This window comes from Schistocerca piceifrons, chromosome 1, assembly GCF_021461385.2.
Source record: "Schistocerca piceifrons isolate TAMUIC-IGC-003096 chromosome 1, iqSchPice1.1, whole genome shotgun sequence".
Taxonomy (NCBI): domain Eukaryota; kingdom Metazoa; phylum Arthropoda; class Insecta; order Orthoptera; family Acrididae; genus Schistocerca; species Schistocerca piceifrons.
In genome coordinates this window covers 971,894,389-972,002,340 of record NC_060138.1, presented here as the reverse complement: position 1 = coordinate 972,002,340, position 107,952 = coordinate 971,894,389, and the positions used below count along the sequence as shown (strand labels likewise).

General features: G+C 40.5%; 1 protein-coding gene across 1 annotated transcript; it reads right to left on the bottom strand.

The window, feature by feature from the left end:
• Positions 1–27,397: 27,397 nt before the first annotated feature.
• On the bottom strand, positions 27,398–99,206 carry LOC124760523 (protein PBDC1). The gene is made up of 5 exons (XM_047249110.1): positions 99,065–99,206; positions 98,905–98,970; positions 85,472–85,531; positions 60,836–60,976; positions 27,398–27,665 (listed from the first exon to the last, which is right to left on the bottom strand). The coding sequence occupies exons 1-5, from the start codon at positions 99,086–99,088 to the stop codon at positions 27,456–27,458; spliced, it is 501 nt and encodes a 166-aa protein (XP_047105066.1). The 5' UTR covers positions 99,089–99,206; the 3' UTR covers positions 27,398–27,455.
• Positions 99,207–107,952: the final 8,746 nt, after the last annotated feature.

The window sequence follows — 107,952 nt, the reverse complement described above, 5'->3', positions numbered from 1 at the left end:
CAAGCCACACAAGTCGGCCGATCTGCAATATTTCTCAAACAATTTTACAGAAACCATTCAGTAATAAACTCTCATTCTCGCACATCTTATAGTTTAATTCGTCAGCTTCATGACGAACAACCCATCATTTTGTAATGACCTATCATTTCATTAATGGCCATAGCTATTATAATATTTCGATAATAGGTAAACTACTGCCAGAAGTGCTTCGTTTGCAGTTAAAAACAGTTGTTGCTGTGAATTTGTGTTTGGTTCCTGTTAGGTTACATGCTGCTGCTTATTAAATGTGGATAATATACTGAATTATTCTCTAAACTTGAAGCGATATTGCTGTCTGTTTCCTACCTCGAGAAAATGGAATGTATGTAAATTGCTCCGTCTGGTAGTGTGGTGTTGTAGAGAAAGCCGGTTCACCATTGGTGTTTCCTGGGCAAACGGCACCACGTCCCTCTGCAGTCAGCCAAATGTCAAAAATCTCAACTAATTTTAAACATTCTATAACTTCAAGCTTTTTCTCCCTCCTTCATTTAACCAAAAAATTTACAGCCTTTTCCTTGTCACTGAAGGCTATTAAGGAGGACTTACACTTGTCAGAACATGACCATCACTTTTTTGAGCATCGACAGTCAGAAGAATTCCTGAGCATTCACACTACACGGCACGTCAACGTCGAAAGAATGTCGTGACAGTACATCTGGTTCATAAAATATTCACCATAGGCACTAATTCATAGTTCATGGCAGATCATCGTATAATGCCGAAATTTAGGTTAAAGCAGTTCGCAATGATTGCAATTGCACTTGGTAATGAGGAACAGAGAGAATATGGGCTAGAAAAATGTTAAAAAGTCAAGACTGTGAAGGAGAGTTCCATACTCTTTACAAGGAGCTGGAAGGAGAGGGGTCATCATTCTACAAATATTGATTTGCCTATGGTATGTCTAGATGGGGCATTCTGGTATACTTTAACTACAATTACATATATTTTTGTTACCTGCTGTTTATCGTTAATTTATTATGAATCTTATTTTAAACTTCTGCATGCCACATCAGCTTTACTCCCAGTTTTTCTTTTCGCTATTCCACTGGAAAAATCGTGAACAAAGCACATTGAACAAGATTCGTATTGTTTAGTCTGAGATGTATTCCTTCAGTGTATCAAATAAAATACTTTAACTTAGTATTGTCTTCCACTACATATTAAGGCCTTATTGCAATAGTAGTCAGTGGAGAATACTTTCGTAATAGTTCACATTGTGTATTTAATGTAGCAGTTGCTCTCCAAGTAGGTCACATTATGGCCTGTCGAAACAAGATAGATTCACACTTGATAGAATGTCACCGTCACATCCGTCGTGTGAAAAGATTCTTCTATGCATCTCAGATGGTAGCATTCACACACCCCTTCCATGGAACATCATTGACACATCATGTCATGTCAGTGTCACATCAAGGTTTCTCAGGAAGAATATTTCAACGGACCATAGTGTAGCCTACTTGGCGAGCAATTGTTAAATTAAGTACACAGTGTGAACTACCACGAAAGTATTCCCCACTGACTCCTACAGTGATAATATCTTAAATATGTACTTGAAGACAATACTCAGTTAAAGCATTTTATTCTATACACCGAAGGAATAAATCACAAAGTAAACGATACATAGCTTGTTCAATGTGCTGTACCCACGATTTTTCCAGTGGAATAGCGAAAAGAAAAACTGGGAGTAAAGCTGATGTAGCATGCAGAAGTTTAAAATAAGATTCGCAATAAATTAATGATGGATAGCAGGTAGCAAGAAACATACATAAAAGTGTTTCAAGTACACTATAACGGCCCACCTAGACATACTGTAGACAAACTATCAGCTTCTGTCAAGGTGATATTGGATGCATAAATCTTGAATTTCTCTTTGTAATTTTTATTTCCATCTTGCTTATTGCGTAAAAAAAACTGTTGCTTGGACATTCTGAAATATTTGTAGAATGATGACGCCTCCTCTTCGTGGAACTCTCCTTCACAGTATTTATTTTTTAATGTTTTTCTAGCCCAGATTCTTCTTGCTCTCTGTTCCTCATCATCAAGTGCAACAACAATCATTGTGAACTGATTTAAATTAAATTTCAGCATTTTATGACAATATGCCATGAACTACGAATTAGCGCCTCTGGTGAGTATTTTAAGAACCTGCTGTAATTGACGTGCCATGTTGTGTGAATGCTCAGGAATTCCTCTCACTGTCGACGTTCAAAAACGTGATCGTTACTTGACAGTGACGTTCTGGTAAGTATGAATCTGTCTACATTCTTCCCGAGAAACCTTGACATGACGCTGACTTGATGTGCCGATGACGTTCCATTGATGGTGTGAGTAAATGCCACCATTTTAGCTACACAGAAGAATCTTTTGACGCGATGGATGTGACGGTGACATTCTGTAAAGTGTGAATAGCCCAGAGAGGCTATTTCATAGTACATGGTAGATTGTCATAAAATGCCCAAATTTAGTTTAAAGCAGCTTACAATAGTTACTGTTGCACTTGATGATGAGGAACACGAACAGCAAACAAAAATAGTCTGTGTTATAACATAATAAAAAAAAAAAAAAAACGAGTCTGTGAAGGAGAGTTCCACACTCTCTATAAGGAGCTGAAAGAGGAGGAGTCATCATTCTATAAATATTCCAGAATGTCTAAACAAGAGGTTTTTTACCTGTTAAGCAAGATACCAAAAAAAAAAATTACGAAGAGAAATTCAAGATTTAGGTGTCCAATATCACCATGGCGGAAGCTGATAGCCTGCTTAAGGTTTGTCTACACATGCCGCTTTGCTGAACTAAACAAAACAAATACGAAGGTGCTGCTTGTTGGCAGCAATAGGGAAATATCACATGACTCCATCAATGGCCCACTGAAACATTCAAAAACCATCCTTCCCGAGAAACCTTGATGTGACGTGATGTGTCAATGACATTCTGTTGACAGTGTGTGAGAATGCCACCATTTGAACTACAGGCAGAGGAGAATCTTTTGATGTGACTATGAAGTTCCGTCAAGTGTGAATCTACTTTCACTCTCCATGTTTTCATCGGGCTAGGAAGGTACTGGCTGATGGCTCTGAGCACTATGGGACTTAACTTCTAAGGTCATCAGTCCCCTAGAACTTATAAATACTTAAACCTAACTAACCTAAGGACATCACGCACATCCATGCCCGAGGCAGGATTCGAACCTGCGGCCATAGCGGTTGCGCGATTCCAGACTGTAGCGCCTAGAACCGCTCGGCCACTCCGGCCGGCCTAGGAAGGTATTGTATTTTTGCTCTAGACTGTAATTAGTGCAATAATCATCGTTCAAACCACAATTCACAGAAGCATCACAGTTAATATTTATGCAAACAAAACTGACACTTGGCCCGATAGCTAAGGGAAATGCCTTTATGTTCGCTCCCCTCAGCCACTGCGCTGAGTGTCAACTTTGTCTGCACATGTAGTACTTCCTCTTTCTTCTAATGTTTCCACATTTTCTAATGAAATGTTTACACCATTTGAACGAATGTCCAAGCAAGTAGCTAATAAGTAACACATATATAGGTCTTCAGGAGAAGTAGGTGATTTCAATTGCATACCAACTTCTTCAGATTTTATCTTTGCAAGGTTGAAAACATTGACTGGATACACACACATACTATGTATGTCTGTGTGTATACCACATTACTGTGAAACTGTGGAACCTGCATCAAGACATGCTATTAGCAAGTATATACAAAGAAAATTAATTCAGTTTTTTCTACATTGTCAACATTTAGCGACACCACAAAGGCAACTGCTAATTAGTATGGATATTAAATGGGTTGCAAATTCGAGCGAATAATAACTGAACAACTGGGCCAGGGAAGCTAAAATCTTCTTTACAAATTATGATCACATTGTGCCGTGTTATCTGTTTACCAATGTGCCATCAATCAAGGATAAGTGTGTTTCATGTTGCACATGTGCTGTCTGCTGCAGGTATGGTAGGGATGTACATTTCTTCAGCCACCTGGTAAACTAAGAACTTGGCAATTCACAGCATTTTTTAAAAATGCTTTTAGTGTGGCTTAGCAGCTAAAAAACAGATTGTGTTTCTTTCAGTGCATTCTTCTTGTATAAAAATTTCAGGACAGGTTTCAGCATTTTGGATTGAAGCATTCCCCTGAGATGCAGGACTTGAGTATCAGACCAGTATTCACCTTTCCGATTTGGGACATTTTTTGCAGAGTTAAGCAAGGAAAGATTTTATGACCTTGCCAAACCCTCTGTACTGATCACAAAATTCTACTCGACAACCCAAAGTCTTATGTCAGTAATTTCATCCCTCTGGCATGGAAGGAGTGTACCTTCATAACAAGATGTATTGGGGCTCAACAACAGAATGTGTCACAGGCCTGAAACAAACTGTAGACTGGGGGTTCATGATGTGGGTTTCTACAGGAATCAGTACTGGTCTTATTCTTGTACTTAACGTACATAAATGATCTTCCAACCAAGCATATCAATCAATGATTCAAACTCAGCCTTACCAGACACAGTTCGGATGACATATTAAGCGTCAAGAGGTTTATAGTTAACTGCCTAAGTTTTAATCTCACCAACCCTCACTAAGCAATTCCAGACAAGCAAAAGTTACTGGGATAGATAGAAAATCTGCTCACCAAATGGTGACAGGATGCAAAAACACCAAGCTTTCATAGCCAGTGGCTCCTCCTTCTGGCAGAACGGTTGAAAGAAAAGTACTGGTGAGATTTACGAAATTGGATGAGTTACATAGGCTTATTGACTGGGATCCTATCAGGTAAGTCTCCCCTGATCTGAGATTTTCTGTAAATCGGCCAATTTACTGAACCTTGCTACCGTATTTACTCGAATCTTAGCCGCACTTTTTTCCGGTTTTCGTAATCCAAAAAACCGCCTGCGGCTTAGAATCGAGTGCAAAGCAAGCGGAAGTTATGAAAAATGTTCGTACGTGCCGCCACAACTAACTTCTGCCGTCGAATATATGTAGCGCTACGCAGGCATGCTTTGTAGGCACACCTCTGCGTCAGTAAATAAATTTTTTTAAAAAAAGTGGAAGACGAGCTTTTTTTCTCCGCCGCGAGTTTCGACCACTGCATTTTCATACATTATCCAACGAAGTAAATACAAATTCCGTATTGTTCATCTTCGAATGTAGCACAATTTCAGTGTACTACGAAAATCTGACTGGCAAGACTGTTTGGGATGTTTGTCAATATGGCCAACTCTACGTTCTGAATTTTTTCCTATCTGTGAGAAGAGATGGTTGCTAATAGGAACCTGATGAAATTTGAATCACATACAGTATTTTCTTCACCATAAGAATAATACGAATATAAACATTTTGCCATGTATTCTTTCGTGTTTGCTGCTATCTCATTTAAATCCTGTCTGCCTAATAAACTACGAAACTAGAGTGAGACAACAGCAAACGCTGAAGAATATACGTATCGTGTCATGTTTATATTCGTATTATTCTTATGCCTAATAGTGATACTGTCAGAAATGAAGCACGGCAAGTGAGTAGATTTTTAAATCTAAGATGATTGTAATTTCTGTGCAGAATTTGATGTAATAAAGAAGCGGCCGCAAAGATTTTCAAACGGAGAAAAATTTTCGCCTAACTCTCGTTCAGAACATGTTTTATCATACGCAGCCTATTATTTGATTCTTGTTGATCATTATCAAAGAAAGCAGCAGTGTAAGTAACGACAAATAGCAGTCTCTTGCCATTGTTTCGCTAATGAGACGATTCCTCTCTCTCTTCTTTAATTGTACGCGGCGGTAGCGCGCACAAAAGCAAACCATGCCGCGACCCGCGACAGGCCGTAAACACGCACTATCAGAATGCGACAAACAATGCATGACACAGTGCAGTAATGCGTTTTCAGCTTAAGAGTGACGCAAACACCTATAACAAAGAAATTTATCAGATCAAAGCAAAATAAGCAATCGATTCAAACCAGACGAAGCACGTGAAAAAGAAAGGGTATCCGTATAAATACAGACGGAGCGCCGGACGCATAGCAATGGCTACGTGGTAAAGCTTAACTGCTAAGCTTACGACTCGAACCAAACTACTGTAGCTGTATCGTCATTCATTCGACCTAAATTGTGTCTCATATTACAATGGACCAACTTTGTTTCGATTTGGAGGTGCGGCCTAAAACTTTTCTCTCCCCTTGAATTTCGAGTCTCAAATTTTAGGTGCGGCTTAGATTCGGGAATTTTTTTTTTCCTTTATTTCGAGTCTCATTTTTCAGGTGCGGTTTAGATTCGAGTGCGGCTTAGATTCGAGTAAATACGGTAGTCATCTTTCTTACATCCCTCTTCCTTTCCCTTCAGTGCTTCTGCCAGAAGGAGGAGTCACTGGCTCCCAAAGCTTGCATGTTTATTCATCTTTTATGTGTTGTGTCCTGCCACTGCTCTCTGAGTGTATTTTTTATCCACCCAATTATACTTTCAAACATTGATGATTTTCATTGATACAAAAGTAGATATTAAAGTGCATACACTACATTAAACACTCTGTGTGAAGGTCCAGTTGGAAGACAAGATAAAATGGAGTTAACACACAGATAAACTAATCACGAAGTGCAAGTTCAGTATGTTTTGCCCTTAGAAGTAACTCTCACTGAGTTGACTTAAAGACAAGAGTGTTGGCATATTTTTATTCCTTGTTGCCCTGTGAAATTATCTTCTGGAGCTGTGTGCCTAAAGTAAATACAGTAAACTGTTTATTCAGTACAAGTGAGCAATAACAATATTGTGCAAAGCATATAACATTACATCTTGTAGGACCCATTTTAATAATCTTAGAATTATTGTACTCACTTACCAGTATGTTTACTCATTGAAAGCTTTTGTTGCTGATAAAAAAAAAGTAAAAAAAATAAAAAATTAGCTTCACCTGAACTGTAATCTATGTAATTGCAATACAAGCTGCAAAAATAATTTTCAATTGGACGTAGCTCCTCTTTTAAAGTTCATAGTGGAGCCATGTATTCTGGCACAAATGTATTGAAAAGCTCCCATCCAACATAAAGAAATAAATTGAGAATCCCTATGAGATTGAAAAGAAATTGTAAACTTAACAAATCATCTTCATATGTAGGTTCAAGGATTGAAAAGTTGTGATAACAACATGGTAAGTAGCAGTGTTTGCAAAAGCTGTATGACAAGTTAAAAGTAATGTAAAGAAATTTGGTAGGTAACTGTTTTCTCTGAAAAAAGTCAATAAAATCAAGTTAATATCAAGGGGGTAAACCGGAGCATTTAGTATTAACTATGGAGAAAGGTGGCAGGGGTAAAATATAGGGAGCGAAAGGCTACTTACAATTTGTACAGAAACCAGAAGGCAGTTACAAGAGTCGAGGGACACGAAAGGGAAGCAGTGGTTGGGAAGGGAGTGAGACAGGGCATATTGAACAAGCAGTAAAGGAAACAAAAGAAAAATTTGGAGTAGCTATTAAAATCCATGGAGACGAAATAAAAACTTTGAGGTTCACCAATGACATTGTAATTCTGTCAGAGACAACAAAGGACTTGGAAGAGCAGTTGAACGGAATGGACAGTGTCTTTAAAGGAGGATATAAGATGAACATCAACAAAAGCAAAACGAGGGTAATAGAATGTAGTCCAGTTAACTTGGGTGATGCTGAGGGAATTAGATTAGGAAATGAGACACTAGTAAAGGAGTTTTGCTATTTGGGGAGCAAAAAATAACTGATGATGGTCAAAACAGAGGGGATATAAAATGTAGACTGGCAATGGCAAGGAAAGCGTTTCTGAAGAAGAGAAATTTGTTAACATTGAGTATAGATTTAAGCATCAGGAAGTCGTTTCTGAAAGTATTTGTATGGAGTGTAGCCATGTATGGAAGTGAAACGTGGACAATAAATACTTTGGACAAGAAGAGAATAGAAGCTTTCGAAATGTGGTGCTACAGAAGAATGCTGAAGATTAGATGGGTAGATCACATAACTAATGAGGAGGTATTGAATAGAATTGGGGAGAAGAGGAGTTTGTGGCACAACTTGACTAGAAGAAGGGATCGGTTGGTAGGACATGTTCTGATGCATCAAGGGATCACCAATTTAGTATTGTAGGGCAGCGTGGAGGGTAAAAATCGTAGATGGAGACCAAGAGATGAATACATTAAGCAGATTCAGAAGGATGTAGGCTGCAGTATGTACTGGGAGATGAAGCAGCTTGCACAGGATAGAGTAGCACGGAGAGCTGCATCAAACCAATCCCAGGACTGAAGACTACTACTACTACTACTACTACTACTACTACAACAACAACGGAGAAAGGATTTTTATTTTTCTTAAATGTATCAGGAAAATTATGCTGTGTCCATGTTATTTTCATTAACATTCACAATACCAATTTTTTTTTTTTTTTTTTTTTTTTTTTTTTTTTTTTTTTGGAGGGGTGCGGGGCGGGGAGGAGGGGGGGGGGGTTACTTTATGCCCACCTCTTGAAAATATTGGAATCTACTAAGGCACTTTATTTTTTTTTTAATTTTGTAAAAAATATTTATTCTGTTTAATGAAGTCTCCTTCCAGATTCTATGACTGTTTTACATTTTTTGTTTTAGCTCAATTGTAAAATCTGAGTTTAAGGGAAGTTGGTTATGAAGTCTCCCCTCCTTGGTAGTAGATGCAACTTCCCACAATGGTCGTCTTACTCCATTACCTGACCTTAGAACACATGGACATTATATTTCTCTGGGTTGACAGCAACAATGGTCTCAATGATGATTCATTTCCCTTTGGCTCTTTATTGTTTCCTGTTCAGTGGCACTTAGTCAAGTGTTAGATACAACTGTAATTGAAAATGTATCGACAGTCCTCAGTGACAGAGAAATATCACAGATTTTGGAAGTATCTACACATTCTCAAATTGAATTTGATGAAACTGATGTAGTGAGTGAACCCGAAGAGGAATGTGTTGTGCGCGAGGATGTGGATAGTGATGGAGTACCTACAGATGCTGAAGATGAAGTCTGGACACCTGAAACAAATGACGATGCAGCTTGCGAGGTTAGTGACAAGTATATTACAAGCACTGGAAAAATTTACACCTCCAAACCTCCTCACATTAGAAGATGAGTAGCACAAAACATAGTGCCAGAAAGAGAAGACATAAGAGACGAAGGTAAAGTAGGAAGAATAAGAGAATAATTTGAAAAGTTTTTGTCTCCAGAAATTGTCATCATCATGAAGCATACCAATAAAGAGGCATTGAGGCAGAAAAGACCCAAGACAGTCTGGTATGATTTCTTTTTTTTTTTCTTAGTAATTTAATTGAAAGCTTTGTTGCTTTGGTAAAAATAAAATTGGTTCTTTTTGTCGTGACAGAATAAATTACTATTAATCACACCAGATTTGTCGGAGAACAGCAGCAACATGTGTAATTGATCCAGCTTTAAGAAACTCTATTACCTTTTAGCGGAAAATTCGTGTGGTACTCTCCGACGTTAGAAAAGTCGTAGTGTTCCGTTCGGAGCAGGAGGCGGCTGTCTTTTCTCCTTCGCGATATCGAAAATTACTAAAGAAAATGAACAGAAATTTTTTTTCGGAGGAAGATCGCGCGGAGAAAACAGACGGAAGTTACATGAAAGAAACCTAAGGGACCAACTGATTGGATTTGTACGAACATATAAACGGAACTGAAAGAACTTGGAATAAATACTATAGCGATGTCGTCACGACAGCCTCCTGTTCCGACAGAACACACGCTGGATCATAAGCTGCATAAATCTTTTAAACAGGAAGGATTATCATAAGTATAATTAATGAAAATAAGGTTGAGAGATTTTCTTTGAAATTAAATAAACTTCAAGGCTTCAAGTATTATAATATGAAACGGAAACTTACATTAACATGGCCACCCATTGTGGCGGTGGAGCGAATTTTTCACGATATACATTCTCGCTTGTTTGTGGCTACCTATATTTTTAATCACTTAAACTCTTAACTTTACAATAAAAATGATTATATCAGATGGAGCACAATACTTTTGCGTCCGACTCGCAACACATTCACAGAAGAGCTAGACAGCGACGCGGCTCCCTGCAGAAGTAAAAACTGGCAATTGTTATTTTGAAACATAGGTGCATCGGTTTTTTTTTTTTTTTTTTTTACTGATCGATAGCAGCGTATAACAGTTTATAGCTATCGTGATATTCTGCGCTTTTCAGGAGCGCGGCAAAGATATCTGGTTACAACATTCATTGGTATATGTTAGAAGTTCGCACATACTGACGCAAATACAGAAAAAAAAAACTTTTACATGTTAAATATCGCAGTGATAAAGGCTGTAATGTCACAATGCCTCCCATGTGAGGCATGATGATTCCGGAAGGATCATCAGGACTCACATGTAGTTTCAAGACATTACTGTGTTTTATCATCTGTTTACTTTCGTTCTAACATAAAATTGGAATGAGTTTGTCATCTAGTTATTTTATGCTTCCAGTACAGTTATGAAAACAAATAGTCTTTCAGTGTCTTTTGTGCACTTTGGCACTTCTCTCAGTTCATTGTAAGGTGTCCTTGCACTGTCATCTTAATTGCTGTTACGGTGAAACAAAATATGAAAAAAAAACAATCTTAAGTCTAACACACACAAAGATAAATGAATAATACTCTATATAGAAAACAAAACATGTCAGTAGACAAACATACACAGATACATTGAAATAATTACTTAAACAGTCCTCTAAAATTGTCTGTGACCTGTTTGGTCTCGTAATGTTTTTTTTATCCGTTTCATTAGATTCTTTTAGAATGTCGTTGTTAATCAGGACGTTTCACTTGACACTACACTGTACACTTTTATTTGTCACGCGCTCACTTAACCGGAGTCTGCAACGTCTATTCTCGTTCGGTGAGCGGCGTCGTCCGAGAGGTCACGACCCTGGGTAGCGTCCTTTTTTTTTTTGTGTTCGCTCGTGTTGCCTCTCTAGTGTCTCGCATCAAGCGTCATGTCGTTTACATGCAAATAAACAGAAAGAAACCTGTGTTAGGTTCGTGCTATAATGTAGACTTACAGGTAAAGGTTTTATAGGATTCTGGACAGGATTGATAACCTTCCCCTCCAGTTAACGTTTCAGTGCTCAGTAATGCCTTGTCTTTATTTAACTATCTATCGCAAAATATCCGACGTGACTGATTAAATGGAAATTAATTTGAAGCTAAGACTTCTCGTTTTACAGAATAAATAAAGTTCATAATTAAGTTTCACTGTGATAGCTTTAGCAATGTCTCTTGCGTAGTTGTGAGACGGAAAACATTCTAAGGTCAATGACACGCCTCCACAGCGCGCGCGTCGGTTGTGTTTCAAATGTTAATTGTTGAGTCCAATTGCAAGCAGCTCCGCGCTGTTGCCGGTTACTAGTCCAGTGCAACACGCGCTCGTGTATGCTCGTATGAAGTTTAACGTGTGTCACTCGCGCTCTGCTAAAATGAGAACACGCGGAAACACACGTCTAGTGTCCTTTCTCCATCGTCGATCGGCGTATCGAAAACTTGGGTAGAAAATACCACCGTCTGTTTCGAGGATTTCACACGACAGTCCCTGCGACCCGCCATGCTGCTTACACACAGGTAAGTGAAGTCAACGTTTTACATATAGTTTGCAAAATGCTTTGCTGTGATCGCTGTCACTACCTGCACTTGCGTGTACACATGTCACTGCACACGTATTTTGTACACTTTATCACTCGCATTTTGTTTAGAACGTCTTAAGAGTGTCTGCAAATTCACATCTCCCATCTCACATTGCGATTTCAAAGTTCACAGTTCAAGTTACTCACAGGTAAATACATTACAAGATTAAACAATGTCCATAAATTACATACATAGATACATACATTTCTTAAGTTTGCTTACAGTCACAAATTCTGTTAACCTTTTCAGTCACGCCACGCCGGATTAGCGTATTGAATACCACTACTTGTGCATCAAGGCACGATTATTTCGGTTATTCTCTCTCCCTTTTACAAAGGTAAAATTGTTCTTAAAACAAATCTTTTAAGCAGCTTGTTATTTCGTTTCTCTTCAAAATTTAGTGTCACTGTTTATGTAGAGCACAGATTGAACAAATTCTATCTCTACTGGTCGAGCATACTCATGCATTTCTCTCCGGAAGATTCATGCTTCATAAAGTTACTGGCTGCAAGTGCTACTCGCGGGATGTATTATAATCTCTCAACATTGCTACTCGCGATACGCGATTAGAACAAAATTTTCGCTAACGGATCTCTCCCACAAATTTCGTTTCCACTTCAACCGTCTAAAGAGCACTCAGATGAGCCTGTCAAATTCTAATCCTCAATTTTTTTTTAATGGGATAGGATGGGGAAGTGGAAGAGGAGAGGATCAAATATGAACATAAATATACTATATACATATACAAATTCTAGCACAACTACACTAGGATATTTTTTTTTTTACCTTAGATGCATGACATGCGTCACGTGTGCCTTCAAGTGGCTATTCTTTAATCTAATATCAGATCTTAGTTTTATTATTATAATGTGAGTCATATCTGGTGACAGCTTTCTAGTTTATCACGCTTCCTTCTGGGCGCTTGTCGGGCTTGGCTGTGAAATAACTAATTACTTTAGTGCATCTTACATGTTTAAAGAAGAAACGTTTACCATCAGGAATACTTCGGACTTGTCAGTACGACGTGTGTGTTTCCATGTAGTGGCACTCTCGACTACATGACCTAACAGCTGTTGTAAAACAGAATAAAGGAAATGCTTTGTTGCTTAGCTGTTAAATCTTTATGAGGCTTACTGTTCGTAGATGATACTTTGAATCTGAGATTGAATCTCCTGAAAACTATCAAATACTACGTGATACTTTCTCTGTTATTTACTGCTTTTGACAGTTCAAACACTTGGCCACACAAATCTGTTTAATTCTAAAGATCGCGCTAACAAAAGGTATAGTTCATGGCGGTGTTACAATAACGCACAGTTTACACGCAATAGGCTGTACTCTGTACACTTAAAGACTAACATTCCATCTTGAGGGCTGAAAAAGAAATTGCTTAACCTAATATTTCACATACGTATATATTCATTGGAGTTGGAAGGTGGCAATCTGCTACTTCCTTCCGTATCTCCTTTCACCAATAACGGCATTCCTCAATGCCAACAGCCAACTTGGACTGCTTACACCTATGACTAACTTAAAACTAACTGAGAATCTGCCCTCTGAAATGGAATGTGCTTTCTTTTTCGTACGCCATAATAAATCAAATCTGCAATTACCTCCATAGTTTTTCGCCAAAGTGTGAGTACTCGTATTGGTGTGTTTGAATACCGAAGTGTTTCGCAGGTTAAACCTTAGGCTAATGTTCCTTTGCTTGTTACTTTGCCTCGTTATACTTCTTGAGATCCTGGTGGTGATACAATCCTCTAATTCTGCCAGATGCTGGATCCGCTATTAGATAACATCCTGTATGTGGTTTTCTAATTACTACAAATGGTCCGTCGTACAATAGCCTCCATTTCCGATTTCTTTTCAACAACTTCGATGGCTTAAAATGTGACCGTAAAAGCACCTTTTCATTAATATCATATGTAAGAGCCTTAGATACTTTCTTGTCATAAGACTTCTTGCGTAGATTCGCCTGTACAGCTAAGGATACCAATGCTTGCCTAAGTTTTGCATCTAAATCTAATTCTGGTTCTACAATTTTAGGTATGGGATCTAACCATTCATTTCTTTCCCGATGACTCGTCATTAGTTCCGCAGGTGTAAATCCAGTTGAGAAGTGTGGAAGATTGTTGACAATCTGCTCGAATGAAGATACAAAGTCAATCCAACGGGTTTGTCTATTAGGTATGTAGGTTCGAATGAATCTATTGAACTCTTTGAAGATACGTTCGGTGGGATTAGATTGCGGTCTGAAACGAGATATAAGTATTTGTTTGATGCCATGTCTGGCAAGAAAATTGCGCCATTGTCTGCCAGTGAAATTCGATGCATTATCTGATAGAATGGCCTCCGGCTTGCCAAATCGAGGAAAATAGTCTTGTTCGATTCGACGGATGATCGGAAGTGCACTGGATGATTTCACTGCATAAAGTCTCACATGTTTTGTGAAAAGATCCAACAATGCGACTAGGTATTTCACCCCTCCCCTCCCTTGCGGCATGGGGCCGGCGAGATCAAGGGCCAGAACTTGATTTGGTCTCTCAGTAATAATTGGATTCAGTGGAATTAGGTTCGAATGGTTGAAGGGTTTTGCCTTCTGGCAGATAAGACATGTACTTAACAACTTATGGATTCGATGGTGCAAGTTTGGTACATAGCAATAGGCAGAAATCTTTCGTTTGCCTTTTTGAGGTCCATAATGACCCCAGGAAAGATGTGTGTACCAGATAAGGTGTTCAACGTATGCGTGTGGTATACACACACACCATCTACCAGAGAGGAGAGAAGTTCGATGGAATAAAACATCGTTGTGTAGTTTATAAAATTTGGACAAGTGGTGATCGGGTTTTGTTAGAAGAAGTTGTTTGATCTTACGCCATTTGGGATCTGTTTCTTGGAGTATGCGCATCTGCTTGCAGAGCTGAAGGAAATACTTTCTATGTAGTGGGTCTTTCATTAGAAGAATTCGGTAGTTAGACATCTGCTCGATAAGTTCACTGGACTCGGGAAGTCCTTGCGGCATGCGTGACAAAGCATCCGCGATAATGTTGTTTTTACCCTTGATGTATACTATTTCGAAATCATACTCTTGCAAGAAGAGACTCCATCGTGTAAGACGAGGATGAAGAAGTTTACACGAGAGCAAGGATCAGAAAAGACCTTAATTTTCCGACCATGGATGTAGTAATTGAACCTTTTAAAGGACCATACAACGGCCAGAGCCTCCAACTCTGTCACCGAGTATGACCTCTCACATTCTGTGAGAACCCTACTTGCAAAGCTTATAACTCTTATCTCTTCTTTTCCATCAATTACTTCTATTTGAAACAAACAAGAACCAAGCCCCTGAAATGAAGCATCTGACGAAATACAGAATTCTTTATCCATGTCTGGATGGAACAAAATATTGCTGTTAAGAAGTGCTTGTTTAATGCGATCAAAATCTGTCTGACACTCTGGCGTCCAATGCCAGTGAGTGTTTTTCTTTAGAAGATCATGCAATGCTTGACTGTTCATCGACTGGTCCGAAATAAACTTTCTGAAAAAGGAAGTCATTCCGAGGAAGCCTTTCAACTGGCGTTTAGAAGAGGGCACAGGAAAGTTTTTAATAGCTGCTAGTTTGTCTGGATCTGGGGTAATTCCCTGTGATGATACAAGATGTCCTAAAAATTTAATCTCGCTTTTACCAAATTTAGACTTATGTAGATTAGCTGTGACTCCATAGTCAACAAACCTCTGGAAAACTTTGCTTATTATGTCTAAATGTTCTTCCCAAGATTTCGTAGCAATCAGTAAGTCATCAACATACACTGTTACTCGATCCAACAGTTCAGGTCCTAATACATGATCAAGTGCAGCTTCGCAAATACAGAAAAAAAAAAACTTTTACATGTTAAATATCGCAGTGATAAAGGCTGTAATGTCACAACAGACAGACTTGAACTCATGGCATATATAGGGCTACTTATTATTACGGGGAAGGAAAACAACGGTAAGCCAACTGTTACAGATTTATGGTCCTACACTTCAGGAAGATTTGTTTATACTGCAACCATGAGCTGAACACGATTCCAGCAGCTTACTGAAACATTAAGATTTGATGACAGAGAGTCGTGAAACGATTGCAGGAAATGTGGTAAGTTTGTTGCAATATGACAAGGTTTTGATAAAATGAATGAATTACTGCCAAAATATTATTCTGTTGGGATACACACAGTTATTGATGAAATGTTGTCCTTGTTCTGTGGCAGATGTCAATTCAAGATCTTCATGAGGGATAAACCTGGTAAATACGGTATACTTATATGCATGCTCGTTGTTGTTGTTGTTGTTGTTGTGGTTGTGGTCTTCAGTCCAGAGACTGGTTTGATGTTCCACCTCCACGAGGATCTCCTCAGCACCAGCACGAATCTATGGAACAAAAAACTAATCTAATCTAATCTAATCTAAAGCTCCCCAAGCCACTCTATCCCGTGCAAGCCTCTTCATCTCCCGGTACCTATTGCAACCTACATCCTTCTGAATCTGCTTTGTGTATTCATCTCTAGGTCTCCCTCTACAATTTTTACCCTCCACGCTGCCCTTCAATACTAACAGGCTGTATACGTGGACGAAGAAAAAATACTCCCAGAATGTCCTGAGTGAAAATACACTTTTTCCATGCTAAGTGACAGTATACTTCCCTCGGAACTGTAAAATTTGTCAATCATTTGAAACGTTATGGTTTTATACAGCGGCACATTAGAAGATGAAACACAGGGTGAAAAAAAAACATGTTTTGGACTGTTCTTTGCTGTGCAGCAACATGCACGCTGCATATTTTCATATTACGAAAGTATAAATTTGGATTCCACCAAACACCACATGTTACTTTCCGAAGCATTGAAACCGAGATTGTGGTGTGCTTTTGTAAGCCAGTCATAGTTCATGTCACGTGATCTCGCCAGCCGATAACAGCGGATATTCACAGCATATGACACTTGAGTAGTCAACCAATCGCAACATCACTGTTAAGTAGCGCAAAAACACACAAATAGGAAAAGTTAATGGTTTAAATTAATATACATAGTGTTGCTACAAGAAAACCAAAGGTTTCATGTATAACATTGCCTCTAAGATTAATAAGCTACAAGAGACAATAAGCTTTCACATATAATGTTGATCTGTTTTGTGCGATTTACACTTTAAGATACGTGTGCCAGTAAAATGTTTAATACTGATATAAATCACTGATCTTCTGGGATCGAAATTCTTTTGAATGCCTTGTCATCAAAGAGTTGATTTTTAAATGAGAGTCAAACGCTCTGTGATTTAAGAAATTCATCATACATTCTCGCACATAGTTAATCTTGCGTATAAGGAAATTTACTTTGAAAATAACGCTTTTCAAATCATAATTCACAATATTTTCCTACAATCTGTTAGAAATAGGTTTGTTCCAGCAGTTGCCAGAGAGCGCCAGATAAGAGGCATCCCCGCGCTTGCACAGCTACGATGACGGAGGAAGCCCGTACGTGTAAAACACTAAAAGATCTTACATTATGTCATACAACAAACAAGAAATCAAAGTACCAGTGCTGTATTATCTCATGTTTAGTTCTTTATTATGCCATAATGCCCTATGTGCTAGAAGATGAAATCATGCACTTGAAATGCAGCGAACAGTTGAAACTAACCAATAGTGTGGAATTAAACACTTCGTTTCAAATAAATTGGCTGCCTTAGCAAAAGAGGTAAATAAAAGCCGAATTTCTTTAGCAAGGCAACAAAAATAACTTCATCGTTCTACAAGGTGATTAATATTTGACTGTCAGAAAGGTGTAAATAAAATAAAATCAGAAACTAATAACGTATTTTAGCCCTCTGTGATTATGTGAATGTATTTTAATACACTTGATATCTCCCAGCCACAGAAATCACTTTTTTTTCATTTGATGTGAGAGCAGTAAATGAAGAAGAAACAGCAAAATCACAAAATGTAAACACGGATCACATGGAAACTAGCCCCACCACCACCACCACCACCACCGTAATTCTGTGCTCTGTGCAACAGCCCCCGATCTATGATATTTCGAGCCGGGGCAATACTAGATGTTGGCATCTCCATAGAACTATTAGCAGCCATAGAACAGACTCATTGACAATAGTTCCTCGTGCTGAGCTGCCTTGTTCTGAATCCTCCTCCCCTCCCCTTCCATTGCTTACTGTGAGTTGGCCATTTGTTCACTGCTAAGATGTCAGTGACAGCCATCTCGCAAGAGCAGATCAGTGAACAAGCCTGCTTCAACACACACTATACAGTAGTTTGAGTACAGAGGTAGTTGAGACCATTTAACCCAGTTGTAAGTAAACAAAATGACCAGTTTCGATAAAGGAGATTGCTTATAGAACTATAGTACACAGGATCAAAAGAGTACTAACTACTGATAACAAATAACTAATAACAAATTTTAAATGAGTGCTCCACTGTGTTATTCAAAAATCTTAAACAACTGCATGGTTTTCCGTGTATAAAACTATGAATGATTCCCACAGAAATTGTTAAGATAAAATTAGACTAATAACTCATATAGGTCAATTATTACTCACATTATTAACTTACTTCAGCTGCGAGTGTAATGTGAGGAGGGACCCGTATAAAATGCAGCAGAAATTATCCTCCATGACTTCACAGTAATTCACAGAATATAGACAGAATTGTGTAACATTGGATTTATGAGTTAAATTTTTTGCTGTTAACAAGATAACTCTTGTTTCTTCCGCATGGTATCGCTGACTCAGGATCTCACGATTAGAATGCCCTTGCCATGATCAACAAAACCCGCTAAATGGTTTGGTAAGCCATTTGCTTTCATAAAAAACAAAAACCATCCAGTACAGCATGGCAAGAGGGTGCCATTATTTGTGTGTCCAGCAATGAATGTAATTCCTAAAACCATTTATTCCTCTGGTTCATTTACAATAAGGATAATGACACAATTTTAATATGAAGCTAAGAGTAAAGTACAGATGACGATTTCTGCTAACTTGACAATAGCTCCAAGTGACCTAAGCACTGATACCTAAAAACCATAGTTATGAATGCTTATATGGTCACACTTCCCACAGTGTGGTTAAGGGTTCATGCACAAACACATAGCTCATTGACACACAACTTTTACAAACTTGGTGCAAGGATAAAAGTAGAAAATGAACCCTAATCAATAAATGTACACATGTACAATACAGAGGTATAAAACTGACAACTACAAAACTGTACTTCTTGCAGAAAGACATCTAGTTTACAGAGAAATATTTTGTATCTCAAATACATGCAGAGGCTGACTTATTACTGACTACTTACATTACACCATAAACAATTTATTCAATACGAGTGAACCCAGAAATGCTTCACAATTGCTAAATATATATGGGAATTGGAAATATGTCCTGATCTCCTCCTCCTCCCCTCTCTGTCCTAGAATTGTTACCCCTCTCTCCCTCCTCCTCCTCCTCTCCCTCTCTCCTTCGAACCCCCCCCCCCCCCTCCCTACCTCCTCTCTCTCTCTCTCTCTCTCTCTCTCTCTCTCTCTCTCTCTCTCTCTCGCTCCATGACCCTTATTTATTGTTGTTGCAAATGAAACCTTTGATTGAGAGTTGAAGCTGCTTAGAATGAATGGGAAAATAAGTTGTGATTATTGATTACAGGATAGTGGCTTCAATGATGACAGTACTTCGCTTTGTTATCACCTACAAATGTATACAATTACAAATTTTCGGACAATTCACATTCTATAGAAGTATTCTAATCAAATAAGATATGCCATGAATACAACTTTCTTGTATTCTGTTAAAACTGACTTTGAGAAAGAAAACAAAGCAGCACACTTTGTGTGTAGAATCTTGTTTAATGGCTTAAATGCCCTGCTACCATAGTTGAAACTGACATTGGGAAAGAGAATTACACATTCAGCACAGAATTTTCTTTCGCACAGTTGGTTTTAACAGTAAACCTGTATAGTGTTGCTTAAAAAACATATAGCCTATATCTTTCTGCTTGAGTATTTTATAAAAATCTGAAGTAAATCGGCCAAGAGCTTTTAAGGAGGTTTGCTAACAGTGGTTCCATGTTATATTACATTACATTTACTTTCAACAGATGGTGCTCTAGTAGCTACAGAAAGACATGCACTTATTCGAATGCAACATTGTGTCAAAATTTCACGGGAATCAGTGAAGAACTTTCGAAGATATAAGAGTATGAAAAATAAAGATTTACATTTTTATTTACATAGACATCAGCCATACAGTACTTCAAGCAACACAGCCATTTGCCTAGGTATGTTGCAGCACCAGTGGTGCTGATACGACTACTTTCTCAGGTCCACTTTTATAGAACTTCTCTCCAATTACGCGTAAAATAAGACCTTAAACTGAATCACGTAAGGGTCTCTCCCCTTGAAAGACATCAGACTGGTCCTCCAGTGAAGTAATGTTTGGAACTTAAGACTCCACAAATACTTATCACTCATTTACTGTGCAGAAACTACTAGGTGGGTGACAACAACTTTTTATAATTATGATATTTCAGTGCCTCTGTTGTTCAAATGTACAATGGAAAGTTCCTTCATACATACATACATACATACATGCATGCATGCATGCATGGCTGAAGGAACAGGCACTGTGACGACTATGGCTGTTGTAAAATCCGTGAAATGTATATGCATTTGTGAATATAGAGAACCATCAGTTGTTCAACGGAATGACGACAGTGAAAAATCCATGCCCGACCAGGACTCGAACTCAGATTTTCCATTTATTGTGAGTGGTCGCCTTAACATTAGGCTATCAGAGCATGACTCATGGCCACACCCAAACTTCCAAGTCATCAACCACGTGTCTGCAACCTGCAATAGTACATTCATGATGTATGTTTCTGTACAAGGGAGACTTTGCATCATACATCTGAACAACACAGGTACTGCATTATTGTATCTATCCACGGACATGGGCAAGCAATTTTCAATTAAAATGTCTCCCCTGCACAGTAATAAACATAATGAATGTACGAATGAAAGTTGTAGGCACATGGTTGATGACATATGGAAGTTTGGGTCAGGCCGTGAGTCATGCCCAGATAGCCTAATGGAAGGACAACTGCTGGAAATAAGTGGGAAATCCAGAGTCAGTTCCTAGTCCAGCACGGATTTCCATTGTTGTCATTCCATTACACAGTTGCTGGTTGTCTATATTCGCAAACAAGAACGCATTTCATGTATTTATAATCAGGCTAGTGCCGTACAGCTTAGTTTCATAAGTAAACTGTGGTGCGATTCTCTCAAGCAAAACATCAGTCTTATTTCACAGAGACAATATACTTACTCACTCGTTGTGCAACTTCAGTAACATTCTCCTTTATGAGATCTTCACTTGCATGTGTATTAGCATCTCTCTTACTTTTTTGGTATATCATCCTCTGGTTTCTGAATGACAATCGACACTGTACAAGGTTCAATTTTTCTTTTTCTGCATTATAATTGTTTGCCTGCAAATGATTTATTACTAGCAAAATCAATCTCTCTTTCTGTATCATGTAGCTCTTTACATATGTGAACCTTTATACTTTAGTTGGCACCCTAATGATCATTATCACTCAATTTAACCTTTCCAATCCACTTTTTTCCTAATAAATGCATTCTTACCAACTGTTATTTATTTTATCTTGTTAAGGATGTAAGACATTGCAGGTTATTACTGTAGTGTTTCAAATGAAACTAAAATGCAATACGATGTCACTTGACACCTTTATTATCTTTTACAGTAATTTTTGAAACTATGTTAGTGTTTGTCTGTAAATATGTTCTGTATGGTACTTTTTGAAACATTAGCCCAGGTGAAGACTACACCTCCTGTTGCATTTTGCAGAGTAGAAAATTCTCTCTCTTCTTCCTACTTTCTTCTTGTGTTTCCTGCAAACCATGCAATCCTTTCACAATTTCTTCCCTTCGTTTTGTATCACTAACAACTGCATCTTTCCATGTAGTATCTCCTCCTTGTCAGATACTGATGGTCCTCCTCCTTTTGCTTGAATTTGTATTTCTAACATGGCCAACTAGAATTGTTTAGCACATTCATTTCTATCTATTAATAATAGAATATAACTGTTCACTACAGCAACTTCAATCAGCCAGAATAATTCTTTTTCCACCACATTTATGACCACCTTCTAAAACCATAGCAACCACAGTAAAGGTCGGCTCTGTTCACTCCTCCCATAAACCCTAATTCTGTGTACTCCAAAATAACAGGTGGTTTCGGAACTGTGCACACTCTCTCTTCCTATAATAGTGATCAATTGGGTTTGATAACTAAGAAGTGTACTCAGCATAGTCATTAGCCTGCTGCCATGGAATGAAATACGCAATTTTCATCTCTCCGATAGGCACATAACCCGTATTAAGCAGGTTTCCTCTTCTTCAAATCGGTGGAAAGCTCCTTCCTAGAAGGCGTAACTGTACCTGTTAGATGAAATTTCATTTTTTGCGGTTAGTTCCAGAGCAAGTTGAGGGCTTGTGTAGCACCTGTCATTAAAAATGTGACTGCCTAATAGGCTAACAATAGCTGTGCCAAATGAATCACTATTTGGGTTGGAAAACAAATCGAGATGAATTACACTTTCCATAGCTTTCTTTCGATAATTAGAATGTGAGGAGGAAGAACCATTTTCTAAATCACACAGACAGAAATCTTGTAAAACTCACTTCAAAAATGGTTCAAATGGCTCTGAGCACTATGGGACTTAACTTCTGAGGTCATCAGTCCCCTAGAACTTAGAACTACTTAAACCTAACTAACCTAAGGACATCACACACATCCATGCCCGAAGCAGGATTCAAACCTGCAACCGTAGCGGTGGCGTGGTTCCAGACTGTAGCGCCTTGAACCGCTCGGCCACTCTGGCAAACCCCACTTCATAGGCTTATTTGGATAGTAGCATTTTAACTGAATTCTTCCTTATTCTTCCATTGAATCCTACTGTGCTCTGATTTCCAGCCACATTTCTTTTTGACACAAAGTTCCTTGCATTTATTGTCAATATACTCACTCAAGTTCTTCACCTTGCTCCCTCTCATACGTGACACCCCTGAGCTGTGAAAGGTGGAATTAAATGTGACACACAAAATATTTGCCAAAAAAAGCAAGATTCGAAGAAACATTTTTGACAAACACGGTTCATTCTAGCTAGCCTTCTGTAAAATTGTCAACTAATTTAAATTCAAGGACATGTTCAGTATTGCTCCAAGAAAACCTTTCAATTCTTCTAATGAAATGTCCCTCCACAGGTGCCAAGTTTAGTATTTTGTAAGTTGAGTGATTTCCTGTATCTTTTTTTAGCGTGACAGTATTGTGAAAAGGAAAGTCCCACCGTCCGCCCACAGAGGAGCATTCCCCTCATAAATCAGAATCATTCAGGGCTGGAGCAACTGAATTACATTCTCCACCATGGTCTCGGCTACCTCTTGCCGTACCCTGAAATGAGAAATGTCCTACCCACTATCCTTCCCACCCCTCCCATAGTGGTATTCTGCTATCCACTGAACCTACACAATATACTCATCCAAACCCTGCTCCTAACCCCTTACCTCATAGCTCGTACCACTGTCATAGACCTAGATGCAAGACCTGTCCTATACATCCTCCCACCACCACCTACTCCAGTCCAGTAACAAATATCTCCTATCCCATGAAAGGGAGGGCTACCTGTGAAACCAGTCATGTGATCTACAAGCTAAGCTGCAACCTTGTGCTGCATCTATGTGGGCATGACAACCAACTAGCTGTCTGCCCGCATGAATGGCCAATGATAAACTGTGGCCAAGAAAGAAGTAGACCACCCAGTTGCTGAGCACGCTGCCAAACATGACACCCTTCATTTCAACGACTGCTTCACAGCCTGTCTCATGGATCATTCCCACCAACACCAGTTTTTCTGAATTGCACAGGTGAGAACTTTCCCTGCAATATATCGTATGTTCCCATAACCCTCTTGGTCTCAACCTTCATTAGTCATTGTCCTCTCCCATCCAGCCCCTTCTATGTTCCCATTCCAGCACTACACAGCCCTCATTCCTCTATCGCACCCAGACTTTTCACTTCTCTCCTTTTCCACTATCTCCCCTCCTCCCCCCCCCCCCCCCCCCCCCTCCTGACCTCACCGCTGCCCTCCATCTCACCTGACGACTGCACATAGCTGCCCTACCCTCTTTCCACTCGTACCTGCGCACTCCCCAACGTACTTCACTGACTGCCAGCCCTACCCTACTATCCCTCCCCCTCAGCCCCACCCAGTCGCCACTTCCATCACGCACTGGAGCTGCTGCTCACAATGTGGCCCCAGTTGCCTGAGATTGCAGTCGTGTGTGTGTGTGTGTGTGTGTGTGTGTGTGTGTGTGTGTGTGTCTCATCTAATTTTGATGAAGGCCTTACTGGCCAAAAGCTATATTTGTGACAATCTTTTTATTGTGCCTATCTACGACTCAGCATCTCCACTATATGGTGAGTGGCAACTTTCCTTTTCACCACATTGTTACATTCCATCCTGGATTTTCCATGATTTCATTTTTTTTTTTTTTTTTTTAGTGTACTTATTTGTGGCATTCACAGTTTTACTAATAAGATTGTCAGTAAAGACAAGTTGGAAATATTCAACTTCGGAAATGGTGAAATCTTGTTGTGAGGCAGAAAAAGGAAACTTCATAAGAGTGCCATTGCCATCACAATAAACTTTCCAGGTATTTGCTATGGGTACAGGCTGTCTCTTCAACGCTGTCCACTACATCGGCAGATTCTGATTCACTAGAACTTATATCACTGCACGCAGTGGAAGTTTCTTCCCAGTCACTTTCATCATTAAATTCTCCTTCATCCTAAGGTCTTTGAGAAGCCAACTAGCAATATCACCACACTGTCTACTGGCCATTATTATACTATAAACAGGCAAATACAACAAGCTTTGAGTTGTCAGATCTTCATACTATGTGCTGCCATGAGCCTAGCGAATTCCAGCAACAGAGTGGACAGAAAGCACAATAATGGAAATGTGTCTGACATCGAACGACAGCAGAGCCGTAGCAGAAAATCGTGATGTTGGACGCAGTCCAATAGTGGTTCGTAAAGGGTTTAATAGGAGTAACAAATAGTTGTACATTGCTCATCATTGGTACAGGTTCAAATAGCTCACAATTTCATTTTCCAGTTCTGTATTTTGTGAGTTGCATATCAGTCCACAGTTACAAAATGGCTCTGAGCACTATGGGACTTAAAATCTGAGGTCATCAGTCCCCTAGAACTTAGTACTACCTAAACCTAACCAACCTAAGGACATCACGAACATCTATGGCCGAAGCAGGATTCAAACCTGCGGCCGTACCAGTCGCGTGGTTCCATACTGAAGCACCTAGAACCGCTCTGCCACCGTTGCCAGCGGTCCACAGTTACATTAAAGTGCTACCTTTCGAAATGCATCCCCTTCTCTGCCTACTTTAAAATTTTGTATAATGGGAATTTTACTTCCTTTATAGCTTTTGTTTAACTCATCATAATGTATAATGCTAAAATCAAATTACTTACTTCACAAGTAGGCAGTTGAGCCAGCCAGTACTCACACACAAAAATATACTAATTTCCTAGTATTCAGAACCACAGATTTATTCTTTTAGACAGAAAAGATAAAATACAGGAGATGTCAGAGCTCTGAGGATAGGTCACTCAGACTCCATGTCAATAAAGATTGATTTAGTCCCAAGATGGAAGCAAGCACAAAGATGATGCAAAAAGCATCTCAAGGAGTAAGATGAAAAGATAATGCATCAGTAAGAATTATCGAACTTCTGTTCAGAGATGACAGAAAGTGGAGAGGAGTTACATGGATGTACAGGAAAAGAAAGATAAACAAAACAAAAAATTAATAAACAATTATAACATATTAAAAGTAAGTCAACGGAAAAAGTTTAGTGTACTCCCTTAATTTATGCCCCATAACTTAGAACAGGTTCACTGATGGTACATTCGTGGACTGGATTCAAGGTGAAAAACTCTTATCCTTATTACCACAGGTTAATTTCTTTTCCAAATTGAAATTTATCTGGGCCTTCTCCAAATTTTAAATCTCCATTTTACCTGTTGACTTTTATCTCAAAGGTATGCTTCCGACCTTTAGTATACAACAAACAATGATACCTATTATTGTGATAGTTGCAGTCCCTTCCACAGTGAAAGCTCCCTCCCCTGCAGCTCTGGCATCTGTACATACCTTCACGAAATTGTTTAACATGATACCAGACTCTGGCAGACCGTCGTTCCCTGCAACCACTCCTACTGGCCTTGTGCAAAAACTAATCTCAGACAGTCTTCACTCTCCCACCCTCTCTCAACTCTTAGGAACGAGGTTCCTTTCCAAACACAGAAGTATCCCCACTCTCCCCCAGCCCCACCCCCACCCAGCCTTTCAACATCTGGAACCATCCATCCCTTCCACATCTCAAGAGAGTGCTCCACCACTGATGCAATGTATATTATCAATGGCAACCCCATCCATGAAATTACATGTGTCATATACCAGTCAACGCGTTTAATATGCAGATTTCTTTATAGAAATGACAGGAACCATGAATCGACACTGGGAAGCTATGTACATAGTACCCAGTTACTGAGCACATACTATAACATTAAATAAGAGACTTTAGTGCCTATTACAACTAATTGATCATTGAATCCTCACATCCTATGCCATGTTCCTCCTATATTCTGCAACTTACCCTCTCATCCCATTAACTTCCCAAACTCACTCTATGTTTGCCACCTCCCACTCATTCCTTACTCTGTTGTGTTAGTGCATTTTATTTATTTAACTTTCTTAAGTTCTTACTTTTTGTTCTACTGATTATATTTTGTTTTATTCCCACCATTTGTTGTCTGTTCTACTACATCCATCCTTACTTATGTCTCCATTAATCATCTGTGACCTAAAACTGGCACACTACTTACTGATGCACTATTTTTTCTCTCTTTTTATCTTGACCCACTTCCTCCGAAAACAAGATGAGTCCCACTGTCCCCTCTCCCTATTTCCTTGCCATGAACTGTAGCCTGTTGTTCTGAAAGTTAAAGAGTCTGCATTTTTGTGGATAGTGTGCTCTGATGACACACTGTCCAATCCATCTGTGCTTTTTCAGAAATTAATAAATTCCTTATTGGATTTTTTTATTTTTAAACAGTTAGAAACAAAGGATTTCAGATTAATTAGGAGTACAAAAGTAAGGGGGAGAAAGGCATCTTTGCAAGTATAAAACTATGGATGACAAAAAATTAACAAAAAGTGCAGATTGCAAAGAAGCAGCAGACCAGCATATAATAAATTACTGTAAGCAAGTTGGTCTTTTGTCTGCAACGCCACATGACATGTGCACAGATTTCATACATAACTCCTACATTAGTGATTGTTAGGAACATGATGTACAAACATAAGCAGTTATGTATGGAAATGGAAGGGAGTGTTATGCAACTGTACAACTGAAAGGTCACTGGATGACATGAGAGAGACTTATTTACATTCCTACTGCTTAAGGAAGAAAGGAACAAGGGTATTCTGCTAAGATTAATACTAATTAAAATTTTAATGAAGTTCATTCACAAAAGAATAAAACACTTTTTTATTTTTGCTCCTGAAATTAACAAAATCTGTAATCAGTCATTTCTGCGTGGTCTATATTTTTGTCTTATACAATCATTGAGACCCTCACGGTTGCGAGCAAGCTCAATTGCTAAAAACTGTATCCGGGGTGCAAGGATACTGTTTTGTTCATTGTACTCTCCTGTGTGATCAAGTCGTAAGAGTGTCCCAAAACTGTAGTCTTCCACAATGTTCTTGAACCGCTCACAAAAAGGACGCCATTTCTGTTAGACAGATAAATCAATGTTAGCTGCACAAAAATCATACTGGCTAGTAGTAGTAGTAGTAGTAGTAGTAGTAGTAGGAGGAGGAGGAGGAGGAGGAGGGGGAGGAGGAGCAGCAGCAGCAGCAGCAGCAGCATCAGCATAACTATCAATTTTGTATGACTGTTGGCTTTTGAGCAGCTGCATTTGAATTTCTTAACTGTGATGAAACAGTTTTCATACAGGTTTGTGCATATCTTTGTGCACTTCACTATGCTATGTAATGGAACCAGTTAGTGCACCTCTTTCCCACTATGTATTGTACGGTATGATACAGACAAATTTACAACATAATCCAAGATTATCAAAATTGTAACTACACATTTAGTGTAATTTGACAACATAACTAAATTAGTCTTCATAACTAAATTAGTGTTCATTTAACACAAAAATTAGTATTCTTCATAAAACGATTATTTTTCGTATTTTCAATTTGATATGAAATTGCAATTACATTTGAAACTTTTGTTATTACTATTTTTGTAATTTATTCTGAAAATGTGTAAAAAAAAAGTATCACTCATACATGTAATCCTTTGGAAGTAAACTTGATATTCTGTAAGAGTGCTGTACTGCAAGTGTTTGTGTACCTTTGTCCCCCTTGGAGTTGTTCAATGCATGTGTTAAGGGGAAGTCATGTCTGTTGTGTATTGTACAGGGAGTGATGATGTATTTTGACAGACTGGTCTGAATATCGAGACTGAACTTTTAACAAGACGACAAAAGAATAAAAATTGTTTGTTGAAGTTACAATGCCTACAAACGCTCATTTCAAAGAACATATTTTTAAACTAAAACTTTACCTCCAGCTCACACAGAATTTATATCACTGGACACTTAGCAGTAAAGACGACGTTGAAATACAATGGATGGAAACAGTAAGTTAACTAAAAAATAAATCATCATCATCTTATTAATTTTTTTAAAGTCATTTTAAATTCAACCTGTGTCCAAACTCTGCTGCCAATAAGGTATTAATTACTCAAGCATGTACGCAAAGTATCTACTTGCAAAGTTTGTAATACTGGAATCATGTATTGTAGTTTTGAGTGTATGGGTTTGAACTATATTTACAATCATTTTATGGAAAGTACAGCACTCTTACAGAATATCAAGTTTACTTCCAAAGGATTACATGTATGAGTGATACTTTTTTTTTACACATTTTCAGAATAAATTACAAAAATAGTAATAACAAAAGTTTCAGTCCCAATGAAATTTTTTGCTGTAGGTTACACGTGAAAATGTATGGTCTCTGTTCTCATTCCACCTCTTTAACATAGCAATCTATATTACTAAATGGCTCAAACAGTTACCCAGTCAGTAGGTCCCAGCTGCAGGTTGCCTATCAGAGGGTTCCAGGGCCAATAAAAATTTGATTTTTGGTATTCCACAAAACTTTTTACCAAATCTGAAAATTTAAAATGCTACCATAATCTACTAATTAAGAGGTATAATCTTACATTAAATGTTTGACACAATAACTCAAATATTAAAGACAGAAACTGTGTATATGTCTTGAGGCAGCATAAATCACAGTGCACAGATTATACACACCATATTCACTAAGTATTTGAGAAGAGCACTTAGTGAACCTCAACAAACTTCACACACAATTTCAAACTTTTCTGAAACCTTTGCTATCTTCCACCAAATAATGAAAGGAAATATTTCACAGATCAACTCATCTGTACAGTAATCAGAGAGTTGAAATTGTTTTGAACATAGGAGTTTGATTTTTTAAATAATTCAAAATAATTCAATGGGGGGGGGGGGGGGGGGGGAGTGTGTTACTGCCCAGACAATATTTCTGGATCAAAAGTAAAAGTTTTCCAGTTTCAACAAAGACCAGTTTTAGGGCCAGTTTTATAAGGGTCTACTGTTAGTCTAATGTTCACATGGTGTATAACATCAAGGATTGACAATTTGATACAGCCATGCATTAGGCAAAAATGTATACGAATATATCAGCAGCAATTTGGAAACCAGGGCTAGTCAATGCACCAGGTTTAGCTTCACAAATAACTAGGGACATAAACTTTCAGATATCAGATTTGCTGCAGCCAGCAAATTCTGCAGTCATAGATCATAGATGTTCTGAGATTGAGTGGAAATTCTATCGGTCGTAACTCCATTTACATTAAGGAAAGTACAGGAGAAATTTATGAAAGCTAATATGAATACTTTCTTTCTGACGAAAATAGATATCCCATTCTGCTTCTGAACTATATGTTGTCAAGCATCATCTGAATTAGTGGTAGGTGCTAACACTAGAAATTATTATATGAATGCATGCTGTCTGTTCTTTGAACATATCCAAAAGAACAGACACCATGCATTCATATAATCGATTCATCTTGGTGGGCAATGAACCCACATCCTTCAGTGAGGATACACTTCTATATTTAGCGAGCATGAAGAACATGGCCAAGGACTGCAGATAGATGGTGTTAGGAGGAATGTGAGTCAGCTGGGGTGTGTGCCAAGACAATCCAAGCATTTGTGATAAGTGCTGTGTCTGGGTGGCACAATTGTTAACACAACTGCCTAGTAAGCAAGAGATCCCAGGTTCAAGTCCCAGCCCAGGATGCTTTTTCACTTGTCGCCACTGATTCCACAGAAAGTTCCTTCCATTTCCATTTCTTTCTTCCCCTTCACCTTTAGTTTGCATAATTAGACAATAATCTACATAAAAGAAGCAGTAAGTCATTATTAACGCTGCAGTTACAATGTCCCATGACATAAGATGTTAAAAATCTGACAACATATTACATCACAAAGCCGATTTAGAAAGTAAGTACAGTTTGCATGTATCTCCTGCAAACCTGACTGCATGATGGTCAATCATCCGCAGTTACATCATTCAACTTGAGAACAAAGTAGCTTAGCTTCTTTTTCCATTTCGTTAAGATCTGAAGCCATTATTTGTTAATAATCACATTTAAGAAAATTGATTGGCCCACCAGCTGTGAACTAAGGGCCATTATCAACAAGTTAGTGAATTCAACAAATGTTCAACCTCATGAAATTTATTGTCAGATAAATGAAAATTAACATAGAGAAAATGATTAGTGAAAATACGTTGCAAAAGTGAGTTAGAATGTTTAAGGAAGGAAAGTAAATTTTCCACGATGACAAGCACAATGGATGGCTGTTGATCACAAAAGAAATAGTGCCCTGCATCAATGAACGACTACTTCCATTAGAGAAGCAAAGATTTCTTATTTGTCAATGCATTTTCAAAATATTTCATGATTTTTATTACAAGAAACTGTGACTGAACATTTCCACCACAAAAAACTGTGTGCATGATGGGTACCAAAAACAGACATTCAAAAATGGAAACACATGGGAGCAGCCTTGAATTTATTGCAGCATTATGTGACAGAACGAAATGATTTTTTGAAATGGGCTGTCACTGACAACACGATATGGATTTGTTACAAGACACCTGAAACTAAATGACAGTTACTGGGATGGCAGTAGAGCTTAATGTGAGATACTGAAGGAATTATGGTGTGTGATGACTGTATACTGCATGTATAATGACAACACAACTAGATTAATTTTGCTGCGGACAATACAGTCATCCTCTTCAAAGTCCAGACATAGCTCCATCTGACGTCCATTTTTTTTTTTTTTTTTTTTTTTTTTTCAAATCTCAAGAAATTTATTGCTGGCCAGTACTTTGCAAGTAGTGATGAGATGAAGGTAAATGTTCAAAACTGGTTCATTTCGCAGGTGGCTGAATTCTATCAAGCACGCATGTTGCAAGTAGTGCCATGATATTGCACATGTCCTAATTCACAAGGTGAGTATGCTGTACAGTAGTTTAAGGTTTTTAGATTTTTCTGCAGTAAAGTACAAATGAAAACAAATTGCTAATTTTTTTTTAATATCCAAGTGATACTTACCTTCTGGATCAGCTTTGTATTTAAAAAAAAGCCTCTTCAGTCCCAATTCATTCTAACAGCCATTCACCTCTTGCTCACAAATTGTTAACCGCAAATCTGACATAGTTTCAAAATGTATCGTCAAAATACAATTACAGAAATGAATGAGACTATAAAAGTATGCTACAATGGTTTGACTAGCTAGCAAACTACATGAAAATGGATGAGCCAGCCACAGTGAGAAACCACTGAAGTGTACAGAAATGTTTTCACCACAAGCTCTGCACAATGGTGGGTCCTGTACCAAAGGTGACTGTGTTTGTTACAGAACTTCCCTATTTGGAGGAGCATTAGAATTACTACATCTCACGTTTGTGGCCAGATGGTACAACCCTACAACAAAATCAATGGAACTGACCACAACTTTTAATTTAGTTCCAGACACTCCTAACATTGTGTCTCAACAGGTAGGTGATAATGTGTACATGGATGGCAGTCACAGTATCAAAGAAAGACATTTCCACGACACTGGCTGAAGTAAGTCCTTTGTTTAGCACTAATGGCCAGTTCCAAGCATCAGCTCATTTTCAAGTGCACCACAATGCTCGTTTCTCACCAATGGCAAATTTATAATGGCTAATGACACGCACTAAATCTGCAGATGTATGCAAGCCACAAGGCCACAGACACAAAATTAATTGCGAAACCAACATTTGTTAGAGGGAAAACGTTAATTGTGACTGTGGCCACTATTCAGCCACTTTGGACATTCACGAAACTGCTCAATATGTTTGTTACTGGTGCACATCTGTCTTGAGTATTCTGAAAAGTATGTTGAACTCACCAGTCTCTTGCATTTTACCTGTATCTGACAGTATAAACTCAACTTCAGTATTGTACCAGAACATTTTTGGCAGTTACTGGCTATGGCATTTCTTTTCCTGCCAGAATCAGGCTGCCTCCAAGTCTGATGAGGAAGACAGACAATTTGTGGTTTTAACAACAAAAATGGGGTACCTCTTATAGCAAATGTTTATTGTAGGTGACTGGAACCTGAGAGCATCATACACAAATGAAAAAGTACAGGTCATTTGCGTCTAAGTAAAAGCTCAGTATAGATTTATGGAAACAATTTGTTACAAAATTGTGGAAGATATTTTGTGCTCACATACGTTGACTTTTATGAAGACAAAGTAACTCTGTTAGAATCAACACATTCCACACTCATCAATCATGTGAAACCCAATATCATCTGTTCATTCACAGAAGAGTCCGTGATGATGAATCCATGCTTCTTGACTTCTGGAAGACTACAACACAGTTCAGCAAGGCTGCAAGGTTTTTACATTGGACTACATAAATTACATGAATTATGTGACTGGACTGAAGACTTCTCAACAAACAGAATCCTGTATATCACTCTTAAGGGAGAAGCACTGACAGAAGATAAAGTATCACAAATGACACCGTTGTCTCTAGGGAGGTCACAATGTTGTTAGATTTGCAGATGATCTGTACTTGGTGCAAAAATGTAGATGATCCTTGACATAAATAAATGTAACGTAATACATGTAAATAGATTGTACTGAATATTCTTTGGTTACATGAGTGACAATAAGTCACAACCATAAATTTATAATATGACTGGCTTTACCGGCCATATTACATAGTGCTGGATTAGTAAGTAAGTATGCAAAAGCTGTCATCATTCTGAAAGTTGCTTTGAACACCACAGTGCTTTACTAGGCATGGTCCTATTTGGAGGTGATACACTGTTGCCTTCGTCTGACCTCTGAACTGACTAGCCCAGTTGTTATGAGGAGAGGACAATGCTCTACAGTTTACAGTGTATTCCAGACTATAGTGCTACTAGATTAAGAAGTTTTATTCCAACAGAGTGACATAGCTGCTAGAATATACCCCAAACCCCAGTAAGGAGACAAGTAACTGCTGGTATATGTCAGTCACAGACTTTGTGACCTGAACTGGAAACAGATTTGCTTTTACATACAACAAAACTAGGCATGCACTGCAGCAATGGACAAGAAATGCAAATACTTCATACAATTAATATTTTTCACTAAATCTGTTAATACTAACAAGAATGCTATAAGGTATAACTTCTCAGTGTATGAGTAATGTTTCAAGTGTTTATATTGCTAAATAAGTTGTCATTTAAGTTACAGGCATTATTAGTAGTAGCTGAAGATGGATGAATGTAACACTGAGTGCTGGCTACCTGAAATGGCACACCAGTCACTTATCAGTGTAGTGGTAGGTCACATTGCCAGACACAAATATAAGTATTGCTGGTAAAATGTCACAGAATGTGATTAATGGGACAATTGATTTTTTTGTGTTTTCCGGTGCTCTGAACATTATTACATTATTGTGTATAGATTTTTGTGTTTTACAAACCACGATGACCCCTCCCAAGAGAGAGCCTTACTGATGCCATCTTCAGTGATAGGTGGGAGGATTTGCGTGCTCCAGCTAAGTTGAGGGCTATGCCATTGGTAGCATAGATACTGCCAGGAGCACCAAAGCCTTGATGGAGGAGACACACAAATGTTTTCTCACTTAGGTTGGGGGAGGGGGGGGGGGGCAGTTCTATAGGTGTAGGGAAGCCAAACCTCCTGGGGAAATAACCCCAAGGGTAAATCTTGGTCCTTCACATTGGGGGTTGCACTCGGGGCTAACCCCACTTCATGAAATGGAACACTATTGGATACTACACATCAGCCTGGGAAGGCTATGGATTATAGGCTGGCAAGCTGGGAAGGAACAACATTAATGAGAAGGAAAATGGATATTATGATAGCAACCTGGAATATAAAGACACTTAAGAGATGTGGAAAACTGCAATAAATTAGAAAAGAAATGGATAAGCATAGAATGAAAATAGTGACACTACAAGAAATACAATGGAAAGGACAAGGAATGAATACACTGGGGAACCACACACTGATGTAAAGTAGAGGGCAGAGGGGCCATCACAGTATTGACTTTCTTATATACAGGTCAATTATTGCAAATAGAATTAGTTTCAATAAATTAGTGATAGGTTCTGTTCTTTGATATTTCAGGCAAATTTTTTTAATGTTGCAATGTTCCCCTACAGAGGAAGTAGATGAAGATGAGAAGGATGCATTTTACTCCAAACTGGACTAGGAAACCAGCGAAGTTCGAAGGCATGACATGAAAATGATCCCTGGTGATCTCAATGCAAAAACTGGGAAAGAACAAGTATACAAAACATAATTGGAAAAGAAAGCCAGCATGAAGTCACTAATGATAATGGGCTAAGCCTGATAGACTTCACCAATTGGAAGGAGATGATGATAAAATGCACATGGCATGTAAGGAAAGGCACTAAGAAGTGTACCTGAGCATCGCAAAACAGAATTGCAAGAAACAAAATAGACAATTTAATTATAGATAAATGACAAGTTAGTACCTGTAGAGTTGCGTACAGATACAGATCATTACTTATCCCACATTAGATGTAGATAGATATAGCAAGAAACAAAATGAGAAGGGGAAAAGCAGAAACCAATACTGAACTTCTCCAAATTAAAGAAATGCAAGAAGAATACAAGAAGAAAGTAGAAGAGATTCTCGAGATATAGGGAAGGAAGAGGATGTGGAAACTAAATGGAAAATGCTGAAAGCAGACATCAATTTAGCCACAGACGAAGTACTGGGGCGGGTAGAATACAAATGAACAGCGAATGGTTCAACAAGAAGTGCTCACCGGTAATTCAAGAGAGAAATGAAGTGAGACAAAGAATGCTGCAAGAGAAAATAACACTATCCGTGGAAAACCACAGACAGAAGAGGGAAACAGCAAATAAGTTATCTATGATGAAGAAAAGGCAGTACGGAAAGAGGAAGCTACAGCAGTTCGACAAAATGAGGAACAATAATGACATACAAAAGTTCTCTGAAAGATCTAGATAATTGAAGAGAGGATTCCAGTTGAGAGCAATCTTTCATAAGAATAAAGACAGAAACTTAGTTGGAGATAAAAATGAAGCTTTGGGAAGACAGCAAGAATATTTTACTGAGTTAGTCGATGGAAATGGGAGACGAAGCTGAGAGAGACCTTGAATGAGGAAGAGGAAGAACAGATTTGCAATTGGAATTAGATGTGGAGGAGCAAGAAGTGTAACTACCAGACTCAGAGGAAGTGAAGAATCAATTAAGAACTTAATAATAAAGCAACAGGAGAAGACAGCATATGGACTGAATTATTGAAATTTGGGATAAAGAAGATGGACATGACTATTAATGAAGTAACACAGGAAATATTGATAAAGGAATCTGCCATTACACAAGAAAGGTGATAAGTCAAAATACAGCAATTAACACAGGATTACTCTCTCAGGTACAATGTATACGACGTTTTAGTAAGATTTTAGTCTCTCAGCTAGAACAGAATAGTGGGAGATGATCAGAATGGTTTTGGGAGAAATACATTCACAACAGACCAGATATTTATACTGCGACAAGTCCTACAGAAATATTATAAGCATGACAAGCAACTGCATCAGTTATTTGTTCATTTTAAACATGCATACAACAGCGTGAAAGAGAAGATGATTCTCAGAAGTATGAAACATTTTACAAGCCCACTAAAATTAGTGAGATGGAAATGACAATAAAAGCAACCGTTTGCAATGTCAGAACACAACAAGAATTGTCAGGAGAGCTCTTTGTAAGGTGGGAGCTGGAAGGAGCTGCGTCAAGGAAATACGATCTATGCATTACTCTTTAATTTTGTTCTAGACAAGGTAATTTGACAAATGCCAACAAATCCATGAGGAACAATATTTAAATGGCAGGTCCAGGGGACCTATTCTGTATTTCTTGGCCAGTCTGCCGATCAGTTCAGTAGGTAAGCACACCTAGTGGCCTGGTTATCAAAGGAGAGCCCCCATGTTAATCCACGAGCAAAACGAGGTGTTGTTGTTGATTCTCCTTCGACCAGCCAATCAAAAGCAAGTGTCCACTGATCTGCACATGCACGTTACAGTGCCTAGCAACTGACACAGGCACGCTAATCTTTGCAGCACAGAACAACAAGAAGAAAATAAGGCAAGTAGATTCACATCCTGTTGCATGCATAATAATGATGGGGCATTTGACTATATTCTGAAAATTGTCATAAATGGCATATTATGCCATTTCAAACAATGGAAACTTCAGTTAGGAATATCATCAATGTAGGTAAAGATGGATTGCTACTACCGTAAATAAGATACATCAAATTGCAGACAGGCACAATTAAATGACACTTACATGTAGCTTTCAGCCACAGCCTTCATCAGAAACACACACACACACACACACACACACACACACACACACACACACAGACACACACACACACGACTGCCAACTCCAGTATCTCAGGTCTAGAGTGAGTCGGCGGTCATTTGTGCTTGAGGTGTGCTTGCTTGTATGTGTGTGAATGGTGTGTCTCTCCCTTTTACTGATGAAGGCTCTGCCCGAGAGATATATGTAAGCGTCTTAATTGTGCCTGTCTGCAACTTGACATGTCTTCTTCATAGTGAGCAGCAATCTGTCTTTTGCTACATTGTTGATATTATATCATATTATTCTCATTCACATTGACATTTTGTTTTGGATTTTACATTTCAGAAAATTAATTAGGAATTGTAAGTAGCACCACATTGTACAAACATATCTGTAAAACACCCAAAAAATTGTTTCAGATAGTGTCAAAGAATAATCAGACGCATAGAACGCGGTTGTAACTCTCTCCATAACCCCTAAAGATGAAGTAGCCTATTTCCCTATACGATATATCTACAATTTTGGTCTAAAAAACAAAATTAAAAAAAAATTACAGCTTTTCGAAAGAGTATGGCAAATGCAGCTACTGAATTTTGTTTAGTTATGACATGCAGCTGATCAATCAAAATGTATCATTTATGGTGGTACAGTCTAAAAATATTATGGCAGGAATCTTTCATCTCTGTCTACTGTTGTTAAGGATTTGACCGCAGATAAATACTTGGGACAAGCAAATTAGAACAGCATGCCACCCTCCACCTCAAAAAACTATCCAATCTCCTGGTTTCCCACCTCCGGAAAGGCAACTCACTCACCCTTCACAACCTTTCCAGCAAACCTCAACCTCCTCTCATTGCACACAGACCCAGTCTCTCCCATCTACTCAATCTTCCACTTCCAGCTCCACTCCCCCCAAAACCTCAAAATTCCAATCAACACAATCTGGAACCACAACACCCCAATTCAGTAGTTAACCTTTCCTCCAAACCTCTCTCCCAATCCAAAACCTCTGGCCTATCCAAAGGCCTCACCTAAAGCCCCACTCCCACATCCAACCAAACAGCCCTTGTCAAAGATTTACTGTCCTACACCCATACTCTCTGCTGGAAATATCACTTTGCCACGAAGAAAAATGATCCTAATCCTACTCCTAATGGTCCAACTCCCCAAGACACTATCCAAATTGAACCCTGCCTGGAACAGTTCCGTCCTCCATCACAGCGGGACCCACCTCCTCTTCCTCAAAATCACCCTCTCAAAACTTTCCAGGAATTTCTGACTTCCAGCCTTGCCTCTCAATCCTTCTTAAAAAGCCTTAATCCTACTCCCAACATCACCACTGCTGAAGCCCAGGCTATCCGTGATCTGAAGGCTGACCGATCCAACGTCATGCTTCCAGCGGACAAGGGTTCCACAACCGTGGTACTTGATCATCGGGAGTGTGTGGCTGAGGGACTGCGTCAGCTTTCAGACAACACTACATACAAAGTTTGCCAAGGTAATCCCATTCCTGATGTCCAGGCGGAGCTTCAAGGAATCCTCAGAACCTTAGGCCCCCTACAAAACCTTTCACCTGACTCTATCAACCTCCTGACCCCACCAACACCCCGCACCCCTACCTTCTACCTCCTTCCTAAAATTCACAAACCCAATCATCCCGGCCGTCCCATTGTAGCTGGCTACCAAGCCATCACAGAACGTATCTCTGCCTACGTAGATCAACACCCTCAACCCATCACATGCAGTCTCCCATCCTTCATCAAAGACACCAACCACTTTCTCGAACGCCTGGAATCCCTACCCAGTCTGTTACCCCCGGAAACCATCCTTGTAACCATTGATGCCAATTCCTTATACACAAATATTCCGCACGTCCAGGGCCTCGCTGCGATGGAGCACTTCCTTTCACGGCGATCACCTGCCACCCTACCAAAAACCTCTTTCCTCATTACCTTAGCCAGCTTCATCCTGACCCACAACTTCTTCACTTTCGAAGGCCAGACATACCAACAATTAAACGGAACAGCCATGGGCACCAGGATGGCCCCCTCGTATGCCAACCTATTCATGGGTCGCTTAGAGGAAGCCTTCTTGGTTACCCAGGCCTGCCAACCCAAAGTTTGGTACACATTTATTGATGACATCTCCATGATCTGGACTCACAGTGAAGAACAACTCCAGAATTTCCTCTCCAACCTCAACTCCTTTGGTTCCATCAGAGTCACCTGGTCCTACTCCAAATCCCATGCCACTTTCCTTGACGTTGACCTCCACCTGTCCAATGGCCAGCTTCACACGTCCGTCCACATCAAACCCACCAACAAGCAACAGTACCTCCATTATGACAGCTGCCACCCATTCCACATCAAACGGTCCCTTCCCTACAGCCTAGGTCTTCGTGGCAAACGAATCTGCTCCAGTCCGGAATCACTGAACCATTACACCAACAACCTGAAAACAGCTTTCGCATCCCGCAACTACCCTCCCGACCTGGTACAGAAGCAAATAACCAGAGCCACTTCCTCATCTCCTCAAACCCAGAACCTCCCACAGAAGAACCCCAAAAGTGCCCCACTTGTGACAGGATACTTTCCGGGACTGGATCAGACTCTGAATGTGGCTCTCCAGCACGGATACGACTTCCTCAAATCCTGCCCTGAAATGAGATCCATCCTTCATGAAATCCTCCCCACTCCACCAAGAGTGTCTTTCCACCTTCCACCTAGCCTTCGTAACCTCTTCATTCATCCCTAAGAAATCCCCAAACCACCTTCCCTACCCTCTGGCTCCTACCCTTGTAACCGCCCCCGATGTAAAACCTGTCCCATGCACCCTCCCACCACCACCTACTCCAGTCCTGTAACCCGGAAGGTGTACACGATCAAAGGCAGAGCCACGTGTGAAAGCACCCACGTGATTTACCAACTGACCTGCCTACACTGTGAAGCTTTCTATGTGGGAATGACCAGCAACAAACTGTCCATTCTCATGAATGGACACAGGCAGACAGTGTTTGTTGGTAATGAGGATCACCCTGTGGCTAAACATGCCTTGGTGCACGGCCAGCACATCTTGGCACAGTGTTACACCGTCCGGGTTATCTGGATACTTCCCACTAACACCAACCTGTCAGAACTCCGGAGATGGGAACTTGCCCTTCAGTATATCCTCTCTTCTCATTATCCGCCAGGCCTCAATCTCCGCTAATTTCAATTTGCCGCCGCTCATACCTCACCTGTCTTTCAACAACATCTTTGCCTCTGTACTTCCGCCTCGACTGACATCTCTACCCAAACTCTTTGCCTTTACAAATGTCTGCTTGTGTCTGTGTATGTGCGGATGCATATGTGTATGTGTGCGAGTGTATACCTGTCCTTTTTTTCCCCCTAAGGTAAGTCTTTCCGCTCCCGGGATTGGAATGACTCCTTACCCTCTCCCTTAAAACCCACATCCTTTTCCTTTCCCTCTCCTTCCCTCTTTCCTGATGAGGCAACAGTTTGTTGCGAAAGCTTGAATTCCGTGTGTATGTTTGTGTTTGTTTGTGTGTCTATCGACCTGCCAGCACTTTCGTTCGGTAAGTCACATCATCTGTGTTTTTAGATATACAATGTATATGATAATTAGAGAACATGATAGGGATAGAGGAGAGACTTCAATCAACAAAAATGGAAAAGAATATTAAAGAATGGAAGAGTTTAGATGTCTAGGTTTGATCCCCCAGAAGAAGATAATAGGGCAGCCGTAGAAATTCGGGAAATAACAAGTGTAAACTGTTGCTATTATTCCCTGTAGAATATATTTAAGTCCACAAATGTTAGTACGAATATAAAAATCAAAATATGTTTAACTATATTAAGACATACAGAAATTTATGGATTGGAAGACCAGGTAATGACTATAAAGGAAGAAGGCTGGTTATTGAGATAGGGGATTTTCAGAATAATATTGGGGCAGTGAGAGAGGAAGAAAATTAGAAAACAAGGAAAAATGCACAACTATGAACACTTTTTAGACAGGTGAATATTGTAATGAAAATCAAGTGAGGTAAAACAACATTGGCTGATCATCTACAGAGAATGTCAGAAACTCTGAGTATTAAGAAAATGTTTATAGCAATGCCTGAATGGAAAAGAGGAGATGCAGAAAAAAATAGCTTGGAGACATGGAAGAGGACCTCAAAGCAATGGGAGTCAGGAATTGAGAAGGAAAGCAATGGCAGACAAGAATGGAGGCAGGTAATGAAAGAGGTCAAGGTTTTACAAGGACTGTAGCACTGACCAGTAAATAAACCATGATACCTCAAGTTATATTTTTTCACTTTTAGGAAGTCATAAATACATAAGGAAACCTCTGTTATTTATCTGAAGTACCACACCATATTACATGTAGCTAATTTCACATTCACCTTGCCACCTAGCAGACTGAAGAACCACAACAGATGGAAGAAAGGTAACACGGATATAAGCTATTGGAGACATGAGATCATTGGGTAGCAACAGAATTTCACAAAAAGAACTGATACAGAAGAGGGAAAGTGTCTTACATGTCATCACAGTCCCCATGCATGCTACTTTACGGGGTTACAAATGAAAGATCATGAGGTGGATGAAAGTTTATAATATAGCCTGGTGCATCTTCCAAGACTTATTTTAAGGTTAACTGATGACTAATTTAGTTGTAGGAAAGGCAGGTGGTAAACAGATTCATCACAGGAATTCTAATAAAGTGTAATTAACATATAAAGGAGACCTCTTATGGCACACATGTTCAACGAGTTCTCAAAAATTCTTTGACACTCTAAAGTTTTCTAGAGTGAAAAATAATGTGAAAACTGTAATATTTTAGCAACAAATTTGAAATTACAGTTTTACAAAATGTTGCAAAATTTGGCATTTTTCCCATTCCTGTAAATCTGAGACTATCAGTTTACTAATATTGGTAAATTTTAGTTATTAAATGCTGAAATTGGATTTTAACTATCTTCTTAACTTTAGGAATTGCTTGTAATCTTAAAATAACAGTTGATATATTACACAAAGAACTAGATATCTAGATGTGACATTATCACACTAGATTCCAATAACAGCTTTACTCACTAACATTAACCTTCCTAACAATTTCACAAAACCTATCTTAAAAAAAGGGAGGCAGCACGTCTTCGGGAGATCTTCAATTCAGTGTGTTACTTAAGAGACATTTTAATAACATGCAATCACAAATATGAAAAACACAAGAAGTGGTACTGTTGTCAACACACAAATCAAGACAGCGTCTGATGCATTGCGACTCAACCTAGTCCCTGGCCTATGCCACAGGTCAAACTGTTTCCACAAACTTCATTCATGAAATAGCAACAATAATATTCAACAGATATTAAAACAAATATTATCAGTGCTCTGTTTAGCTGCCGGAAACACATCTGCATGATATCACGTGTCCTGTGCTATGATGGCTGAGGAAAGCAAATGGAGTGGGTGGAATGCTGACTTGCATGTTAGGAAAGCTAAAACCTCATATTTGGTGACTTTCATATTTATACTTGTGGACAACAAAAATACACAGTTCAATAGATGCTCTACAGTAAAGATCTCTCCAATCTGTGTCATACTTGGCATAAGTTGTTGTGCAAAAATACCAGGAAATCTGAAGAAAACGGACACTGAAACACACTGGGCTGCACCTTAAAATTAGGTTAAGAACTCTTATGGAACAGAAGCATGTATTAAGACTGTATTCACAGCTCTATGTTCTTGTTTTTAACCAAAGCAGTGATAATGAAACCTATTAATGCCTATATGACAAAGAATCTATTGTGTGTACTTAGAAAGGCAGGTCTAAGCTGTGTAAGATGATATGAGTGGGTACAATCCGCCCCTCATAATTTAAAGGAAAACCAACTTTCCATGCCAGCAGGTTATGTGGACAGGGACAAATGTCTGGTGATGTGCTGAAGGCAGTTTCTTTCATTTTCAAATTTAGATCCCAGACACCTGTTTTCACACCATAGTAAGGTATTCAGGATCAGTGGCATAAGTAGTCTCAGAAGAGATTTCTTTTATTTTTTATTTTTTTGTGGGGGAGGCAGTGTTACAATAGTGTCAGTTGAATCTTTTCTAACTGGTTTCATTTAATGAGTCAAAAAATGTTTCCTTTTCAATAATGTAAATAAGTGTGATATTTGATGTCAGTTAATATAACATAACTGTTAAGCATATTTTCATCTTCAACATAACACTGAAAAATATTATGAGAAGGAGAGTTGCTACTCACCACACAGCGGAGATGCTGAATCGCAGATAGGTACAACAAAAAGACTCTCACAATGAAAGCTTTTGGCCATTAAGGCCTTCGTCAACAATAAGACATGCGCGCCCTCGCGCACACGCACCCACACACACACACACACACACACACACACACACACACACACACACACACACACAACTACAGCCTCAACCAACTGAAATCACAGTTTCGGCAACTTTCCTTCTAACAATATTGTTACATTCCATCCTGGATTTTCCATTGTTTGATAATACTGAAAAACAATGAAATAAGACAAATGTAGGAACATATAGTACCCAAAAATTAACTATCAGAAATGAATACCACACCTGGCAAAACATAAAGGCAAAAAATAACATCAAAATTGATGTAGCAGTGACTAGCACATTGAAATCAGAAATGGGAATTAAAAATATTGTAGAAGCCTACCTTCAACTGAACTATGGTAGAAGATGCAGAAAGTGTATCTCTAACAAAATTTGAAATTTCCTTTGCTTGTACTACTCAACATATGGATTGTAACTCTATGCACTATGGAGAAATGTCACTCAAATAACCACTGGAACATAATTTCACAGGGTGCTGGTTATCTTGAAAGATGCAGAATGGACATGTGGCGTCGATAGGTCACATCGACCACGTAAAGCATGATCTTTGAACTCTAACTGCTCTGACAAGCTGCCATGTTAATGTTCCAGTCAGCCTTTGTACCTTGTACAGTGTACAGGTGTATCTTTCTTTGTGTTGAAATATATGTATGTAAAGACTTTTATGGGAACAATTTGTTGTGTATACAGTTACCCGTATTCCCGTTTCCCATATTGGTAACCCCGAAGTTTCTACGCCTTCCACTACTTCTGCACCGACTGTGTGGAATCAACAGGTTTTATGTTTGACGCCATGGCTGCCTCACCCAACATTTTATATGAGGATTTGGAGGCTCAGCTACTACTACCAGGCTACTCCAATCCCCTGCCAATGGTTGTTTCACCACTAATGGACAGTGATTTGCAATCTCCAATGAAATTAACCTCAAACTTTGCAGCTCTACAACAGCCGAATGTTACGCCGTTACCTCAAACAATGGACTCAGGTTTCGTGTCACCAGACTGTGCACGCCAACATGTGAAAGGTGAAGTTGACGATTTCCAGAAGTGGGTAACGATCGCTCGCTCGTGTAGTGTTCAAAGGGACCCAAATTCACACATGTGCCTTGATCCTCTACGTGCCGCAATGTCGGTTGCAGTAGTGCCGTGTGCAACGCCGCCATTTCTGCAAAACGCACACGTGATCAACTGCTATCAAGCCATGGCAGTTTTGCCTTCCTCATAATTTAATAACGGACATTTTTATACATCAAGTTTGCCAGGCTCAACCGCAGATCTGTGGCCCAGTTTCTCGACCACATGGGTTTGAGCACACCCGACGGCACTTCGTCATCCAGGAACGTTGTACCACGACAATGTGACCGCCAGCAGGCTTCGCCAGTGATTTATGGTCCTACTACACAAAGTGCACCTCTGATATGCACAGAAAACTCTTACTGTTGCCACACCAAGTACCACCCCCCCCCCCCCCCCCCATCCCACCCCACTCCTCACTCACGGGGGCCCCGATTTCGACCATACAGTTGTTCGCTCCTTCCGCAGTACCGTCTGCACCTGCCGTGCCAGGCTTCCGTGTCATTTCCAAGGTGGACAATTTAAGTACTGTGCCTTCAACCTCCGGTCCAGTTTACGGGCCTACCTTGGGGGCGGCTCACCCATTCGTTTCCACAGCCGTGCCTACTGCGTTGTGCTTCCGTGACTCATCAGGGACATTGCAGCTGCCCGTTGTTCGGGACGTGTTTGCTAGTAACATGCCCACACCAGTAGTGTTGGGTTACACGATAGCCTATCCTACCACAGGCAACCCCCACCCCCCACCAACCGTCTGCTGAAGATACCACCTTTATACAAGGACAACCCCGTTTCACGGTTCGCACTTGTGGAGCACCTTTTTGAATTACATAAGGTGACCGACGACAACTCTAAATTTCTATGTCTCATCACACACCTCCATGACCACTCAGATTTAATTTGTGACCTCCTCCTTTCGCCACCATTATCGCCAAAATACAAGTTCGCCAAGAAGACAATATTGGACTGACTCACCTGCTCGCCACCGGAATTAATAATCAAGATCCTGTATGAGGAACACCTGGGGGGCCGCACTCCATCACAATTCTGGCGCTACCTTCGGCTACTTGTGAGTGAACATGCGATGCCGGACGTTACCCTTTGGGCAGTATGGTCTGACAAGTTACCTACTGACCTGCAGATACACCTGCTACCACACTCCGAGTCTATTGGATCTCACCTTCGCATTGAAGATCAGCTGTATGCACTACTGCGACAAAAACAACCAGCACACCTCTCACCGCTGGTTGGCACTACGCTGCCATCTGCGGGCAGAGGCAGGGCTCGTTCCGCCTCCACACCATTCACACCACCAGGCAGTACTCCTTCGCTCTCTCCTCTTTCCGAGCACTCAAGAATCGCACATGCACCATACGTCCCGATTTACATTTCAGAACAGATCAATGAGGACAAATCTCCTCCACAGTCACAATCACCACCACCGCCACATCCGGCTCATCCATACTGTTGGTACCACAAGATTTTCAGGGATGAGGCCAAGAACCCTTGCCAGCATACAAATACTGACCGCAGGATCTAAATGATGCCGAGTCCTGCGGGGAACTTCACAGGCATTCTCAAACAGTGCACTCCATCCACTCGTCCTCTCGGCCGAGCGGTCATTTATCCGTAACCGACATTTTGTCGAGGCTTGTTTTCCTAGTCCACACAGGTGCTGACTTGTCCATCATACCTACATCGTTGGCTCCTCCCGTTTCTTCACTGACAACGTCGCTTCTACACGCTGTTAACGAATCAACATTACGAACTGTTGGCTCTGCTAAAGTTATGGTGCATCTATCTGCTTCTCTACGTTTCCCGTGGACTTTTTACATCGCCGACGTTGATGAACCATTTCTTGGTATGGATTTCTTGTCCCATTACAAACTCTCCCCGAACATAGTCCAAGGTTCAGTGCTACACCACCCTTCTAACACTCAGATACCATGCTCAGGCACTTATGCTTGTCGATCCGTTTCCGTCGTGCCATGTGATTTGGTTCGTGAGTGCTTCACCCCCGCGGACAAAATTGTGACCTGCGTCACTAATTTACTGTCAGAGTACGATGCAGCGGCGCAACTCCATCGGCAAAATGACGAGTTGAAACAACGCATTGCTCACACTTTTGGCGAGCTCACTGTGGTTTGTACCTCACTTCTGCAACTGCAATCCACGGTTCCTTCACCTGTTCGACCTTCATCAGCAGGCACCAGCATGGATACTCATCAGGTTAGTTCAAAAACATTCACTGCGTGTGACGATTCGCGTTCAGTTATCTCTGCACCCACCACACACCCGCTACGTGCAGTGCCGTGTGTTTCAAACAGTGCTTCTAATGACAGTTGCATGCGCGATGCGAAAATGCCCACCGCGCAATCTGCTGCCCCATGTGTTGGTAAACATTTCCCCTTTCTCGCGCGCCAACCATGTGCAGCCATCGCCGTTCCCTGCACAACGCCAACGCCTTTCTCGCCCGCACCAGTTACTCAAGGTAAAGCTAACAACAGACAGTCGCTGTGCACCCAGATCCACTACGTGCTGCGCATGCAGCCAACCTCTCCAAACAAGCGCATGCCGCGCTCATGTAATAGGCATGTGACTTTCGTGCTGCTAATGGTTACGCCTCATAGCCCCCCACTCATCCCAAAACTTCACGTCCGGACATTACTCAGCCTCGTGTGCAGTTCTCAGTCTCTTCCGTCACTGACTGAATGACACACAAGATAATTACCACTGCCGGCCCTCCTATTAGGCACAAGGTTAGATGCCTCAATCCCATTACGTTGCACGCGGCCTGCCAGCAAGTTAATGAACTTCTGCAGGCAGGCATTCTATAGCCATCGGACAGCAATTGGTCTTCACCCATTCACCTCGTCACCGAACACAATGGTTTGTTTTGAATCTGTGGTGATTACAGATGCTTACACGCTCGTACCATCATGTGCTAAACCTACCCAGTGCTGAACATAAACGATTTCACCCATATGTTGTCAGGTGCCACAATCTTCAGTGTTATTGACTGTAAACGTGCCTATCACCAGATACCTGTAGCGCTGGAAGACATTACAAAGACTGCTATCATCACACCGCTTGGTTTGTTCCAATACAACTTCATGCCATTCGGCTTAAACAATGCGGCACAAATGTGGCAACGTTTCATTGATACAATCTTACGACAGTTTGAGTTCTGCTTTGCATATCTGGATGACATCCTCGTTTTCAGCAAGTCGACTGAGAACCACAAAGTTCATTTATCCCAGGTCCTCCAGACCTTGAACTCCAATAGTGTTGAGGTCAACAAAGATAAATTACAATTGTGCCAGTCTTCTGTGACATTTTTGGTTTACACCATCTCCACAGATGGAATACAGCCTCCCAAATTTCACGTGCAGGCTATCGCGTCATTGCCAACCCCAGCAATGTACAAAGAGCTCCGACGTTTCCTGGGTACTGTAGGGAAGCAGCCTACTCACGCCTTATAAAATTCACATCAGTCTTTCCATTGTGTGCCAGCCTAGTCCACTGTAACTAGCTTTGACATCATAAATGTTGCGCAATACTTTAAAAATCAAGTAAATAACCTGAAACGTTTCTAGCATGTCAGGAGTAATACTAAATCAATGTGTGTTGAATATCAGTTCAATAACTTTAACCATTTTCGAAATTTGGACATTTTTCTGTAAAAATCATTGGCACAACAGAAAAAAGCTAGAAACTTAAAAATTTATATTTAGATTCCTTTTTCATAATAATTTAGTAGAAACAGTATTCTGGATCTCACAAATTAAAAATTTAGTTTAAATTCATAATTTTCTGGTTTTTGTCTTAGAAATTAAGGAAGCAAGATAGATTAAGTAGGCGAATAAATAAGGCTAGGATGTTAAATTTAAGTAGAAGGGAGATCCACTATAATCATAAAGATGTGAGAAGTTTCAACAGAACAACTATAAAACTATAGCGATAGCGTATCTTCAAAGGGCAAGTTCAGAGCTCGTCTACTGCGTGTAGTGTAATTAAATTAATTCTCTCGCCCAAAATATTTGACTTAGCCACGTCAGATTTTTATTATGATTACTTACCTGTGTGCTGATTGCACATTTAAATTGAGAGCTTCATCGGCCATCAGCAAAGAAAGCAATGATTTATTCGATAACTTAAAGTGGTGCATTACTAGCCCAGCGGCTAGTTGGGAGAGCGGATTTGATCAGGCGTTCCCTTAGCCGTCCGCACCGCGGCTTTATATATAAGAACGCTGCGCGAGAAAAAAAGGCCCCAGTTCTCTCCAGACGCTGATTAGCGCACCACCTGTGCCGGGAGTCGCATCGCGTCAGTATCATTGCTATAAACAGCCTCGGATGCCGTAATAAGTTACTCGGGATACGCGTAACCATGAAATCGTTTTTGAGTGAAGTGTTAATTCTGGAATGACTTTAATGATCTATCTTCAGTTTGCGTATGTCGTATTTTCACGTGCCGCCGCGGGACAGACATTCTACTGTTATTTAGCGTGGCGTTTGATGAACATTATCATCAAATTATGGCGAGAATTCACTTAAACATTTAATTTGAACAGTTATAGTTGCATCAGTGCATTAGACTCTGAACTGCTCTGGTAGTTGGATTGTGTGGATTCTTTTTGGTCTGTGAATTTCAGAATATAGTGAACATTTTAGAGAGAATCGTTTTTGATTATGAATCCCAGACAATCTCCTAATTCCTCAGAGCTATAAGCTGTAGCTATAAATGTATTTCTCAGATGAAGTGGGCACTAGGAATTCTAATTACAGGCTTCACGTTTTGCTAATCACTTTCTGGTTGCCAATATTGTAGTTAGAGAGCCAGTGTTGAGAACGGCAAACAACAGCATTAAATAAATAAATAAAAGGAACATTTAAATAAACAATAATTCCACCCGCCGCCCCACATATGTTGCTAATCGGCTGGGAAATGCATCTTTTCTACATTACATTCTACATTCATATACAATTTATTTCCACCCGCCGCCCCACAGTACCATAAATTACTACCACCGACATCTATCTTCTGCCACCACCGTGCAGGCCCCACTGACGGACTCGGCTGTCCGGCAAAGAGACTTTGGGCTTTAAACCAGTCTGTTGGACTGAACCTATGCTAGAGGCCTTCAGGGCTCTAAAGACAGTGTTAGCTCACGCCATCATACTTGCCCACCCCGATCCATCTGCCAAGTTGTTCATCACTGCGGACACCAGCGACATCGCGGTTGGGGCAGTACTACAGCAACGCAAAGATGACACGGTTTCAACCCCTCACTTCTTCTCTAAAAAACTGTCTACAGCACAGAAGAAATATTCCGCTTATGACAGAGAACTTCTGGCAGTCTATGAAGCCGTCAAACACTTTTGCCCCGACATCTAGGGCCTTGAAAGACACAGAATGGACATGTGGCGTCGATAGGTCACATCGACCAAATAAAACATGATCTTTGAACTAACTGCTCTGACAAACCGCCATGTTTACGTTCCAGTCAGCCTTTGTACCTTGTACAGTGTGCACATGTATCTTTCTTTGCGCTGAAATATATGTATGTATAGACATTTATGGGAACAGTTTGTTGTGTATACAGTTATCCATATTCCTGTTTGCCGTATTGGTAACCCCGAAGTTTCTACGTCTTCCGCGACTTCCGCACTGTTCCCATAGACATATATAGCACAGTTGTTCCCTTTCTGTAAAGTAGGAAGTGTTGGCCATCTAACAATGTATGTTTACCATGAAGGAAACACCAAGGAAATTTCTGATGAAGTCTGTAACTTTTTGTTGCACTACATTCAACAAAACATTAAGAAGAAGATGTGCAGTATCTAATATTGTTCAGTGAATGACCTGGACAAAATAAGAATCATACACCGGTTTGTTTTCTACTCAATTTGGTTGATAACAAAAATATTTAAAACTATAACCCATTATTTGCCTATATGCAGACACTCCTTTCTACCCTGTGACATGGACTTTAGGGCCATTAAATGACTCATCAGGAGGAGTGACAGAACATATACAATGGAAGAATATTGTGGGCTCATGAAAAAGAGCAGTGTGTCTGGACATTTCTCCATCAAAGTAGATGATATTCTAGCTTTCAGGAAATGGTGGCCCAGGAAGTGTAAAGTGCAAAGTGTAAAGTGTAAAAAGATGTGTGTATCAGATGAGACACAAGGAAGTGATATTCCTAAGCAAAATAAAATTGCTTCTCAATTATCCAAGTTGAAATACACCGAATATAAATCAGATATGAAATCGGAGAATGTTGCTTATAAGTATATTGACAGACTAAACAAGCCCACATATCCTCTTAAATGCTACAATATCCTATGAAGTCTACTTCATGAAAAGTTTGGAGAAAGCATACGTCACTGGTAGTGTTGCAATACTGAACAAGTGAAGGAGCTGCAAAAATTTACACAACATATTCCTGCCAGATATTTGTGTGTGACACTTCAAACTGCCCACAATATACATAGAAGAAGAGTCAATGAATGGAAAGAAAAGCTGCCTGTTATTGCTCTATTCTCATACTTTTTTGAAGATTCTTATCAGTTCCCAATTTTGTAATATCTAAAATACTAATAAAGTTTTTCTGGCAGTTTTCTGTTTATTTATTATTTCATTACAGTTTCTAAAATTCCTATGATTGTAGAAGTCATACTTTGTGAAACGGGCATACGTACAATATATGAAATGTACAGTAATTGCCTTTTATGTCACATTATCAAACTAGTTTTCCTTTCAGTACTGTGACAAAACTCTAACTGAAAAAGCTGCAGGAAAGTTTCATGTGCAGACTTTGTGTTCCAAATTAACTGTGAAGTTTTTGTGGCTCCTAAACATTTTCACCCCCCCCCCATGAACCATGGACCTTTCCGTTGGTGGGGAGGCTTGCGTGCCTCAGCGATACAGATAGCCGTACCGTAGGTGCAACCACAACGGAGGGGTATCTGTTGAGAGGCCAGACAAACGTGTGGTTCCTGAAGAGGGGCAGCAGCCTTTTCAGTAGTTGCAAGGGCAACAGTCTGGATGATTGACCGATCTGGCCTTGTAACAATAACCAAAACGGCCTTGCTGTGCTGGTACTGCGAACGGCTGAAAGCAAGGGGAAACTACAGCCGTAATTTTTCCCGAGGGCATGCAGCTTTACTGTATGATTACATGATGATGGCGTCCTCTTGGGTAAAATATTCCGGAGGTAAAATAGTCCCCCATTCGGATCTCCGGGCGGGGACTACTCAAGAGGATGTCGTTATCAGGAGAAAGAAAACTGGCGTTCTACGGATCGGAGCGTGGAATGTCAGATCCCTTAAATGGGCAGGTAGGTTAGAAAATTTAAAAAGGGAAATGGATAGGTTGAAGTTAGATATAGTGGGAATTAGTGAAGTTTGGTGGCAGGAGGAACAAGACTTCTGGTCAGGCGACTACAGGGTTATAAACACAAAATCAAATAGGGGTAATGCAGGAGTAGGTTTAATAATGAATAGGAAAATAGGAATGCGGGTAAGCTACTACAAACAGCATAGTGAACGCATTATTGTGGCCAAGATAGATACGAAACCCACGCCTACTACAGTAGTACAAGTTTATATGCCAACTAGCTCTGCAGATGATGAAGAAATTGAAGAAATGTATGATGAAATAAAAGAAATTATTCAGATTGTGAAGGGAGACGAAAATTTAATAGTCATGGGTGACTGGAATTCGAGTGTAGGAAAAGGGAGAGAAGGAAACATAGTAGGTGAATATGGATTGGGGGACAGAAATGAAAGAGGAAGCCGCCTGGTAGAATTTTGCACAGAGCACAACATAATCATAACTAACACTTGGTTTAAGAATCATGAAAGAAGGTTGTATACATGGAAGAACCCTGGAGATACTAAAAGGTATCAGATAGATTATATAATGGTAAGACAGAGATTTAGGAACCAGGTTTTAAATTGTAAGACATTTCCAGGGGCAGATGTGGACTCTGACCACAATCTATTGGTTATGACCTGTAGATTAAAACTGAAGAAACTGCAAAAAGGTGGGAATTTAAGGAGATGGGACCTGGATAAACTAAAAGAACCAGAGGTTGTACAGAGATTCAGGGAGAGCATAAGGGAGCAATTGACAGGAATGCGGGAAATAAATAGAGTAGAAGAAGAATGGGTAGCTTTGAGGGATGAAGTAGTGAAGGCAGCAGAGGATCAAGTAGGTAAAAAGACGAGGGCTAGTAGAAATCCTTGGGTAACAGAAGAAATATTGAATTTAATTGATGAAAGGAGAAAATATAAAAATGCAGTAAGTGAAACAGGCAAAAAGGAATACAAACGTCTCAAAAATGAGATCGACAGGAAGTGCAAAATGGCTAAGCAGGGATGGCTAGAGGACAAATGTAAGGATGTAAAGGCCTATCTCACTAGGGGTAAGATAGATACTGCCTACAAGAAAATTAAAGAGACCTTTGGAGATAAGAGAACGACTTGTATGAATATCAAGAGCTCAGATGGAAACCCAGTTCTAAGCAAAGAAGGGAAAGCAGAAAGGTGGAAGGAGTATATAGAGGGTCTATACAAGGGCGATGTACTTGAGGGCAATATTATGGAAATGGAAGAGGATGTAGATGAAGATGAAATGGGAGATATGATACTGCGTGAAGAGTTTGATAGAGCACTGAAAGACCTGAGTCGAAACAAGGCCCCCGAAGTAGACAATATTCCATTGGAACTACTGACGGCCATGGGAGAGCCAGTCCTGACAAAACTCTACCATCTGGTGAGCAAGATGTATGAAACAGGCGAAATACCCTCAGACTTCAAGAAGAATATAATAATTCCAATCCCAAAGAAAGCAGGTGTTGACAGATGTGAAAATTACCGAACTATCAGCTTAATAAGTCACAGCCGCAAAATACTAACACGAATTCTTTACAGACGAATGGAAAAACTGGTAGAAGCCAACCTCGGGGAAGATCAGTTTGGATTCCGTAGAAACACTGGAACACGTGAGGCAATACTGACCTTACGACTTATCTTAGAAGAAAGATTAAGGAAAGGCAAACCTATGTTTCTAGCATTTGTAGACTTAGAGAAAGCTTTTGACAATGTTGACTGGAATACTCTCTTTCAAATTCTAAAGGTTGCAGGGGTAAAATACAGGGAGCGAAAGGCTATTTACAATTTGTACAGAAACCAAATGGCAGTTATAAGAGTCGAGGGACATGAAAGGGAAGCAGTGGTTGGGAAGGGAGTAAGACAGGGTTGTAGCCTCTCCCCGATGTTGTTCAATCTGTATATTAAGCAAGCAGTAAAGGAAACAAAAGAAAAATTCGGAGTAGGTATTAAAATTCATGGAGAAGAAATAAAAACTTTGAGGTTCGCCGATGACATTGTAATTCTGTCAGAGACAGCAAAGGACTTGGAAGAGCAGTTGAACGGAATGGGCAGTGTCTTGAAAGGAGGGTATAAGACGAACATAAACAAAAGCAAAACGAGGATAATGGAATGTAGTCGAATTAAGTCAGGTGATGCTGAGGGAATTAGATTAGGAAATGAGGCACTTAAAGTAGTAAAGGAGTTTTGCTATTTGGGGAGCAAAATAACTGATGATGGTCGAAGTAGAGAGGGTATAAAATGTAGGCTGGCAATGGCAAGGAAAGCGTTTCTGAAGAAGAGAAATTTGTTAACATCCAGTATTGATTTAAGTGTCAGGAAGTCATTTCTGAAAGTATTCGTATGGAGTGTAGCCATGTATGGAAGTGAAACATGGACGATAAATAGTTTGGACAAGAAGAGAATAGAAGCTTTCGAAATGTGGTGCTACAGAAGAATGCTGAAGATTAGATGGGTAGATCACATAACTAATGAGGAAGTATTGAATAGGATTGGGTAGAAGAGAAGTTTGTGGCACAACTTGACCAGAAGAAGGGATCGATTGGTAGGACATGTTCTGAGGCATCAAGGGATCACCAATTTAGTACTGGAGGGCAGCGTGGAGGGTAAAAATCGTAGAGGGAGACCAAGAGATGAATACACTAAGCAGATTCAGAAGGATGTAGGTTGCAGTAGGTACTGGGAGATGAAAAAGCTTGCACAGGATAGAGTAGCATGGAGAGCTGCATCAAACCAGTCTCAGGACTGAAGACCACAACAACAACAACAAACATTTTCACTTTCGTTAGACATGTCCTTTCTGCACCTTGTAGTTCGAATGAAAGTAATACAAGAAGATGACCATTACATGTATAATGGCCTCAAACAATGTTGCAAAAAAATGAAGCACATGTTTGCTTAGAAGCTCTGTAGATTTTTTTTAGAAGAGAACAAATCAAGAAATACTGCCACTGCTGTAGTGACTCAGAAATGATTTGATTTATAGCTTGCACTTCAATAAAGAAATCACAAATATTAAAACAAACTGTTCTGAGCATGCAAATTTTGCTATAATGGATGTAAGTACACTGCATCATAATCTATGCACCCAGCAAGGAATACACATGAACTATGAAGGGGAGAAGTTTGTGTGTGATCGTGTCAACATAATAATTAAAGAAAGACTTGAATGGAACAAAACTATGCATGAAAATAGTGGTCTGAATAACAAGATTGTAAATCATTTTTTAAGGTGAAAGTTAGTGACTCTGTAGGTAATAAATTTCTTGTGCTTGAGCTGGATGCTGAAAGCAACACTTTAAAATTAGTGTTAATAAAAAGTAAAAATAAAACTTGCTTTAATGCAAATGAACACTTGCTGTACTATGAACAACGTTTTAATTTTAAAACATTTTTGCAATGCTGAAAATGTTTACAACTGTATGTGAGTAGCCTAGATGCAAAAGCAGCTAACTGCATGATAAGTGAAACTGAGATAATCACAAAAAACCCATCCCATTCAAATTACTAAAGTTAAAGATTTCATTTCTTTTTTAAAGTAAGTAAAAAAAACTAATTAATTACTCAGTATTAACAGCTGAAATCTGTGATCATGTTTTATACATTAAAATCTTAATTGAAATATTGAGTTGGTTTCTGCATCCAATTACAAAACACACATTCCGTTGCAAAAACAGCTACTCAGTGATATATTAGGAATGACAGGAGAACAGAATTTAATCATCATGAATATAAACAGAATACATTTTATTTTGAACAGAAGTCTGAAAATTCTACAAAATTTGCATATAAAAATACGAAAGTGACATTATTTTACTGGGAAAAACTGACTTATCTAACGTCAAAAAGAGAACACCACCCTCTATATTTCGACATCACAATATATTACAGAAAATACAATGAGTTCCAAATTGCATCTCAGTAAAACATCAACAAAATTTTAAAAAAATGAAAAAATTGGTGGAAAGTTGCATCTTGGTTAAATCAGCAACAAAAAGTTCTGGAAAACGAAACTGGCTAAAAATTGCTTTTCAATGACATCACCCTCAACAACACCGTCCATCAGCTCAACATCGCTTCCAGCTACCTCCTTGTTCTGCGGGCTGGCAGCAGCAGGAGCAACTCTAGGAGTGCCTTCCTGCTCATCCAGCACCCCAGTGTAGAATCTGAGTTTGTTACTGGTCACCCAGTCTTCACCAAAGTGGAGCTCCAAAAGCTTTGCGACGTCTCCACCAAATTTGGCTTATGGAAGTTCTACACCTGTTGTGATTGATGTTGGGCTGTTTCCTTTGCTGAACTTTATCCCCTCTTCAGAATGCTCCTCCACTCTCCAGCTTCAAAACTGTAGAAGCACTCTCCAGAAACTGTACAAGTCATCTTGTTTTTACTTGTTATGACCACAATTTTGTTTGCTTTTTGAATCTGGAAAGTTACCAGTAACTTTCACTGAGTTTTCTGCATATTCTTTCAAATCTTGGAACAGGACATTCATTTTGTCCTAGGCATACTACTGTTGCAAATTTCTCAATGTGCTGAATGTATAAAGATAGGTTTCCAATTATGCTCAACTTGCAAAGTTTTCGATGTTACTGAAAACTCTGTCAGGTGGTATGAATGAGTGGCTCACTACTGGGAACCACAGTTCGATTTCTTCTACACTGCTAGGAGCTTCAAGAAAAGACCAGTGGCATAGCATGCTGATCATCGTCCTGTTTTCATTATTACCCCTACATCCACCAGAAACCAACTGAAGTTTTTTCGCTCCATCAACATTTAGATGAGGTAATCTGTGGTGAACCATCAATGCTAGTTGGTTTGATCCTTTGGCATAGCCATATTCCAATCAAATGTGTGAAAACGTGTGTGTGTGTGTGTGTGTGTGTGTGAAAACGTGTGTGTGTGTGTGTGTGTGTGTGTGTGTGTGTGTTCTTGGGGGCCTCCAAGGAGCCCTGACAGATTGTAAAGTTGTAAGGCATGTTTGACAGAAATAATACGCTGCTTGGTAAACCACCTTTGGTGGTACTACTTTCTTCTGACAGTCATACTTGAGAGTTATTTCAGCATCATTATTTTCTTTCAGCTTTGTGTAGGGCACCTCAGCTCTCATTCTGTAGACTTTGAGATTGGTTTGCAGGCTCTCCTTTTTGGCGCTTCGCTTTTCCACTTCAGTAGGAATTTACAGTGATGAGCATATTAAGCAAGTATCAACAAATGGGGCACCAAAGCCTTTGCAAAAAATGTTCCTGTAGTAACCGTATTTGACAGTGGTTTTAGGGTTCTCTTCACAATACGAGGTCCACATCTTTGTTATTGTCAGTTCACTACTTAAACAGACTCTGTGGGTGTTGGTCCCTCGCGAGCATTGACATTGTAACGGGATCAGCTTCATAACGTGATTTTTAACACAGTAGGAAAAGACAGACTACTACTTACCATGAAGACATATCAAGTCGAAGACAGGCTCAATTAAAAGACACTTACATAAAGCTTTTGGTCACAGCCTTCATCAGTAAAGACATACACTCACCATTCACACAAACAAGCAGACACACCTCACAGACACACGACTGCCAACTCCAACATCTCAGGCCAGAATGCAGTTGTCACGTGGGATGCAAGCAGCAATCTGGAGGGGCCATATTTCTGTGAATCTTTGTGTATTTTTGCGCATCTTTATGCATCTTTTTGCTCATCCCACTCCTCTCAACAACCATCAACACTTATTTTGCCCATTTCTGTGACATTCCAGTTTCCTTTACAATATTCCAGCCACAATGGACCCTTACTCCATATTTCTGCACCAGTTTAATAAAATATCCCTCTCCCTGGCTAAAATCCAGTCCCACATCCTGTTTCTCAAATGCTGCTTAAACAATGGAATCTCCCCCCCCAACAGCCTAACTGTACAGATTCCTTCCTCTGGATCCCATCCATCCTTCCACAATGACCTACACCTTCAGATTCCACCAATCCCTGGCCTTCACAAACACGATACTGCAAAAACACATCACCATGCCACAGGCATCCAAGAAGCACCTCTGCTCCCTCTGTTAAGGTATTATGGTACTACTGCTCTCCAGTCCCTACTCCATACAACACATCACTGAAATTGAATCTTTCACTCTCCAGCACCTGGAGGAGCTTTCCAGACACCATCTCCATGAGTTATCCAATCTGCTGACATCCTACTGCCACCTTTGAGCACCACTATCCAACCCATTCGTACCAACAATTTTCCTCTTTGTCCACCTCTCAAGGCAGCTAAAACCTGCCTAGCTGATATTTTCAGCTTTCCACATACCCCAAAACTCTCTACAAACTCTCCATCACATCCAGAGCCAAAACATTCCTGTCACACTGTTGTTAATCTTTCCACCAATACTCTCAGCTCCACAGAAGTTTCAGTCCTATCCAAAGGCCTCACTTTTAGCCCTATACTCAAATTTAACCACACTGGACGTATCGAAGACCTACTCTTCTTCTCCAGATCCCTGCAATGTAAGCACTCCTTTGCCACCAGTCACTCCATCCAAAATCATCCAATCATGATCCTCTCCCACCCCCACCACTCCTCCTCCTCCCACCTATCCACACACTGGTCACCTTCCTGGAATTCTTTACCTCTTACTTAGCCTCACCATCCTTCCTCATTTCCCTTCCTCAGAACGCCAACCTTTCAGAAACAGTCATACATAACCTCAAAACAAATCCTGATCATAATCATCCTATCTGAAAACAATCGTTCCAACACTGTTACGAATCGCAGTGACTACCTGGCGGAAGGCTTCTGTCAATTATCGACCCCTCCACCTATAAAGTCTGCCAGAGTGATCCCAGTCCAAAAGTCCAACACAAACTCCAGTCCCTGCTTAAAGACTTAGGCCCTCCCTGGGACACGCCCCTGAATCCATTTCCCTCCTTACCCCTACGACACCCCACACATCCACCTTCTACATGTTCCCAAAAATCCACAAACCCAACAATCCTGGACATCCCATTGTGGCTGGTTAGTGTGCCCCCACTGAAAGAATTTCAGCTCTCATTGACCAATATCTCCAACAAATTGCCCGTAACGAAGTCTACCACGGCAAAGCCATCACTCACTTCCTTCACCAACTCTCCAACATCCCTACCCCTCTGTCTCCTGGATCCGTACTCGACACTGTTGATGTCACCTCCCTATACACAAACATCCCTCATGCCCATGGTCTTACCTCTATTGAACATTACCTTTCCCAACTTCCTTCAGACTCCAAACCCACTACTCATGCCTCATACACCTTACTAACTTTATCCTAACCCACAACTACTTCTCATTTGAAGGGAAGGTATATACACAAATCCGCAGCACAGGCATGGGCATCCACTGGCTCCCTCTTATGCCAATCTTTTTATTGGCCATCTACAGGAGACATTCCTAGCCTCCCAAAACACCAAAAGTCTGGTTCGGGTTCACTGATACTATCTTCATGATCTGGACTCGGGGGCAAGACACCCCATGTTTATTCCTTCACAATCTCTTAACACCTTCTGTCCCATTTGCTTGACATGGTGCTCCTCAACACAGTGTGCCACCTTCCTAGATGTTGACCACCTCTCTGATGGTTCCATCTGCACCTCTGTCCATATTACACCCACCAACCAAAAATAGGATGTGGATTTTGACAGCTGTCATCCCTTTCACACCGAAAAATCCCTCCCATAGAGCCTTGCCAGTCAGGGATGGTGTATCTGCAATGAAAAGAACTCCCTTGCTCAATATACTGGGGGCCTCACCAATGTCTTCATGGGCAGGTACTATCCTCCCACACCTAGTCCGCAAACTGATCTGCCCCATGCCATTTCCCTTCACACAGTGAATCCCCCCCCCCTCCCCTCCCCCAAGAATCAGCCACAAAGAAGTGTCCCCTTCATCACCCACTACCATTCCAGAATGGAACAACTGAACCATGTCCTTCGTCCAGGGCTTTGATTTCCTATTTTCATGCCCTGAAATGAAGGGCATCCTACTGAGATACTTTCCACCCCTCCTAAAGCAGTCTCCCATCACCCACGCAACCTACACAACATCCTAGTCCATCCCGACACCACTCCCAATCCCAACCCCTTGCAACAAGAATCGTATCCCCATGGAAGACCCATGTGCAAAACCAATCCACCCACCCAGCACTTCCTATTCCAGTCCTGTCACAGGTCTATCCTACCCCATCATGGGCCAGCATCCAGCTATGCCACAATCACTGCACAGCTTTTTATGACTGCCAAACAGCAGTCCACCATCAAAAAGTGGCCAAGAGCAAAGTAGATGACCCCATGCCACAACATGAAGCTGAACATAACACACTTTATTTTAATGGCTTGTTTTGTTAATTGCAGTACAAAATTCTAGATCCTTGTACTCTCTTCCTGTAGAGAGGAATTTTAACTTGACCATCAACTGCCCTGTGGAGAAATTGCTTTCCTGATAGAAGTATTTTTTGGTGTCAAAAAATAGTTGTGAGTTTTTCCAAATTCATCTGAAAGTACAGTGAAATCCCGCCTTTACACTTTACAAGGAACTAACAAAAAAATAAATAAAAAAGTGTAAAATGTGGGAAATAATGTTTTAAGCTGTAAAAGTTGCATATAGGATACCCCTTGCATTTTCGCATTTTATGTATGATATATGCACATAACAGGCATCAAAAGACTTGTCACGGACCCTGCTATTCCTCTCCCCTCCCTGCCCCACTCCAAACTGCTGCCTTCCTTCAACATAACAGCTACCTATATGTGCATGTGCCTATCTGCAACTCAAGGTGTCATCTTCATGGTGAGTAGCAATCTGTCCTTTTCCTAATATTATAGGTATTCCAACCTGGAGTTTCCATTATGTGATAGCGGCATTGTGTTAGTTAAAGTATTCCAGACGTAAAACAGTCCCCCATTCATAACTCCAGGTGGATACCCAATTCTATAACAAGTATGCCATGAAACAGCATCCAGCATAGAGAAATAAAACATGTAAACAATTCACAATGATAAGAAATAGACAATACTTTTTTTAAACTGTTTACCTCCTTTCCTTGTGCACTTTTTAATTCATCCTCTACTAGCATATCCACTTTCATATCTGGAAACTCTTCACGGAAAATTTTGTAAATCATGTCATCATGGGGTGTCAGTCTCAAAAGCTTTGGATCTACTGAACATAAAATCTGAAAAGTAAAATTGTTGGAAGATAAACATTGTGTAGCATTAATGCTTGTATGTGTAACAACTTTTATCATTCCTGTTCAAGTTAAATCACGTATTCTTAACATAATTTAGGAGAACAAATACCACAGGAGAAAGTAACATTGCTCTTTGAACAGTAAGTGACTACAACTAGCAAGCTACAGATGTCTTTAACAATACAAGCACGAATTATTTTATAGAAAAATTATTTCATCTGCAAATTCATTAGGATGACCTTGTTCTAGGAACATGAACTGTTAATTGTATCACCTCAGAACAATAATTAGTAAGAATATATTGTGGAGATGCCCGAGTTGAGAGGAAGAGTAAGTTGAATGAAATATTTCCTAAATCTAAACTGATTTTAAAGTTTTATTCTAATTTCAGTAAAGAGGCAAACATTCTACACATTTAGTGGTCATTTAAGACAGAGGGAATTGTAAACAATAGAAGAGAATCAGTTAAGTGTAGTACTAAAAATACAAACATAGCCACATATTACAATCCACTTTCATACAAGAAGATTTTAAATAATTACCTTAATCAATAACATAAATTAGCAACAACTGAAACTGGAGATACTTTTCCCAAACAAGATACTGTTGCTGCGACATTTCTCAAGATTTTTTGTGCATACAAATGTCTGGCTGCAAAAGATTTGATAGGCATCCACACCCCCAGGTATGGTAAGGCTAAACACTGTACCTACTGCACACTTCCAAACAGATGGAAGACAGAAAGCTCATTTTTCTTCTAAAAAAGGACGTGTGTAAATTGAAACTAGCAAACAAAGTTCAATATAAATTCACAAGTAGTGAATATTTTAATAAAGAAACACGAAGAAATAATACTGTTTCAAAACACTTCAAATTCCTCTAGCCTGTCATTGTGAAATTAAAATGATGATTACTTCTTTCCGAAGTATGTAATTTCATTTTCAATTCAAAACTTTTCACACAAATTTTTAAGACTTGGTCTCACGTAAGTGCTGCACTTGGCTGTTTGAGAAATTTGTATTGGTTGTAGGTTACTTTCTGATAAAGTATACATTTGCTTGTCAAAGTTTTGTCATGGTAAACTTTCAGGTGCCAAGAAATCAACCTGGTAAAGAATTTCACAATCTGGTGGCGTGAAGTGGTCACTTGGCCACACTAAGACAGTTTCGGAAGCACTTTTGAGTTGGTGACTGACTGAAGGTAAGCTTCCTGGAAGATAATGAGAAAAGAAATCTACAAATTTAGTTTAAGAATGCACAGACAAGTGGCAGTAGCACCGAGTAAAATTTTCTCAGTCTTCCAGCCACATCAAGTGGTTAAAATGCCATAAGCTTTACACCAAGTATCCCTTGGCCATTGTCAAGTGGAATGACTGCTCGAACACCCTTACCTGCCAGCCGTGACATCCCGAGGGCCCATGGTATCAGCATATGTTGACGGTGTTCAATGTGGCCACTGCAGTCCTGCAATCACTAGATTCTGGAATGCAGGCCACTGCTTCTATTAAGAAAGTTTTCAATGATTTTTATTTCAATGGCTTCTTTAATTCCTGAAATTTTTAGTGAGAGCCATGACAGAGGTGTCATCAAATTTCACCTGATGACTGTTTTCTACAGCATGCTCAGCTAAAGCAGATTTTTTTGAAGTATTGTAGGCAATAAAACCTCTCCTGCTCTTTCCTGCATTCCTCTACAGTGCACGCTGTCTGACATAGCACTGCCCACAAACTCAGGGTATTTTGTACATCCTGAGAACTGCCAGGCTTCTGACAAAGGTCTGAAGATAGATTTAATTTTGTGTCCTTTCTGCACACTGCTTATCTAACATGGAGCCAAAGAACACCAGTAGAAATACAAACTTATTTTACTGTTCCTCATCAGTGGTTTTACTGCAACTCTTGTTTGAGATCACTTCATTTATCAGGCGATCACTGTACCATTTGTCTCTGAAGTGCCTCAACATGCAACAAATTACTGGGGTCTGATGGTGTTATTGCAAAATGTACCAATGTATATATCACACTGTGTTCCTGTTTCAGGCAATGTCTGATGGCAGGTAGGTACAGATAAGTGCGCACTGGTTTTCTGTATATGCTGTGGACAAAGCATCCATTGCATTTGCGATAGATGAGGACATCAAGAAAGGCCAAAGTGTAATCATCTACTCTTTCCATAATGAAATGGTTGTTCCAGGCACTATCAACATAATGAAACAAACAACTAGTCTTTAATGGGGCCACGTCTCAGGCAATATCCTGTAACTTCTCCAGGAAGAGGTTTGGGATCGTGGCCAACAATGGCCTTCCCATTGTAACATCATTGATCTGATCATAATACTGGCCACTGTATAAAAAATAAGATCTGAAAGTGTGTTCAAATAACTCGAAACATATTGATGTCTGATAGGCACATTCATGAACACACAACCACATCAAAACTTACATGTCACCCTCAATAAATCAAAGATTCAGCTTGTGAACTCGGCTCAGTTCTAAAAAGACTGTGCGAAGTAACCCATACGTGAAGAGGGGTCTTGCCAAGTACTTTGCCAGTTAGTATGTCAGTAAACCAATGGTGGATAGAATGAGTCATAAGGGCATACAGTTCTCGTGGATCTTCTGTAGAACAAGAACAGTAGGTGGTATTCGTGCCTGTGGGAGAATATTCTTTACCGCACTTTCTCCCCCCCGATGAACGCTTATCATCAAGCTCAGTGGTCATGTTTATTGTTCTCAGCGTTGGGTCATTAGTTTATGGTAAGCATCTTCATTCAATACATCTTCATATTAATAGCCTGAATGCAATATATTAATGTTCCACAATAATATTTATTAGTTCATCATGAACCGGCTTTCAGCTTCTTAGGCCATCATCAGATAACACGTTCAACATATAGTCCACACAACTTAAGCGAGCTGTCGACAAGTATTGTAATCAAGCCTAATGGAGTAACTTCAATATTTGAAAAAATAAATAATAATTTCTTGATAATTAATAACTCGTCTTCTGCAAATGGACATCAATGAATGTAGATAAAACACAATACATGTAATTCCAGGGTACACACAAGGGATGATCACACCATTAGAAGTAACACTGGAGGGTAAATCAACAAAAAAACAATACTTTAAATTCTTAGGTGTTTATGCTGTCAATACCCTCAACTGTGAGTAATGTCCGGATCATCTTAAATATCTTAGCTCTGTACTTTTGCATTACCAATAATATCAGATTTTCAAGATGAAAATTTAAAAAGGTTGACTTGCTTATCCCATTTTCATTCACTAATGTTTCATCACATCACATTTTGGGCCAACTCATCATTGGGAATAAGGTGTTCATTGCAAAGAAGCACATAGTAAGGATAATATGTGGTGTCTGCTCTAGTACCTCATCCACATCTACACCTACTAAGATACTCCACAAGCCACTGTACGGTGCACAGAAGAGGGTACTCTGTACCACTAATAGACATTTCCTTTCCTGTTCCACTTGCAAATACAGCAAGGAAAAATGACTGTCTATATGCCTCTCTATGAGGCCTAATTTCTTGTGTCTTACCTATATGGTCCTTATGCGCAATGTATGTTTGCACCAGTAGAATTGTTGGGCAGTTAGCTTCAAATGCTGATTTTCTAAATTTTCTCAATAGTGTTCCTCGAAAACAACATCAGCTCCCCTCCAGGGACTCCTACCTCAGCTCCTGAATCGCCTCTCCAACACTCACGTATTCTTTGAATCTACTGGTAAGAAATTTAACAGCCTGTCTCTGAATTGCTTTGATGTTTCCCTTTAATCTGACCTGGTACAGATAAACACTTTAGCAGTACTCAAGAAAAGGTCACACATGCCACATATATGCGACCTCCTTTAGAGATGAGCCACACTTTCCGAAATTCACCCAATAAACTGCAGTCGACCATTTGCCTTCCCTGCCAAAGTCCTCACTTACTTGTTCCATTTCACATAACTTTGCAGTGTTATGCTCAAATATTTATAAACGACGTGATTGTGTCAAGCAGGACACTACTAATTCTGTTTTTCCTACACATCAGCATTAATTTACATTTTTATAGATTTAGAGTTAGCTGTCATTCATTGTATCAACTAAAAATTTTGCCTGGTTCTTCTTGTATCCTCCCACAATAACTCACCTTCAACAATACATTGCGCACCACAGCATCATTAGCGAACAACTGCTGCCCACCCCGTCCACCAAATCATTTATGTATACAGAAAACAGCGGCAGTCATATCACATTCCCTGGGGCACTCCTGATGATACCCTGGTCTCTGATTGACACTCGCCATCGAGGAGAACATATTGGATTCTAGAAGTTAATTAGTCTTCAAGCCAGTAATATATCTGTGGACCTATTCCACATGTTCATACCTTCATTAACACCTTGCAATGGAGCACTGTGTCACATGCTGTCCGGAAATCTAGAAATATGGAATCTGCTTGCTGTCATTCTTCCATAGTTTGCAGTATATCACGTGAGAAAAGGGCAAGCTGAGTTTCACGTGAGCGAGGCTTTCTAGAACATTGCTGATTTGTGGACATAAGCTTCTTGGTCTCGAGAAAATTTACTATATTCAAACTGAGAATATGTTTGAGGACTCTGTAGCAAACAAAAGTTGGGGATATAGATCTGTAATTTTCCGTGTCCATTCTTTTACAATTCTTATATATTTCTCATATACGTCTCTTTAACCTGTTGTGCTCAATGAAAACAACCTGACAGTACATTTCCTCCCTTATGAAGTTTGTTGTCAACAGTCAATCACAGTTTAAAGACAAAAATGGTAAAATTAATTAAAAAAATATTAGTTGGGGAAATGATTTACACCATCCATCAATCAGCCTTAGTAACGCACAGAAGAAGGTACTCAGCTATAAAATCTTTGGCCACCTACCATGTAATGTAAACCTCCAAAATGAACTGAAATCGTATCTCTTGACAACTCCTACTCCACAGAGGAATTTCTGAATGTGTAGTAGTATGGTGTGTGTGTGTGTGTGTGTGTGTGTGTGTGTGTGTGTGTAGGATGTACAGCAAGTATCAAGTAACATGCAAATACTTTTTCTACATTATGAAATTACAGACTGATTAAAACCCTTTGAAGTGGCATTCATTCACTAATGGCCCACCTGGGAACCAGAATGACACCAATTCAGATGTCCGAAGTATAACACTTTTACTACAATCAATAGTACTGATGAATCCCTGCCAACGGTATGGAAGTCTCATTTTCAGCAATGCTTTTATTGTTGATTCACTGATGAATCTAGTGACTAGTTTTGCGGTGAATCCCATGAAGCTGTCATGCTAAAGTGGAAAGAGGCTGTAACTTTTTTGGCTATGGGAGTCACTATGGAGAAAGAATGCATTAAGTGAAGCATGATGCAAGAAATGGAATGAGATACAGACAAACTTTCATTCATTAATTCATCCTTTCATATATATTTCTGATTTTACTGGCAATTATTGAGTAAACCTAAATGGCAAACTGTCACAACTATACTTAGATTCATTTCATTATCTATATTCTTTAACAAATTTAGTGTTACGTAATGCAGAGGTCTTTGTGTAGCTTTGGCTCATGCCAACAATGGACACTGAATGAGGTGTTTTAGGCTGAGCAAAGTAGTTGAGTTTCAAGAGTCAAGTAAGCGCACCAGGATAGATCATCTAGACGGTGTGGTCTTTAGGTAAGAGGCAGTATTTCATGAACTGAGTCTCTGTGAGCAATGCAGGAAGGAGTGGGTGAATAGGAAGCTTCTTTTGATACGTGGTTGTAATTTATGTAAAGTATTTTGTGGACAAAAATTTCAAGTGTTACACACTGTGACATTGTAGCTGAACATTTACTATATAATTTATTAGCACTCTATTGCTTTGTTTGCTATGATTCGATAATTAAAAGCTGCTAGCATTCTTGATTGGCACTGTTTATTTGATAGTGTTGAGAATCTTAGCCCACTACTCACTAGAGTGTTTCATACAGCTTAACACCAACAAACACGAATCTACAACCAGAGTCCTGTTTCTGAACAGGAATATTTACAAAAGACACAGGTGGGTGGACAATTACAAACTGTGTGTTCTGAATTCAGGCAGCAGAGGACAATTAAGCCCCTGATGTTTTACATTTGAAGTACAAATGTGGACAGGCACATGTAATCTTTACTAATACACAGGGCATTTGTTGTATAGAACACTGATTCTTGTTACAGTTTGGCTGCAAAATTTAACTGACTAATCCAAACAGGTGTCTGGTCATATTATTTTACAGCTTTATGGACAAAGTGAAAAGGTTCAGCAAATAGCAAGTTATCAACAGTGAGCAGGTTCCACAAAATGAGCATGTCGATTACAGTTTTAAGTGTCTGACATTTTGATAGTGTCCTGCAAAATGATCAATGTTGTCTATAGGAAATTTCACACCACCTCAGTGCTATACTGTGGTAATAAACAGTAAATCTTTGCAACAGAAATCTACCTCCATCATATTATTTCAAAACACAGCATTCTAGTGCAATTAAAACAATTTCTTAGTTGACACTTCACACCTTCATGATTACCTAATCAGCACTTGCGAAATGCTTGTTAAAAATACTACCACTGCCAACATACTACAGCAAGTGTCAGTTTACTTGCAGTTGTTAAGTAGTGCAGTCTACAAGTGTAACCCCTTATAGGCAATGCTGGCACCCTATTTTAACCACTGCCAGCTTCAGGGGGAAAAACTTAATTTTGCCCATATTGGCAGCCAGCCCCCTGTTGTCCTATTGTTAACTGTATCGTGGCCGGCAGCCAATGCATACACAAGTCATGATGCATGGCACATATTTAATTTTCATGTAGACTTTGGAACCTTGTCGGGATTCAGAATGGAGTTACACACACTGGTAATAAAATATTCAACAAACTCGTGTCTAACACAAAGCCAGAAATTGGGACTACCTACCAGTTCAAAAGAAAATTGAAAACATACCTCATTAGTCACTCATTCTACAAATTATTTGAACACCTAGATTCACAGATTTAAAATTTCTATTAGCTACATGGCAAGTAAAAGTGATTGTTATACAATTGTGTGACAAGTAATAATGTCATCGTCAGCATTATCATCTTCAGTTCCATGATTAGTTTGATGCAGCTCTCCATGCTACTCTATCCTCTGCAAGCCTCTTCACCATTTAAAAAATTACTGCACCCTACATACATTCGAACGTGTTAACTGTACTCATAACTTTGTCTCCCTCTACTATATTTACTTCCCCTCAATACTAAACTGAAGAGTCCTCGATGTCTCAGAATGTGCCCTACCCAGCGACCCAATCTTTCAGTCAAAAGTTCTGACTCACTTGAAACTGAAGAACATTACTGAGCTTCTCACCAGTTCTATTCAGTACCTACTCATTTGTTACACTATCTTCCCATCTAATCTTCAGCATTCTTCTATAGCACCACATTCCATAAGCTTCTGTTTTCCTCCTGTCTGAACTGCTTATCATACAAATTGCACTTCCATACAAGGTTACACTCAAACCTACTTAATGTTAACAGATCTCTCTTCTTCAGAAATGCTTTCTTTGCCATTACCAGACAACATTTTATATCCTCTCTACTTTGGCAATCAGTTATTTTGCTGCCCAAATAGCAGAATTCGCCTACTACTTTTAGTGTCTCATTTCCTAACCTAATTCCCTCATTATCGACCGATTTAATTCGACGACATTCCATTGCCTCAGTTTTGCTCTTGCTGATGTTCATCTCATACCCTTCTTTCAAGACAGTACCCATCCCTCTAAACTGACCTTTCAGTGACTGATAAGAAAAAAAAAAAAAAAAAAAAACTGAATCCCACAGTGTTCAATTTTGGGTCCACTCCTATTTCTTCTATGTGTAAACGACCAAGCACTTAAAATTCAGCAAAGAGAATTGGTCGTTTCTGGAGATGATACTGGTGTTATAAAAAATTCCATTTAAAGAGAAAGCCACTGAAGAGAGTGTTAATTATGTTTTTCAAAGAATTATTAAGTGATTCTCTGAAAATGGACTCTCCCTTAATTTTGAGAAAAAACACTATATTCAGTACAAATAAGAGGCATACCAACAACTGAAGTAGAACATGAACAAGAGTCAGTAAATAGGGCAAAATGCTCCAAAGTATTGGGTGTACATATTAGTGAAAACTTGAAACTGAAGAACATTACTGAGCTTCTAAAACAACTAAGTTCACCTACTTTTGCTCTTCCTACAATTGCTCGTCTTAGGAAAAAATAAATCAATATTCTGACATAGTTCGCATATTTTCACTCAACGTCTTACGGAGTAATTTTCTGGGGTAACTCATCTCTTAGAAACAAAATGTTGATTGCACAAAATCGGGCAGTTATTAATATGTGTTGACCCACAGCTGTCATGTAGATACCTCTCCGAGGAGGTAAGCTATTTAATTATACCACAATAAATATAATTGCTAATGATCACAAATAAACCATCACAATTTGAGAAGAATAATGATGTCCATAACTACAGCACCAGAGGAAAAAAACTGATGTTTAGTGTCCATTGTTAAAGTTGTAAGTGACTCAGCAAGGTGGTCAACACAGAGCAACAAACGTTTTTGATCATTTGCCCAATACTATAAAATGCATGACAGGCAACAAAGGAAGTTTTAAATATAACAAAATCATTTCTCCTGGACAACTCCTATTTCATTGATGAATTTCTATTTAGAAAGTGGTACCCTTAGGGGTGAGGCAGAGGGCCCACCACAACTTGTTCTTTAGCCTGGTTGCACAAGATGAGCTAAAAAATTATAGTTCAATTAACACCAATCACACATACATACCCTGGAAACTGACTCACTCAACAGGTTGGTTGGTTTGTGGGATTAAAGGGACCAGACTGCTATGGTCATCGGTCCCTTTTTCCAAGTACTAAAAACACCCACAGAGAATAAAAACGATGAACAGAATAGAGCACAGACGACACAGAACAAGAGAAACTGAGACAAAGACCAGACAAAACGAACTAAAATCACACAGAGTGTGACGGTGGTTGGCCGACCATAGAAATAAAAAAGGAAAAGCCAACCACTTAAAACACACTAAAAAATCAGTTTAAAGCCAGAGGCAAGAATCAACACAAAACAATAAAATAAAACAGAAACACTCAGATTAAAGAATAAAAACCCCCTGCCCTAATAAAACGTAAAACTAAGGCAGCCATAACAGGGTCATCAGATAAAATGGCAGGGAGCGTATCAGGCAGCGCAAATGTCTGCCTGACCACAGCTAAAAGGGGGCAGGCCAACAAAATGTGGGCCACTGTCAAAGCCGCCCCGCAGCGACATACAGGAGGGTCCTCTCGGCGCAGTACGTAACTGTGTGTCAGCTGGGAGTGGGCAATGCGGAGCCGACAAAAGACGACTGAGTCCCTGCGGTTGGCTCACATGGATGACCGCCACACAGTCGTCGTCTCCTTAATGGCACGGAGTTTATTGGGCGTGATCCGATCGCGCCATTCAGCGTCCCAAAGCGCCAAAACATTTCGGCGGAGGACTGCCCGCAAATCAGCCTCTGGGAGGCCAACATTCAGAGACGGTTCTCTCGTGGCCTCTTTCGCCAGGCGGTCAACATGTTCATTGCCCGGGATACCGACATGACCGGGGATCCACACAAAGACCACACAGCGGCCGCAACGCGCAAGAGGATGCAGGGACTCATGGATAGCCATCACCAGACGAGAACGAGGAAAACACTGGTCGAGAGCTCGTAAACCGCTCAGGGAATCGCTACAGATAACGAAGGACTCACCTGAGCAGGAGCGGATATACTCTAGTGCTCGAAATATGGCGACCAGCTCAGCAGTGTAAACGCTGCAGCCAGCCGCCAAGGACCGTTGTTCGGAATGGTCCCCTAGAGTTAGCGCATACCCGACACGACCAGCAACCATCGAACCGTCGGTGTAAACAATTCCAGAGCCCGGATACATGGCCAGGATGGAATAAAAGCGGCGGCGGAAGGTCTCTGGAGGGACCGAGTCCTTCGAGCCCTGTGCCAAGTCGAGCTGAAGGCAAGGGCGAGGAACACACCACGGGGGTGTACGCAGAGGTGCCCGGAAAGGAGGTGGAACAGGGAAAAACCCAAGCCCGCAGAGAAGCTCCTTGACGCGTACGGCGATCGGACAACCCGACCGGGGCCGACGGTCTGGCAGACGGACGACTGACTGCAGGAACAGGACACGGCAATTTGGATGCCCGGGCAAGCTAAAAATATGGGCAGCATAAGCAGCCAGTAATTGTTGGCGTCGTAACCGCAGTGGAGGGACAACTGCCTCAACAAGGATGCTGTCCACAGGGCTGGTGCGGAAGGCACCAGTGGCAAGTCGGATCCCGCTGTGTAGTATTGGGTCCAGCACCCGCAACGCAGAGGGGGATGCTGAGCCATAAAGCCAGGCTCCCATAATCCAGGCGGGACTGGATTAACGCCTGGTAGAGCCGCAACAGGGTAGATCGGTCGGCGCCCCAGCGGGTGTGGCTCAAGCATCTCAGAGCGTTTAGATGCCGCCAACACACCTGTTTAAGCTGCCGGATATGAGGCAGCCAAGTCAACCGGGCATCGAAAACCACCCCCAAAAACCTGTGTGATTCCACCACTGAAAGAAGTTCGCCAGCAAGATAAAGCCGCGGCTCCGGGTGGACAGTGCGTCGCTGGCAGAAATGCATAACGCAAGACTGCGCCTTGCGGATAGCACCCTGTAGCTGACGTTCAACAACTGCAATGCCAGGAGAGCTGTAATAAAGGCAGAAGTCGTCAGCATACAGGGAAGCAGAGACAGAATTTCCCACGGCCGCAGCGAGCCCGTTAATGGCTATTAAAAACAGGCAGACACTTAAAACAGAACCCTGTGGCACACCGTTCTCCTGGATGTGGGTGGAACTATATGAGGCTGCGACTTGCACACGGAAGGTACGATATGACAGAAAATTTCTGATAAAGATCGGCAGAGGGCCCCGAAGACCCCATCCATGAAGCGTAGAAAGGATGTGATGACGCCATGCCGTATCGTACACCTTCCGCATGTCAAAAAAGACAGCGACCAGGTGCTGACGGCGGGCAAAGGCAGTACAGATGGCCGACTCCAGGCTCACCAGATTGTCGGCGACGGAGCGGCCTTTACGGAACCCACCCTGAGACGGAGCCAGAAGGCCCCGAGACTCCAGTACCCAAGTCAAGCGCCGGCTCACCATCCGTTCGAGAAGCTTGCAAAGAACGTTGGTGAGGCTAATGGGGTGCAAGCTGTCCACCTCCAAAGGGTTCTTGCCTGGTTTCAGAATGGGGATAACGATACTTGCCCGCCATTGCGACGGAAACTCACCCTCGACCCAAATACGGTTGTAAAGGTCGAGGAGCCGTCACTGGCAGTCCACTGAAAGGTGTTTCAGCATCTGGCAGTGGATGCTATCTGGTCCAGGAGCGGTATCAGGACAAGCGGCAAGGGCACTGCGGAATTCCCACTCACTGAATGGAACATTGTACGATTCTGGATGGTGGGTGCGAAACGAAAGGCTCCGACGTTCCATCCGCTCCTTAATGGAGCGGAAGGCCAGGGGGTAATTCGCAGAAGCGGAACTCATAGCAAAATGCTCTGCCAAGCGGCTTGCAATGACGTCGGAGTCTGTACAAACTGCTCCATTCAGTGAGAGCGCAGGGACGCTGGCAGGGGTCCTATAGCCGTAGACGCGTCGAATCTTCGCCCAGACCTGCGATGGAGCGACATGGAGGCCAATGGTGGACACATACCGCTCCCAGCACTCCTTCTTGCCTTGGCGGATAAGGAGGCGGGCCCGCGCACGCAGCCGTTTGAAGGCAATAAGGTGGTCGATGGAGGGATGTCGCTTGTGACGCTGGAGCGCCCGCCAGAGATCTTTAATCGCTTCAGCGATCTCAGGCGACCACCAAGGCACAGCCCTCCGCCGAGGGGACCCAGAAGAACGGGGAATGGCAGATTCGGCGGCAGTAATGATGCCGGTGGTGACCGATTGAACCACCGCATCAATGTCATCACGAGAGAGGCTCAATAGCGGCAGTGGAGGAAAACAAGTCCCAGTCAGCCTTATTCACAGCCCATCTGCTGGGACGCCCAGAAGAGTGGCGCCGTGGCAGTGACAGAAAGATTGGAAAATGGTCACTACCACACAGGTCGTCATGCACACCCCATTGGACAGACGGTAAGAGGCTAGGGCTACAGATTGAAAGGTCAATGGCGGAGTATGTGCCATGTGCCACACTGAAGTGTGTGAAGGCACCATCATTCAAAATCGAGAGATCGAGCTGCGACAATAAATGCTCAACGGTGGCGCCTCGACCTGTTGCCACTGACCCACCCCACAGAGGGTTATGAGCGTTAAAGTCGCCCAGTAACAAGAAAGGTGGCGGCAATTGGGCTATCAGCACAGCCAGGACATGCTGCGCGACATCACCCACCGGTGGAAGGTAAAGACTGCAGACGGTAATAGCCTGCGGCGTCCACACCCTAACAGCGACAGCCTCTAAAGCTGTTTGTAGAGGGACAAACTCGCTGCGAAGAGAGTTAAGGACACAGATGCAGACGCCACCAGACACCCTTTCATAAGCTGCTCGGTTCTTATAATAACCCCGATAGCCACAGAGGGCGGGGATTCGCGTTGTTCGAAACCAAGTTTCCTGCAGAGCAATGCAGAGGAAAGGGTGAAGGCTGATAAGTTGGCGGAGCTCAGCTAGATGGTGGAAGAAACTGCTACAGTTCCACTGGAGGATGGTTTTGTCCACGGCTGAGAAAGGCGTGATGGAACTGGGAAGGCAGATTACGCCACTGGGTCACCTGCTGCCTCTGATTAAGCACCTGCGCTAGTGCTATTCATGGCGTCTGAGGGACCGGCGAGATCGAGGTCCTCAGTGGACGCCAGAATCTCCACCTCGTCCTCAGACGCAGAGCTGGAAGGTTGCGGAGGGGTGGCTGCCACCGCGAGTTCCTTGGGCTTAGAGCTCTTCTTCTTTGGTTTCTCACGCTGCTCCTTGGGTTTAACTGGCTGGGAGGGCTTCACCAATTCAGTCTCCGGGACTGAGGAGGATCGTGAAGCCCTTCGACCAGCTGATTGTGGGCACTTACGCCACTGTCGGTCGTCAGCCTTCCCGCTGGTGGAAACCTGGGAAGGGAGGGACCCAAGGGACCCCTTGCGAGCATGAGAAGCCGAAAAAGTTGGACACTTCTCCGGCTTAGAAGCGGGGACCGACGTCCTCGATGGGGGGAATGGTGTTGCTCCTGAGGTAGGTGGCACTGGAGCAACCCGGTGGGTAGAGCCCCCCACTGGCAAGGGGGCAGGAGGAGTTGTACCACTCGTCGATCCGGCCGGAAGTCGCGAAACTGATGGGGCGAGCACAGGTGTTGTAGCAGCGGCGTAGGAAGATGTCATTCTCACTGGATGTAATCGGTCGTATTTCCTTTTGGACTCAGTATAAGTCAGTCGGTCCAGGGTCTTATATTCCATGATTCTGCACTCTTTCTGGAATATTCTGCAGTCTGGCGAGCAAGGTGAATGGTGCTCCCCGCAGTTGACGCAGATGGGAGGCGGGGCACATGGAGTATCGGGATGAGATGGGCGCCCGCAATCTCGACATGTGAGGCTGGAAGTGCAGCGGGAAGACATATGGCCGAATTTCCAGCACTTGAAGCACCGCATCGGTAGACCATCACCTTGACCTTTTCCAGTAACGTATCACCCTCGAAGGCCAAGATGAAGGCACCGGTAGCAACCTGATTGTCCCTCGGACCCCGATGAACGCGCCGGACGAAATGAATACCTCTACGTTCTAAGTTGGCGCGCAGCTCGTCATCAGACTGCAAAAGGAGGTCCCTATGGAAAATAACACCTTGGACCATATTTAAACTCTTATGTGGTGTAATAGTAACGTTAACATCCCCCAACTTGTCACAAGCAAGGAACCTGCGTGACTGGGTGGAGGATGCCGTTTGTATCAGTACTGACCCAGAGCGCATTTTAGACAAGCCCTCCACCTCCCCAAACTTGTCCTCTAAATGCTCGACGAAGAACTGAGGCTTTGTGGAGAGAAAAGACTCCCCATCAGCTCTCGTGCAAACTAAGAATCGGGGCGAACAACTGTTACCTCCATCCTGAGACTTACGCGCTTCCCACGGCATGGCCAGGGAAAGGAACGTTTTCGGATCATACTTCTGAGCATTAAATTGAGCCCGAGAACGCTTAGAGACTGCTGGCGGCTGGCCACCAGCGAGAGATGATGTACCACGCTTCATTGCGGGTCATCCGCCCTGATGCCACCTACTCCGACCAAGGGCCCTCCCCACGGGCGCCACCCAGCCACAGCAAAGGCCACCTGGCAGGATGGCCGTTGCCGAGAGTCTCGATACCCCAGGAGGATAGGCATCTACTCCTTGGCATACGTGGGGAGTTAATGGCGCAGGCATCAGTAGAGCGATCCCTGTGTTGTCAGGGGGCTACAACCAACAGGGTACATGGCGGCCCCACCACAACGGACTGGCTACCGTGCTGGATCTTAGGTGCAAAAATGTCCAAGGTCGTCGTCGCAGTTAAAAGAAACACTGCAGAGTGCAGCGTGGTAATCGCACCCAGGGACGTATCCTCGCCCAAGAGATCGAAAACGAGCGGGACACCATTGCAACGACAAGAAAGCCGACTACAGGTCTAATTGCACGACGGATACAGTGCACCATGTAAGGCGCCCTTCCCCAATTGGTTCGCTCTTCGGAATAATTTAGAAAGATGGAGGTCAAACCCGAGAGGGGACCATCACAGAAGGCCAAAACATGTGAGACTCCTTTTAGTCGCCTCTTACGACAGGCAAGAATACCGCGGGCCTATTCTAACCCCCGAACCCGCAGGGGGCGACTCACTCAATCAATATAATTTCGATAAAATAACTGTGTCTGACATGTTGTTGTTGTTGTTGTGGTCTTCAGTCCTGAGACTGGTTTGATGCAGCTCTCCATGCTACTCTATCCTGTGCAAGTTGCTTCATCTCCCAGTACATACTGCAGTCTACATCCTTCTGAATCTGCTTAGTGTATTCATCTCTTGGTCTCCCTCTACGATTTTTACCCTCAACGCAGCCCTACAATACTAAACTGGTGAGCACTTGATGCCTCAAAACATGTCCTACCAACCGATCCCTTCTTCTAGTCAAGTTGTGCCACAAACTCCGCTTCTCTCCAATTCTATTCAATACCTCCTCATTAGTTAAGTGATCTACCCATCCAATCTTCAGCATTCTTCTGTAGCACCACATTTTGAAAGCTTCTATTCTCTTCTTGTCCAAACTATTTATCATCCATATTTCACTTCCATACATGGCTACACTCCATACAAATACTTTCAGAAACTACTTCCTGACACTTAATCTATACTAGATGTTAACAAATTTCTCTTCTTCAGAAACGCTTTCCTTGCCATTGCCAGTCTACATTTTATATCCTCTCTATTTCGACCATCATCAGTTATTTTGCTCCCCAAATAGCAAAACTCCTTTACTAATTTAAGTGTCTCATTTCCTAATCTATTTCCCTCAGCATCACACGACTTAATTCGACTACATTCCACCCTGACAGAGCCTCGCTTGCTTGGGTAAGCCTAATACAACCGGGGGGCGGCAGGTTCCCCAGAGGTCGCCCGCTGGCAACTGTTCTACCTCAACAGCCATGTGTCTCCTCGGCACGCAGCACACCTTGAGATTGAGGTGTTGTTTCGCGACCCAGGCAGTTAAGCCAAGATCCCCGTGCTCTGTACCATACATCGTTCCACTGTCGCGCCTTACGGTGGTTGTTGAAGCACGGTCAGAGCTTACGGTATTGAGGACTTGTGGCGCTTCCCAGTCCCCAGCTCAGGCCCCCCGGGGTCGCCAAGCCCGTACCCAGCAACGTAATGCTGAGCCCCCTGAGGGGTTTAATCTACAGTTCATAACCAACAGATGGTGGTCAGAGTCCACATCTGCCCCTGGAAATGTCTTACAATTTAAAACCTGGTTCCTAAATCTTTGTCTTACCATTATATAATCTATCTGATACCTTCTAGTATCTCCAGGCTTCTTCCATGTATACAACCTTCTTTTATGATTCTTGAACCAAGTGTTAGCTACGATTAAGTTATGAGCTATGCAAAATTCTACCAGGCGGCTTCCTCTTTCATTTCTTGTCCCAAATCCATATTCACCTACTACGTTTCCTTCTCTTTCTTTTCCTACTATTGAATTCCAGTCACCCATGACCATTAAATTTGCGTATCCTTCACTATCTGAATAATTTCTTTTATCTCATCATACATTTCATCAATTTCTTCGTCATCTGCAGAGCTAGTTGGCATATAAACTTTTACTACTTTAATAGGCATGGGCTTCGTGTCTATCTTGGCCACAATTATGCATTCACTATGCTGTTTGTAGTAGCTTACCCGCCCTCCTATTTTTTTTTATGCATTATTAAACCTACTCCCGCATTACCCATGTTTGATTTTGTATTTATAACCCTGTGTCTGACATAAGTACAATGTAATCTGCAAACCTAAGTTGTCCAAATTTTACTTTGCTTCATTTACTACTTGCTCAATGTACAAATTGATTAACTGGGATAGACTAAACCCTGTCTCACATCCCTTCTGAGCCACTGCTTTCACACCAACCAATATTTATAACTACTGGAACCCCGTACAAGTTATGTATAACCTTTTGCTCCTTGTATTTTGTGCCAGCTACCCTCAGAATTCCAAAGAGTGTATTCCAGTCAACATTGCAAAAGCTTTGTCTGAGTCTATCAATACTATGAACATAGGTTTGCCTTTCCTTCACCTGACTTCTAAGATATGTTGTAGAGTCCTCCCGTGTTCCCACATTTCTCTGGAACCCAAACAAATCTTCCCGGAGGTCAGCTTTAACCAAATTTTCCAATTTTCTGAAAATAATTCACATCAGCATTTTGCAGTCATGATTGCTAATTCAATAATATTCACACCTGACAGCACCTGCATCCTTTGGAATTGGAATTATTACATTCTTCCAGCAGGTATTTGTCACACACATCTTGCACACCAGGCAGAACAGTTTTGTCATGGCTAGCTCTCTCAAGGGTGTCAGTAGTTCTGAGGGAATGTCATCTACCCCAGGGGCCTTGTTTCCACTTGGGCCTTTCTGTGCTATCAAAATACCTCACAGTATCACATATATCTCATCTCATTTCCTTTCTCTTCCGTTTCTATAATACAGCCTTCACATTCATTCCCCTTGTACAGCTCCTGATATACCCCTTCCAACTTTCCCTTCTTTGCTTAGTACTGGTTTTCCATCCTAGTTCTTGATATTCATACAGTTGCTTCTCTTTTCTCAAAAGGTCTCTCTGATTTTCCTATGGGTGGTATTAATCTTTCCCCCAATTATACATGCTTCTATAGCATTACTTTTGTCCTTTATGCATATTCTGCTTAGCCATTTTGCACTTCCTGTCATCATCATTTTTTAGCTCTGCATTTACTTTTGCCTGCTTCATTTGCTGCAATTTTATATATTCCTGTGTTCTGAGGATTTATACTAGGCTTCGTTTTACAACCTTTTTGAGCTGCCTTCACTATTTCATCTCTCAAAGCTACCCATTCATTTTATTTTTTATTTCTTTTCCTGTTTCAGTCAATCATTGCCTAACGCTCACTTTGAAACTCTCAACAATGTCTGGTTCTTTCAACTTATCAAGGTCCCATCTCCTTAATTTCCTACCATTTTGCAATTTATTCAGTTTTAATCTGCAGTTCATAATCAACAAATTACGGTCAGAATCCATATCTGCCACTGGAAATTTCTTGCAGTTTAAAATCTGGTTCTGAAATCTCTTACTACTGTATAATCAGTGCCTACAGCTCTCCTTCACTTACATTTACACAACCTTCCTATACGATTTTTATAGGTGGGTTTTTTTCCCCATGGGGCATAAAAACAACTGATAACATAAGCACCAATGTCATAACCTTAGAACACTAATAAGAAAAAGAGATTAAAAGCGACTATATGTTAAGGCCAATTGACAGAAGGAAAGAGCTAAAAGCAAGGACTTCCTCTTGGAGAAAGACTACAAAGTACGCCTTAGAGACAGCAGAGGTCCCAAACCAAACACTGAATGTCCTTCACCATATTGCTATGATGGTAAAGTAAAATTCAATCGACAGCCCGCACATCATTCACTAAAACAGCCTTCAACTCAAATGGCATTCACTAGTACGTAAGTAGTTAAAAAAAAGGGCGGGGGGGGGGGGGGGGGGGGGGGCATTCTGTCAGGAAATGATAATGAGCGCAAAGTGCTGGGGGATCACCACTTAACACATAGTGATAGCTAACAAGCCAGTGCCCAATACGCAACATAGCTAAAATGATCTCCTCATGGTAAGAGGACAGAGAGGCGGTCGGCCAAACCAGTGGGAGATGTTTAATTTCCCAGAGCTTGTCCCTTGAAGTGAAGACCAGAGGTGATGCCAAAGTGACGCCACCTGCCGACAGATGGAAACATGGAGATTATCTGAAGGAAGGAAGAGCTAGCAGACCATTGTAGGAGGACTGCAGCCCTGGCAGCAGTGTCAGCAGTCTCGTTTCCCATCGGACTGATGTGACCCAAGACCCACATGAACATCACAGTGGCCCCCTCAACAGTGAGCAAGCAAAAGCTTTCTTGGATCTGTTGCACTAAGGGATAGACATGTACAGCACACAGAGGATCTGAAGGGCACAGAGAATCAGAGCACATGATAAAATTAAAAAGCCTATGTACTGAATGGCCTGATAGAGGGTGAAGAGCTCTGCTGTAAATATTGAGCAGTGTTCTGGAAGCCAATATCGAAAATGGTTGGTGCCAATGGTGATGGCACACCCAACACCACAATCCCTCTTAAGGCCATCAGTGCAAATGAAGATTCTGTCGCTAAGTTGCTTGCGAAGGTCAAAAAATTTACGGTGATAGATTGAATCCGGAGTAGTTTCTGTGGGAAGTGAATGAACTCCAAGATGAACACAGGCCAGTGCATGAAGCCACACAGGCCAGTGCATGAAGCCAAGGCAGTGAAGGGTTCATAACAATTGGGAACGTGGCAGGGAGTGTGAAGTTAAGCTCCTGGAGCAGTAACCGAAAGTGAACTCTTTGAGGTAACAGAGAAGGATGCACCCCATAGTGGCAGACAAGGAAGTCATTCAAAAAGAGGGCATAGAATGAGTGGCTGGGCATGGCAGACAAACTGCAAGCTTATCTGCTGAGGAGAACTTCACACTGATGTAACACTGATATGAAACTTCCTGGCAGATTAAAACTGTGTGCCCGACCGAGACTCGAACTCGGGACCTTTGCCTTTTGCGGGCAAGTGCTCTACCATCTGAGCTACCGAAGCACGACTCATGCCCGGTACTCACAGCTTTACTTCTGCCAGTATCTCATCTCCGAGAGGTTTCCCGAAATTCTGTGAGCGGTGCTTCGGGAATCCTCAGGAACCAAAGTGCAGAGATCATCCAGGGTGATCCTCCTATCTTAGTGCATGCTTTGCTCAACCTTAAACACTGTCTCCTCAGAAATTGACGGTCTCCCACTCCTTTGATCGTCGTGAATTTTGGTCCGACTAGCTGCAAACTCTCTACACCACTTACGAACATTTTTGACATCCATGCACGACTCACCATACACTTCCGTCAATTGGTGATGGATTTCAATCGGCATAGTACCTTTTGCATTCAAAAACTTAATAACTGTGTGCAATTCGCACTTGGCAGTAACATCCAACTGACGCTCCATTCTCAATGGCTGCCAAGCCAAGACTGAGCACCTCAGCACGGCATGCACACGTTTACACACAGCACGTGAAGCACTCTTCATAACAGTGTGACCAACTGCCATACAAACAGAGTTCTGTACTTATAAAAAAATAAGAAATTTTACTTTTGGGATTACCCTCATATATCGTTGACGCACACACAAGCCATCCCACCTCAGCGAGGTTCGTGGTACATGGGGAGACTCAGTACTCATACATGTAAAAATATTTTCTTTGAGAAATAATACTGGCCCTAGGTGCTGGAGTTCGCAATTGTGTGCGTGAGGTGTGCTTGCTTGTGTGAATGAATGGTGTGTGTTTCTCTTTTCCCGACAAAGACTTTGGCTGAAAAGCTTATGGGTAAGAGTCTTAATTGTGCCTGTCTGCAACTTAGTGTGTTATCTTTACGATAAGTATCAATCTATCTTTTCCTATAATGTTAATATTTTCATTCAGAAATACCATTGTATACAAGTAAATACTAAGCTAATAACAGTACATAAACAGTAGATACACAGGGTGAGTCACTAACTATTGCCACCAAGAATAACTCCGAAAGTATGATAGGAGGTGAAAAGTTTGTGGGACAAAAGTTGCATGGGACAACGGTGGCCATAATATGACATTGGCTTTTTGTTGCTAGGTGAGGTCGCTTCAGAGATATGAAGGTCAACTTTGTTTTTTTAAATGGGATGCTATAGTTTGGTACTTATTTTCTGATAGCGGCTATCAAGACAAATCCAATGATGTAACACTAAGGTCTTGGAAGGTCAACGAAGGTCACAAAGGTGGCATGAACGTCCATCTACAGAAGGTGTTCGAAGCGATACCCATTGGTATCTATGCAGTGCTGCAATCTTCTTATCGTGGATTGAGTGGTATTCCTTATCGCATTGGCACTTATCGAAGCACATGCCCTGACAATTCTCTCTCGCTTATCTCCAGGTGTAGTTGGAACATCTTTATGTCTTTTACGAATCCCCACAACAAAAAATCTAGAGGCATCGAGTCTGATGAACGAGCTGGCCATGACACATCTCCTCCACGTCCAATCCGATGATTTGGGAATTGTCTCTGCAACTCAGTTCTAGCCATCAGCGAAAAATGTGCCAGACACCCATTGTGTTGATACCACATTCTGTTCCTTGTTCCTAAAGGTATTTCTTCCAATAACAGACCTAATGTTTCTTGCAGGAATGTGGTGTACTTCCTACCATTAAGATTTCCTTCAATGAAATAGGGGCCTCAAATTCTGTTCTCCAGAATCCGACACCTTATATTCACCGACTACGGTTTTTGGTGTTCAACTTGCCACAACCAACATGGATATTCAGTTGCCCAATAATGCATGTTACGCAAATTAACATTTCCATGGTTCGTGAATGTAGCCTCATCAGTAAATACAATCAAATTAATAAATGTGTCATCCCTCTGAATCTGAATTTGAGCCCATCGGCAGAACTCAATGCAACACATACAATCATTACTAGTTAATTCTTGGTGGACACTGATATGGTAAGGATGATATTTATGGTGATTCAGAACACGAACAACACTACTCTGGCTCATGCCAGATTCCCTTGCAATTTGACGCGAACTAATACAAGGACCTCGAATCACAGTGGCAAGAGTACCAATTTCCGTTTCCTCATTAGTAACTTTCCTTTGCCGGATATGTTTCTGATGTGTTAAAGATCCAGTTGTTCTCAACTTATCGCACACATATTTAAATGTACAAAGTGTAGGGTGAGAATGTTGAAAATATCTTTCAGCGTTTAAGTCTCTACCTCTCATTACATTTCACTGGCATTCTCCGTAAATGAGAAACATATTGACTTGGTCTCAAAGGAGTACATCATTCACATTTGCTTGATTCGACAATACTAGTCTTACCATTCCTATTAGTGTCTTATTGCAGAACTGTCAAACGGTGTTTACATGTCAATGGCACGTTAGATGGATACGCCATATTCGGCAAATATTTACTATTTGCACAATATATGAGAGAGAATTGTCAGAGCATGTGCTTCGATAAGTGCCGAAGTGATTAGGAATACCACTCAATCCATAAGAAGATTGCAGCACTGCATTGATACCAATGGCCATCACTTTGAACACCTCTTCTGTAATGGACGTTCATGCCACCTTCTCAACCTTTGCTGACCTTCAGAGACCTTACTGTTACTCATCATTGGATTTGTCTCGACAGCTGCAATCATAAAATAATTTACGTGAAAGAACTTGCTCCACTTCTAGCAGTAATTTATCATAGATCTCTTGAGCAACGAAAGGCATCTAACGACTGGAAAAAAGCGCAGGTCATTCCCGTTTTTAAGAAAAGTCGTAAGATCCACACAATTAGAGAACTATATCGTTGACATCAATCTAACACACAAATATGGAACACATTTTATGCTCAAGACCTATGACGTTTTTGGAAAATGAACATATCCTCCATAAAAAACAACATGGATTCCAGAAACAGAGATTAAGCGAAACTCAGCTCGTTCTGTTCCTCCACGAGATCCACAGCACAGTGGACAATGACGCTGAGGTTGATGCCTTCCTCGATTTGAGTAAGGTATTTGACCCTGTCCTGCATTGCTGTTTAGTGAAAAGAATACAAGCTTACAGAGTATAGAGTATTAGAGCAGACTTGCAATTGGATTCAAGACTTTCTTGCAGGTAGGACTTAACACGGTATATAAATCATATAGTAGAAAGCTTTGGATGCTCTTTAAGGCTATTCGCAGATGATGCAGTTGTCTATACCAAAGTAGCAACGCCAGAAGATAATAAAAATTTGCAGAACAACCTGCAGAGAATTGTTGAATGGTGCAGGCTCTGGTAGATGACCCTGAACGTGAATAAATATAACATCGTGTGCATTCATACGAAAAGAAATCCACAACTGTACAGCTCCACTATTGACGACGAACACCTGGAGACAGCGTCTGCTGTAAAATATCTATGTGTAACTATCAACAACGACTGTAAGTGGAACGACCACATAAAACAGATAACGCGACAAGCACACACCAGACTCAGATTCATCGGAAGAATCTTAAGGAGATGTAGCTCATCCACAAAAGAAGTGGCTGATAAAGTGCTTGTTCACCCGATTCTCGAGTATTTTTCATCTATCTGGGATCCCCATCAGGTAGGACTGATAGAGGACAAAGAGAAGATCCAACGAAGAGTGGTGCATTTCTTCAACGGAATCGTTTAGTTGGGGAGAGAGCTTTACAGAGATGCTAAACAAACTCCACTGGCAGATGTTACAAGAGAGGTGTTGTACATCACGGAGAGATTTACTATTAAAATTGCAGGACAGTACTTTTCAGGAGGAGTTGGACACCATGTTACTTCCCCCACATACATCTCGCATATTGACCACGAGGAGAAAATTCCAGAAATTAGAGCCAATACAAAGGCTGACCAACAATAATTCTTTCCACACACTAATTGCGAGTGGAACAGGGTTGGCGGGATCAGAAAGTGGTACCGAAAGTACCCTCCGCCACACCCCATTAGGTGGCTTATGAAGTATGATGTAGATGATAGAGAGGCAGCATAATTCCTACTCCTGCCAATAAAACCACGAAACAATAGTCCTAGCTTTCGGGAACTATACTATTCTTCTTTAGGTGGGGAAGAGGGACTGGTTGGGGCAGTGTGGTGGGAAGGAGGGGAGGGGGATGGAGAGGGCAGGTGGGAAGTCATTCAGACTCTAGATTGAGAGCAACTCTTCTGTTGTAAGAAATCTTTCTTCCTCATGCTAGTGCCACTTGTGGATACAGTCATTGTGACATCAAAGCAATTTTAACATTTCCATCAAGCCATGTGGAATGTACTCGTAAAATACATTTTACACCTGAAGATTGGTTTGAACACCACAAAGATTTTCCTATTGGTGGTGGTATACCTTAACCCCTCTGACTGATCAAGCTGATTACAAGAGGACTTATGGTTAATATGGAATCCAAACCACAGTGCTATTTGAATTTTTTACATAGCAGTTCAAAAGGTAAGGAAACAACATGTGTCAAAAAATACCCAGGACAGATAGAGCTTGTGAAACGATACATACTGCTCACTGAGTCACACCTATGACAGCAATTTACAAATCTCAAAGTGGAACAGTACACATCATTGTAATGTTAACAATGAATTAGGGTAGACAGAGCTTTGTTACACTTTTGAGTTTCTTGCTGACACCTGTTACCCTCTTCATATTGTTCTGTACAGCACTGCAGACTCCCTGCAAGATTTTATCCTGTGTTGCTCATTCAAACCTAATCCTGTAAAACTACCAAGTTATATCATTATCAAAGATTGGTACATTGCTTTCCTTGCCACTGTAGATGCCTGGTAACTGAGAATGAAAAGATCCATTGCTCTCCTTGTCGCTTAAATATTTATCTGTTGTTTAGGTGTAAATGTAACTCCAATATCTCATTACATGATACTTTATGACAGCACAGCCAATGTTGAATATGCAACACTAATATGCAGCATTGGATGTTGATATGCTTTTTCCTCATAATGATTAAATAATATGGCACTTAGTATCATTCAAATGTTAATGCTTGATCACTTACATTGAAATACACTTCTGCATGTTCATAGGCCTTAACAGCCCACATCGCCTCCACTGATGCCTGCAAACAAATATTTTGAAACTGATTATGAGCTGTTTTCTGTACATAAAATAACTGACAAGAACTTACTTAACTAATGCAATAAAAAATTCCATACACAGCAGTGATCATAGCAATGGTTCCTCCAAAACAGCTCATTACATGCACCAAGATTTTAGAATTAGCTGTGCTGGATTTAGTTACTGTATATATTATCAGGAGTATTTTTTATATAAACCATTCAAAAATAAGTTCATAAAGTCATTAAATTCCCACACACTCATCAGACCTTGTAATTCTTTGCAGAGAAATGTCTTTGATTATCATCTTGTAACAAACGAGAATCTCAGACCATATTATGAACTTTAACAGAATGAAGTATGGTATCTCAAACAGAATAACTACTTCTATGCCAACATGCCAACCAGCACTGATAATGCAAACAATGATTATGCAAAACCCAACACTCACTTTCTCGCACGACATTCTGAAAGCTATCAATGAAGCCAATCAGGTGGGTGCAGTATTTCTTGACTTATAAAAAATACTATGAAATGTGTGACAAAAGATGACTTCTTAGTAGGGAGGACACATGCCATCTTAGATGAAGATCCACTGACAGATGTCTAAGTGACTTCATACATGCCCCAGATAAGTGAATTGAGACCCTTGCTGTTAATGCTGAATGTTAATGACCTGGTAGTCAATATTAACAGCGACATTCAGCCTTTTTGCAGATAATTAAGTTATTGGTAATGAATGCTATCTGAAAGCAAATTAGCAGAAATATTCAGTTCATTAAACAAAACACAGAATCAATCAGAATCAGTCAATTCATATACACAACTGGATATAACAATTTGTAGGGATATGAAATGAAATTTCACATACAATCATTCAAAATGTAAAGTATACGGAAACTTTGATTCACTGGTTTGGGAAAATGCAATCAGGCTAGAAAGGTGATTGGTTAAGAAACACTCATGCAACACTGCTCAAGTGTGTGACTTACATGAAATACGTCTAGCAAGGGACATTAAACATAAAATAAAGGCCAACACAAAAGATGAGATCTTTGTTTGAGCTGAGGGAAAGTTGGGATGTTGAAGAACATGAACTGGCAGGTACTTTAAGATAGACTTCAACCATCCTGAGAAAGCCTACTTACGAAGTTTAAAGAAAGCTGGAAATTTACTGTGACACCTTATGTATCGCTCACACAGGAAACACAAAGACATTATTACATTAATTACAGCACACAATGAGGCATTTATGCAGTCACACTTCCTATGCTTCATAGGCAAAAGTGACAGAAGAAACTTATTTGTGGTACAGTGGGAAGTACTGTCTGCCATGTACTTCACAGTGGTTAGCTGAGTATGGATGTGGGTGCAAAAGAGTCATTTTCCAGTTACTAGCATTAAGTAATTTGATAGTGTTGAGATTAACCCTTCCTGACTTGATTTTTTTCTGGAGAAAGGAAAATTTTTATTTATGTGGCAAGGCTCTTAGGTGACTTTTTTAAATGATTTTATATGCAAGATTTATATAAAAATATATACCCATTTCCAAAACTTACTTTGTGCACTTGGCTTCGTTTTATGGAATAAAATTAATTACTAATTATAATTACAAAATTTTCTCTATTGTAATAAATAGTAAAATGATAATTCAACAATTACCATGCAAAATAACAACAACAATATTCAGTTGAACAGTGGGATTAGTGAACCAACCAAATCTGTGTATTCTGGTGGTCATGAGCTACTGTGCACTGTCACAAGCTGCTGCACTACACTGATTTGCCTGATATTTTCATAGTTATGCTCACCAGTTGGCAGTACTTTCGTATGATGAAAATGTTGAACATTCACAAATGTGTATGTCAGGTTTCCATTGGGAAAAAATACTTCTGTTGCAACTAAGACAAAGTAAAAATTAATGTACACAATTGTAGCCAGAGAGATTGAAAGGGTTAATTTCATGTTTTCAAGACACCTTGTGAGAAAAGCAAAACAATCACTGTAGAGTTCAATGACCACAAACATCAATCGTCAACTAGATACATGTAGGGCTACATATCACTCTGCCAGAGAATATGTTAGATCACAATGTGCTGTTAATTTGACAAAACTGTAGTGCCACTACCATTTTAAGATCCAAATCTGTGAGAAGGTACAGTGGAATATTGGATTAGCTGCACGAAGCTGGTGAGCACAGTGTGTTGTCATTAGGGCTATGGCAGTAATGGTGCTGAATTACTCCAAGCGGGCTATGTTCGCTCTGTGTAACATGCCAGCAGAGCTATTATGCATGGCACAGGCAAGGGGATTTCGCCATCAACAGAGTTTTAGTGGTGTTACCAAGTAAATGGTGAGAAGCGGAGAATTGGCATAACAAGTGCGCTACTATGTGGAATAAATAGTGTTGATTTTGTAGCAGAATCAATCGCAGCCCAGTATTCTACCAGGATGAAGGAGCTATGCCAGATGAGGTGGCAGCATAGAGTCGCCAGCAGAAGCCACAGGTTAGAGTCTCCACAGCAATACCAGATACTTGCACTAAGTCCACCCACCAGACTTGGTGCCACACCACAGTGGGCCTTCCCGGTTCACTCTAGCAGCAGCCGGACTCCTGCCCAGGGGCAGCAGGTTGCAACCGGACACAGCAGCTGCCTTTCTACAATGTGATGGGTGCACCTACTGACTGCACGCTTTGGCCACCTGTGTGCAGTCATTCATCACAGAGTTGGCTATCCCTCCAAGATTCCTCTCCTGCCACATGTTGCCAACGCTGGTGCTGTGGCTCATGCAACAAGGGTGCATGCCAGGCACCGACTGCAGGTGTCACCAAAGCAGGGCACGAGCACATGTTGCAGCCAAATGGCGAGTCACTAGCAGCCCACTGGTCTGCTAGCAGTCCTCTTTCCAAGGGGCAGGGACATTGTCACTTCCCCGTATCAATGAAATGCTGATGTTTAAATAGAAAACATATTACTGATTTTGACAGATGCTCCTCTCTCGACTTTTATTGGCCTGCCATCCAGACTCAACTCTCAGCCATTCGACATTCTGACAATGTGGCCACTCTACAACCCCCGGGGTTGGCCACAAATTAGCATCAGAAGTGGTGACATCATTTTCAGTGGGCAGTATGGGTGTGTCATCCATGCAGTGTGATGTCTAGACCACAACCTGCTGTGTAGACATAGTGGGTCAGTGGAAAAACTGCTAGTTACTCTTGGTGTGTGCAACAGACTTGGTAGTCTAGGAGAATGTGTCGGCGTAACTTGAGAGTTTGTTTGTTTAGGCCAGAGGATTTGGCTGATGTGTCTGAGTTTTCGGGCAACAGCAATGACCATTATTTGGAGCATTTTAGATGATCACAGTGTAATCTGCTTGGGGATTATGCACCATGTGCTGAATCAGTATAGTACCTTGTTTTATGTGCCACCATTTTGTTCTTGTTGCGAAGCACTATATGTAATCTAGATAGATGATGATCAGGCACAATAATATGTTGTTTGTTCTTCAGTTTGGTAATTAATGATTGGTTAAAGAAGTAACACAATGAAGAGCAAGCAGATGATATGGACTTATGGAAAAAGCTTGCAGTGAAGAATGAGGAAATCGCATTACTCTGAGCATGAAACCTTGTAACATACATATCAGCCACTAGCCTAATTAGCCACTGAAAGGTAGTCTGAGGAGTTGATGTTCGTGGAGAGCCCAACAATGTGGGTGGGCATTGATGATTGTAGCAGGAAGCCAAATTATATCTGGCATGAGAGGTAAAAGCCTCTGTAAAATGCATGGAAGCTCAGAGGAAAACAGAGATGTTTGAGCACTAAAAACAGGGGCTTCTGCACAGATTCAGAAGCAGAATAGTTCGAGATTCTCTCAGGAATGGTTTGTTTTGTTTTGTTTTATGGTGCAAAAACAATTAGGATCATGTGCACCTTTGTCAAAACTCTAGAACACGAAGGCGAAGAGGAGCTAAAAACAACTACATCTCAATCCCTATAGATGGAAGAGAACACAGGTAAAAACATGGACATGGAAAATGGTCGGTTAAACACACCATTGAGAAACGGATGTCCAGAACTAAAAATTAAATGGCTTTCACCATTTTGCTATGACAGATAAAAAAACGTGGCTGACAGCCCATGCGTTGCTCGCTAAAACAGCCGATAATGCAGATGGCAAACACAAATGAGAATGTAAGCAGTTAAAAAAGGGCACTCCATCAGGAAATTGTAGACCGTCAGAAGTTGAGCGCAATGTACACAAAGTGGTAGGGGAGCACCACTTAAACGGTGATGGCTAAAAAGACAATGATCAATACGCAACCTAGTTAAAGTGATCTCCTCATGGTGAGATAGCTGGGAGGAGGTCGTCCAAGCCACTGGGAAAGACTTAATAACCTGGAGCTTGTTCACATGAAGGGAGGATCAGTGATGATGCCAAAGTGATATCACCTGCTGACAGACAGCAACACACAGATCTTTGGAGGGAATGCAAGAACTAGCAGGCTGAGGTATGAGGGCTGCAGCCTCGGCAGCAGCATCAGTGGCCTCATTTCCTGTCAGAGCAACGTGACCAGGAACTGACACTGGAAATGGTTGAGTGCTATCGAAAGGGGGCAAGGGGAAGACAGAGGATCCTGCTGACAGAGTAAGGAAACTGAACATATATACATATGAGCTGGATTGAATAAACACGTAAATGGAATTTTGCAGCAGGACGCCAAGCAAAGGGAACTCAAAGATTCTTAAGAGGCTTGTTACTGGATATGTCAAGGGTGTGCACACGAGTACTAAGGACCTCCATTCAGCTCAGATTACGATGGAATGTGAATAGATCGATGTGTCAAGGGGTGTGGCATATTCTCTGTGAATGAGATGTGGGTGTACAAAGCACGCGCAGCAACAATGCTGTCAAGATTATACAGAGAGGAAGGAAGCAAACATTAAATACAAGAGGGAACCTGAAGACCACTGGAAGCCATTCCTGTTGAAATAAGATGCAACACGTACACATGCAGAGGTATAATGAGCAACAGTGTGTAAGGGAGAGGAAGTGTAAGTTTTTGTTGGATCCAGGGGCACATGTGTCAGCAACCAGTAGAGACCTAGTGGGTCAGAGGTGCACCAAATTCCAACAGAACATGAGCATCAGTGTACTGCAAACCACACAGAAATCCTTAATATTTACATTTCTGAAGTAGTTTATCAACCAGCAGTTGGCTATGAGATAACAGAAGAGAATAATAGTCCATGGGGGAAAGGAGGATCACTGATTGGTTGATTCCGGAGAGGGAACCAAACAGCGAGGTCATTGGTCCCACTGTTTTCGGGACAGGTGGGGAAGGAAGTCCTGGCAAAAGGCCCCGAGGTTTGAGTACCCAACATAATTGGAAACTAACCATCCTCTCTAGCAGTTTACAAAGTACATTCGTTAGGCTAATCGGGTGGTAGCTGTCGAGAGATGACATGTTCTTCCCGGGATTAAGAACGGGGACAACACTGCCTTGCCAAGAAAGTACCTGTGAGCCAAATGCAGTTAAAGACCCTGAGCAGATATTGCCTCTGGGTAACATCCAAATGTTGAATCATCTGGCTGTGGATGGAATCCAGGTCTGGGGCTGTGTCATGTGGAGAAGTAAGTCACTAGCGGCCCAGGTGGCAACAGAGCTTGGACCAAACCTGCGATGAAGAAGCATACATCAAATGGCTCTGAGCACTGTGGGACTTAACATCTGTGGTCATCAGTTCCCTAGAACTTAGAACTACTTAAACCTAACTAACCTAAGGACAGCACACACGTCCATGCCCGAGGCAGGATTCGAACCTGCGACCGTAGTGGTCACGCGGTTCCAGATTGAAGCGCCTAGAACCGCACGGCCACACCGACCAGCAAGCATACATGCCCAGGGAAGAAATGTAGTGGTCCCAGCATTCCTTTTTTGCTCACCATCATAAGGCAACGAGTCTTAGAACGGAGACACTCAACATATTCTATGCCTATTTCTATGCCATCAGTGTTTGCTAAAGTTATTGAAAAGACTGTGTATGTAAGGATAATTGATCACTTTATATCACATAATTTGCTATCAAATGTACAATTCGGCTTTAGAAGTGGTTTAACAACTGAAAATGCTATATCCTCTTTTCTCTGTGAGGTACTGGATGGATTAAGCAAAAGGTTTCGAACGCTTGGCATTTTTTTTAACTAAGGTATTTGTTTGTGTTGATTCCAAAATATTGCTCCAGAAGTTGGACCATTATGGAATACAGGGAGTAGCTCACAATTGGTTCACCTCTTACTTTCAACAGGCAGCAAAAGGTCATTATTCACAGTGATGAAAATAGCAGTGATGTGGGGTCTGACTGGGGGATTGGTCAAATGGTGGGGTGGGGGGCGCAGCAGGGGTCAGTGTTGGGGCCACTCCTGTTCCTTATTTATATAAATGAAATGCCCTCTATTATTACAGGTAATCCTAAAATATTTATGTTTGCTGATGGCACTAGCTTGGTAGTAAAGGATGTTGGGTGCAACATTGGCTCCATTTGAAACAGTGCAGTTCATGACGTAAGTTCTTGGCTTGTAGAAAATAAATTAACGCTAAATCACAAAACGACACAATTCAACAAAACCCGATGTTTTAATTTGGCAGAATGGTCATATGATTAGTGAAACTGAACAGTTCAAATTTCTAGGTGTTCAGATAGGTGGTAAACTGTCATGGGAAGCCCACATTCAGGATCTTGTTCAGAAACTTAATGCTTCCACTTTTACTATTCAAACAATATCTGAAGTAAGCGATCATTCTACACGAAAATTAGTCTACTTTTCTTATTTTAATTTGCTTAGGTCATATGGTATTATATTCTGGGGTAACTCTCCCCATTCTCAAAGCATATTTTTGGCTCATAAACAGGCAGTTCGGCCAATAAGTTGTGTAAGTTTGCGAACCTCTTGTCGAACCCTGTTCACTAGTGCTCAGCTTACCATGTACCTACATGTTTAGTTTGACGTTGATACTACATCCGAATATTTTATGGTCTGAAGATGTCAGTAGCCGAAACAGGTCATAGTGAACTGTAAAAAATTATGTAATCAAGGTGGACCTGTAAAATAAAGTGCAAAAAATTTAGCATCTGCCATAAAGCTTTTGCGTCACACTGAAGAACTGCTGATACTAATGCCTACAAAGAACGTGACAATGAGTGAAGACAAATAGAGTGACAAAACCACAGGAGGTGGCAACTGTGAATCAAGTGGGTTACACTTTTTGTCCAAAGGGGATCTCCATAATTTTGTTTGTAATTTCAATTTGTCAGAGCAACAGCTTAAGCTTTTGGCTTCTTGATTGCAAGGAAAGAACCACCTCCGAGTGTTGATCATAACCACCATTCTCTTTTTCTGAGTATTTCCCCAGGGAAAACAATTTGGTTTTTCATAACGATATGGAGTCTGCTATGGAGAGACTCAGCCACAACTTAAGTCTACAGGAAAGGAGCCTGTTCATCGATTCCAAAAAGTTGGCCTGAATGCAGTAATTCTCCACAATGGGAACAAATTTCGCTCTGTTCCAACTGCTCATGCAGTTAATCTGAAGAGGCATATGAGAACTTTAAACTGCTAGTCTCACTTACCCAGCATGAGAAATGTAAACGTTTACATGTGGAGATCTCAAGCAATTCCAGTTCTTCTAGGAGTGCAGCTTGCACATACAAAAAACTGCAAATTTCTATGAGAGCTGGACAGCAGAGTCACTAAAAAACTCCATTAGAGAGAAATATGCCCTGTTCAGACTTACCTATTCTCTGGGCAGAAGAATGTGGTGCACACATATCTTGTTGATCCCAAAAATGTGTATCCACATTAAACTGGGTCTCATTGAAACCGAGCGAGGTGGCGCAGTGGTTAGCACACTGGACTCGCATTCGGGAGGACGACGGTTCAATCCTGTCTCCGGCCATCCTGATTTAGGTTTTCCGTGATTTTCCTAAATCGCTTCAGGCAAATGCCGGGATGGTTCCTTTGAAAGGGCACGGCCGATTTCCTTCCCCATCCTTCTCTCACCCGAGTTGCGCTCCGTCTCTAATGACCTCGTTGTCAACGGGACGTTAAACACTAAAATCCTCCTCCTCCTCCTCTCATTGAAACCTATGTGAAAGCTGTGGACTAAATTTCACATTGATTCATTGACATATGAGAAATGTTTTCAAAGAACAGTGAATCATAAATAAAGGAGGAATGTTACCAGGCTCACAATATAGAGAATTAAAGTCTGATGAACATTTTCTTGATTTGTTGAGTAATGTTGCAAGAATGAAATGGCTGTCTTTCACAAGTGTCAGCAAGAACTTTTCAGGAAACCATGGGGCAGCGAACTAGCATGATATTGTACAATAACTACTGAGATCATACTGCCTTAGGGGGTGTAAAATGTCACTTAAACTAAATTTTGTGAATAATCAATTGGGCTCCTGTTAGGATAAACTAGGCACATGGATAACAGTTCCACCAGGCTATTTCTCAAATGGAAAAGCATTATCAAGGCAAATGGGTACAGTCATCCTGCCTGACTACTTGTGATCCTTATGAAAAATATTGCAGGAAACCACAAACGAAATATTTTTAGGTATGAATCTTTACACTTACAGTACTCATTCATTTCTTCACTATCTTTGTGTACTACAGTTTTTTTAAAGTGTTTAGTGGGAATGCCATTTTGCTAGATATATATAATGCACAGGCTGCCATAAGAATTTACAAAAACCATTAATACAAACTAAATTCTGAAACTGAAATTACATTGGGGTTAAGGGGCACATTAATTTCCAAAAACACTAAACTAAAAAAAGATTCGTTGGCCAGTTTCTACACCTACACTTCGCAAGTTCCCTTGTGTTTATGTTCGTGGGAACTTTGAGTAACAGTGTCACTTTCTCCCCTTTAACGTTCTAGTTATGAAAGGTTCACAGTAAGGAAGACTGCAGGTAAAACTTTGTGTGGGCTTGAATCTCTCTAATTTTATCTTCATTGTCTTTTTATAAGATATACATATGAGGAAGCAATATATTCAGCGACTCTTCTGGAATATATGCTCTTGGAATTTTAACAGTAAACTACACATAATGCTTAATGGATCTCTTTCAGCACCAGCCACTGGAGTTGAGAGATCATCCCCATGATGTTTTTGTGCTGACTAAGTGAACTTGTAATGAAATGTGCTGCTCTTCTTAAGTCAGTACCAACCAGTGAAAGCTGTGGTGCTTGTGACAACAGCAAATTTTTCTTCAGCATCAGCAGCAGTAATAATGGCAGCAGCAACAGCATAAATTTTGGCAACTCTAGGTACTTTGCACTATTTTATTACCTCTGTTTTTGAAGTTTTTGACGGCAAAAAATCAACTGTTGTGAGTATCTGATAGCCTAACATCTTCAGGCTATTAGCACAGAGCTTTTAAGTAGAAAACTATTCCCAGTGATTTAAAAAGAGCATCCATCATAACTATATATATAAAGAAAAGGCAGCAGAATTGATGCACAGAACTATCGTCTCCAGCCAGTTCTACTGCGAACATCAATCCAGAATACAGTTGAAGTTTAGATAAATAACTAAAGCAAAATGAATGACTGTAACAATCAGGTTGTATTCCAAAATGTGTAGAGAAAATTATGATGCAAGAGTCTGATGTACCAGTTTTAAAGTGTTATGTAACAACTAGATTACTTAAATTGCTTTATGGTGGCACAAAAATGACTGCCTGGACCAATATTATTTAATGAGCTGTCAGAGAGGCGAGGTGAATAAAAGCTTATTTTAAGAAATAAAAATAAATACATAAGAAATACTAACAACAGTTTTTGCAACACTGATATCTAGTCTTTAGTTTGAGGATTAGTAATTTTCCTGGTTTTAGTAGGAACATCATAATGTCCTAATATTGATTTGTAATAAATTTTTACTTTTTTTTTTTTTTTTTTTTTTTTTTTATCAGAGAACATTGTACAACCTACCTGGTGTTGGACATTTTCTCGTCAACCGCAAACAATAGCACTCCTGGTTCGTAGAATTGAAAAAGTTTCTATATTCATATTATCTTCCCAAAAAGAACACACATACTCTGAATGTGGTTAGATGATACGAAATTAAAGCAGTCCACCAATACCTACATCATGTCATCAAAAAGGGTTGTAAGTACTTAATGTCCCAACTCAGTAGTTACAAATGCTAATCTGCCACTGCCAGAGTTACCTTTCTATAGCAACTAACATGGAAGGGGAGACTAACAACACTATCCATGACCTACTTAATACAGCCAGTTTTCTGGATTCACATGTTGAAACACAGAAATAGGTGATATTTCCTTCAAATGATCTGTGTTGTAGTCTACCGACTGTGACCACTGACATTAATTTGTCAATTTTTTACCAACACTAAAAAGCCTATTCATTTTCTGCCTGGATTCAGCTGCAATTTCTTTGTTTTTCTTATTTTACTTTCTTTCTTGTATGCACTTAATCCAGTTGCTTCCAAAAAACTGACTGAAATGGCCTTGCTGTTAACTTCAAAAAGCACTTCTGTGTGCAAGATTCATCTATAAGACAGTGGGCCATACATTGTACCTTGCCACAAGTCTACCTTCTGCATGTTGGCCTTGCAACACAGCACTCCCACTTTTATCCTTCACCAGACAGGGTAAGAGATCTCACTGCCAGAGGCAGGCTCTGCTCTTGGGGCATATCTCCAGTTCTGCCATCCATTTGTCCTCTATGTGCTTGTGATAGGCAAGCACGAGGACCTGCATTCTCCGAATGAAGCTTTTCCTGGATTGGAGGTGTCTTATCAATGGGCTGTGATCTGTGCATTCAGGGTTGGCTTCCAATTTTATCCTCTCACCACTGACACCATGTCCTGTTGGGTGTGAAGGGGGTGAAATGTCAATGTGCGAATAGAAATTCTGTACTAGTTCTGGCTTCTTATCCCATCACAATCCACACTGACTCACTTACTGCAGTGTCTGCCTTCTTTGCATTTGGAGATGTGCTGCACACAGGTACTGTTCCTGTTATATCTCGGCTTTGGGTGTTTATGTAGCTCTGTTTACATATCATTGTGAGATCAAAGTTCTAACCTAGATATTTAAGCTGTGAGCAATGCTAGAGTCTTTCACCTCATTAGCTTCTCACCATGCGGTTATTGGAGTAGAAAATGCTGACTGAATCTTGCTGAGGTTTGATTTCAGACAGTTAGCATCTTAATAGACAAGAGGGGTATTAAGGTTTAGTGTCAACATCAAGGTCATTAAAGAGAGCATAAGCTTGGATTGGAGACAGAAGCTGGTCGAGCTCTTTTGAAGAAGCCAAACCAGGATTAAGTGATTTATGGAAACCACAGAAAATCTAAATGTGGATGGATGGACAGAGATTTGAGCCATTGTCATGCTAAATATGAGTCCAATGACTTAAAGAGCACACACTTTCACTTGGTATCTTAATACTGTGTGTGTGTGTGTGTGTGTGTGTGTGTGTTTTCAATAATTGTGTCAGTTTCTCTTCTACTTCTGAGGCACTCTAACGTTAGGTTGCTATTACTGTATTGTTGGTGTAAATGAATTGCCTGGTGCAATTTGATGCAGACTTTTCCTTTACATACATGTTGTACAGTATCTGCGTCAGGATGCTTCCTTTTGTGCTAAGCCATTCTTCTGATTCCTCTACCCAATACCCCTCTGCTCTCCCATAGAGACTGACTATACGGGATTTCCTGCTGTTGAGAATGGTTCCAACCAAGTATATCAGACAGTTCCCACACATCACATCATGGGCCTATAATCAGCAGCTTTTGATGGTCAACAGTTTCACATGAAGCTGTCAGGTTGATGACTGTCATTACAGTAATCTTTTTGCTTAAATCCATCCTTAACATGTAGTCAGTATAGCAGCCGGACAGTTGTTACCACCATCTTCAAATCTGCAAGCAATTTGAGGTAAATCAGGGGGTCAAATCTAACTGTGTTTCGAATGCTGATTTGAAGAGCTATTTCAATAAACTACAAACAGTATCACAGTACACTTCCTGTAGTAGTGTGAAGATGAAAGACAGATGGTAATGCATATTCATTCTGTAAAGAACACCACTGAATCACTGTGTAGTCTGACAACCTGGACAATGTATACTTTTGAACACACACAAGCTTTCTCAGTGAACAAAAAAGTATTTCCCATTGGTCTTTACTTGTCAGATGATTTTGTAACTACCTTATATCATTCAACACAGCACTACAAAATTGTGTTACACCAATTATTGAAGCTCAAAGTAACAGTAGTAAAACTAAAGCCTACTGTGGGTCTAAGAGCTCAAAGCAGTTGTTACAATGATTCACTTCCTCAATTAAAAAGCTCTAGCTATTGACTGATTAAAAAACTTGTTTTTGATTTTAAACACTTATTTCTGACATGGAGTGTATTTGTTCAATAACATGTCAGTAAGCATATGCACTGATCTGAGAAATACATTATCTTCATATTCTCCCATGTGATTAATGGTACAACTCGAATTATTGGTAATTCTGGGCTTGCTGAGTCAGTTATTGTTTTCTCTGACAGTTATTTACGGAGTTCAACTTCTCTCGGAAGAAACTGAAACAATCTGCATAATGCCGGAGTGTGTAGTTTCCTGACCCCTTCCATGCCACCTGAACAATTCTCAACCAAAGTAACACGTGTCTATGTGATAGATCAGTACATCACCACAACCTAAAATCCAAAACATTATAAAGAAACAACAATTTTACAACTTTATCACCCCTTGAGGTAACCGAATGACGCACACCAGGTACCCAACGAACACACATCACAAAAATTGTACAGTTCAAATCTTCTTCTGAAGGAACCATGGCATATACTTTCGAATTCAGAGACGTTGCTACACCCTGGTCATGCTTCTATGAGAATTGTTACAGAGAACAACCTGACATCTAGCACAGGGGTCAGGTCAATTAATTATGCAAACAAAGGCCTTATATCTATTCAGTATTACAAACATTCATCTGATAAGTACCACTGAACCTAGCCTTGAAATCCTGGGCAAACTTCACAAATGACCGTCAACGAACCGTATACGCAAATATATGGTTCTTATTTTAGCAGCACGTTTCAACACATTTAGTATGTGATGGCTGCAGGTGCGGTTGACAGCTTTATCATACGGGTGTACTTCACACAACACAGTGATCTGCAGCATCTTAATATAGTTTAATGACAAAAAGTAACTTTTTATTTTTTTTGACAAACTCTCCACAAAAACATGAAGCATTATAAACCCGCGTCGTGTTGTCATACATACTGCAGACGACAAATATTTTCGAAATATCTTACATCGTTCTCAAATTCTTCCGCTGGGCGCGATAGTATTCCAGCTCCCTTTAGCAGTTCATCAGCTCCCTAAAACAAAATAAATGAGAAATCATCATCTTCAAAAATATGTTAAGGAATGAAATAAACAAATCCTTTCAATACACAATTATATATTACACACCACATTCCCCGACACTTTTGCCATTGCACCTCATTTATATTGCCGCTTCCATTAACCACTGTGTGACAATACTTCAGCGTCTCGTTCAGCTGAATTTCTTTGCATGCCGAACTGACACTAAAAACAACACACAATTCACGCTACTTACCAAAGAGGTAGAATCTCTATATCTTTGGTATTACAGTAGGTTTTGGTAATTTTCCCTTTTTGCAGATAAAATTAAATAAGCACAAAATATCAGAATATTAAAAGAACCAGGAATTCGATAAATATTTAACATTCTTGCTTTGTGGAATCATCGTAATAACGAATACTGCCATGCTGCTACATTGTAGGCTATGTTACTGTTTTTGTTTGCTTATCCGTTGTAAATGGTCTACAACATAGTATGGGGAAAAAAACTTGCTTTTCTTTTTATTTGACTAAACGCTGAACATAAATGCAAAAGGCGCGTACATGACAGTGGCCTGCAGATCCATGTATTGTAGTAATGGCTGCTGAGAGCCAGTACTGTGCCCGGTGAAAGATGTGTGATGGGGCCGTATCTCTTGACATACTGGCCCAGTTTTATTGTTATTTTAGAGAAGGTCTGGCATTATTTAAACTTAACAAAATCCAGGGAATATTGGATATACATGCAAAATACTCATTTGGACGAACCATAGAATAAATATAATTTCTTATTAAACATGAAATAGATATTCAAAAACACAAACAGTTCATACACATCAGGGCACGGTACCAATATGTTCCAAAAGCCGCACTCCTCAATGCAATTTTTCAGGGGGCCATATTTCGGGTTATATTGACCTCAGACAAAAGAGATCAACTGTTTTGCATATCAATCGGCCTAGCGACCATTTCGACAACTATCGGAAGAACTGCTATCCTACAGTACAGGGTCAAAGTTTAGATTAGATTAGACTCAGTTTTCATTCCATATACCCAAAAATGACAAGATTCTCGTGGGTGTGGAATAAGTCAGAAAGTATAACATAAAAAGGTAAAACAGTTGAATTAATGCTCACTATCCTGATCATTTGTCAGGAGATTTTCAAAATAGGTGATAGGTTACAATGAAGTGGAACTGCTAATATATGTAGAATTAATACCAAAATGAAACATAGCTATGCACTTTTATAAATATATCACACACAAAATACCTAATCTTGACTGTTGTGGCCAAGTGATGTCAAAACCGAAATCTAGCAGTCATGTTTCTGTAAGTTCAGTAACAGTCCCTGTTAAGATATTCAGCTACAGACTACAAGCATTTGCCAATCAAAAATTCTTTCAGACCCTGTTTAAACAGGGCTTTATCTTAAACCAAATTTTAATGGTTTCTAGAAATTTATTGAAAATGTCTTGGACCCCTTCATGGACCAAGGTAAGTGATTTTAGCTCTTTATGTAGATTGTGCTTATTAGTAGTATTGATACTATGTATTGAGCTATTGGTTGGAAATAGATGTATACTACTAAATTTCATTAAGAAATAAATATACTGAGAAGCAGGGGTTAGAATGCAAAGTTCCTTGAACAGGTTTCTGCATGGCGTTCTTGAATTTAAACAAATGAGTCTTATTTTGGACGCTAAGAACTTTTGCTCATTTTGACGTGTTACCCCAGAATATGATCCCAAATTGTATAATAGAACAAGAGTAAGCAAAGTATGCAATTTTTTCATATTTATATCTGCTACATCTAACATCATTCCCACTGCAAATACAGACTTGTTTAGCTGCTTCGGCAGTTTTGCGGTATGCCCTTTCCAACTGATTTTATTGTTGAGTTGCAATCCCAGAAATTTAACACTGTCCACCTCTTTGATTTACATGTCAACATGTTAAAAGCATTCTGGAAAGAAATCTTCTACCAGTTCTGAACTGCATATAACGGGTCTTTTCAAAGTTTAATGTCAACGAATTAGCTTTAAACCATTTATTAATGTCAGTGAAAATTTGATTAGCAGTCATTTCCGAATCTATACTTGACTAGCTACTTATTGCAATGTTTGTATCAACTACAAACAAAACAAACTTAGCGTCTGGCAATGTAACAGACTAGAGATCATTAGTGTACACAAAAAAAAAAAAGAAACGGGCCGAGAATGGAACCTTGAGAAACGCCACATATAATTAATTCCCAGTCAGATGAAGACTGACTGGTTGCTTCACAGTTACTTCGCAGTGACACTCTTTGTTTCCTGTTAGTTAGATAAGACTCACACTATTTTGCAACACTGCCAATGGTACCATAATATTCTAATTTACTTAAGAGAATGCTTGGGGTTCACACATTCAAAGACTTTTGACAGGTCACAGAAAATGGAAGTAGCCTCTAACTTGTTATCTAATGAATTAAATACACTCTCATTCTATGTGTAAATAGCTATCTCTAGATTGGAACCCTTAAGATACACAAACAGTGAAATATTTGCAGTCAAATGCTCTAGGGGATGTTTGAACACAACCTTTTCAAATATTTTTGAAAAAGCCAACAAAAGTGAAGTTTGTTGATAGTTTGATGGCATCTCCTTAACCCTGTTCTTGTAAACAGGCTTAACTTCAGCATATTTTAGCCAGTCCGGAAAATTTCCGCTGATAAGAGAGTGATAACACTAATAACTTAAGAAAGAACTCAGCCCAAATGAGTAATCTTTGATTAACAACGTTCATATGTTACCATAACCACTGTAATACTTACATTTTAAGAATTTTATGATGAATGCCCCTTTTTTGGGAGACATGAGTGCCATTTCCATTTTACTGAAGTTATTTATAAAGACTGGTCTCAGATACTCCATTGTACTGTTTACTGAACCTGATAACCCTAAGCTGTTAGTAACAGAAAAAAGTACTTCTTTGTGGTTTGCAACACTACATCCACTTGTTACCAATGTCTCATTTATTTTGAGAGCTATCTGTTCCTCTTCCTTTATGGCCCCATGAGTGTCTTCACTATATCCCATACAGTTTTTATTTTGTTGCCTGATGTAATTATCATTTTCTCATAAGAAAACCACTCAAATTTCTGGTTACTTGCTTCAATTTTTTGCAGTGTTCTTTGTGATCCATTACAATGCTAACATCAGAGCTGTCCATAGATACTACATGCAGTCTCCTTTTTCCCCACATGATATCTTTATACCTTGTGCAAGCCATAGATTACACAAGGAATAAAGATATCGTGCGGGAAAAAAGGAGACTGTATGTACTAGATTTCTGTTTGATTTGTGTTACAATTAGGGGAAGGCAATTTTCAAAAGAGAAAGTAACAGTATTAATGAATGCTTTGTATTTTCATTCAGAAGTACTCTAAACATCTACCCACTTCATGTCTTTGAGCAATCTCCTAAATTTCTCAATTTTTGATTGATTTATTACTCTCCTGTACTCATATTGAATAGGTCTTTTATCCTGACAAATTTCAACATGTAACACTAAATGCTCCATGTCATGATCAGATAGCCCATTTGTAAATGGTTTTGTGACAGGACTTTTTTTCCTAGACTTGTCTACAAAGATCTTATGAATAGCAGTCTCAGAGCATTTACATACCCTAGTTGCAAAATTCACTATGGGAATAAAATTGAATGACAGTGTTACTGATTGGCAGCACAGGGTGGCCGTGCAGTGTGAAGCGCCCTGTCACAGTCTGTGCGGCTCCCCATGTTGGAGTTTCGAGTCTTCCTCAGGCTTGGGTGTGTGTGTTGCCCGTAGTGTAGGTTCGTGTAAGTTAGATTAAGTAGTGTGTAGGCTTAGGGGCCGATCACCTCAGTAGTATGGTCCCATAAGACCTTACCACAAATGTTACTGATTGCAATAATTGTTCACTGACAGAGCTTTTCAATAAATCCACATTAAAATCACCAACAACTACTACTTTCTTGTTTTTTACTGTGAGATGTTGACTGGAATACTCTCTTTCAAATTCTAAAGGTGGCAGGGGTAAAATACAGGGAGCGAAAGGCTATTTACAATTTGTACAGAAACCAGATTGCAGTTATAAGAGTCGAGGGACATGAAAGGGAAGCAGTGGTTGGGAAGGGAGTAAGACAGGGTTGTAGCCTCTCCCCGATGTTGTTCAATCTGTATATTGAGCAAGCAGTAAAGGAAACAAAAGAAAAATTCGGAGTAGGTATTAAAATTCATGGAGAAGAAATAAAAACTTTGAGATTCGCCGATGACATTGTAATTCTGTCAGAGACAGCAAAGGACTTGGAAGAGCAGTTGAATGGAATGGACAGTGTCTTGAAAGGAGGATATAAGATGAACATCAACAAAAGCAAAACAAGGATAATGGAATGTAGTCTAATTAAGTCGGGTGATGCTGAGGGAATTAGATTAGGAAATGAGGCACTTAAAGTAGTAAAGGAGTTTTGCTATTTGGGGAGCAAAATAACTGATGATGGTCGAAGTAGAGAGGATATAAAATGTAGGCTGGCAATGGCAAGGAAAGCGTTTCTGAAGAAGAGAAATTTGTTAACATCGAGTATAGATTTAAGTGTCAGGAAGTCATTTCTGAAAGTATTCGTATGGAGTGTAGCCATGTATGGAAGTGAAACATGGACGATAAATAGTTTGGACAAGAAGAGAATAGAAGCTTTCGAAATGTGGTGCTACAGAAGAATGCTGAAGATTAGATGGGTAGATCACATAACTAATGAGGAAGTATTGAATAGGATTGGGGAGAAGAGAAGTTTGTGGCACAACTTGACCAGAAGAAGGGATCGGTTGGTAGGACATGTTCTGAGGCATGAAGGGTTCACCAATTTAGTATTGGAGGGCAGCGTGGAGGGTAAAAATCGTAGAGGGAGACCAAGAGATGAATACACTAAGCAGATTCAGAAGGATGTAGGTTGCAGTAGGTACTGGGAGATGAAAAAGCTTGCACAGGATAGAGTAGCATGGAGAGCTGCATCAAACCAGTCTCAGGACTGAAGACCACAACAACAACAACAACATGGGACATCAGACAATTTTTTATGAAGAGATTGAAGTTTCTTAAAGGTGCTCTGTAAATTACTTGCTATTATAAAGGACTTATTGTGAAATACTACTTCTGCTGCACAAGCTTCTAAGTACCGCCCTCAACAAAATTTATTAATATCAGTATTCTTGAAATCAAAACAGTTTTTGGCAAATGTGGCAAAAAGCTAACCTGCATCCTGTAGCATTTAATGTATCTATACCGGTGGTCACATAATTTTCAGAGAGACATTGTATCAACTGGTTTGCTCAACTCTAATTCTTCAACACAAATAAGCAACTCATTAAGCTTTTCCTTTAGCCATCACATATTCTGATGTAATTAAGATAACTGATTTTGTGCACTGGCTGAATTACAACTGGATGAACCTAATTCTTCTGTTAGTTTTTTTAATGTCTCCAATTTCAATCAGAGGCTGTTGCATTAATGGTGTATATTAAAATTTGCTTTCTGGCTGCCTGTTTTATCAATGTGAATGCCATTTTCAGCCTGTCTCTGAACATCTTTTGTTTCTGCCCTCCCAACACTAAAAATTGCTGTTCTGTAACTTGTAACCATTGGTACTTTACAACTTGTGATTGTGACCCCCATTAAGTGTTTTGCTATTAGCCCTGACAGTTTCCCCTTCCCTATCCTGTTGAGGTGAAGACCATGCCTAGTATAGTTCTAGTTATTGATAGAGTCAACAGGAACCACACTGATATGGGGAGACTCCATACCTTATCCAAGCAGCCGCTTCACCTCTAAATTAACTCTCATACCAGATGAGTTTAAATGAGGCTAGTCATAGCACCTCTGGACAGATATGAGGCCAACATCAGTATGTCTCATTGCTGAAGCTATCTTTAGCTGTCACCCTCAATTGAATAATTAGGGTCCTTGTCTATGTTTTTGCTTCTTCCACCCAAACTTCCCGTGATGCCTTCCTTTATGAAGTTTTTGCAAAGTGAATCTACATCCTCCATCACCTCACCCAGAGTTGCACTAGGTTTAAAGAAACTTGTGACCTGGTAACCTGACCATAGTTCATCCTGCAACCGTTATCCAACACCCCCTACATTAACATCTATACTCTGCATACCACCATAAGGTGTGTGGCAGAGGGTACATCCCATTGTACCAATTATTAGGGTTTCTTCCTGTTCCATTCACATATGGAGTGCAGGAATAATGACTTATTGAATGCCACTGTGTGTGCAGCAATTATTGTGATCTTATCCTCATGATCCCTAAGTGTGCAGTACGTAGGGGGTTGGAGTACATTCCTGGAGTAATCATTTAAAGTCACTTCTTGAAACTTTGTTAATAGACATTCTCAGGGTAGTTTACAACTATATTCAAGAGTCTTCCAGTTCAGTTCTTTCAGTATCTTTGTGACACTCTCCAATGGATAAAACAAGCCTGTGACCATTTGTGCTGTCCTGTGAGCAACCTAACAATAAAACTTTCTTCTTCTCATAACTTTTTCTGTCGTCTAACTTCTCAAACACTTTTTGAAAGTTTGATGTGACCTGCCTACTCCTACATCTACTTGTGGTTTATCAGTTTTCAACTGTGACAACAAATCAAACCTACTGATTGAACATTACACACTTTCTCCAGCCCAGAAAAATTGAACAAATCGATTGTTTCTTTTGCAGTAGGTGTGATCTAGTGTGGACCTTAACCATCTTCCAAAAGCACCGTTTGTTCATGAGCGAGTCTTCAGAAAATAAGAAAAAAAGCACGATTTTTTTGGTCCAAAAAGTACCAATTCTGGGGATGACCACTTGTAAAATTTCTATTCATGACAGATTGTCACAAGTTGTACGATATTGTCTTATGATATTTCTGAGAAACTTTGAAATTTTCCTTGATATTACTATCTGTTACCGATGCCCAGAGGTTCAAAGTTACCAAATAGGTTTTTTTGTCATTTTTGCACAATGGGTCACAATTAGCTAAATAATTAACCATAGCAATCGGCTCAAATTTTTACTGTAGCGTTTTTTTTGTATTTGTATCTTATTCAACTTGTAACGTACATTTACATATCATCTGATCATGCTGTACAGGAGACACGTCAATTTCAGCCTTACGATATACATAATTCCCTAACACCACTTTTTACCAGTACAGGTTGATATTGGACATAGTAATATTATTAAATTGTTTTTTGTATGATGTAACAGTACATTATTGTTATATATGAATACAAAATTATACACAATGCTATAATATTAAACAGTCACACTATACAAATGACAGCCATAGTAATATTATTAAATTGTTTTTCTGATGATGTAACAGTACATTATCTTTATATGTGTATACAATATTATACACAATGCTGTAATATTAAACAGTCACACTATTCAAATGGTGATGTCATTGTTCATAAATTCCTCAGTTGAATAGTAGCGTTTTTCCACCAGGATATCATATAGTTTCTCTTCAGCGAACCTATCTACATGCTCAGTACATCTCTACCCTTGAGTTTATTGTAAATTTTCATTCCCATGTACAGGGGTGTTTGTTTATATAGTTTTAAGTGGGGATGTAACTGAAAATGTAAACATTTATTAATGCACAAATCTAAATTTTTCCATGTGTAAAGCAAAAGAGAAATTTTAATTTTAATTTTTCGTATTGTCTTTTTTATAAAAGTTTCAATCATATAATTAATGTGAAAATTTTATTGTAGTGTTCTGAGAAGGTTATAAGACCACTGAACTACAGTCATTAATTTATGTTACAAACCGTATTATTAACAGAGTTTTTAATTTTGGACATTCAAAATTGACTTATTTTTCTACAAACAGCCATACAAAACTCGAAATGTAATTGCAGGATCTCGTATTTTTAAGTTTCAGGGAGTCAGCAACACGCTGTGAACAGTTCCTGAAAATTTCATAGCATTAGTACATATACATAAAAGCGTTCTAATAACATAAGAAAATGTGAAAATGAGGTTCAAAGATTTTCTTCTCATACTTCTACATTCAATAAGCTTACTTCAATTTTAAAATTATCCATACTGATACTCTTCATCCTTCACGTCTCTCTTCTCCCCTCTTTGGAACTGCATGGCTGTATTGGCAGGTAAGGCACTGATCTGTTAGCTTTATTGACCCTGCTCTTAACGATGATGTAAAATGCTTTTGTTGTAAACACACCAGGAGCTATACCCGCTCTCTTCAGCACTTCAATTCTGGGATTATTTCCGTTATTGTAGTACAAAACTGCATCATAGACACATATTTTCAGTACTTCAAATCCACAGAATGTCCTTTTTGAGCATCTAATCTAAATTAAATTACTGAGGCTTTCATTTGCATTTTGTGTCTTTCTGTGAAGACACTTTTCAATAAATCAGGGTTTGTAAGAAACCAGAATGTTGGCTTAAGTGCATTCATCACAGGTTCTGGTAATGAGTGTTTATGTGAATACATTTCATTTCTGTTGTTGACCCTACACTAATCGTCTTTCACACACAGATTATGCATTGGGGTCTGTTGGAAAAAAAATTGCCCACACAGCACACCTCATTGCCTCTAAATTATGTGTATTTTTCCTGATAGCTCTCCCATAAAATAATTGAAGAGAATCAATTTCTTTCAGAGTAAGCCTGCCTTTTCCTCCTAGTGGTTTTCCATCTCCAGGTACTTCACCTTTCTTCTCTTTGAGCTAGCGACAAAGCCTACCACCAAGACTCTTTTGGATGTGGCCAACACATTCCAACTTTTCTGTTGTTGTATTGTACGTATTTTTATCTGTTACAGCTTTGAACAAAGAGGAGTCTCCATCACCAAGGAATTTAATGTATCTAACTCCATACTGGTCCACAGATCTGGAGAACATCGTCACAACTGCAGCAGCCTCCATGCCCCCACATGAGCCACTATAATTTTTAGAGCA

What these genes read in the sequence shown, in the direction of transcription:
- LOC124760523 (XM_047249110.1), bottom strand. Translation starts at nt 99,088, where the DNA reads ATGGCAAAAGTGTCGGGGAATGTG. An exon ending in CAAAAGTGTCGGGGAATGTG is followed by an intron (nt 98,971 to 99,064) that starts GTGTGTAATATA and finishes ATTTTGTTTTAG; the next exon opens with GGAGCTGATGAACTGCTAAA. An exon ending in AAAGTGCACAAGGAAAGGAG is followed by an intron (nt 27,666 to 60,835) that starts GTAAACAGTTTA and finishes TCTGTCTAACAG; the next exon opens with AAATGGCGTCCTTTTTGTGA.